Raw genomic sequence first — 143,184 nt, 5'->3', positions numbered from 1 at the left:
GGGGGGGGTTATGGATGTGGCTCAGGGGTAAAGTGCTCCTGGATTCAGTCCATCCGTGTCCCCCCCCCGCCAGTTTTTATATGTATATATATATATGAAAATTCATTCTATTCTCCTCTTTGGAACAGAGGTTGCAAAATCGTGACACATGATTAAAAATAATATCATGTAAAAATGTTCAAAAACCAGTCACCTTAACTGGCAAAATCTGCAACTTAAGTTGAAAAGGAAACCCAAGTTGATGGCCCTGCCACTTCTTGCTTTGTGGCCTGCAGGTTTTTACTGAGGTAACAGTCTTTGCCTGGCCCTTTCTCTGCTCCCAACACAAAACCAAACAACAAAACTCAGCTCCACAGGGACCTTCTCCATGGCTGTCTTTGACAAAGCTTCTGAATCTCAAAAGCAAAATATCCTGCTAAAGTAAGTGAAGATGAAAACATTAAGTGTGAAGTATACAAACCAACCTGAGAGCATGAACTGAGAAAGAAAATACTGGAAAGAATGCTGAACAGACCCTCAAAAGAAACAAAAAATTTAAAAAGTAGGGAGGCTGGTACCCTCTGGCACTTTGTCCCCAGCAGCATCTTCCCCAGCCTGGGGCCAAGGGTGTGGCTTGGAGGAGGAGCCAGAGAAGAGGGGAAATAGGGAAGAGGGGCAGAGGCTTTAGCTGCCGGCCTTTCTGGCTCCAGCACTGCCAATGTCCAGTCCATCTCTGTAATGTCGGCCTCTCCTGTGTTCGGCCATTGTCCACACTGAGCTTCAAGTTTCATTGTCCATTTCCAGGCTCTGTTGTTTAGGTTTCCCAGGACATTGCCCACTGGAGTCAGGGGCTCTTCCATGTCATCTTCTCTGAAACCATGAGTCACAGGTTGAGGTCTCCACTGCTGGCTGCTCCTGTGGCTGGCTGGGAGGCTGACCCTTTGTTCCCTGGTTGGCTGCTTTGCTATTACATTACTGGGTGAGTTGAGGTCTCTGCCATCTCCCCATATGCCTTACCAGCCTCGTTGGACCCCAAGTTCTATGTCCCATGACATGATAGAAGTAAAGGTCACAGCAACTGTAAGGTTCTGTCTCTTGTGTCTTTATTATTTGGTCCCTGTCTTCTTCTCTGTGGTTTAATGGTTCCCTTGCTCAGCCACATTGCGATGGTCTTGATTCCTGCATCCTGAGACTCAGGGGCCACACCCAGGATTCTCTTTGTACTTTCCAGAGACTGATCAGTAATGTGTTGAACCTTTAGCCAAATCCCTCTGATGACAAATTGTCCATGATGAAGCAAAGTTTATCAGGCATAGAGTTTGTCAGGCATTTAAACAGCTCTGGCCATGGCAGCTTGACACCTGTGGTATACTTTTAATCATTATTTTAGAGTACACCCCTACTACTTATTTAAAAAAAAAAAAAAGTTTACTGTAAAACAGTGTGGCATGTTACACTGGCAGCGGCCTCACACATCTCAAGTGTCTCCTGGATGCAGCGAGAGACTGTGGAGCAATTGGCCTGCTCCTTTGGGTTTGTGAAGCACCCTCTGTGACATTCACATGTGATGCCATTGCTTAACGATGCAACTGTCACCGCGGAAGTTTCTACTGCTCCTCATCACTCCACCAGCTCAGGAGCAGGTAGTGAAGGAGAACAGGTTCCTTCAAAGCTGATCCTGAGGAAGTCAGGGGATACCGTCACTGAGGGGCTCAGGAGCACAAACAGTTTTTATAAAAGAAGAGGGGGTACAAAGGAACCAAAGCCAGGAAATATACTGATGTAGATTAGCTAGACCGTGCCAGTCAGAAATATGTCAATTTCCATTTCCTCCGTGCTTTTCAGTTTCCATTCACATGCAAAAAAGCAGTTACCATGGAGTGGGGAAGCAAAAACATTTTAACATTTGGAATTTTTTGATTCCAAAGAGGCTCTGTTACAGAAGCATGTAAGAAGAGCCCCTGAATCCTCACACTGTGGTGGGGAAACATGGGGATAAGAGTTCCCTGACTCAGTTCGAATCCCCCATCCCATCACTTCCCGGGCATCACAGTTAGAAACAGGCAGAAATGAAAGCAGCAGAAAAATCAAAACAGTGGCTGTTCTGACGTCACTGAGTGATCCTTGCGCCCGTGGGTCAGGGTAGCGCCCACCTGCCAAGCAGTACAAAAGAGGTGGAGACAAAGAACTAGAGGCGGAGAGCAGCTGCCCATGATGTGACGTAAGGAAGTTTCTCGGCAACTGCGGAAGAACACATCCTTTTGTTGCTCATTGGAGGAACTTGGTCACATGACCGTACCTGGCTGCACGGGAGGCTGGGAAATGTAGTCTCTGGTCTGGGCAGCCATGTTTCCAGCTAAAATTTTCTTGGATGATGTAGAAGTTATTGGAGAACCACTAGCAGTTTCTACCTCACTGGATGTGCGGCCTTGGGCACGTCTCCTGACCTCTCTGGGCTTGGAGATAAAGCTACCTTACCATAAACAAGTCGCATTAGGGGGCTGGGGAGATAGCTCAGTCGGTAGAGTGCTTGCCTTGTAAGCACAAGGCCCTGGGTTCGATCCCCAGCACCCCCCCCCCCCAAAAAAAAAAAAAAAAAAAAAAAAACAAGTCGCATTAGGGGAAGCCTCATATGCAAGGCATCCAGCCCGGAGCCTGGGACATACGGACAACTTTCCCTTTACTCCTCCCTATCTCCAGATTTTTCTGGAGCATGCACACTATCAAATATGGCCACAGCTCCTGTAGCCAGGACCTGAGCACTGAGCCCTCCCAAACTCCCAGAGTCAGCCAGAAACTTCTTGCCAGAGTTTCTGAGCCAAAACCCAGAGAGTAGAGTAATTAAGCCCTACGCTGACCACCCTGGAATCTGGAAACGAACTTCCCCGCCTCACTGAGACTGCTGGCAAGTTTGCATGAGAGAAGCTCAACCCTCGCGGCAGCCCCAGACTCCAGTGTTGTCCTGACTCTGGTAGCCGAACACCGAGTGTGAGGACTAATTCAGGGAAGGCCTCCAACATTCTCCAGCTTGGGAAAGCTGAGGGCAGCAACATGGCAGAGGGCTCACTGTACTCCAGGGAGGAGCTGGCTCTTCCTGCACTCAGTTTCGGACTCTTCTATACAAAGACGCCCAGACGCAGGGAGGATGACCCTTAGCTAGATAATCCCCGTCTCCCAAGTTCAGAGTGTTGCCCAAAGCAAGTGAGCATAGTCAAATTTTTCTTTTTCTTCTTTTCCGTTTTTTTTTTTTTTTTTTTTTTTTAATTTTATCTGGGGGGGGCAAAGATAATGCAACTTTATTGTAGACAAATCAATTACTGGCAGAGCTATTAGTCGATCACTCATCCATTGACAACTTCATCATTTATTCAGTGTTATATTAAACAGTGAATTGGAAAATAGATCAACTAATGGCTCCAAGTCTCCTAGCAACTTAAATGAAAATCACAAAATGTTTTGAGACCCTATTTTGGAATACAAAGAACATTTGACTTCTAGTTTCCATTCTCTGTAGAACTAGAACAGGACATTCCTTTATTGACATGCATAAAACACATCACACTTTCCATTCTGCTGATGCTACGAAGTCAATACCAATTCTCCAGCCACTTCAGTTATGAGCATCGAGGGTATCATGTAACCTCAAGTCTCTCACAGTAGAAGGCTTAAACAGAATGGATGCTGCTAGAATAATGCTGCTTCCTTTGATGCCACGACCGAGCATCCATTTGCCTCCCCTCCAGATAATTTCCTGAGCGTGTCAGAACAGTGGAGAATGACTTTAGTTTCAAAACCAAGTTAGAGAGAAGACACTGACCACATAATACGCATACTCCATCTTTTCTTTTTTAATCTGAAACTTGGGCAACTGTTCTCTTGTCACTGCTTTACAGTTGCTAAAAGCAGTTATTGTCTAAGGCTGGAAAAACTTAAATCTTCTCAAATGAGCATGTGATTGAATGGAGGGAGGTAAACAAAAAATTAAATTAAAAAAGATGAGGTCTGAAAGGAGAATGACTGGATAAGAGAATCAAAAAAGGAACAGTAACTTAAATCTTATTCCAACTTTAATGCAGGTTATTCTGACTTTAAGGCAGTATCACACGAGTCCATTCTTAAAATACTCTGTTGTACTCATCCCTGTTTTAAAGATCTGTGCATTCTCTGACATTAAAGGGTCATCTGGGGTTAGATTACATAGCAGTGAACAAATGGATAAAAGAACTTTAGAGTCAGGTATCATCGCCCACCGCCCACAGAGGCAATGATCACACGTACACCGTTCTTGGTCACAGGAACAAAAGACCTTTTACTGAGGAAGTGTCTAGATTATATAGAGAACATAAGCCTATCAGAGAGCAGTCTACCAGAAACATCAGCCTACCAAGGAACAGTCTCCGGGCAGTTATAAGAATCGCCTCATATACAGCAGTCAACCAGAGTCACTTCCTGAAACTTGTTTATGAGTACGGCTTATTCTGGCAAGCTGCCAGGTGCCATCTTAGAGATCAGGCCAGGGTGCAGTTCTGGGGCCCTCAGAGCCCGCCTCTGACATCTCCCCCTTATTCTTTAAATAAAGAAAAGATGACTTGGGACCATGCCTGTCTTAGGTTGTCCATGGCAAATTACATCCTTACCCGTCATTGGAATTCTGACCTCCAGGCGTCAGAACCCTGTCTTAGGTTGGTATGTATTTCCACGAATCTTACCCGTCTTTGACTACTGGTCCAGCATGCTTAGCCATACTTGGGGGGATGTGGCTGTCTCAATGGCTGTCAAAGCCTGTACTATAGCCTGTCGATGACATCGGGCATCTTGGCGAGCTCTGATTTGGCTGCGTATAACATAGGCTATCCCTAAGCAGATAATAATCAGAACAGCTACTGTTCCAGCCAACTGTTTAGTCAATCCCAGGGCTTTAGATAACAAGGAGAACATCTCGGATACCGATGCAACTTGAACCCTGGTGGCATTGACTCTGAGTATTTCAGCTCGTAGCTGACTGGTTAAATTATCAAACGTAGATGACCAATTGCCAGTAAGGTAGACAGAGAGAATTTTAGATAACATAGCCGCAGAACTAAGGTTATTATAAGCAATAGGGGTGACACACACTGCTCTTAAAGGATAAACACATCCCAGTCCCAAAAGTTCTTGCAAGATATCCACTTGTTCTTGTAGTAAGTCTACTCTTTGATTTACAAGGAGTACGCCTGCTCTTAGATGTTGGTTTAGGGTCTCTTGAGTCTGTAAGACTGCAGCTGTATTTTCGGCCAAGTGATTGACTGTTGTTGCTGTCTGTTTGGTCGTCGTCAATGCTGCTGCTGTGGTTGCGGCTGCCGCTGCAGAGACTGCTACCGTGGCGACCACAGCCGCTGTGATGCCAAAATCTCTCCTGTTTCTTGATAGTAGCACTGGCAATTCCGCATCTGTAACAGAGACTGGGACTGGTAGGAAGGTAGGAACACGCATTAAGACTGCCAGCGGGAACCTAGAACCATTCCAACATTGAGAGAGATAGCATAAATCCGAAGTACAATTGAGAGAAGCAGTTGTTTCATTAGTTAGCAGAAACATAAAAGGGGGAAACACACAAACTGGCGTAGATGGAAACGTAATATTTCTGGTACAGTGGGCACTTGATGTAGCACCAGAGAAGCCAGAGCTGTTCTTCCATACAGGGGAATTCCAAGTACGTAGCCTAAATGCTCCTCCTAAGAGAGCAAAAAAAGGTTGTAAGTTAGTATATCCTGAAGTCGAAGTGAAGAGTAGCCAGCTGTCAAAAGGGTTGACGCGTTTCATGCCTAACTTAACATTATTATTAGTAAAGTTATCATTAGCAGTGAAAGAAGTGAAATTGGGAGTGAAAAAAAAATCCATTTTGTACAGGAGTCGCTGGTCCTGCATGCTGACAACCTGTCCATATAGGAGGTGCACTGTGTTTAGGATTACAAGGAGGGAAGATTCTAGGGGTTTTAAAAGTAGTTCCTGTAGCATTATGTCTGCGAGGTACCCATCCTGAAAGTAAAACAGCATCTCCTGTTAAGTTTTTTATGTATTCTTGAAATGTAAAACCATTTTCACCCGGGGGAAAAGAAAGCGTGGCTAAGGGGTGAAAGACTGTCAACAGCATGATCGTCAGGAGTGTCTTTGGCGTCTTCATTTTGTTGATCCGAATTACTTGTTGGTAGTGTTGCCACTGGTCGAGTCAGCCATTCAGAAACCCAGATAGGTGACGTTTTATCCTGTGGAAACACACAAATGGAGCCGCGGCTCCAGTAAAGCACCGGGTCCGGGCCGTTCCATTGTCCAGTAAGAACATCCTTCCATTTTACCGTTGCTCTATCATGTTTATGATTGCCATGTCTCTCAGCGGCACAGCGACCCTCATTATCCAGAGTTAAAAAATTTAAAATAAAGAGGCAAAGAGAAAGTTTATCTTTAGGGGGCCTGAAGGTCTCCCCTGTTCCCCCTTTTTGTTTATAAAGAGTATTTTTGAGGGTGAGATGTGCACGTTCAACAATACCTTGTCCTTGTGGGTTATAAGGTATACCTGTGGTTAGAGTTATTTCAAATTTAGTGAGAAATTGGTTAAAGGAGGTTGAAGTATAAGCAGGGCCATTGTCCGTTTTAAGTTGTTTAGGAAGTCCCCAGGCTGCGAAAGCCTGGAGACAGTGGGAAATGACATCTTTGACTTTTTCTCTGCTGTGTAGCGATGCAAAGATGATACCTGAACATGTGTCTACAGATACATGTACATATTTAAGGTTACCAAATTCAGGAAACATCCATTTGCCTTAGATGATTAGGTAACAGTCCTTTAGGATTAACTCTATAGAAGGTGGATGATGGAGGACTGTACACTGGCCACAAGATTTAACAATAGCACGTGCAGTTTCTTTAGTAATGGGAAACTTCAGTTTTAATCTTGTAGAATTAACATGAAATTGTTGATGATAATTTTTTGCTGCCTCAAACGCAGAAAAAAATGTGGGGATCCTTAGTTGCTATGTCTGCTACGTTATTCCCTAGAGCTAAAGGTCCAGGTAAATTGGTATGAGCTCTGATATGTCCAATAAAGGATTATAACAATCCCAAATCATTTGTTGTAAAGTCCGTAAAGGATGAAAAATAGTAGAGTTTGAGGCAATAAGCCCTGCACATTCTAAGTTACTGAGAGCTTGAACTACATATAAACTATCTGAGTAAACATTGAATGGAATATTAGGGAACATTTTAAAAACTTCAAGAACTGTTAAGAGTTCTGTTTGTTGAGCAGAAGAGTTAGGGAAAAGGAATGTTTGGACTTTATCTTGATAACAAATAGCTCCAGTCCCTGTTTTGGATCCATCAGTAAAAATCACAGGAGCCTTAGGAATAGGTTGTTGTCTGGTAACTCTTGGGAATATTACAGAATTATTACTGCAAAATTGTATATAAGGATGTTTAGGATAGTGAATATCAAAGTTAGCTTGAGTGGAGCATCTAACAACAGTCCAAGAATCCATGAAATTACATAACCAAGAAAGTTGATGCTTATCATAGGGAATAATGATAGTAGCTGGATGAATTCCAAACACTGTGACAGATGATTTAAATGCCTTTAGGATTACTTGAGCTACTGCTTCAGGGTAGGGTAAGAGAGTTTTTATTGGGTGAACAGGCTAGATGGACCCAAAAGAAGGGACCCTCTTGCCAAAAGACTCCAGTGGGTAGTTTCTTGTTAGGAATAACAATGAATTGTAATGGCTGAGAGAGATCAATACGATCTCTCTGGGCCTCATCTAATCTTTTTTGTATAATATTCAAAACCAGACGCGCTTCAGGAGTGAGCTCTCTGGGAGATGTGGGATGGGGATCCCCTTGTAAGATATTAAAAAGAGGAAGTAGTTCTCCTGTGGAAAGCCTCAAATACGGACGAATCCAATTTATATCCCCTAGTAGCTTTTGAAAATCATTTAATGTTTTTAGATGATCTACCCTGATGACAGTTTTTAGTGGCTTTACTACAGCCCTGTTTAATTGGGCTCCTAAGAATTTTTGTGTAGTACCAACTTGAACCTTTTCAGGGGCTATAATGAGTCCCCATAATTTGAGTTGTTCTATTAATCCAGAATAAATATCCTTTAAAATATCTTCCTCAGAGTGGCATAATAATATATCATCCATATAATGATAGATAATAAGTTTGGAGTATTTTTGTCGAATTGGCTTTAACGCCCGATCAACATAAATTTGACACATAGTGGGGCTATTGGCCATACCTTGTGGCAAAACAACCCATTCATATCGTTGATCAGATTGTTGATGATTTAGAGATGGGAGGGTGAAAGCGAACCTCTCACAATCGCAAGGATGTAATGGAATAGAGAAAAAACAGTCTTTTATGTCTATAATTATTGTAGGCCAATCTTTTGGTAAAGCAGTAAGGACTGGAAGCCCTAACTGAGTTGGTTCCATAGATTGCATAGTAGCATTAACAGCTCTTAAGTCATGAAGGAGCCTCCATTTTCCTGATTTCTTTTTTATGACAAAAATAGGGGTATTACAAGGAGAAGTTGAAGGTCTAATATGATTTGCTTCTAATTGTTGTTGTACCAGTTCTTGGGTCACTTTAAGTTTTTCTAATATCAGGGGCCACTGAGAGACCCACACTGGTGCATTGGATTTCCAAGTTATTTTTACATACTTTTGTTCAGTGGCCCCAAGGAAAAACCCAAGCCTTGGTGACCTTGATTGCCCTTAACACTAATTGGCTGGATGTTTCCCTGGCCATAGCGGCCAAGCCCCTTGTCCCATTTATGACCTTGTTTTACCATTTGATTTTGAGCCTTTTGGCTATAATGGCCTTCTGTAGTGAGTACTAAATCCATTTGTATGAGAATATCTCTGCCCCATAAATTAACAGGTAAATGGTCTAAGACATAAGGTTGAAATGTTCCCTGTTGGCCCTCATCATTTTTCCATGTCAATACAGAACTACTCCTTTGTGGGCTAGTAGCTACACCCAATCCCCTCAGGGTTTGTTCCGTTACTTGTAGAGGCCATTCTTTTGGCCAATCTCTTAGGGTAATAATGCTAGTATCAGCTCCTGTATCTAGGAGTCCTTTATTTTAAGCATTGGCCTATTTTTTAAGTCCATGGTAAGACAGGCAAAATCAACTCCAGAAGATCCCAAACCTGCAGTTCCCCTGGTTGCTGTGAAAGACCCTAAGACCTCCTGTCCAAGGAAGAACTCACGTAATCACTGGCTGCAAAAGCAAGAGGCAGTTTATTGTTATGTTACACAGGCACCTGCGGGTGCTCAGCGAAACCTCAGCCGGAGCTTCGGTGAACTGGCACACCGGGCTTTGGGGTACAGGTTTTTTATAGGGTAAAGGGGCAGCTTTCACGCACGGTAAGCAACAGATTTCTTATTGGTTATTTTGAATCCAGCATTTAGACATCCTTGGAAAAGCCATAAATTTACTTTAACTGGAGAGGGGGATGAAAGATAGAGACACAGACAGAGACACAGGCTTCCCCAGATTGCCGCAGCCTCGCACTTCCGCACCTGCATAAACACAGGTTTTTCCCTAATTGCCCGCAGCACGGGTCATGAAAATGGTAAAGAATGTATAAACACAGACTTCTTTCATTTTATCTGTGAAGGCCCGAGAAGGAACCTTGTTAAGGATAACCTTCGGGGGGGGGGGGGGGGGTCAGAGCGGCTCAGAACTTAGGATAACACGCTTCACAAGCCATAATTTTACTTTTTCATTTACAGTCCTTTGTTATCTCATCCTATTTACTCTGTCCTTGGTCAGGAATCTGGTATCAGAAGTTTTACAGGACAGTTTTATAGTTCCTGCTTATCAGCTCCTGTTAGTTCAGACATGCTCTGACTTTCCCAATTATCCTGTCCCTTTCTTAGCTAAATCTTCAGATAAATTCCTTTAACATGCCCCGTTAATGATTTTTCTTTTTCTCTTAAAATAGGCCTGAGCTGGTGGGGCAGGGGTCTTTTCATTCCCCCCTTTTTCTTTATCATGGATAGAATCTTATATCCATTTGTCCATCCTGCCTCGGTTATCAGTTTGCTTAATCATTTGGTACTGTTGAGTAAGGACCATAGTTTGGATTGTTTAAAGGGAATAATACAGACTTCTCCCGGCAGGGAGAAGGGGGCCATGGCTGATATTCCAAAAGTCCCGAGAAGTGAGCGCACCCTACATCCCCTATAGGTCAAAGTTTCCTTTGTTCTTCAGTTCTCTCCCCCCTTACCTTTCTCTCCTTCCTGCCTTCGTGACTAGGCCTGGTTTTGCATTAGTGACTAGGCCTGGTTTTGCATTAAGTGAGAAACCGTGGGCAGGGGGAGGGCCAAGGTGATTCAGGCAGGTAAGGGCCCAGGGGGCATTAATTAGCATCTCCTTGCTTGCAGTCCTTGATAAAGGCAGGTAAATTTGGTAATCAATGGGCTCCGGAGATCCTTGACATTTTCAAAGGCAGATGGCTTCATGGCTTCATTTCCTCGAATTGACCCGATTCCCTATTTCTACACTAACTACCTGTCCTTAATTCTGGCTTCATTCCCCCCTTTAGCTATAGGAACTCCCAACTGCTTTAAGGAAAAGGGGGCGTCGGTCGTTCTGGCTGCTTCGAAGCTGAAAGGGGGCAGTGAGGGGCAAGCAGTTTGGAGTTCCTTTTTTAAAAATCGGGTCAATCGAGGGGTCCAAGGTAGAAGTCTGGTTGGGGAAGAGCAGGTTGTAAAGTCATCTGGGGGTGGGTGCTTCTATGATAGAAGAACAAAAAGACTGAAATGAGATTAGTACAAAGTAAATGTTGCAGCATCTGGAACATGCCACTGAGTATCATGAAAATGACAGAAGTCAATCTCTCACCAGGTGGGTGGAAGAATTGAGAAATTGTTCCCATAACTAGACCTAGCAAAGGCTGGAAAGGACAAGGCCTTTATTTGGGAACTTTAACATTGTCCAGGTTATCAGGAATGTAAACACAACATTTAACTCTTAATGTCATAGATATCCCAAAAATATAGTTAAGCTACTTAATGTCATCTGATTTTTGTAAAATATCCCTTTATTGGTATAACCTGTGTTTAGTAGCGAGCTCTATACTTCTGTTACTTAGGGCTAGGTAATCATACGAGCAAACATAGATTAAGTCTACCTGTGTAGCTTAGGAAGGTCTGCAGGCCTTAAACTGACTAAAAACTTCTGACTCTGGCAGTTTCTCTTGATAGTTATCAGGCACATTTGCTGAAGAATCTTTCTTTCATTTGTAGCTTCCAGTCTTTATTCTAGTGGACTAACACAAGTGTACATCTTAAGTTACATTTAATTATTATTTCTCTTAAATGCCCAAGAATGGCTATATTTTGGTTTTAACTGTTTTGCTGGGTGTCTAAGATCAAGCTGGTCAAATTGACCTGGTTCCTGTCTTGTTAAGGAGTCAGCTGATTTCCCACAGGGGCCACTCGTAGAGAACTGAAGAGCAGCTTCTTAGCTCCTCCAGTACCATTGGTTAGGCAGGGTCTCCTTGATGAGGTGACTTCCTTTGGAAGCATTAAGGGGTGTCTCCCTTTTTCCATGACCCTCCTCTGCAGCAGATGCACTGAGCGATTCTCATCCTCTAGTCTCAACAATCTCCTTGATCAGGAGGTTGTGTGACACAGAGTTGCAAAGCTCCTTAGAGAAGTTCTCTTGTTCATGGGTTCAGGCTGACTGAGGACAAAAGATCCAAATACTGGCCTATCTTGCCTTCTGTATTTAATTCCAATCTCTAAGTTTGATTTTAATCATCCAGCAAGCCAGTTTCACCAGTCATAAAGTAAGAGTACTGGGCTTTAACTTTAATGTCCATAACTTTACAGTTATTTACTCTTTTATCTAACTGGAGTCTGCAATAGTACTGGAAGTTACCACTATCTGTTCTATAGGTGATGGCTTATTATCATAAGTTACCTAGGTTGCCTGTTCTTGAAGCAGCTACTTTTTTAACAGGTAACAGTTTCACAAAATGAAATTAGCAAGAGTAAAAATATATTCTGCTTGTATAATAGCTATCTTGAATTTTGACTGAGAACCACATTATATTCCCTATTCGAGATCATAGTAATTTTACAACAAAAACCAATCTTTTGATTATAACTTTAAATAAGCTGAAGTCTGACTTATTTTGGAGTCACTCTAACATGCAGTAAGGTGGGAGGCAGAGCCTTATCTCAGGTAAGGCGTGACTCTTTATAGATCTTAAGTGTTCTAATCCTACAACTAATTTTTGCCCCTTTTGCCATGACCAGCATGACCAAATTTTCAAGTTCAGTGAGGGTCAAAGGAGTATTAGAAAATAAAGGTTTATAAACACAGATTTTGAAGATTAAGCTGAGATCAGATGGAGCTCTATTCTCTGATGGAAATGTAGATCTAAAGAGTTATGTTAGCAACATTTATACATGTCTTATTATTAAGTTAAAGACTATGTAAGCATTATTCTTTGTTTTCAGGAGAGTTACAGAGACTAGAGCATCTATGCAACTTTTTCCCACAACTGCAAAGTACAATGTTAGGAACTCTGTGTAGCTCTCAAAGAAGTCCACTGTCCAAAGTTACTGTAAGGTGGGCAGGAACTAGAGAAGGGAACTGATGAAACACTGGTTATCTAGCAAAACAATTTCTTTCTGCCCAAGAGCTGTGTGCCTGATATCAATGTAAGAGCTGATAGGACTCCTGTACAGAGCCTCCCCAGGGAGGTTACTGCCACAGCAGTTAGGCATCTTGTGCTCCTACACAGGAACACTTCCAGGCACCAGGCATGCTACAGTCATGAAGTCAGGGACCCCAATCTCAGTCATTGTTGTCCCATTTTTGCTATAATGCATTATACTCTTTCTTAAATGTCAATTTAAGAAGTTTACATATATTGATTTCTAGGTCCATATGAACATTAGTTAACACAGTCTAACATTATATCCAAAACAGGAATCAATCAAAGAAAGGCTGAGAGAGCTTTTAACTTTTCTTTTGTGTAGCAAAATGCTTTTTACCTTCTACAATATGAACCTTTAAACAAATCAGGCTGTCACTAACTCTTAGATATATATTTACATTTAAATTTTTATCTCAGTGAAATAAGTAACCCATTTTACATATACCTTACTGATAATATGTCCCATAATAGAACATTAAATGATAGAAATAAATCCCCAATTAAAATTTACTCTTTATAAGTTTAAGATTACCATTACAGACAAGTTTAATCTGGAGAATATCAGCTTGATAAATTCCTTGCTTTAAAAACTTGTATACCTGGAAAATATGAACACATTTAATATACAACTAGAAACCATTTCACAATTACCTTGACACTTTTATCTTACCAAATTTAGTTTTTTAAGAAAAATGTAGACTCTGTAACACAGTACAATACTCTTAACAGTTGTTTAACCATAATTGTATACACCCCAATTTTTAAGACTAATTGTTCTAAAGAATAAAACTTAATAGACACAAAGTTAAGAGTAAATTAGTGTTTCTAAGAAATCCTTGCCATTTTACCATGTCATTTTACCATATAGATTAAACTTTGGTTTATATCAGAACATTAGTATTTCACCTTAGGAAAAACCTTAAATAGCTTTAGCTGTTTCACATACATACAACCAACTTAGTTACACACAGACTTGTTGAAACTTGCCCTTTACTTACACAGACTTTCTTAGCACTTAGACCCTCATGTATTCCATCACGCAGGCACTTTCTTACCCAGAAACATTTTTTTTCTTTTATTAAATACATTTTCAAACCCAGAACCTTTTATTTTCTCTTTCCTATCTGTTGACCCCTTTTTGTTCACATTCTGAAACAACTCTTATGAAATTTCTGAATTTAGATAAATTGCTCTATTTTAATAAGATTAAATAGTTTGTTGTTTATAGTACTCTAATTGAAACACAGTTGAAACTTTTGGGACCCTTTGTATATAGAATTCCACTTGTTAGGACATAACTCTTAATAACCTTGTTTTTAGTTTAGTGATGACACAAAGCAAGTTTAAACCCTTTTATTTACCAACCTATGAAAACACCAATAAGGTTTAAGTATGATACCCCATGGAATTTAAGGAGTTAAGAGTACCTGATGTTATTTAACAATGAGCATTTTAATTTTGCAAATTAATCAGATGTCACCAACAAACACATTTGAGTAGTCCCATACATGTTAACTCTAATTCACTTATTCTGTAAAAACCAAGAAAGCAGGCAAGTGTCCTGAACAGTATTTGCTGTCTCTTTCCTGTTGAAGAAAAGTCCTAGGAAACAATTGATATTAGACATTTTATTAACATCAATATTTTATTTAGCTTGACCACCTAGAGACTTATGAGTTATTTTCAAAGACATTTTACTTTCATTAGTTTACCCAATTTGAATTGAACCCTTTAAATCACGTGAATAAAAAGTATTTGGATCCATTTTTAAATTTTAATTTTAGGAGCGCTCAGTTTTGATACAGGACAAAACATGACATTAGTACGACATACAAATAACACAAAATCAAAGGCCTTGTAACTTACTTATAGGTGAATCTCCATTGCAATGTAACAGATGTTCAAAAACTCTAGTTGAATAAAAATAGAACTGATCAAAAAGAAAAAAAAATCATTAACCTAGGTATGCAGGATCAAAATTATGAGCTCAAAAATACAGCATTAGAGAAAAACAAAACAAACCAAGAATCCTAGAGAATGAGTTAGTTCTGTGTAGAAGTTTAAAACGGACACCTTTTTTTTTCTTTTCTTCAGGTTACCCCCCCCTTCCCGCTGAGACTGCTGCAGTTTACATTCCAATGCAGGCTTTGGCAAGGCCAGGCAGAGGGGAGGGAGGATTACCCAGGACTTTTTAACCCTTTTTCTTCCTGGTTGAGAAATCAGGTTAGGTTTGAATGCAGAAGATCACAAAACATCATTTCTCACTACTTTTGAGGAATGGAGCTGCTGAGCTCTCTGCCTAGGGGGATTGGAGTAAACAAATCTCTCAGGAACAAGGAGAAGGACTGTAAAAGTACCCTGCAATGAGTATCCCTAAGCCTAAGATCGGATTAACACAATGAAGAATTTAATAGAAGGCAAGAGTAAAGACCATATAGTACAATACACAAACAGACAGACACGTAGCGCGCTAAATCAAAAATTGGCTAGCTGGTACTTTGTCAATAAAAACAAACAATTTCCAATTATATCAAAGAGTTGCCCAGGCGCAACACAATGCCCAAATGGGGCCGAGTTAACCAGAATGCGACAAGTCGCCAGAATGCAGCACAAAAGCTGCTCAGATGTGAGAGTCACTCAAATGCGACAGAGTCGCAAAGACCCTTCTTTGGGCCAGCCTACGTTGAAGGTTGGCCATTCAGAGTGCAGAGGGTTACCCACTTCTTCTTTTTGATCTCGACCGACAAGTTGCCGGCACAGTTCCGGACATCTTGCCAATGGTCGAGGGTGAGACTCAGGGGGGTTACCATGGATTGCCCCATTTCAGTCTCGCTGGTAAAAAAGGAAATTAAGAAACAGGCACAAGCACAAGAGAATGCAGACAAGACAACAGATTACAAACGCTGCGCGTCTTCGGTACAGACCGAAAGTACTAAGCGGCGTCGGGAGCGTAAGCCCCTCCGGCCAAGAAACAAATTACTAACGCTGCGCACTTTCGGCACACACCGAAAGTATTCAAAACCAAAAGCATTCAAATTCAAAACGCTTTCGGCACAAACCGAAAGTATTCTAAGGTGCCAACAAACTGGGGAGTTCTTGGCCAAATTCTAAACCCCTGGGACGTCTCCCAGGGTGGCAGGGGAGAAGTCAGAGTTCGTCAACTCCTTCTCAGGCTGCCCAGAACTACTAATGGGTCACGCGTTCCCCTACTAAGTACTATCGCTGCGCTTCAGAACGAACAAGACAAAGCAACTACACAAGACAGACAAGACAGACAATAACCCCCTGCTGGCCAGCTTAACTTACCTCCCAGAGTATTTGGCCGTTCCTCGGGCAGGGGTTCGGGGTGTCGAGGGGAAATCTCGGTGGGACCTCCAAATGAAAGACCCTAAGACCCCCTGTCCAAGGAAGAACTCACGTAATCACTGGCTGCAAAAGCAAGAGGCAGTTTATTGTTATGTTACACAGGCGCCTGCGGGTGCTCAGTAAAACCTCAGCTGGAGCTTCGGTGAACTGGCACACCGGGCTTTGGGGTACAGGTTTTTTATAGGGTAAAGGGGCAGCTTTCACGCGCGGTAAGCAACAGATTTCTTATTGGTTATTTTGAATCCAGCATTTAGACATCCTTGGAAAAGCCATAAATTTACTTTAACTGGAGAGGGGGATGAAAGATAGAGACACAGACAGAGACACAGGCTTCCCCAGATTGCCCGCAGCCTCGCACTTCCGCACCTGCATAAACACAGGTTTTTCCCTAATTGCCCGCAGCACAGGGTCGTGAAAATGGTAAAGAATGTATAAACACAGACTTCTTTCATTTTATCTGTGAAGGCCCGAGAAGGAACCTTGTTAAGGATAACCTTCCTGGGGGGGGGGGGGGTCAGAGCGGCTCAGAACTTAGGATAACACGCTTCACAAGCCATAATTTTACTTTTTCATTTACAGTCCTTTGTTATCTCATCCTATTTACTCTGTCCTTGGTCAGGAATCTGGTATCAGAAGTTTTACAGGACAGTTTTATAGTTCCTGCTTATCAGCTCCTGTTAATTCAGACATGCTCTGACTTTCCCAATTATCCTGTCCCTTTCTTAGCTAAATCTTCAGATAAATTCCTTTAACATGCCCCGTTAATGATTTTTCTTTTTCTCTTAAAATAGGCCTGAGCTGGTGGGGCAGGGGTCTTTTCAGCTGTGGTTGATGGAAAATTATTATGAAGGCTGGGAATAATCAAAAGCTGAGCTATGCGGTCCCCAGGTGATATGGAGATAATTCCTTGAGGAGAATGTGCAAGAACCTTAATTTCTCCTGTAAAATCAGAGTCAATAACTCCAGGGATAACTATAAGTCCCCTGAGTGCACTAGAGCTCCTACCTAATAAAATTCCAACAGTATCAGGAGGTAAGGGACCTTTTAGGCCTGTAGGGATAGGTTAGACTCCCATTTCTGGAGTTAGTACCGCTCTGGTGGTGGCACGGAGGTCCAATCCTGCGCTCCCTGTGGTGACTCTCCTTGGCTTGTCAACGGTGGTGAGTCCTGTGTACCTGTTGAATCACCCCATACACTTTTGAGGGGCCCCGGGGAGCTGGGCCCCAACTCCTGTTTTTTGTCTGTCCATGAGGGGGCAGAGGAGCTCCATCTATATCTTTCATAGATCTACATTCAGATGCCCAATGATTACCTTTTCTACATCTAGGACAAAGCTGAGGTTTAGTTCTTCTAGGGGGTCGATTAGGGTCCCTTAATTGTGGACAGTCCCTTTTGAAATGTCCAGGTTGTTTACAATAAAAACAAGTTCCTGGAGGCCCTCCTCTTTTTATAAGACCTTGTAATCCTTGTACAATGGCTGCTGCTATAACTTCTCCTTGAATCACAGTCTCATTGATATCTCTACACACTTTGATATATGTACTTAAATCCTTATTTTTCCAGGGACGAATGGCGTCTCTACACCATTTATTAGCCTGTTCATAAGCTAACTGTTTTACCAAGGGCATGGCTTGATCCACATCTCCAAAAATGCGACCTGCTGTCTGTATTAGCCTCGACACAAAATCAGCATATGGCTCATTTGTTCCTTGTAGAACTTTTGAGAGCTGACCCTGTAAGTCTCCACTTCCTTGTATGCTTTTCCATGCTTTAACAGCAGCTGCTGAAATCTGCATGTATACTGCAGGGTTATAGCCAATTTGAGCCTGTTGTCCTGTGAATACTCCCATTCCCATAAGCATCTCTAAATTCCACTGAGGATTTCCTGCTGCAGCATTGCGGCGTGCAGTATCGTTGGAATGCTCCCGCCACGCCATTTTCCAGACCAGATATTGTCCACCTGACAATGTGGCTCGTGCCACGTTACCCCAATCATCAGGAGTAAGATTCATTCCCCCTATGGATTCTACAAGTGATAAAGTAAAGGCTGCTTGGGGGCCATAGGTCATGACAGCCTCTTTTAATTGTTTTACTAATTTAAAATATAAGGATTGATAGAATCTCTGATTATTTTGATCTTCAAACACCTGAAAGGCTATTGTGCCTTGTTGTAGGAAGTCCCATCCTAATGATTCAGAATGGCTACAACAACATTTTTGTTTCCCCACGTAGTCACCATTATACGGTGGGGGAGTGGACGGTGTAAGTCCTTGAGCTTTATTTTTGACTGTCACTTGTAATCTGGGTGAGCCTTTAATAGCAAGATTTTTAGCCCTACACACTAATTCCATTTCCTCTTCAGAGCTATCCTCACAACTGGTTTCATTTTCCCTGTCTGTCTCTGATCTTATTGATGCCCTTTTTGATGCTTTAGACCTTTCCTCTTTTATTTCCTCCAAAACCTCTTCCCCTTGTTTTATGGCCTTTCTGCATTTGGGCTTAGGATTATCTAAACACCCTCTAACTAACATCCATATGGCCATGGTTCCCAGAGGTAATGGTTGTACTCTCTCTGTCGCTCTCAAATCCTCCCCTAGATGCTCCCATTGAGGGATATTCAGTAATCCCTCGTCTAAAAGTCATGGCGCAATATCTTCCACTGTGCGTAAAAAGTTCCGAGTTGTTTTAGTTTCAAGAGGAGTTCCATTTGCTCGGAGCAAATCTTTTAAGGGAGCTTCCATACGCACTCGTGACATTTCCGTACCCATCTTTTACCACCAAACTATCTAGAAAGTAAATTACTGTATCTATTAATGCAAAAGCGAAAGCACAGACAAACACTTACTCTCCGTCGCTATCCGTGAACTTTAAATTCGTCGCTTATTCCGTGAACCTTATCCTGGCCAGAATTTACCTTGATTTTACCTGATTAGTTTCTTCTGATTAGTTTCGGCACCACTTATCATCGCCCACTGCCCTCGGAGGCAATGATCACATGTACACCGTTCTTGGTCACAGGAACAAAAGACACTTTATTGAGGAAGTGTCTAGATTATATAGAGAACATAAGCCTATCAGAGAGCAGTCTACCAGAAACGTTAGCTTACCAAGGAACAGTCTCCGGGCAGTTACAAGAATCGCCTCATATTCAGCAGTCAATCAGAGTTACTTCCTGAAACTTGTTTATGAGTACGGCTTATTCTGGCAAGCTGCCAGGTGCCATCTTAGAGATCAGGCCAGGGTGCAGTTCTGGGGCCCTCAGAGCCCGCCCCTGACAGTCAGGCATGGTGGCACATGCCTATAATCCCACTTGCCTTGGGAGGCTGAGGCAAGAGCATCACAAGTTCAAAGCCAGCCTCAGCAACTTAGTAAGGTCCTAAGAAATTCAGTGAGACCCTGTCTCTAAATAAAATATTTTTAAAAGGGGCTGGGGATGTGGTTCAATAGTTAATCTCCCCTGGGTTCAATTCCTGCTACCAAAATAAAAGAACTTTAGAAATAGTTAGTGTTGTGATCTTAGAATAGCAAAGAAATGCTGCTACGACCGTTAATATATGGATGATAAATTCTTGTTGCAAATGCAAACTTGGGTGGTTTGAAGGTGTAGACTGCAGGAAAATGACTCGTCAAAGAGAATGCACTACCTTGATATGGGCCGTCATTGGGTCTCATGATTGTGGCTTGTCAGTGAAATGCTGTAGGTCCCCTCTGGACCTGCAGAACATTGTGCTGGATGTCACAGTCTGCTCTTGGTCCTGCTCTCGTGGTTTTGGTGTGTGCTCGAAGGGCTGGCCAAAACTCTTGAAATGCAGAGAGGAAGATGGTCCCCTGTCCCACACTGGCTGTACCAGACACAGCAGCAGAGGGGCCTGGGTCTCCTCCCCAAGCCGTCATCAGGTGCCTCCCCAAGGGCCTCAGGCACACGACATCGACACAAGAAGTCCACTCTGATGGAATTACCTGTAAGTCATATCTTTCTTCTTGAAAGTTCATTCAAGATTTACATTTTGCAGGTTCAGCTCAAAAGACATGCCCTCCCCCCTGCTTTCTTCCTAGTAAAATTAACACACTAGCGAAATAAACCATGCGTGATCTTCAGTTTTTTCACCTGTCCTGGGCACAGTGCTCACACCCCTTGGAGTGGGTGCAAAATCTCACTTCATTCCTGCACGACCTCAGGCCATGGGAACTCTTGTTGTAGCTGATAGATTTGGAAATGGAGGGTCAGTAAGGTTAAGCAGGTCGCCCAAGGTAGCAGGCAGGAACTGGTTGAACTGGGACTTAGATCCTGGTCCACCTGGCTCCAAATCTGTCCTGCAATCATGGTACTGAGGTAAGCAGGTGTTTCCCTGCAGGAGGTACTGACCCTCACCCAGTGATGGAAGCCAGCTAAGGAATCTTGGCTACATGAGAGAATCAGGGAGTCATGGACCCCATGAAGAGAGCTCTCTTCCAGGTAAGGAGATCAGTTCTGGGGACTGCAGGTTCCTACCTCCAGCAGTTACAGTGAAGCCCGCCTAGGATGGTATCGAGAGGCTGGAGAGCTGATGTGACTCATAACGTGGGGCCTGCCTGCACACTCCTCATCTTGCAGATAGGAGCAGGGAAGGCCCAAGTCCCTGGAAAGAAAAGGCTATGTTGCAACCTGCTGTAAGTCTAGATCTTAGGGCTCGTCACCTTAAGTTTTATTTTAAAGGCCTCTTGACCAAGGGGTGTCCAGGAGAATCATCAGATCAAGCTAGTCACGGACACCTTCTCAACCTGTTTATTCTCTAGATGGGAGAAAGAGGCCTCACCCAGCAAGACAAGCGAGTGGCTCTTGTAACCCTGGAGGTGCTGAGTGCAGAGGGAAGGATGACATGGGGACTCCTGAGGAGGAGCCGCGTGCCCAGGCCTGGCCACCGCTCCCTCCCTGGCTGGTCTCTGCTGCCGACCTTCTCCCTGGGGCCGCTTCATCTCTTCCTAGAAACTCAGTGTCCCCTGCTTGAAGGCAGGGGTGTGACTTATCTAGACACTTCCGAATGGGGAGCTGTCGCAAGACTCATGTTCTAGACTCAAGTTCTATAACAGGACTGCCACCCTCTAGGCACTTATGATGCTGTTTCTCTGTGCATTTCTGACTATCTGCTGAACATGGGCGATTCCTCTAGCCTGGCCCAGGGTGCTCACTAAATGGGCTTAGAATACAGAGAGGGTCGGATATTTGCCATTGACCAGGGAGGATGTAGTGAAGGAGAGGTGTTGGCTGATGAGATCTCCTGCCAGGGTCTAGGAGACCCAGTGATTCTCAGTGGGTACTTCTGCCTCCTTATGGGTCCTCAGGTGAAGGAGACCAACTCCAGTGCTGCTCCCACCTTGCTGTGTGATCCTGGAAGTTTCGCTTGAACTCAGCCTCATCTTCCTATGACGGGGAGATGATTCCTGCCTTCGTGAAAATGCGCAAAGGAGCCAGTGCAGTGGCTCACGCCTGTAATCCCAGAGGCTCTGGAGGCTGGGGCAGGAGGATCACGAGTTCAAAGCAGCCTCAGCAAAAGCGAGGCACTAAGCAACTCAGTGAGACTCTGTCTCTAAATAAAATACAAAAAGGGCTGGGGACCTGGCTCAGGGGTTGAGTGCCCCTGTGTTCAATCCCAGTACCAAAAAAAAAAAAAAAAAAAAAGAACAAAGGTAAATCACCATGGTTCTCTGAAGTAAAAGGACAGAGAAGGCAAATATCAACCGTCTGTATTCCTCTCTGTGTCCCAGCAGGAACCAGCAGATTTTGTCCCTAGTTTGATTGCAGTCACTCTGGTGAGCACCAGCAGGGGGAGCCAAACTCCCATTTTGGAGCCTGAGCTGTCCAGGCTGGGAGCTGGGAGCTCCGGTCTCAACAGGTGTTGCTCCAGGCAAAGTGTGTCGCAGCCCAGAAAAGGCCCCACTCTCCAGGGATCTGGAATAGTTGGTCATGTTTATGTAAAGCCAGTCACCATTTCTCATCGTCTGACTTCCTCTGGGTGTGTGTGTGGCTGGTGGTACGTGTGCTCAGTGACTGTGTGACTGCACCGGTGTGTGACTCTGGGCTTGTGCCTAGCAGGGGTAGGGCTTCTGCCTGCCCACTTCCTGGGCTCTAGGCAGTGGCCAGGCAGGACGGTCCCCATGCCTGGAGAGAGTGCTGCTCGTGCTGCCGATGCTCCCCTTTTGGACTCGGCTTGCAGGAGTTGCTCGTGTACCCTGCATGGAGAAGGACCACCCCAGTGAATGACAGTGACATCGCGGAGGCAGCCCCAGCCCTGGAACCCCTGCCCTGGGCTCCAGTGCTCAGATCAGAGAGAGGCTGAGGTGCAGGAAGCCCCCCTTACTTCTCCGTCCAGAGGTAAGGTCCTGGAGGTTGGACGGGACGCCGAAACAAAGCGAACAAAACCAAGAGCCCAGCAAGCTCACCGTCCCTCCAGGGACGAGGGGGTGCTCAGATCAGCCTTCCAGGAGAGGCCATGTGATGCAGGGGCAGCGTGGCCTCTGCCCAGAGCCCCTCACCCAGGAACGCTGAGGGAGAGACAGGTCGACAGGAGATACCCACCAGGGAATCAGACCGCCCCAGGGGGCTGGTGGCCCATCACCTGTGGCCACTGGGGACAGAGAAGAGGAAGTCAAACTGCAAAGCAGATGAGGCTGGCAGAGCACTCCCCAGCCACTGGCTCCTTGCTTTCCCACTGCTTGTACCCCCATTTCACAAATGTTTACTGGGGGGGCACCTAGGATCTTCCTGTCCAATTTGGGGGCACAGGCAAGGAACTTACAGAGCAGGATACCAGACAATGACCACCGAGTGACAAATCCTGAAGAAGCATCCTGAAGAAGGGGGTGGTGGCTGCAAAGGCCTCTGAGGGCCTGGAAGAGGCCATGTCACCCTGAGTCAGAAGGAACCAGAGGAGTTGTCCAGTGAGATGACAGGAGACCCCACCACGATGCCTGTTCTTGAGGGCTCCGTGGGCCAGGCAGGCACACAGAGCAGCGGTGTCATGACTCAGGGCAGACTGCAGAGCACTTTACAGCTTGCCAACTTATTTAATAAATCTTTATTCTGTGAGGTAAATCAGAAAAGGAAACTCAGAGAAGTTAAGTAACTTACCCCAGGACACACAGCCAGGACTCGTGATTTTTCTTCCTCAGTTTTAGCCTCAACTGGTCTTTTAGGTAGCCTCTGCCCCTTCTCTTGCCCCAACTCCCCAGGGCAAATCCTGATGAAATCAACAGGGCCTGTCTTGGTTTGACAGGTGTAGAGCTTGTTTTTGTTTATTTTAGTTCAGGTCACCCAAGTTGGTTAACATCTCGAGGCCTAGCTTACCCCACCCAGACACACAGGAGTAGGCGGGCAAACAGTGCCACTGGGATCCTTCAGAACCTGTGCAGTTCTCAGAAGGCTGGCATCGGGATCCTTCTTCTTTGTTCTCTTCAGTGCTGGGATTGAACCCAGGGCTTCGTCCTGCTGGGCGAGTGCTCTGCCACGGCGTTGCCCCAGCCACCCATTCCTTCCTGTGAGCCCGGAGATGCAGAACCAGAGGAAGGGAGCCAGGTCTCCCCAAAAGATTGCTCAACCTGTCAGACTGGGCACAGAGGCGTACGATGTGCGGGGAAACGCCAGGGAAGGCTGTAATGAGACCAGGAAATAACAGGAACTGCTATAGTTGTGTGTTATGTAGTAATAATAAGCTGTATTTGGTATTTTCCTGGACTTGTAAAACTAAAATAAAGGCGCCTGGTGACAAACTTGCTGTGAGGCAGGATGACACTTCTGAACAACGCCAATATGAACCTTTATCTATGATTCGAGTGGGGGCTCCTAGTCTAGTCGTGTTCTGGTCTTTATCAGTGAAGACCAGAGCATGGTTGGGCTGAAAATCACTACTTAAACCCCTGGACTTGGAGCAAACTGTCACCAGCACTGTCACCAGAGGACTCCACGTCGCTCTGTCTCTTGACTGCCCCGGTTCCTGTCCACTCCATCACCAATTGCTGATTGACTGTTGTCACTGAGGTCAGACAACTGACCACCTCTCCTGCGGCGACAACTGCCACCCAGCCTCTGGCTTATGAGACACCCAAGGACATCCAAAGACATCCATGGAGCTGAGAGAGGCTACGGTGAGAAGAATCCCCTCGGTCTTGCTGACTGACTTCCTGGCTAAGAGACGTTGCGTTGAGTAAGTCCATGGGGATTGGACTCTAGGGGAACAAAGGAGTGAATCTTCAATGTATTGGTGACTTGCTATTATTAGGAATGTTGAGTTGAGTGTGCACTGCATGAATAAAATCCACTTGTTGGAACCAACTCAATTCCTCTCTTACTCACTGCTCGTGACAGTGGGGCGGCTCGGGAGTCCACCTGGCTTGAATCTTAGCTCTCCCAGTTCCAAACAAGGGAGATGACCCTGAAGGCAGCAGGGCTTCTTCATAGAATGACCCTGAGGGCAGCAGGGAGGAGCAGGAGACCACACAGATACCACAACAGGGTGGGGGCAGATGCAAAATCCAGGGAGGGGCAGCCCTCATCAGTTAAAGGCAACTGAACGACTTCCCTGTCACTACAGATAGTGGGTTTACAGTGACCACCCTCCACAAGCTGACTTTCCTTGCCTCAGTCAGTGGCAGGTCCCCTCACAGGTGCCTGATGTGCTGGGCACAATGGTGCATGCCTGGAAACCCAGTGACTCTGGAGGCTGAGATAGGAGGACTGCAAATTCAAGACCAGCCTCAGCAACGAGCCCCTGCTGTTCCCTGAGCCCTTTTCTTATCACAGTGTCTCTGCACAGTCAAGTGCCCAGATAGCTCATTGGGCTACAGCTTTAGGAACACTCTCGTGCCAAGGATGAGAGGGTGAGAAGAGGGCAACATGGTGGAGCCATGCTTTGAGTAGACCGGAAGACATGGTGGCACCTCAACCACACGCCCTCCCCTACAGGATTTTTTAATCCAACCAGACAGACTTCCAAGTCCAGGGGGCCTGGGATGACACACTACTGTATATGACCCTGGCATGTTCCTTACCCTGTGGAACTCGCTTCTTCACCTGAAGAAGCAAGTGGGGCACACCACCCCAGGGGCTCTAAAGAGGGTTACCGTGTAGCCAAATTTGTTTGTCTGTTGAGGTGGGGGTCTCACTATGTTGCCCAGGCCGGTCTCAGACTCCTGGGCACAAGCGAAGCTCCTGGCTCAGCCTCCCTCCTGCGTAGCTGGGACTACAGGTGTTCGCCACCAAGCCCAGCAAGAGAGAATCCTAGAAGAAACTTGTGGAATGTCTGAAGCCTTGCCCAACATGTGCAGGAACTCCGACATGGTAACTGCGATCCTGGCGGAGATGCTGGGTTCCAAAAGCTTCACATTCAGAGATCTTGTCTATGTAACTGTGGCGGGCAGGTGACAAAACTTTGAAAGTAAATGCTGTAGGAGCCCATGGTGGGCAAGGTCAGCTTCACAGGAGGGCACTGGGGGAGGTTCAAACCAGGTCCATTGTGACCCAGCGGATTGAGATGGGCTGGCCCGTGTGTATGTATACACGTGCACATGTATATATTTTTTATTCTTTGTCTCCTTCCACTAATCTGTCCTGAAGGGTCATGGAGTTGGACGGGACAAGAGTCGTCATCTCATCCACGCGCTGCCTCTGATCAGGACGATCCAAGAACCACTGGGTGTGGGTCAAATCTTCGAGCAATCCCCTTCCCACCCGACTGAGGGGTCAGTTCACGCTCAGCTGGGTTTTACCGTCACCACCTTTCCTCCTTTCCCGCCACAGCGCGTCTTGCTTTGTGTCCTAAGGGGAACCTGCCAGGGCAGAGGGACAGTCTGGTCCCCACCCTGGGCCCTGCCTGCTGAGTGATGACAGGGCTGCTGGGGCTGAAGCTGGCCCGGAGGAGAGGAGGGGCAGAGGCAGCTCCGGGAGTGAGCACGGTGCCTGCGGGCGCTGGGGAGGCGGGCTAGGGCTGTGTCTATTTATAGCGGGACCCGCCCGGAGACGCGCATGCGCAGCGAAGGGCTTCGTGTTTCCGGGAAACCTTCGCCTGCCGGCTGCGTCTCTCCCGGTCTCCCAGGCCGCGTCATTCCCAAGCGGGCGGAACTGCGTCCACACAAGTGGCCTGTGGAAAGCCCGGATCCGCGGGCCCCGCCGCCCTCTGGGAACCTGCGGCGGTGTCCCCGCCTCGGGACGATCTGTCCGGGCGTTCGGGACGCCCTGCGCATCTCCCCGCCTCCTGCCACCCCAGGCCTCCCCCAGTCCTCCCAAGCCAAATCGCCCTGCTTGGCACCCGGGCTCCGCTCCAAGGGACCCAGCCCCTCTGAATGCTGAGGACTGCCCGGTATCTCAGGTTGTTCCTCGTCACATCTGTCTCCTCCAAATCACGACCCTTCGGGCCGGCTCTCCTCTGCGTTCCAACCAGGAGGTCAGCCCCCAAGCAGCGCAGCGGAGAGTTGGGGAGATGCCCCCGATTTCCACGGCGGAGGGCCTGGGGTGACACCTGCCGGGCCACCTGCCGGGCCACCTGCTCTCTGAGAGGTTACCAGCTGGCGGCCTCTCCAGGGTCTTCCCTGTGAGGTGGGAAATGACGATAGACCCTCTCTTATTAGATAATTATGAAATTTTCGTGCCACTGCGCATAAAGGGTTTCCCACAGTGCCTAGCGTGTGTACATCCATCATTTTTTCTCAGAACCTACATTTGTCTATCAGCAGATCCTGCAGCTCCTCCTTTAAGACATCCACTCACTTCTTATTTTCCAACTGCTTTCAGCCCAATCCTCACCACTACCATTTCCCACTGACATAGTTTGATGGCCTCCTGCCTGGTCGGCTGCCTTCACCTTGTCCCACATCACAGCCGTCTGAGGTGATCCCTCAAGTATATGTCCCATCTGTGACTTCTTTGCCAGTATTCTCCTTGGCCTCTCCTCCTCACTCGAAGTAAGAGTACCAGTCCTTGTTATGGCTCTTTACAATCAATCAGGTCCCCCACTTCCACCCTGTCTCCTATCTTCTCACCTTGCTCTCCCAACTCCTGCTGCCCCAGTACCTTTGCACTTGCTATTTCCTTAGCCTAGAATTCCAGTCCTTCAGAATCCTCATTAGTTTCTCTCCTAGTATTCACTCAACAGTTGCCTTCTTCACAAGGCCCTTCCTGGACACCCATTTAAACCCTCAGTAACCTGTTCACTTGTTAACACCTTCTATCCCTCTTCTCTGCTTTACTCTTTCACTGTAGCCTTTATCTTTAATAAGAAATATATTTTCTGTATTTATCTTTCCCCCAAAGAAAGTGAGCCCCAAGACAGTGAGGATTGTTTTCATTATGATGATGATGATGATGATACTGTTTTGTGTATGTGATGCTGGAATTGCACCACGGCTTGTGCATGCCAGGCAGACAGTACCACTGAGCCACATCCCTAGCCCAATATGAGGATTTTTCCTGTTTAGCTTACTGCTTCATCCCCAGCAATGGAAGCATCTGGCATGAATAAGTGCTCAGTAAACACCTTGTTGAAAGAATAGGTCAACCTGGGAAGTTCTGCTAGAGTCCGTTTCCCTCTCCGTACAAGAGCTTGGTGCCGTGAGACCGTGAGGAGCTCAGACTGCTGTAAAATCCCGGAAGAGCAGCATCCCTCAGCTCTGGGCTGGGCTCAGGCCTCTTCTCACCAGCCCTGGGCAGTCACAACTGACGCAGGAGGCAGAACCAAACCCTGCTTCTGCCTCAGACTGGATTTTCCCCTCCTCCCAGCCCAACCCAGCTGCCTGCAGTGGAGGATTTGCTGGGAGCTCCTTTGCTCTGGGGAGGACAGGGCGCTGGTTCTATACCCCAGGGAGAGGGAGCAGGGAGCCCTGGGACAGGACCCCAGGCCCGAACGATGGCAACGCTGCCCATAGCTGCCCTTGTCCAGTTTTCTTTTTCTTTCTTTTTTTTGGTACCAGGGATTAAACCCAGGGGCACTTTACCACTGAGCTACATTTCCAGCCTGTTTTATTTTTTAATTTGAGACAGGGTCTTGCTTAATTATTTAGAGCCTTCATTAAATTGCTGAGGCTTGTGATCCTCCTGCCTCAGCCTCTCCAGCTGTTGGGATTAGACGTGTGTGCCACCACACTTGGCTTGTCCAAGTTTTCTTGAGGTTCCCACAAGAAACCATCCTCCTGGGACTTTGTTTCCCAAAAAATTAACACCTCAGGCTTCACAAGGTCTCAGGATTAGCCTTCAGACTTTCCTTGTCTCTGGAAGTTCAACCTTTAAAACCCACCGGAGGAGCCCGGGACCCTGGTTTTGTGAACGTTTGTCTGATGTGTGGGCCATTTGGGGTCCATTCAAGCAGACTTCTTTCTTCCCTAGGAGCGAAGTCATGATGAAGTCATCCTTACCCGTGGCCCCCCAACCTGCAGAAGTCTTGAGAGGGCTCTCCCTCTTTCCACTCTGACCTCCCCCACCTTCCTGCCCCTCTCCCATTCCAAGTCCCCAACCCATGGCTGGCAACCTCTCTGTCCTCTGGCACAGGTGGTGGACCCTCTGTTCTGCTCCTAAGCCCCTCCCTCTGTCCTAAGAACATTTTTTTCCCAGGTTCCCAGCTATGAGTGACTCATCAGCTACAGGGACACAGTGCACCTGGACACCGCAAAGGTAGAGGAGTGGGGAATTGTGGGGAATTGTGTGTGATCCCACATGAGAAAGGAGAAACTGAAGAAGACAGCCAGTCCCTCCCTCTCCGTCACAGCTTGGAGGCTGGGTCATTAGACAAGGTCTGTAAATAACATCTGAGTTGCTTCTGCTGCCGGGACTGTGACGTTGTATTCCCCAAATAGAACTTAGCCATCTGCCTCCGGCATGCCCCAGGCCCCTGGGAGACCAACAAGAACTGCCCCTCCCCCTAAATACTCTAGAGCCAGGACCAGAGTGTGGGGACCCCCCAGCTCACAGATCTATGGCAGGATTGGGCCAAAGGCACCGTAAGCGCGGTCTTTGCAACATGTTAATGTCCCGGAACACTCGAGGTCCTTGTGTTCAACAGTTTGTAAGAGGGACAAAGAATGCTGTTCCCCCAGGAAAATAGGCAGAGATTCAGATGCTCAAGGGACACCAGAGTGGGGGCAAAGGACATCTATGTTTAGGCCCACAGAAAGCTGTCCACTCACTCAGCGGGTTTTGGGGTCTCCCAGGAGGACACTGACAATGGGCAGTGGGCACCCTGGAGGGCTCCCTGCAGAAGGTGGCCAAGAGCCAGGTGGAGCAGAGTGTGACCGGACCAGGAAAATGTGCAGTCAGGCTTTCTGTCCCTCAGAGTGTGTCTCCTGCCACCCTCTCCACTCTAGTCAGCCCTCCTCCCTCTCAGAGTGGAGAGGTGATGAGGAGTCTGCCATCTGCCACCTCCCCCGCAGGCCAGGTCCTTGAGCGGAGGTAATCTAAAGGACTTGGGTAACCGAGATAAGATCCTTGGTGCCATTAAACATTGACAGGCTCAGTTGCAGAGAAAGTCCTGGCTGGTCCATGGGGTGGGGGTGGGGAGGCCACAGCAGCTGGGCCATTAAAAATGAATGGAAACTCCTGGAAGGGGCTGCCTCCCTTAAAGTGGCAGTTCTCCTGTTAGCCAGGGGCTGGGGCCAGCAGGATTCAGAAAAGGCCCAGACCCTAGGTAATAGAAAAGTCTTAGTTATGCCCTTTACCCTCTGTTAGTTGGGTGGAAAGAACATGGGCCCTGAATTTGCATCTCAGCTTGACCCTGCAGTATAGCTTTAAGCACGTGAACCTTAGTTTGTAAAATGGGCTTAATACTTACTCAAAATACTTACCTTGCCAGAGCCAGGTGTGGTGGTGCATGCCTGTAATCTTGGCAGCTGGGGAGGCTGAGGCAGGAGGATCACAAGTTCAAGACCAGCCTCAGCAACTTACTGAGCCCCTGTCTCGAAAAAAAAAAAAGGGCTAGGGATGTAGCTCAGTGGCATAGTATTTGTCCAGTATGCACAAGGCCTTGGATTCAGTCCCGAGAACTGCAAACAAATGAACAAAAAAGAATGAAGTGAAATAGTACATGAAGGTTGTTTGGTCTATTAGAAATGGTTCTGACAGGTTGTCACCTGCCCCTGCTCCCACTCCTCCTGGAAGTGGGTAAACTTCTTTCCATACTCAGCTCCCTCAGGGAGACTCTTTCTGACCCTGTGGGATCTTTTCTGTCCCCCACACCAAAGGCTTCTAGAGACTGTTGTCTCCTTACCTGTTCGCTCGCTTCTGCTTCTCCTCCTCCACCAGGCCCCCACCCTCTAAACAGCTATCCTGGGAGCCACCAATTTTCTACAACCAGCCCAGTGTTCAGAGTTCAGTGGCTGAGAAATATTGAACTATAGAGAATAATTTAAAAAAAATTTTTTAAAGAATGTATATGTGACACACATATTGAAGGCGAGAAGCAAAAGATGGAAGGAATTAGGGTCACTTGTCACAGATCATCACAGGCTATCCAAGCACACAGGACCTCAGGTATAGTTAGTTCAGTACCCTCATGCATAGGGACGGGGACTGAGGCTTGGCAAGTTGGTGGCATTCAGAGAGTTCAGGGTGCTTAAAACCGTATTCCTGGGCTGGGGATATGGCTCAGTGGTAGAGCGCTTGCCTGGGTCCACTCCCCAGTATCCACAAGAAAGAAAAGGAAGGAAGGAAGGAGGGAGGGAGGGAGGGATAGAGGGAGGAAGGGAAGGAGGGAAGGAAGGAAGGAAGAAACCGCTCCTGATTCCTGTCACCATGCAGGAGAGCGGAGGCTGGGGCTGCCAGGCTGTCCCTGTCCCTGGGCAGGTGTGGTGAGGGTTTAGTGACTTACTCCCAGTTCCACTGTCAGCACAGAACGCAGGCCCAGGACGCTCTTGTGACGTCCATGCCAGCAACCCTGCTGTCTCTCAGGGCACCTGGAATTTCTCGTTTGCAGACTGGATGTGCCCTTGACTCCGCACACTCTGGTTCTGGCAGGCATGCCACGCACTCCCTGGATGCTGGAGGTCAACCACTGAGCGGGAGTGTTTGAAGAGGGAAGAGGATGAGCTGAGTCTGACAGGGTCAGTCCTTTCTCTGCACGGGGTTTGCCCCAAATAACCCACTGACTCAACCCGTTACTAAGTGGTGCTCTCATTACAGACCCGGCTCCTTCCCGCTGGAGTCACTTCTGGGCTCCCTCAGTGGAGCCACCCTGGGCAAAGGTGGATGGGCTCTGGAGGGCCTGTGGGAGAGGGAGTCAGTAGGTGGCCTCTCTGATGACATCTTATTAACCTAAAGTTCAAAACCATCCTGGGCTGCTTAGTGGGATCCTGTTTCAAAAGAAAAAAGAAAAAGGGCTGGGGATGTAGCTCAGTGGTAGAGGGGCCTGGGTTCAACTCCCAGTCCAATAATAATAATTAATTAATAATAATAATAATAAATCATGTGGGGTCATTGTAAAAATTAAATAACACCATGAACATGAAAGTTCTGGTAGATAATCCATATTATCATTATGATAAGGAGAGGGACCAAATGAATAGTCAGGGATACCTTGGCCAACCAGGTTTCTGACACTGAAAAGGTTCTCAGACCCTCCCCTACCCATGGCCCATTGCTGTTGGGAAGTGCTGTATGCTCTTTGTAGTCCATAGGAAGAAAGTGAGACTTCCTCATGCTGCACTAGAGTTTAGAAGATGGATGGATGGATGGATAGATAGATAGACATATTTACATACATATTATATTGTATGTATGCTACACATGATATATATGCATGTGTATGTGTGTATACATACATATCACACTGATCTGATTCAAAAGTGTCAGAATTAGGGAGAGAATTTCATCTCACAACAGTGGAGAAAGACTACAGGGCCTCTCCACACTCATACACTGCTGGTGGAGTTGCAAATTGGTGCAGCCACTCTGGAAAGCAGTATAGAGATTCCTCAGAAAACTTGGAATGGACCCACCATTTGACCCAGCTATCCCACTCCTCAGTTTATACCCAAAGGACTTAAAATCAGCATACTACAGTGATGCAGCCACATCAATGTTCATAGCAGCTCAATTCACAATAGCTAGATTGTGGAACCAACCAAGATGCCCTTCAATTGATGAGTGGATAAAGAAACTGTGGTATACATACACAATGGAATATAACTTGGCCATAAAGAAGAATAAAATTATGGCATTTGCTGGTAAATGGATGAAATTAGAAAATATCATGCTAAGTGAAATAGGCCAAGCCCAAAAAACCAAAGACCGAATGTTTTCTCTGACAAATGGATGAAGATATATAACGAGGAGGAGGGGCTGGCGGGAGGAAGAGAAGAATGAAGGAACTTTGGAAGGTATAGAGGAAAATGGGGTGGGAGGGGGTGGAAGACGGAAAGATAGTAGAATGAAACAGATATCATTACCCTATGTATATGTATGATTACATAAAAGGTGTGAATCTACAGTGTGTACAACCATAGAAATGAAAAGTTGTACCCCATTTGTGTACAATGAATCAAAACGCTGTCTGTAAAAATAAAAAAAAAAAATTTAATAAAAATAAAAAAAAAACACTACAGGATCTCTCAAGTGAGATCCTTTCTTAGAATAGCAGTATTTATTGAAACCCTGGGGTCTCACATGTATTACCTCATTATTCAACAGCAATCCATGTGATAGATACCACTGTCATTTCCGCTTTGTGGATGAGGAAAGCCGCCCAAAGAATATAAAGTAACTAGTCCAAGCTGGGATTCGAACCCAAGCAGTGTGTCACAGCCACCTGCTCCACAGACCACCTGTCACACCGTTTGGTCTCTCTTAGGAGACCACCCTGCAGAACTTTCTGGATGAGGAGGAACTTTCGTTGCAATGATCAAGCCCAAGGATATGTCTCCGGACCTTTGGAGGGATGTTCAAGACCCCTTCTCCATCCCAGTTCCAGGGATGCTTAATGAGCCAGGATAGACCATCCTGTGTCTTCCACGACTTTCTGCCCCCTGGGCAACAGGGCATGTGCTGGGCCAGGGCCTCCCATCTCCGAGGTTCACTGGTCCCAACAACATGGGCGGCACACTGATGGTGGGCCGGGCCAGTGGTTTTCTGGCAGGGAGCTTCTTGGTGGCTTTTGTCCATCACACCTCTGAGGAGAGATGACCCAGAGGGACAACCCGGTGAGAACTGAGATCTGGATCCTTTATTACTGTCCCCCCTCCCAAGCCCCCAGTCATTCTCTAACGGGTTCCAAAGGACTTGGCTCTGCCTGGCTCTCTGGGCCTCTCCTGCAGACAGCAGCTGCTCTGTGTTGACTATTGGATTCCAATGAATCCAAAGCGAGCATGATTCACAAGAGGAAAGAACACGTGTAAACCCTCAATAGCCAGAGAGCGATTTGTCTACATAGTCCCATGTGACAGACACAAGATTTTGTCCCAAGAAGCCGTTTGACTGCATGCCCCCTCCTAAACACCCGCTCCCATTCCACATACTGTGGTAAGCCGGTGCCGCTAGGGAACGGAGACTGAGGACCAGCCCTGGGGACTGAGCTTGTCCACTCTCAGGACCTCAGGACAAGGAAGGAGGCGGGGCAGAGAGAGAAGCGCAGATCACTCAAGTGGAAGACGCAGCAACAGGTGCACTGTGAATAAGTGAGCCGAGGAGCTGGGTGGGTGGACCAAGCTGCCTGAGCAGGGTTTGCAGAAGGCAGGACCACTTGCAGAGACGGCAGCTGGTGGAGACCCTGGGGCCGGGGAGTGACAGGCAGAAATGACCTGATCCCCTGATGGCACCGCTTGCAATGTGCTTTGCAACCACTTTTCACTGGGTCCTGACAGCCTCTCTGGTCGTTTTTCTTATGAAAAAAAAAAAAAAAAAAAAAGCCTCCTTTTCAGGTTTTTCTGAACAGTCAGGAACTCAGGGCTTCTGCCCCCCATTCTTTCTCTTTGACTGTACTTTGCCTGGGGGGAGTCTTGAGAAAGCTCTCTGGGGAGGGTCAGCCCTCAGGGAGCGTACAACCTGGCTTTATTTATTTATTTGGTACTGGGTATAGAACCAATACCAGGGGTACTTTACTACTGAACTACAATGCCAATTCTTTTATTTTTTAAGACAGGGTTAAGTTGCTCATGGCCTCACTAAATTGTTGAAGCTGGCCTCGAACTTGTAATCCTCTGGACTTGGCCTCCTGAGTTGCTAGGATTACAGGGCATGAGCCACCACGCCCAACATGACCTGGTTTTCTAAGGAAGCTGCTTCCTTCCATTCTTGTTTGTGCAAAGCCCCTCAGAGACAAGTTAGAGTAGTAAAAAGTGTGTGTGCCAGGGCCACACCGGTGAGAGCTGGTGATTGGAAGGCAGCCAGCAGCAGTGGAGGGCACTCAGGTCTAAGTAGCTGATCCGCAGCTGGTCCTCCCCATGGCTCCAGCAGGCAGAGTTCACCCCCACAGGGACGTGTGGGCCCGCAGGCTGCCATGGGGCTTCCCCTTTCTGCCAGGGGATTAGGCACAGGGCCGAGGGTCACCTGCTTGCCAAGGTCTTTAATCACAAGAGTAAGAGTGAGGTAAAGCAAGCGTCTTATTTTTAAGCCAATCAAGGAGAGGACGGCTATTCTTGGTCATGAGGCAGCAGAGGGGGATGTGGGTTGCTCTGGGTGGCAGAGGGAAGAGGCGGGTTTGGGTGAGCGCTGGCCAGGAGGAAGTGGAACTGGTTACCCAGTGACTTCTCTTCTAGGCAGAATGCCTACTTTACTCTCAGGAAGAGTGGCAGGGCTGCCCGCAGAGGCTGTGGGCTGGAGATTTCTCTCAGTCCTGGGCACCCAGAGTAAAACCAGCCAGCGCACAGTGCCCTAAAGAGACCGACGTGGTCTCGGGCTCTGTGTCGTGTGAACAGCTGGAATCCCTGAGTCTGGGGGCTCTGGGAAAGCCCCCTCCTACCTTCCTATTCTCTCTTCCCCAGAGGACAGATGCAGCTTCCCCAAATTCTGATGAGGCCTCCTCCTTCTGCCCCCTCAGGTGGATGTGCTGATAGATGAAAGGAAACTTGCTTTGGTTGAGCTTCTACTATATGCCCTGCCCTGGATTTGGCACTGGGGTCCTGAGATGAGTGACTTACTTCCTGCCCCGAGGAGTTGTCCCTTGGGGGAGTCTGACTTAACCTCTTGAATGCAAGTAAAGGGAGAGCTATCAGAGCTGTGAGCAAGACGCCCAAAGCTGTGCAAGAACCAGGAGAGACTTGGGGTGCAGGGAGTGGCTGAGAATGAGGAGGAAGAATTCTCCAAGTGGAGGACCGAGGGTGGGGGCTGTTTTCAAAGTCTTTTCACCAGTGTTTAGTCTCTTGACTCTCACACTAAGGGACTCCAGCCAGAAAGTGTCCTCCCTGTTTCAGTGAGAAGGAAACTGAGGCTCAGAAAGGCTCCGTGGCACGGGGAAGGGCAGAGCTGGGAAAAACACCTGTCTTGTATTTCCATGGTTGCTGCTCTTCCTTCCAGGCCAGGCTGGGGTCAGGATGGAGGAGGAGGTGGCGGAAGTGATGAGGAACCAAAGGGACCTCAAAGACAGCTGAGAGGCACAGAGTCACCAAAGGCAAGGCCTGCACACCTGATGATTCTGGATAACGTCCTATGTGGTGTCCTCAAACTTGTAATCTTCTCGATTTGGCCTCCTGAGAGGAGAGGCCTTCCATGATTACTACGATTGCTACTAATAGTAACAACAGTCACTATTTCTTAAGTGCTCACTCTGTGCCAGGTACTAGATATTATGGAAGGAATGAATATATAGGCAGAACACTTAATAAACATGACCTCTTTTAATTCTCAAAAGAATAAATATGACTTATACTTTTTATTTCAAACAAGGACATTGAAATTCAGAGAGGTTGAAAATTTGCCCAAGACCTCACCACCAACGGCAGAGGTGAAGTCCCGACTCCAAATCCCATGGTCAGGACCACTATGCAAGGACAATAACATTATCCCTTCGTTGTCGTTCTTCAATAGTTTGGCCATTTTCCAGTCCCAGAACACTGAGGAAAGAAGCTCTGCTCTCCCACCAGAGAGGAAGTCCCCACTCCTGCAGTCTTTTAAGTTCCCGGATGTAACCCCATTTCATCGGCCACCCAGAGTCCAAGCTTCAGGGACCATGTCCATAGCAGAGGCAAATTTGCCACATCCTCCCCCAGTTCCCTGCCAAGGAGGCCACTCTCTCCCCACCCGCCTATGCCCCTTCTATCACTGTGCCCAGAGCTTGGGGATGGGGTGAGGTTTCCACCCAACGAATTCTCTACCAGGCAGAGCCTGAGCTCAGGGGAAAGAGAGGAAGTGGGTCTTAGAGGAGGAAGTGGGGGCGGGTAAGCATCCTGAGTGTGAAGGGGCGGTTTGGGAGGCCCTGGGACTTTCCCCTAAGCCGGAGCCCCTCCCCCAGTCAGTCGAATTCCCCAACCCATCCCAGGCTGTGTGCCCACCGGCGGGCCGGACTCTGACTTCCCAGCTGCATCCTATATACCTCACACCCTCTCTTCCTCATCTTGAAAGTCCTTTTACTACTTAGAGTTCCCTTTGCCTTTCCGCTCACACGCACGTCTGGGGCCCATGCACAGACGCACGCACCTGTCCGGTGAGACAGGCAGGCGAGGGCGGAGCTCCAACAGGCTTCCCCTGAGCACGGCTGGACTCAGTAACCAGGCCACCCCTGCCTCCAAGAAGACTGCTGATGAAACGCAGATGAAACCAAGTCCTGCGCTTCTCTCAAAACAGTTTCTCTTCCTTTTCTGTTTCCTGGCCTCTACCTAGCAGGAGGACTCCCCAACACTCCTTTTTAGGCTCCTCCTTCATCCCCAGGCTAGACCTTCTTATCTGACTTGGTTGGGGACTGGGTGGAAAGGCGAATGGGTTGGTGGATAGGGGGTCCCCGTACCGCAGCACCTCCCCAGAGACTTTCTGGGGCTCTCCGGAAGCACTGATGCCTGCGATCTTTTTGTTTGTTTCAAGAAGGAAAAGACCAAGTTTCAATGGGACATGAGATGTCTTTACACCATCCAGAGGGCAACATCCCTTCTCTCCAAAGAAAATACCGCCCCCCCATTATCTACTAAGGCTGTCGGTGAATTTCGCATCCTTCCCACCTCGAGGCAAAAAGCGCAGACTGAACGCGCTCAGATGCCCAGGGCCCCCCGAAACTCAGCTCCCTGTGCCCGCCTGGGACAGGATGCTCGGGCTCGAGGTCACCCGCGCCGGGTTCCGCACCCGCGTTCACGCAGAAGTGCAAAGCCCGCGGCCAGCGGCGGCCAGGCCCGGGGCTCGCGGCCCCGCAGGGGTTAACCGCGGCCGGGCGGGCGCGGCAGCGGCCTCCGCCTCCCACGGCGCAGCGTCACTTGTTTTGGAGCGGGCGCCGCGCCTCCTGCTGGCCCGGCCGCTGACGTGGACGGCGGCGCGTCACAGCCCGGCCGCCGGGAAGCGCGGCCCTTATATGGGCACGGACTCCGGAGGGCGCGGGCGGGGCGCGGGGAGGGGACGGGCGGTCGAGAGCCGGCCGTCAGGTGGTGCCCTGGTGGGGCAAAGGTTCGGAGAGGGGACCTGGCCTCGCGTCTCTCGCCGAGAGCCAGGGAGGCCGGGTGGGCCGCCTTCCCAGACGTTATCTCCGTCCGCTCGCTGGGTTGCTCATGAAATGTGCAGAGCTAGGTTGAAATGCAGACGACCAGTTGGCCTTTCGCCGGGCGCACAGTCCATGAACGCTCAGCGTCCCTAAAGTCCAAAGGCCAGAAGGCCGCGAGGCAAAGCCAGTGTGGGGTAGTGGAAAGGACCGCCTTGCCCTTGCCGTGCCGTGTGACCTTAAACGGGCCTCCGAATCCTTTCAGGCCTCAGGTTTTTTTTTTTTTTTTTTTTTTTCCTCCATAAAATATAGTGGATACACCTCTGCCCTTGTGTAAAGCAGATGAGTAAGAACAGCTTCGTAAACTGTGCAGTGATGCTCACGCTTACGAGTGGTCACCACGTGCTGAGAACAACCTGTCCAGGTGGTCCTTCTGAGGAAGAGGCCTAGATGCTGACATATTTCACCTCCCCAAACCTGCCTCCCTGGGGCCGCACCCAGGTACTCTGGGAATGCCCTTTGACCCTGTTGAAAATCTTAAGTTTTGTAAACAAAAGCATCTGGTGTTGACCTTCTTGCTCTCAGGGCTGTTTGTTTTGGCCTGTGCTGGTGAGCAAGCTTGACCACCGTGTTCGATATTACCTTCCAGTTCAACCTGCAAGGGGGACTAGGATTGCCAAAAGCCTAAGGGTGACCTTTTATTTTATGGCCCATTCCTGCAGCACCAGTCACTGCAGGACATCTCTGCCTTCTGCTGCTACTAAGATCTCCCTCCTTCCAAATCAGCTAAGGCCCACAGCTCCCAGTCCCAACAAGCTATTTCCTCCTAGACACCAGCTAACAGCTGGTGCCCTTATTTCACACCCCACCCCACCCTCGCTCCACTAATTGTAAGCCATGTTTGTGCATTGCTCCCTGTTCACATTTGTCTGGTGGTGGCTTTGCATCTGTTTACTTTCTACAAATGCATCTCTGTCCTCTGGAATTTCAGATGTCCAGAGGGCAGGAACCATTTCTCTCCAAACCAGACTGAAGACACCCCACCCTCCACCTCTGAGAATAGGGACAAACTCCCTTCCTTTAATCTCTCTAGGACAAAGGGGACAAAAGGTGTTTAGATCTTGAGGTTAAGTGATTGATATATAAATGGCAGTGAGTCACAGGGCCAGCCAGACAAGGTAAATCTCTGCAGCACTTGCTCCTGCTCCCATTTTTACGCCCCACTCTGGCTTCAGCAAACCCCACAGATCCTGCCAGGGAAGATCTGCTGCTTGCCAAGAAGTCTATGGCACCATGAACAGGCAGTACTCTCCCTTTGGAGTTAACCCCCTGGGGGTTCTCAAGAAGAGGAAGGCACTTGGGGGTAATCCCTCATTCCATTCTGCCAGGGGTAAACTGTCAGCTGAGGTCAGCTGCTGCTTTAGGGCTCAACCCTTCATTCTAGGATGGAAGGGAGGTTGGATGCTCTTTGAACTATTCCAGAATCCCCTGGGAGTGGAGATGGAGAAACGGAAGACATGGCTCACATCAGTGCCTCTGGCTTCAGTGTGTTTTGCCCAAGTCAGTTCCGTTTAGGGATCAATCTCACTGACCCATGAGTGCTCTTGCTATTGTGGCGGATACATCTGAAGCTCTTTTCCTTGTTTCCTTCCAAGGGCTTCATGTGAAATCACATGAGACATCACAACCTACCTTATTGAAGGTTTGGGTCTGCAGCGGGGATTAATACAGCAACAGTGCAAACAACTTAGAAATGCAGTGTTGGGCATTTGTGTCCTGAAAACTTCCCTGGGCTCCAGTCCCCATCCCACACCGCTTGATACCAGTCCATGTGCTGGCCAAGCTCTTACAGGTCTCATTTCCTTCCCTTCTTTTGTCTCTTCCTCTTAGGAGCAAAAATATCGAACCCTCTTGTTGTCTTCTGCATAGTAATTCAGCTCTTTCTAACCTCACCCACACCTCCCATCTTCCCAAAGAATTCCAGGAGATGGGCCCCAAACTTGCATGGCTTAAGTTCTTAGGCAAAGAGGGAGCAGCTCCTCCTAAACCTAGCAGTTAGGCTGGAGGGAAGGGCCAGGGGTCTTCCTGGACTTATAACTGATTCCTCTTTGCATTCAGAAGCTGGGGCCAGGGAGTTGTGATCTTTTTAGGAGCTGAACCTCCCCACCAAGATCACCATGCTGCTCCAAATTTGGAAGCCCAGGCTTTACAAAATCCCATGAGTGTTTGCTTCAGTACCTATCTTGCTTCCACACAGCCAGGGCCTGAGGGAAACAGCTGAGCCACCTGGGATACCTGGCAATTTCTGACCCAGTAGGGCTCAACCCCTGACCTAATGGAGTTCTTGAGCCCAGAGCAAGAGAAGGAAATCCTGAGCTGAGGATAGAAAGAAGTTTGGAGGTGCTGCTGCTCCTTATTATCCCAGCCATTGTCCTGATTCTGCTTATTCCCGTTGTCATTAAATGCTCTCATTAAAAGTTTAAGCCCCAATAAATTCCAACTGAGAATAACTTCAGCTTTAATTGCCAACTGAGAATGATTTCAGCTTCCTTGGCTCCAACAACAACAAAATAAAAATAAAAAAGAATCCTTGGAGCCATGCGAGGTGGTGCATGCCTGTAATCCCAGAGGCTTGGGAGGCTGAGGCAGGAGGGTCACAAGTTCAAATGCAGCCTCAGCAAAAGCAAGGTGCTAAGCAATTCAGAGAGACCCTATCTCTAAATAAAATACAAAATAGGGCTGGGGATGTGACTCAGTGGTTGAGTGTCCCTAAATTCAATCCCTGGTACTGAAAAAAAAAAAAAATCCTTGGTTCCAAAGTTCCAACATAGAGATACACACCACAAATCCCTTCCTGAAGAATGTGTAGATGTGTGTGTGGGGGGCATTTTAATATTTCACAGTAAAAGCCATATTCCTGCTGGGCTCAGTGGCACATGCCTGTATCAGCAACGCAGGAGACTGAAGCAGGAGTAGTGGAGCACCCCTGAGTTCAATTCCCAGGAAATCACCCCCCAAAACTGTATAATCCCTTTTTGCCTTGGCTTTCTAGAAGCTCAGAGGCAAATTTATGGGTTTAATTTAAACAAATTAACAAATATCTATCTTTCTCTTCTTCCTATTACTAAGTAATGACTAATCTCTAATATAATGTAAACACACACATATAATTATCCTTTTTTGTATATGATTTAATATCTTAAGCTGACTCTCAAATTCTTGGAAGTAAACAGTAAAATCACAAGTACTAATAGTTAACCTGTGCTGACCACCACCTGTGTTGGACATCATTCTAAGTACTGTGAACACATTTAATCCTCCAACAATTCTTCGAGGTAAGAACAACTATTTGCCTCATTCAGTAGATAAACACACACACTAAGAGTTTTGATAACTTGCTTAAGACAGCACAGCTAGGATTTAAACCTGGCCAGTGTGGTTCCAAGGCACATCCACTGAACCATACAAGGGAGTAAATGAATTACAAGTCACTTCAAAAACTTCTTCTTGTATTAGGAATTGAACCCAGGGGCACTTAACCGCTGAGCCACATCCCCAGCCCTTTTTCTTTTTTATTTTGAGACCCAGTCTTGCTAAATTGCTTAGGGCCTCTGTAAATCGCTGAGGCTGGCCTTGAACTTGTGATCCTCCTGCCTCAACCCCAGAGAGGCTGGGATTACAGGTGTGCACCACAGCACCCAGCTCCACCCATTCTTAATCTAGAGAGATCACCACCAACAACAGCCTGATTCTTAGTGGAAGGGATGCACAAGTTAGAATTCTTTCCCATCTTTCCCCAGTCCGTCATCTTTGTCCCACACCTGTGTGTGTTAAAGTGCTGGGTATAGAACCCAGGGCCTCTTTCTGAGCTACATCCCCAGCCCCCACCCTTGTGCCTTTTTAGAGAATTTACAGACACACCTATCAACGATAGGTGCCTTATTTTCCTTCAATAATATAGGAAGGATAATCTTTTCTTTCTTTCTCTATCACTGCGTGGAGATTATTAATTCAACCATCTGCAATAAAAGTTCACTAAATACCCACTGAGTGGCGGACCCAAGGTTGGTGGCAGGCACTGAAGTACAAATATATAACCAGGTCACTGCCTTCGAGGACGCAATCTCTGGTCTATACAGTAAAGCGTAACTCTGGGATATGAGCTCATATAACTTGCAGAGTTATAAGCAAAGGTTTTGGGGCACATAGAAGAGAAAGAGGCTAACTCCAATGGGGACCTGGGGGTGGTGAATCCAGGAAAGCTTGACATGGAGGCAACAGAGCAGCCAGGTCTTGAAGGATCAGAAAGAAGGCTCTAGGATAGGTGAAGAAGTAGACAATGAGAATTTAGGCAGAGCAAATGATGTGAAGAAAGTGCCAAGTGCAAAGCATGTGTTTGAAACAGTGGGAATGGGGCTGAGTTTAGATTATAAAGACCTTGAAGGCTAGACTAAGAGCTGAACTTCCACCTCTCAGGGAGGCTGCCAAGTTGTGGGTTTTTTTTTTTTGTGTTGTTGTTGTTGTTATTTCTGTTTTGTTTTTGTAGTGGGGATTGGCCCCCGGAGTGATTTACCACCAAGCTACCTCCCCAGCCCTTTTTATTTTTTATTTTGAGACAGGGTCTCACTAAATTACTGAGGGTCTCACTAAATTGCTTGAGGCTGGCCTCAAATTTGTGATCTTCTGCCTCAGCTTCCTGAATCACTGAGATTACAGGCTCGTGACATCGTGCCACACCTGCAAAGGTTTTTAAGCAGGACAGAGACAGGACAGATCTGTGGTTTAGGATCTTTGACAGCAGGGTATGGACTGAGGAAAGAACATGAAGGGGAACAGAGAGGCCCAGAAAATTCTAATGGCCTGTGACTTGCGGGCCGAGTAGAAGATATTTCAAAAGGATAGTTGGCAAGACTGGCCCCCTAATTAGATATGGGAGGTTGGCTCAGGATGTAGGCCTCCAGGATATCTGTCACCTAATCTGGAGGCTTCTTTCTCTATGGCAGGTTATCATATATTCTACTGGGGCCCAAGAAGTGGCCAACGTAGACCATAGATAACAGATTAAGGAAGAGCCCGGCCGAGTCTCCCAGCCTGATGCTCTCTTGTTACAGATAAGCAAACTGAGGCTCGGGAAGGCGACTCCCAGTCCGGTCATCTCCCCTGCTCTCCAGGCTCCTTCCTCTGACCCACATGGATCAAATGCTTGGCCTCCCCTGGACCTAAGCCCATGCATGGTGCAGTAAAGAAATACCTCAGGCGGGAGCCGGGAGACCAGAGCTGGGAAGCTGCAGTACCCTGCCGCAGACTCCCTGTGTCGGCCTTTCTGGGTCCATCTTCCTCCACACTGCAGGCCCTGTCCCCGCTAGGTCTTGCACTATCAGAGCGCCTGACCCAGACAGCCCCAGGAGGCCTAGCCCTATTATGGCTCCGCCAAAGCAACATCTCTTGCTTTGTGTCTGGAGATGAAGCCGGTTCTTCCTGGGCCCCTGGGAGTGAGGACTAAGGTTTACAACATGTCTGTCCTCTCAGTTTGGAAAGAGGCAATAAATTCAGCTTCAGATCTACTGCTGTCCCCAAGTCCATGTGTTCCCCTGTTGAGTTTCCGGCACTTTCGGTCACACCTTCTAGCACCGTTGGAGAAGGCCCGCTGTGGGAGGTCACATTCGTAGAGTGGGGAAGCTCCAGGATGACAGACTTGTAGTGGATAGCGTCCATCCTTTTGCTCCCATGATACACAGGGGAAGTCACAGAAGCAGAAACAACGAGGGAACTTTCCAGCCAACTACCGCTCTGGCCATCTGTTGGTGCCTCTCTCCCCTCCCCCAGCTCCTGTCACATTTCTAATTCATAACCTGTCCCCTCATGTGCCCTCAGCCTTCCTTCCAAGGAAACCCAGGGCATTCCTCTGCCTAGACTCTATTGGGTTAGTGGGGCACGACTAAGAAGCAGCCCTCGGGGGAATGTCTGCTCTGGGGAGCAGACTCCTGCCCTGTATGGGCCTGGCATGCGGTCAGCCTCGATAAGAGGGGCGGGGTAGCACCGAGCAGGCCTTCGGACGACCCCCGGAGGCCCTGATCCCAAGACATGGAGTTCCCCCTGCAGTCTTCACGGCAGCGGCGGCTCCTGAGAGCAGAAGTGGCTCCTCGGTGTCTCCCTGTCCTCTCCAACACTCTGGGTCTGGCCTCTGGTGATGCTTTGCTGGGACCCTGAGTTCAGATTTCATCTGAGTGTCAGTCAGGGACTCGGTGACATCCCCCAGCTGCTTCCTGTACCGTCAGTGTCAGGAGGCAGGTGTTCCCATGCACACGGGGTGGGTGCACTCCACTGCTCACACTCGCCCCGCCCACCCGCCCCTCCAGCCCCTTTCTGTTCTTTCTTTCTTTCTTTTTTTGTACTAGGGGTTGAACCCAGGGGGCACTGAACCACTCAGCCACATTCCCAGCCCTTTTATTATTATTATTAATTTATTTTTGGAAACAGGGTCTAAGTTACTTAAGGCCTCATTAAGTTACTGAGGCTGGCTTTGAATGTGCGACCAAGTTGCTGGGATTACAGGCATGTGCCACCACGCCCACCCCTCCAGGCCCTTCCATTGAGGCCTCTTAAAACTAGAAAAGTCCTCTGACCCACAGCACCCCTAGGCACTTTCTCCACCTTCAGGCCTTAACTAAAACAGGCTGTCCCTGAAAGCACTCTCAAAGGGTGCCTGTTTTTCTGTCCCACCCTCACCCTCAGGTTTAGGTGGGAGAACTGAGTCTTTCCTATTCTGACACCTATTCTTGAGCATCATTCTCTGAGGTCCATTTTGCCCTGCTGTACCACTGTCGGTGGTCCCCTCCCTGGTCATTCCTCAGTGACTGAAGATCTGTCCCCTTTGAGGCTCGCAGTCTTTCTACTGCAAACTCCTGCCATCACCTGAGGACACATCAATACCCAAGCGCGCAGCTGAGCTCATCCTAAGCCCTGGGCTCTCAGGCCCTGACCCCACATCCACAAGCAGTCTCCTGCTTTTGCATCGGGCCAGCACTCACCCCAAGTGGACCCTCTGAATGCTGAGACCAACTCCAGCAGAGTCTCAGCCAAGGGAGCCCAATAAATACTCACTGAGTAAGGGAACAGATGCAGGAAGCCAGCTCACAAGACGGGCGCTAGACTGGGTGACAGAGGTGCTAGTTCCACCCTGCCTCTCTAAGTGACTGTGGGACTTTGGGTGTCATTTCCCATCTCACGGCCTCCTTTTCTCTCTTTCCTCCTTCCTTCTCCTGTGTGTGTGTGTGTGTGTGTGTGTGTGTGTGTGTTACTGTTGCCGAAAGCTTGGTCCTTGTCCCTGATACCAATCCAATAACGAGGACACAGTTTTGAGAAACAGGAAAAAGAAGGTTCATTGCTTTGCTAGCAAAGGCGAAACACAGGAGGCTCCTGTCCCAAAGGCTGAGATTCTGCCTGTAAGCAGGAACAGGGGGCTCATAAGGAGGGATTCAAAGGCTACATTCCACGTGTTCTCAATGCGAGTTGTAATTCACTTGTTAATTTGGGAGACAGTCATTTCTGAGATCTGCTGGTGCCATCCCCAAAGTCTGGATTACTTCTTTCCTGTGGTGGGTGTGTACTCAAGGACAGATAAGTGCCTAGGATGGGGAAGAGAGGTAACCCTGTTTCCCCTGAGATTAGGGAGGGGGAGAAATTAGGGAGCAGCAGGGAGAGAGGAAGAGAACGAAACATGTCCCTTTTAAAAATAGGTTGCATAGTGAACACAATACTAAAGTTAGTTGCTAAGTAAATTTAAAATATTTCCCTTTTATAAAATTAGGCAGTAGGGTTATCTTCTGGTTCGTATGATATCTTTAATGCTTAATTGTCCTTTTTACTTTTAAAAAAAGTAAGGGTAAAAATAAGTTGCAGTGGCAGAGGAGCAGGGACTATATTCAAAGCGTAAAGTAGACCACTGTTGGGGACTGAGCCCAATGGTGTTATTTCAACAGCACTGAGCTACATCCCCAACTCCTTTTTGTTTTTGTTTCTTTGTTTGTTTGTTTTTGGTAAGGGATTGAACCCAGGGGGTACTCAACCACTGAGTTACTTCCCCAGCCCTTTCTAAAAAAATTTTTTTCTTTTTAACTTTTGAGACAGGGTCTCACTAAATTGCTAAGGGCCTTGATAAATTGCTGAGGCTGGTTTGAACTTTCGATCCTTCTGCCTCAGCCTCCCAAGTTGCTGGGATTATAGGTGGGGGCCACGGTGATCCTTTGAATCCCTTTTTATTTTTAAAAGTGACTTTTTTTTTATGAGCTCCTTTTTGTGTAGACTATTTCTGAACACCCACTTTCTGACAGTCCACAGTAATAACAGCTATGATTTACTAAACATCTATGATATTTAGGCACTATGCTAGCAGGATATATTTATGTCTATATATTAACTCTAGTCTACCCAGTAACTTGTTATCACTATTTTAAGGACAAGAAAATTAAGGAAAAGAGAGATTAAAGATTTTCCCTAATATAAAGATAATGGGGGCATTTTTTTGTTTTGTTTTGTTTTGTTTGGTAATTGGGGGCTGAATCCAGAGGCACTGTACTGCTGAGTCACATCACCAGTCCATTTTATTTTTTATTTTGAGACAGGGTCTTTCTAAATTTCTGAGAAGGTCCTCGAACTTGTGATCCTCCTGCCTTAGCCTCCCAAGTCTTGCTGGGATTACAGGTGTCTGTACTCTGTGACCTGTTATTCTTTTTTTTGATACGGGGAATTGAACCCAAAGGCACCTTACCACTGAGCTACATCCCCAGCTCTTTTTATTTTTGATTTTGAGTCAGGGTCTTACTAAATTGTTCAGGGCTCACTAAATTGCTGAGGCTGGCCTGGAATTTGCAATTCTCCTGCCTCAGCCTCCTGAGTCACTGGAATTACAGGCCTGTACTACCTTGCTTGGCTTCTCTTATTGATTTTTTTTTTTTTTTTTTTTTTTGGTACCAGGGATTGACCCAGGAGTACTTAACCACGGAGCCACATCCCCAACCCTTTTATTTTATATTTTGAGACAGGGTCTCAGTAAATTATTAGGGCCTTGCTAAACTGTGGAGGCTGGCTTTGAACTTAGGACCCTCCTGCCTCAGCTTCCTAAGTCTCTGGGATTACAGGTGTGTGCCACTGCACCAGGCCTGTTACTGATTCTTAAGAATAACTGTTATGCAATGGCCTAGTGTTGATTTTGGATGCATCTTTGTGAGATGACAGGGAACCCTAAAAGAGGTCCTGATGCCAAGAACTGTGAATGTACCTAGTGGTATTCCCATTCTGGTTAGGAAGTGATGAAGAGTCCTCTGGTCCTCCCTGGGTGATATTTCTTATCAACTCTGAGCAGCACAGTAAGGTTGTCACAATAATGTCTGAAAAGAGGAAAGATCAAATTAATACCTCCTGCCGTCACAAGCAGACATACCATGCCAAAATACATACCCCACCAAAACACCTACGTTTCACAAGATGGTCTTCAGCAGATCCATAAAGTGCATCTTAACATCTGCAAATGTATATTAGTATTCCATCCCACCCACCAAGCTCGGACCATGTGGACACATTTTAGTAAGTACACTCACTCAAACAGACTTCCTGCCCCCAAGTCACACTGACAAACACAGTGACCGACATCACACACACTGTTCTGTGTAGGAGAGCCGATGCTAATTCTCCTGGAATATCTCAGCCCAGCCTCTGCCTTAGATCCACGCATTCAACCTCAGTTTCCTATGTGTGATCAGAAAACGAGGGGGTAAGCTTGGCAACCAAGTCAAGTTCCCAGTCACCCCACAGGGCTCTGGGGAAGACAGAAATCACATAAAATGATCTAGTTGCCCCTGACTGGGGAGTGATATCTCCATAGACAGGGCCAGCACAGAGGCCAGAAAAGGAACTCAGTTTTCTGGGTGGGAATTTGCTCTGAGGAGTTTGGAATGCCCTGGTCACTCTTAAGTGGCTCACACAGGTACGCCTGCAAATGGGCAAGATGGGAAAACAGGACCAGAAGGGTCAGTGGGTCTGGGGTTGCATGGCATCCAGATGGGGCAAAAATTGAAAGCTACCCTCACCCCTGCCAGCACCGTGCCCACCCCCTTCAGTGGGCGGAGTCACAGGTTAGCACGGTGGGCCAGCATTCAGTGTTCAAAATTCAACTCAGGGCTCTTGGGCTGGGAATGGAGGGAGAAATAGAAGGAGCCAGAATGGCAGAAAGAAGAGATGAGAGAGAGAGGGACTCACTCTCCTTATCCTGAGGACATTCAAACTATTCCTTGGCAACACCATGGAAAGGGAGGCAGCAGGCAACCTCAAGGGGAAAAGAGGGAGTGAATCTTGACTTGGAGCTTCTGAGAATCCTGGTCCCATCATGGTAAGGACAGTTTCAGGACAGTTATATTTGGTCTTATGAGAAATTGATCAGAGAACCTAAATCCTGAGTTATGTAGTGACTGGGAACTTTTAATGTGGGATAAATAAAGCTTCCTCTTCTGGAGTTTGTATGTAGAAAGAAAAGAAGCAGCTCTGCACAGTGGCACATGCTTGTAATCCCACCACTCAGGAGACTGAGGCAGGAGGATCCCAAGTTCCAGGCCAGCCTCAGAGACTTAGTGAAACCCTGTCTCAAAATAAAAAAGGACTGGGGATGTGGCTCAGTGATGGAGCACCCCTGGATTCAATCCCAGTTACAAAAATAAAAGAGGTAGGGGAACTGCCTCTGGCTCTGATGGGTTATCTTTGCCCTGTACAAAGTTTAGAGACTTTAGGTGAGCACCTAAGATGTCCTGACCTATGGCTGTGGAGGAGATGGGTGTTATGATCTTCCTGCTCCTATCCCCCCATTTGGACCGTCACCTTATTCACTGTATCATCATCTGAAATGGCAGCTTTGTGGGCCCATGAGGGACCCTGGGCTGTGGTAACAGCAGCACAGGAACTCTGTGGTCTAAGAAAAAAAAAAAAAGGACATCATATTTGTAGACTGCAAATTTGGTTCAGTTCTGACTCTACTGCTGACTCTACTGAGCACTCACTGTGTAGCCTAGTGAGTGATATAAAAATTTAGGTAAGGACAGAAAGTTTATTTCATAAGAAAAAACAGGTGATGGTTTGTCAAAAAAACATTTTTTTTCCCCATCAATACTGTCTTTTTTTTTTTTTTTTTTTTTTTTTTTTTTTTTTTTTTTTTTGGAGCTGGGGATGGAACCCAGGGCTTCCTACATGCAAGTCAAGTGCTCACCACTGAGCTACGTCCCAGACCTTTCCATTAATTCTGGATGTGGGATGTCAGGCCAGGAACACCAGATCCTTGTCAAAGACACACCTAGGAAGATGTAAAGTATGTTCAGATTTCTGTCCTGAACAATCCTGTACAGATGCTTATACTCTGACCTATTTTGTTGACTTCCTTGGTGGTGAACATTGGTCAATTCCGGCCTTGATGACACCTGGTCTCTTTGGTTTGATGCATCTCTAGGTTGTCTTTTTCCAGTCAGTCCTGTTTCCTGTAAAGAAAAAAAGAATCTTCCTCCCTAGTAAACAAAGATAATAGTCTCATCTGGTCTAAGCCAGCTTATGGGGAAGAGCCAGAGAAGAAGCCATCTGAAGGACGTGTTTAATTTGACAATGTTAGAATTTGGAATTGCAGGGCATTTAGATTAGTTCAGAACAATATTTGAAATCTGAATTGTTCTGAAAATGTGGGACTCAGGAGCTTAGTAACCTGTTTCCAAGTAACTGGTAAACTGTTGTTGGGACAAGATGTCAAACTCTAAGGCAGATGTGGTTGCTTGTGCCTATAATCTCAGTGACTCAGAAGGCTGAGCCAGGGAGATTGCAAGTTCGAAACCAGCCTCATCAACTTAGCAAACCCTGTCTCAAAATAAAATGTAAAAAGGACTGGAAATGTAGTTCAGGGGCAGAGCAACCCCTGGGTTCAATCCATAGGAGCAAAAAACAAACAAACAAATAAAAAAGAAAAACTGGTTGAAAGATGGCAGAGAGGTATCCAGGGTATAAGGATGTGAGCCGTGGTACACCAGGGCCAGGCTATTTCAGCATGCATGGCATGGGAACCCAGCTCAAAGATGGGCATCAGGGGCAAAATGTTGAGCAATCTGGACTACAGCACTGCTGTGATACTTACAGGAGAGTGACCTACAGCGCAGAGTGGCAGAAACCTAAAAAGGCAAGTGGGGTTAAATGATATAAGGTTTTAATTAGTGGGTAGAGTCCAGACTTAATCTAGTAGAGAAATGGGAGAGGGGTTGCCTCAGGTGATAGAAGCAAGAGAAGAGCAAGTGCGTACAATTCTTCAGGAAGGCAACTCTACAATGGTGAGGAGGGTGGTTTGTGGATGGGGCTGGACAGAGTCCATTGCAGTCAAGTAGGTATGAAGGAGCAACCCATCCTGGGCTTGGATCGGAGGAGCGAAGTATAAGGGGAAGCTGAAAGTGGGTCTGAGTTCTCTGGGTGCAATGACTGCAAAAATGACAGAAATAGAGAACAGGAAGGGAGCCTGTTTGAGGGATGACAGTGGTTTAGCTGGACATCCACAGGGAGGGACGGATCAGATGGAAAGAGGAGCAAGATGGAAGAACACAACTAGGTAGAAGTGAAAGTCCACTGTAGAAAAGTCAAGATGGAAAGGGTCTGTATGAATAGGATCTCTCTGGGGAAGGACAGAGGAGAAAAAAGAAGAGGGGGAGATGGAGTGGGGAAGAGAAGAGGGAGGGAGGCAGAGAAGACTGGCACTGTGTCAAGAAGGACCAGAAGATTGCTTCTAGGAGTGGTCAGAGGGCCTGGATATTTCAAGGAAAATAGAAATTTACACAGACTGCTGGGTTTGATTCCTTGAACAAATATGGGCATCTATGTGTGCCTGACCCTGTGTTAGGACGCGGCTCCCTTCAACAGACAGCGCCCAGAGTGCCCATGACTGTGGCAGGCTGTGAGGGTGGAGAAGGAAACCTGAGGCTGGCTTCCCTCCCGCCAGTAGCCCAGTACCAGTGTTTACAAAAGCCTCAGTCCACAATGAGGCCGGAAGCAGAATCAGGGGAGGGGAAGGAGGAGGGAGTGGATGGGAAAATGTGTACAGTTCAGAGCACTTAAAGGAAAAGTGAGAACTGGGAAAATAACCCGAGGGGACAGAAAAATCTTGCAACCTCCACCCCCATCCCTGCGCACAGAATCATGAACGTTGGATGTTTTTACACAGGGGGAAAAAAAATTGCTAAAGAGGAAGAGCAGAACTTGTTGGGGGAGGTGGGAACGTTATGGAAGAAAATGGAATACAATCCTCATTGCTGAAGAGCCAAGAGGAACCCATTCTGACTAGTTAAGAAGAAAACGGCAAGCTGGGTGCGGTGGCGCATGCCTGTAATCGCAGCGATTCGGGAGACTGAGGTGGGAGATCACAAGTTCGAGGCCAGCCTCCACAACTTTGAGAAACCATCTCAAAATAAAAACCGTCTCAAAAAGGGCTGGGAGTGTAGCTCGGTGGTACAGCGCCCTCGGGTTTCAATTTCCAGTTCAGAAGACGAAACATGGCAATGCGACAAAATGGTGACAAGAGGTCCGGGTGAGCGGTTCTGACTGTGTACGTGGCTGGAAAGTGCTGTGGGAATCAAAAAAGGGGACCGCTTGGAAGAGGCCGCAACAACTAAGGCTTCCTGGGGGTGGTGGCTTTTACCCCCAGCCTCGGTGGGCGGAGAGGCGAGTCCGGGCATGCCCCGTGCGGACCGCTTAGAGCGCGGCCTTCCTCCTTCGAGGGCTCTCGGCCCCCTTGCGGCTCTGGCTTGCCCCGCACACCTCCCTCGACTCCCGAGCCCAGCGCAGGTTCCCAGCACTGACGTCAGCGGGCGATGACCTCAGCGCCGGGGAGGCGGAGGAGGCGGTGGAGGCAGCCGAGCGGGCGGGGGTGAGCCGCGGCGCGCGGGCGGGGCGGGGCGGGGCGGGACTGCGGAGGGCCCGCCCCCATCCGCTGGCCGCGGCCAATGGGCGCCGCCGTCGGCTCCCCCACCTCCACGAACAGTATGAAAGGCGCGGCCCGGGGAAAGTCCGGGCAGAGCCTGAGCCCTGGCCCGGCGAGAGGATCTCGGAGAACTGGCCCTTCCCACGAGAGACCTCTTCCTGCTCCCCGAGCCGCGCACGACATGAGCCACGGGAAGAGAACGGACATGTTCCCGGAGATCGCCGCCGCCGTGGGCTTCCTCTCCAGCCTCTTGAGGACCCGGGGCTGCGTGAGCGAGCAGAGACTTAAGGTTTTCAGTGGGGCGCTCCAGGAGGCACTAACAGGTGAGCACAGACGGAGGGGCTGGCGCCACGGGGGATCGATCTCATCCTTGACTGGGGCGTCTTTTCCCTGCCCGCGTCGGGGCCCCCATCCGAGCGACTCCAGGACTCCGTTGTCCCTTTCCGACCGCAGTTCCCTGTTCCCCCTCCCCGGCTCTGAGCTTGGGTCTTGGCCTGAGAAGGTTCCGATGGAGCGTACCCCTTCACACCCCCGGGCGAAGACCCTTTTCTGGATTGCCATCCTGAGTCTCCGGCTTAAAGCCGGAAGAAGGGGAACCTGTGGTCTGAGTGAAGAAGGCTCATTTCCCTCACTGGACCCTTGGGACCTCGAGAACCCTTGAGGGGTGCTGCGGGCTACGAGGCCCCCGACCGAGGGGTCCTTGTGCACAACTGAGCCTTCTTAACAACTTGGAGGCCATCCGCGCTCGGCCTTCGCAGGGCCTGGCCGGTCTGCGGGTTGTTAACTCCCTCAAAGTTGGAATCTGGGCCCTCTTTGTATTTCTCTTTGGTCCTTTTTAGCCATCTGCCACCTATTGTGGTACGGAGGAGAGCCGTATAGCTAGTAACTGCGCTCCAGGCCCTGTGTGTTGGGGAGGCCAGCGGGCGTGAGACAGGGAGGTTGACTAGAGATAAGCAGCCTCTGGCTGGCTGGGGAGAGACCTACCTCCCAGCTGTCTCTAGCTTGTTGGCTGGCGGTCTTGGACAGCGATAATCATCTCTGAACGTGCCCGCACAGGACCTGCCTTCTGCCAAACAGCTGCTTCATCAAAACAACCCATTCTTTGACTCCCTTGGCCCCTGCTAAAGATGTCTGACTCTTCTGAAGGCGGCTTGGGGCCCACTGGGCACAGGATGGGAGCCTGATAACTTGTGGGCCGTACAATGTTGGTAGCTTTTGTGGCTTTGTAACTTCAGCTCACAGGTCTCCATAGATCCTGCCTGGACATGCCAGCCCAGTCACACCCTTCCCTCCTTAAACTGGGGGTGTGCCAAAAGCAATATACTTGGCAATTGAAAAGTGTTCTAGAGCTCTGGGATCCCCTTCCAGTACACATACCACTGTCCTGGGAGGGACTGAGAGATCTCTCAGAACATGAGAGAAACTACCTACGTTACTTAAAATTGCCACCAGGCCCCTTCCTATCCTGTCTCTTCACCCACATTCCCACCTTGTAACATCCTGGGCCCCAGTTCTCTAACCAGTCATCTCTCTTTCCCCCTCTCCGCAGAGCACTACAAACATCACTGGTTTCCGGAAAAGCCATCCAAAGGCTCTGGCTACCGCTGCATCCGAATTAACCACAAGATGGACCCCATCATCAGCAAGGTGGCCAGTCAGATTGGACTCAGCCAGCCCCAGCTGCACAGCCTGCTGCCCAGCGAGCTGACCCTGTGGGTGGACCCTTACGAGGTGTCCTATCGCATAGGGGAGGATGGCTCCATCTGTGTCCTGTATGAGGAGCCTTCAGTGGCCGCCTCCTATGGGCTTCTCACCTGCAAGAACCAAATGATGTTGGGCAGGAGCAGCCCTTCCAAGAACTACGTGATGGCGGTCTCCAGCTAGATCCCTGCTGCCCCCACCCTGGCGCTCTACTGTACTCATTCGCCATGACAACAGGCCACCGCATACCTCAACCTGGGGAACTGTATTTTTAAATGAAGAGATATTTATATATATATTATATATATTATTTTTTTTTAAGAAAAGAGGAGAAAAAAAAAACCAAAAGATTTTTTAAAGAAAAAAATCCTTAAAGGGAGCTGCTTGGAAGTGGCCTCCCCAGGTGCCTTTGGAGAAAACTGTTGTGTGCTTGAGTCTGTGAGCCAGTGTCTGCCTGTGGGAGGGGAGTGGTGGGGGTAGACCAAGCCAAGGTGAGGAAGAAGCTTGGTGGCACCCCAAGAAGTAGAAGAGGGAGCAAGCAAAGTTAGCACCTGTGAATGAGAGGTCAGGATCTGCCCTGGGGGGAGAAGAGGGCAACTTCGAAACCTCCTCCCAGCTGGGACACCTGCATTCCTGGCTCCTCTCTTACTCAGGGGCATTCAAGCCAGGACTTCAATAATACTATGTTGCCTAATGTCTTATTTTTCTGATGAGATCTGGGCAGAGTGAAGAGGCCTCTCCTTATTCATTCTGTCCTAAGCAACTTTTCTCAGAAATCATGACTCCTTTCTAATTCCACCCTAGGGACCTGTAGAGGTTGCTTCCCAGCTGGGAATCTAAAGCTTTTTTTTTTTTTTTTTTCCCTCTTCCTCTGGAGGGGAAGGCTGGGGTTGGAGATCTTTGGGGTTAGGATGGAAGGGAACTCTGCACAAAACCTTTGCTTTGCTGTGTGCTGCTTTGTGTGTACGTGTGGCGAATAATTTTGGGGTGATTTGCAATGGAATTTTGGGACCCAAAGAGTATCCACTGGGGATGTTTTTTGGCCAAAACCCTTCTTTTTGGAACCACAAGCGAGTCCTGATGCTGCTACCATTATTCCTTTGAGAGGTGGCTCAAAAGCTACAGGGAACTTCAGGTCCTTTAATACTGCCTTTTCTGAAGCACAACACTCCTCCCTTGCCTTCCCATCCACTCCCCTTCTGGTTGGGTCACGGGCTACCCTGTTTTCTAAGACAAGAGTTCTCAATCACTGTGCAATATGCCCCTGGGTCCCAGGAGGCTTTGGAGAACTGGCTCGTAACAGCTGGAGCCCTGGTAGGTTTAAGAGAACCGTCTCTCCCCTCTCCTCTGCTGAAGGGGAGGATACCCATGCTCTGCAGGACTACTTGGTATTCTTGCAGGGCTGACACTAAGAGCCAAACCTTGGGCATTTTTTTCTCCTTGGTGCTCAGAGCACCTGTGGGAGAGATTGTTGCCTCTTAGTAGAATCCAAATTTGTAGACTTGTGCAATATTTGCTTTCTGGGTTGGGAAAAAATGGAAAACTGCACTGGGAAGAAATCCCTTCAGTTTTCTCAGTGATTAATGAGGGTTCCTCAGAAGACCTCAAGTTTCCCAAATCGAATCACCTTAAGAAGGACAGAGCTAGAGCATCTGGTCAACCTGGTTTCTTCCTGCCGTTGCCCCTTTATGAAGATTCCCATCACCCCTTTTCTCTTTTCCAAGCTTCCCTCCCTACTGCCAGTCCCCTTCCCTGGATTTCTTAACTATTCAATTTTGACTCAAAGGTGCTATTTACCAAACACTCTCCCTATTCCTGCTTTCTCCACTCCAGCTTTCTGCTGCCTTGCCAGGCCTTGCTTCCAGTCTTTATTGCTTTAAAGTTAACTCAGCCCATAGACCCAAGAGCTATTTTCTGGCCTGTGGGTTGGAACAAAGCTGTGAATCACTGCAGATTGTGTGCTTGAATCTTGTCTGCAAACAGGTTCCTGCCTTTTTAGAAGCAGCCTCATGGTCTCACACTTAATCTTTTCTCTCTTTTCTTGTTGATGTTCACTTTAAAAAAAAAAACCTTCCAACCCATCCGGGAGCTGGACTGTTGAGCAGGCCTGTCTCTCCTATTAAGTAAAAATAATAGTGCATTTGTAAGCTATTCAGACAGAAAAGACAAAGGTTACTAATTGTATAATAGTGTTTTTATATGGAAGAATGTATAGCTTTATGGACAAATGTACACTTTTTTGTTACTTTAATAAAAATGTAGCAGATAAAGACCTGTGGTGTAGAGAAGGTAAAATTTCCACCCAAATTTGCATTTCCTCCTTAGGTCAAGTCCTCCATGTTTCATAGTATTTCTTTTCAGTTGCATTGAGAAAACGTGCAGCATGTAGACAGGATAAAAGGAAAGCCTGGGTGTGAAGTTAGGCCATTTCCAAGCATCTCCTCTTCCTGGGAAGTAGCTCCTTCCTTCCCTCCTTTCATGTGTATCCTCACAGTTCCATGAGAAAACACTAGAAGTAGCAAGGTCCTGCTAGTCCAAGCATTCCTTAGTCTAGCCAGGTCTCTATCTTATGCCTCCAGTTCTTGGTTGTCCTTAGTTTTATTTGGTCATTCATTCAGCAAATGCATAGTTAGTCCTCCATATTGGTGAGTTCCACATCCAGAGATTCAGCCACAGCTTGAAATTCTTCAGAAAAAGATTCCAGAAAGTTCCATAAAGCAGTATTTGAATTTGCCACATGCTAGGTATGATGCTGAATCCATGTGAAGGAAGTGATGCGTGGGCCCACCCTGCTGTAACTACTCACCATTTCTTAGATCTTGGGTCTCCAGTACTTGTTAGGCATCGCTGGCTTCACATCTGCTTCATGTACTAAGGTTAGACCTATGACAGCTGCATCTGTACTGAACTTGTACGGGCATGATTTCCTTGCCATTCCTAAACAAGGCAGTATAATAATTATATACATAGTCCTTATGTCGTATTAGGTGTTACAAGTAACCTAGAGATGATTTAAAGTATACAGAGGATGCATGTAGGTTCCTTAGAAATGCTATGTCGTTTTATGTAAGAGACGTGAATATTCATGGGCTTTAGTATCTGCAGGGGCTCCTAGAACCCCTCCCCTGCAGATTCTGAGGGACATAACTATTGTCAGCCAGTCCTAGGCAGCACTGAAAATATTAAAAATGATTAAGACATTGCCTATCTCATGGACAAAGGGTGGCGATCGGGGAGGCTGGGGCAGGGTTGTTCGTAGTTCCCAGGAAAGGTTCTGGGAATGTCCACATTTCTGCAACTGCCATTTGCTACCTGCCATTCCTCCCGAATTAGACAAGAGTTGTTGGGCCTCGGAATCCATGCACTGGAGCCAAACGCGGCAGATTGCCAGTGCTACAAGTTAGCTACAGAGCAGCCACTTCTGAAGCATACGCTGACGTGAGAGCCAAGGGTTTGTTAACAATTTATAACTCCCTGTGGCCATAGGGATAGGATCTATACATGGAAATGAGAACCATCTACCACCTCTGACCTTTGGGTTCTTTCTGTGTGGTTTTGACACAGGCTCCCGGCTCCCACTGAAATTACAGTCACATTTTTGACCTGGGCTAGTTTTTTCTTGGCCAAAGATGGGTTGTATTTTATTTTATTTTTTGGTACTGGGGATTGAACCCAGGGTGCTTCACCAAAGAGCTAAACCCGCAACGCTTCTTATTATTTTATTTTGAGAGAGGTCTCACTATCTTAATTAGGGCCTCAATACTTTGCTGAGGCTGACCTCAAACTTGCGATTCTCCTGCCTCAGCCTCCCACAAAAACGGACTGTGTTTTAACTGAATTTTAAGCATGCTCATTCATGCCCAGTGCCACATCACTCATTCCATTTCATACCTTTGTGACCTTAAGAAGCAAACATGTGTTTGTCCTAGCTGTGCTGGGTCAGAGGTAGACTAGAGAGCTAGGTGTGGTGCTTGTACTGGGCAAGGGGGGTAGGGGGACAAAGGCTGGGGATGGAGGAGGCCAGGGCATCGGGTCATAAGGGGTCTGCTCGTATCAAGGGGCTGCTATTTCTTTTATTTATTTATTTATTTATTTATTTATTTATTTATTTTAGTACTGGGGATTGAGCCCAGCGATGCTTTGCCACTGAGCTATGACCCCAGCTCTTTTATTTTGAGACAGGTTCTCACTAAGTTGCTGAGGCTGGCCTCAGTCTTGTAATCCTTCTACCTTCATGTCCCAAATTGCTGGGATTACAGGCTTTTTGTCAGTGTGCCTGGCTAAAGGGGCTGTTATTTCAAGGAATAGTCCCATTTTCATTAGTAGCTTCGAATATAAATATCCTGGGTACTCATTTTTTGGATGTAAGGACAAGGTTGGAGTCCAGGAAGTTTTGCCTATCTTGGTGTGCTCTTCTTTTTGGTTACAAAGTTTAGTATAAAGTCAGTAGTTTTAATCTTGTTTCCTTTTTTTTTTTTTTTTGTACCAGGGATTAAACCCAGGGGTACTTAACCACTAAGCCACATCCCAGCCCTTTTTATTTTGAGACAGGATCTTGCTAAGTTGCTTAGGGTCTCACTAAGTTGCTGAGGCTGGCTTAGAACTTGTGATCCTTCTGCCTCAGCCTCCCAAGACACTGGGATTGCAGGTGTAAGTCACTGTGCCTGGCTCCTTCTTATTTCCTAAGAGGCTCCGTTCATGAAGGACGTTTCATTGTTCAGTGGAAGCCTGAAATTCAGGGAAGGTTGTCTGGAGGTTGAGGGGACATCTCACCCTCTGTATCTTCAATGGCAGATTTGTCTTGGGATTGCTTTTGGATCTTGATAGACTGATACTTTCTCAATTTACATGACAGGGTTCTGGGACCAAAGTTATTTACCTTAGATTGGATCAGTGTCAGAAGGGGCAGAGAGTACCACTTGACCAGATGGGGTGTAGGGGCATGGCCTGGGACTGCTTGAGGAATAGCAGGTGGTGGCTTTCCTGTGTTCAGGGACTAGGTCTAGGTTGGTCCGCTCTGCTTCGTGCTTCCCCACAGGGTAAACAGTGTCAGCTGGTAACCTGTGCTCAGTCAGCTGTTTGGGTGTGATAATGTACCTCCCCAGAGAGCGTCGACAGGGTCCTGGCAGCTGCTGATTAAGAGCCCATCCTGGTTCCTGATAAAGAGCTTTGGGTGGGGGAGTCCTTGATGCTGCAACTAACAAGCCCCAGAAGGAAGAAGCCACCTCTGCAGGTCTGGCATGGGCCGCTACAGCAGCCTTTGGTAAGGAAAGAGTGCAGACTGAGGCTCCCAGCTTCCAGGCTGGCACCAGCATCCCTGGCTTAACAAAGGATGGTGCCGCCGAGCTGGAGGCTGGGAAGACCTATGGCATGGGGTTCCTCCCCCCAACTAGCTGTGTGAGTTTGGAACCCTCATCCCAGCGTTTCCTATCTTAGAAAGTAGGATTAAATGAAATGACCTCTGTTCTTCCCTCAGCTTTTGAGTCTAAATCATCCCCATTATCTGGGCAATCCTGTAGGGCATTTTAGCACCATTATTATCATTCTTTTTAATTAGTTGAACTGAGAAGTCATTTGGGCTAGAAAAGAATAATAATCTTGGGTCAGACTCCTGCCTGCCAAGCTTTCATTCTCCAAGCTCAGGGAGGCAGCCCTGCAAGAGGTCAGGAGCCCAGGCTCCGGTGGGGAGACCTGGTGGTGGCCCGTGGCAGCTCAGCCCCCTAGCTCTTGCTGAGCAACCTGGGGCAAGTCACCAATCAGGCCTCAGTTTCCCCAGGTGTAAGATGGGACTGAGAATAGACCCATGGCAAAATGTTATAAAGATTAAATGAGATCCACAAACTACCTGGACTAGTCCTAGCACTTGGGTTTTCATTTGGTGTGTTTTTACAGTGTGGGGATCAATCTCAGGGTGTTGGGCATGTTAGGCAAACGCTGAATCACATTCCCACCCCCCTGGCACATTAAGTGCCAAGAAATTCGAACTATTGCTCCAGGGAGAAGTTAACCTCATCTCCTCAATGGCTCTGAATTGGTCCTGAGATGAAGGGCATATGGCATATGGATAACTAGCAGGAAACCATTATTATAACTAATAGGGATGGGGGTGTGGCCTCGTGGTAGAACAAGGCCCAAAATAAAGTAATAGTTCCTACTAGCACCTTCAAGGATGGTTGCAGTTAACACTAATCAAGCAGCCGGTGGCCTCTCCCCTAGAAATATGATTCTCAGTTCTTTGTTTAAAAATGTTCACAGTCCAAAAGCCCTTGCCAGTGTCCTGTATAGCCTTAGTAGTAACTCTGCCGAGTGAAAGTTAACTGGATGCACTCACTTCTGATCTCTGTCATTCTTGCAGAAGTGTGCGGTGTCCTTGTGAGGTACCTGACCTCGCTGGCTCCATTGGTAGGCCTGTAGATTAATACCAAACTGGGCTACGTGCTCAGGTCCACGTAAAATGGGTGGGGAGAGGGTTTCTCCAACTTCTTGCTTCCATTCTGCCTATCTGTGGGATCACAGCCATGTGCTGTCCCTTCCCAGAAGAGAAATCAATGAGGAAGGGGAGAAGAGCAAGCCCAGCTCTCTGACCTTCCTTCCAGACCATTTCTCTGTAGAGCTGGCCAGAAAAATGTTTGAACTCAGTCTTAGAGGCTACCTGGATGTGCAGTGAGTGAATCCTCTTCCCTGTTTTGATAGGAAACACCAAGTTACTTGGTTTCCTGCCAAAGCTTGACTTTACCACTCCCCACCCCCAGTTCCACAAACAAGGGCGGGCCTTAATTCAATGCTTGTCCAGTAAACTGGACAGGCTGCCTAGAGCACATCAGATAAGAGGAGATAATAAGTGGGTGCGTTGGAGCCAGAACTACTTTATTTACCAGCATCCCCCAGGGAGGGGCCATTTAAAGTCCAGTGGGCACCAGGAGAGGGAGATGGGACCTGGGAGCAAATGTGTGAGGATACCTGGACAGAGGATGCAGTAAACCTGGAAGTGAGCTCACAGTTTTTCTGAAAATTGCTTCAGCTCCATAGCTGTGATCCCCTGTCACGATGGCAGACCAGTAGCAATACAGGGTACAGTGACTTTTCAAGAGAAGCCTAGAAGCCTAAAATGTAGACATTTATTTAATATCTCCCCAAATCCTAATAAGGGCAACTAAGTTTTAAAGTGTTCAACATTGGGTTTTGTGTTTTAAAAAATAGTAGTCAGATGCGGTGCCACACACCTATAATCCCAGCTATTCCAGAGCCTAAGGCAGGAGGATTGCAAGTTAGAAGCCAGCCTCGGCGACTCTGCAAGAACCTATTTCAAAATTAAAAACAAAAAGGGCTGGGTATGTGGTTTGGTGGCAAAACACCCCTGGTTCAATTCCTAATACCAACCAACCAAACAAAAACCATGATCTGAATCGGTCCCTAAATGTGTGCTCTCTGATGCATGCAAGAATGGGGACAGAGGTGTTTCTGCCCCACCACACACTAGGAGTGAGGTTTTGTATTGAGGACGTTATGGTGTGCTGTCATGGCCATGATCTCTAGGAAGGCACATTTTGGTATATATCTGGTGGAACTGAGGACACATAAGGGGACTCTCCTTGGGTATTAGAGGATGAGACTAGCAGCTCTCCCATCCTGGACTGGGGCCTGTTAACCTGAGCTTGGGACTGCGGTCATTGGGTCTTTGCTCCAGGAATGCCCTGACCCCTCTTACCCACCTACATTTGTCTGGTTAACTCTTGCCTTCAAGATTTCAGACCATCTCTTCCAGGCAATTTTTCAGTAACATCTTCCTTCAAACACTGGGTTACATCGCCATACCTTGATTTCCCATAATGCTCGATTCTTACCTCTGTCCTATTCCTTACAACCCTGAATCTACAGCTCCACTGTAGGTCAGGACCTTGCCTGAGCTGTGTCTTATCCTTAGGAGGTGTCTGATCCTTAGTAGGTCTGGTCAAAGGAATGAATGTCAAGGCTGTGGAGAGTGGAGGCTGGTAGGTGAAAGGGATTTAGATCAGATTGTAGAAGAAAAAATGCAAGTTCACTTAGGATTGGCCTGTGAGCTCCAGCTCAAAACAGCTGGCATTCATTGGTAGCCTATGATTGCGCTTTTTCCCCTGGTGACCCTGGGGATTGAACCCAGGGGCACTCTAACACTGAGCTACATCCCCAGCCCTTTTTATTTTTTATTTATTTGGTACTGGGGATTGAACCCAAGGCACTTTACCACTGAGCTATATCCACAGCCTTTTAAATTTTTATATTTTGAGAAGGGGTCTCGCTAAGTTGTTGAGGCTGGTCTTGAACTTGTGATCCTCCTGCCTCAGCCTTCCTAGTTGCTGGGATCACAGAGTGTGCGTCATTTTGCCAGACTTGATTGCACCTTCTTAAGAAAACAGTCCTTGCAGGCTGCCATTGAAATGTGAATGTCACTTAGAAGGGTGGACATACTCTAAGTAATAATTCCATAATTTCAGAGGGAGGTTTAGTTATCAATTAACTCCCTAAGTGGGTCTACCTGGAGGGTAATCACCTGGAGAGAAGGCTGGGCTGTGCCAGGAAAGAGCTCAGACCTTGGCGCTGGAGACAGGAATAGATATCATAGCTATGAAATGCTGATCCTGTCCACACTCCCGATGTTGATTTGGAGGCTGGCTGCAAGGTGGTGGAAATGGCACCGGACACAGGAGTTGACAAATAGGGACCCTAGTTTCAGGACTGACAATAACTTAGTAATGCGATCTTCAACATCTTGGAGTAGTCCTTTCCCTGCTCTGAGGCTCAGTTATCTAATCTGTACAATGAGGAGTCATTTGTGCGAACTCATCTCTCACGATTCCATTTTCATATCTAGATGGAATGGAAAAAAAAAAAAAAAAAACCTCTGATACTTCTGTTCCTTGTCTGACCAGCACCTGGTCCAGGTTTTGCCCCTTTTGCACTTGCAATACTGTAATAGCCTTCTCCAGCGCCCCCCATGCCTACCTTCCCCCACCTCCCACCTAGACAGAACCCGGGGACAACCTAAGGCCATTTTCTTCATGTTGTTCCCTTTCTGCTGCCATTTATTTTTTTATTTCCATTCTGAATCCTTAAGATGGAAATCCAACGTGCTTCCAATCCTTCCAAAGTCAAACCAGGCCCAGACTCCTCACCTTGTCACATTTTCTCCTGCTCGTCTTTCCATACAGCCCTGCCCACATGTGCCAGTCTACTCTGCCAGTGTGCGTGGCACAGAGCCACTCTTTAAAGACCTGTGTGCTGACCACTCACTATTGCGGGGCTCTGCCTGGTGCCTTCACCTTTAGGCATGAAGATATTCTGACTTCAAAGACGGACGAGGAAGCAAAGCATCGGTAACTAGCACAGGGATAGGTGGGGACAGGGGTGAAACCTAGATGATTCTGTCTCCAGAGTCTATGTGTTTCCCTTCGCCTGCTGCCTCTTCAAGAAATGATTCCTCTTGTCCTGATCCTGCCCATTCTTACCTCGGAGTTTTTCTTTTTCTTTTCTGACACCAGGGATTGAACCTAGAGATGCTTAACCACTGAGCCACATCCCCAGTCCTTTTTATTTTTTTATATAGACACAGAGTCTTGCTCAAGTTGCTCAGGGCCTCGCTAAGTTGCTGAGGCTGGCTTTGAACTTGTGATTCTTTTGCCTTGGCCTCCAGAGCTGCTGGGATCACAGGTGTGCGCCACCACACCTGGTGCCTCAGGGCTTTTCAACCTGTGTACATAAGGCACTGCTCACACGGTCATGACATATTTCTTACTCCAGTCCCTTAATGACTTATACACATTATTAATGTTCACACTTTTATAACAAATGGAGTCAGCAGATCTTAAATTGCTTTGGATTCAGGTCTGGAGGCTCTGAAGGCTCTGATCCCCTCTCCAGTGGTTGCACTATGGGCCTACAAAGGAGGAACCATTGTCTTCTATTTCCCACCTGCTTGTTTACTACGGGGTGCAGAGCAGGCCCAGGTACACCAGCAGTTGAATGCATAAATATGGGTTGAGCAAACCGTGGTGCGCCCACAGGTGAGCCCTTCCTTAAGGCAACCCTAGCCTCCCACTCTGGACCTAAAAGGGCAAGTGCCCTTTTGTGGAATTTCCAAAGAAGGAGTGAGGGAGCCTTTCAAACAGCCTGCCTGCAACGGACTTCCCAGCACATGGTCTATGCAGGAGCCAACATGTTCTGGATGGACACGGAAGAGACTTCATTTGATCTTCTTGATTAAGATTATTCCAGGGGCTGGGGTTGTAGCTCAGTGGTACAGTGCTTGCCTCACGTGCATGAGGCACTGGGTTCGATCTTGAGCACCACATAAATAAATAAAATAAAGGGATTGTGTCTGTCTACAACTAAAAATTAAAAAAAAAAAAAGGACTGATCCATCTGGAACCACAAGAACTTGAAATAATATGCAAACAATAGCAGATATGAATGAAGAGCCAGATAAGTAAATCTGAAAATAAATGGAAGAAGCTTTCATAGAACAAGGGTTGAGGTCCCAGGAGTGATGGCTCAGAGACTTGGAAAGCTGAGAGGCAGGAGGATTGACAGTTCCAGTCTCAGTAACTTAATGAGGCCCCAAGCAACTTAGTGAGACCCTGTCTCAAAACACAAAGGGATGGGGATGTAGCTCAGTGGCAAAATACTCCGGGTTCAGTTCCCAGTACAGAAAACACAAACGAAGGCAGATGCCCTATTTCCATGCTTCAGCCATGGCTTTCAATGTACTTGGTTCAGAGAGGCTCAGAATCTGTGGCTGAGGGGTTGAGGGTGAGGAGGCAAAAGCCCGGTTAGAGTTTCCTGACGATCTCTCTTCTCTTCTTTTGGCACTAGGACTGGTGCTTTGTGTGTGTGTGTGTGCGTGTGTGTAGGCACACTTGAGCAACTCATCTGTTAGTTGTCAGCAGCTGGTGGATGCCAAGAAAAGTGTAATTAAGGGCCTGGCCCCCTCCCCCAGCTCCCCGCAAACCCTTTCTTCTCTTGGGCATAGGGTTCCCTTGCCAGCTGCCCTCCCCTCCAGGTGTTTCCTGTACCCTCTTTATTTGCTGGCTGGGGTGGCTGAGGCCTGGGAGAGAGTCTGCTCTGCTCTGGCTGCCTGTCAGCCAATGGCAGCCCGTGTGGGGGAGGCCCTGCTGCTGTATCTAGGGAGAACCGACCACAAGAAGCAGCTGCCTCCTGACACCTGCCTTTCTGAGAGCTTGTAAACAGTAACAGACCAGGGAGGAAGAGGCTTCCGGAGCAGGCCAGGGCCTGCTGTTGGGTCAGACTGGAGGGGTCATTTCACAAGTGAAATGTCCATAAACTCCCAACCCCAGTTTTTCTGTCCAGGGTGAAAAGTGAGGGGTCAGAGCCTAAAGTGTGGGTCACCCCCAATATCTGTGGGGCAAAGGCTTGGCCATTCTGGACTCTAAGTTCTACATCAGAAGCCCAGGCCATGCGGGGTCACCTCCACTCTCCACCTGCCATGAAATGATGGCATTGTCTCCCCAGGCAAAGGCCAAGAGTGGAGGGGAGATCTTCATCAAGCCTGTTTCCTTAGCTCAGCCCTGTGCAGCGACACGCTCCCCATCTTCATTAACCCCTAGCTGCCCAGCCCCAATGGGCTTGGTGCCAAGACGGCAGTCCTGGGGTTCCCACCAGCCACTGCTCCCAGGCAGAGCAGCATTTTGGGGTTCTTGTCTCTCCATTTGAATGGAAATAATACATTAATCAGTGTGATCATTTCATTTCTGTGTCCCTGTTGACGGTTGGATCCTGGGGACCTGGGCTATGGATTTGATGCCCTCGTTTATCCCTAGTGCGTACACAGGGCCTGGTACAAAGCTGCAAACAAATGAATGGTAATATAACTGCTTCACTCCTTTTCTGTCTTTATGTTTGTGATGGGCTAACAGAATAATAATAAGTAGCGTTGCTGAGCACTAGGTATGTGCGTATCTCATTAATCCCTCCGGGCAACTCCCTGGCCTTGACATTACCCTGAGACCAAGGCTCAGGTTAAGCAAATTACCCATGACCACTGCTAGTAAATGGTAGTCAGGCTTGAATCCAGGACTGGCGTGTGCGTGCACACACACACACACACCTGTCCCCCTTAGCCCTCTTGGTTTCTGAATTCCAAGAGCTTTTACATGGAACCACAGCTCACTTTGCAGATAGCTACAGAAGATAAGCTGTTTGGAATTCCAACCTTACACATTTTTCATGTCTGAGTTCAGACATGAACTCAGTTTCATGTCTCCTCTCTGTAAACTCGCTGCCATTATTTAGTCTTTAGTGATTTTTTTAAAAAAAACGCCTGCTGAATTTTTAGAGGGAAAAGTTACTGCTTCCTCCATCATTCATATCTGTAGTGGGAAGGGTATATGTATCTGTGTGTGTGTGTGTGTGTGTGTGTGTGTGTGTGTATGTGTGTGTGTGCGTGCACGCGCGCACGCGTCTTCCATGGATTTCCTTTTTGCTTATGTTGTATTTCAACTTGAACAGAAGATCCCAGAGATCCCCTCTGCTATTGCTCAACATCTACCACAGTGTCTGTGTCTAACACAATACCTGGGTAAGAAGCTGCAGCCAGGGTGGAGGGGACGGGGCAATCTAGTCGAGACATTTGGGTGGAATCCCTTTTTTCTGTGCCCTTTGCCTCTGTCTAGTTGGAGAAAGCTTGATCCAAAACAGCCCAACCAAGCCAGATGGATTGCTTCACTCTGATCAGGAATTTCAGCTGCTGATTTCCCAGCCCCGATGCAAAACACAGGGACTCTTGTGTTCATGTTGTGACCCACTTCCTTTTTTACCGGAGCCTGCTCCAGGTGGAGGCTTAGGTCTCAGTGGCTTCTCTTGTTTTCACAAAAGGAAAATAATCTCCTGGTTATAGTTACTGTTTGACCAATAGATTTCTCTATTGGCACTTTCAGGGGAAAAATTACAGAGTACTGATTGTGTCCTAGGGAAGCGATTCTCTGGACAGTGGAAAAAGATGTAAAAACTCTTGTTAAGTTTATAGTGCTGTTTGAACATGAGGGGTTGCTGTGGATCAATGCTGGCCTTGGGGTTCAGGGGCTATATCTGGGGTCTAGCCCAGGGCCAGTTGCTCATGGTGGCTTGAAAGGTATTTTTCTGGTTTTGGATTTTCAGTCTTCTGTTCTGGTCAGCAGGCAATGAGTGTCCCTGAGTAAGAGCCCTCTCATGTGTGGAGATGGGTCCTTGTGAGAAGCATAGAGATTGGGGGTGGGCCGGGAAGAAAGATCAGGGATGGGTCCTTCAGGGGGAGGTGTTAGTCCAAAGGAGGTGACAGGATAATTATACATGAGAGCACTGTACCCAAGACACTGACTACATGGGACTAAATGCAAACTAATGGAATTATACAGAATGATACATTATCTGTAAGTGCTCCCGTGGTTGCTGGACAAGTGGAAATAATCAGAGATGGGTGAGGTTAGCTTGAGCAAGGATTGGGAAAGAGATGTTTTGAGAAATGCCTCTGCAGCTAACACATCTTTACTATCTTATGCTGAAGAGAAGAAACCCAAACCAGCTCTGAATACCTGCACCCTGGCCAATGCAAACAAAAGCCAGCTAGAAGGACAGTACTGAAGAGAGCACTGTTCCCTATGGTCCCTGGACAGTCACTGGAGACCCCATGCTCCCCCACCCCCGCCTTAGCACCATTGGCTTGGCCCTTCTGCAGAAAGAGCAACTGAGGTGTTCAGCCCTGAAAAATGCACGCCTATGGCCTCAGAATCATGACTTGGCTACATCTTTTTACTGTGTCAACACACAAAGAATAAAAAATAGTTGTTTTTTATTCAGGAATTTTTTTTTTTTTTTCAGTGCTGAGGATCCAACTGAGCGTTTCACACGTTAGTCAAGTGTTCCACCACTGAGCTCAATCTTTAAATCTTTAGCATATTTTATTCTCAATTTAAGGAAGTCTCTAGCACCTTAACTCAGAGTTCCCCCTAATCTTCCCAAGTTAGGCAGAAATGATGTTGGAAGGCAAAGGAGGATGGAGATTAAAACAAAAAAAATCTGAGACTCGGGAGACCTAGGGCAGATGTTAGCTGCAGCTCAGCCTCTGCCTCTACCCTTTTTTTCCCACTCCTTCCCTCCCTTCTTTTTTCCTTCCTTCCTTCCTTCCTTCCTTCCTTCCTTCCTTCCTTCCTTCCTTCCTTCCTTCCTTCCTTCCTTCCTTCCTTCCTTCCTTCCTTCCTTCCTTCCTTCCTTCCTTCCTTCCTTCCTTCCTTCCTTCCTTCCTTCCTTCCTTCCTTCCTTCCTTCCTTCCTTCCTTCTTTTACCAGGGATTGAACCCAAGGGCTTAACAGCTGAGCCACATTCCTTTCTTAGTCTTTATTTTGAGACAGGATTTTGTTAAGTTGCTGAGGCTGGCTTGGAAACTGCCATCTTTCTGCCTCAGTCTCCCGAGATGCTGGGATTACAGGTGTACCACCATCATGCCCAGTTCTGCCCCTGCTTTCTAAAGAAAGATCTTAGCTTGCTTTGAGCCTGTCTGGTCTCAGTCACATCTTGACTGAGGTGAAGTAGTTTGAAAATGTTCAAAGTGCCAAGTCTACTCCAGCTCCTGGGAAGTATGGGCACGTGGATGTTGAGGATAAAGCCTTATATTTGCACAGTTTCTGCTTCCAGAACTTTGGATGGCACTTGAGCTTACTTCCCACCATACTGGGAGGTAGGGGTGGGGTGTTTCTACTTCCAATGTACAGAGGAAAATGGGACTTAGTCCTGATGTCTAGTCCAGAATCACACAACAAGCAGATGGCTAGCTGAGATAAGACTTAGGAGTACTGGCCCACTCCTTGTCACTAGCTTCTTAGTGTCTGAGGGCCCTTGTGGATGACTTTGAATCCCACTCTGTGCCAACTCACACCACTATTTAATCACCGAACACCAGATCCTCCATTCTCCACCTGTCCCCCAGGGCCTTGGATTTTCCGTTTAACCTATTTCTGAAGAGGCGAACAATGGTCTGCCAAGGGATTTTTGTTTGATGACAGTCTCAAAATACAAAGCCCCAAACTATGGCGGCTAGTGTGCTGCCCCAAACTAAGGTCTCCCTTCCCAGGGGCGGGGGTGGGGGGCTGGCTCTCTGCACAGCGCTGGCCAGAAGCCTAGGAGGAGCGTGGGGGCACGCTTCCCCAAAGGAGGACAGATGGGCAAGCTGGCCCCAGTGCCGGCGCTTTCAGCATACTTTTTGTTTTGCAACCAAACATCCAGCGTCGGTTCCCCTCTCACCTCGGTCCCGGCCCTCCCCCGCCCCGTCTTTGGGTCGGCGCTGAGGAGCTGCTTGGGCTCTGGAGGGACGGGCCTTTCTCCTTTATGACTGGGAGAAGGATGAAAGGAGGCTTGCAACTGGTGTGGGGCAACTGTTGCCATCTGTCTGGTGGGACGTCACCGGGGAGGGTCTCGCCCATTCACTCCTTCACGCGCCGCTGGGCTCCAGCCTTTTGTTGGCATGGCTGGGAGGGGGCTGCTGCAGGGCGGGGAGGGAAGGAGGGAGGCGACGGGGGCCCCAAGAAGCTCCTTTGTGTCTGGACCAAAGTTTCAGGGACTCACCAGGATAATTTGCATGAGGAGGCTGCTCAGACTCCACAGTACTCAGGTGATTGACAACCCCGCCCCTTCCATGTCACAACCCCTCTTCTCCGGGCTTGGCTTCACAGCTCCCCAGGAGTAGAGGGAGTGGCCCTCGCTCCCGCTGGGCTGAGGAGCTGGCCAAGCCGATCCGACCCTCTCTCGCCACCCTCGGTCCCATCCCTTTCCTCCTGCAAGGTGGATCTGGAGTCTGCGTCCTCCCCACCCCAGCGTAGGACAGACGACAACCTAGAGCGTCCTGCTGGTCCCCTACTCATCAGGGCCTTACAGCTCTTCTCTCTCTCTCTCTCTTTTTTCCCTGTGAACGAGGCCTGGCAAGCGGAGGGGCCAAAGCAAGAGAAAAGGCCCATTAGCCGCCGCCCGGCAGCTGAGCCGGGAAAGAAAAGAGCTGAATAGAGGCGGTGGGGTTGGCAGCCCTCCAGTCCAGCTCCTGGGCTTTGAATAACACCCCAGGCCAGGGGCTGGGGATCAGCGTGGGGGAGGCTTTGGGGCATTTAATTATTTAAAGGTCTCAATAGAAGGAGCTAAGTCCCTGGAGAAGGGGGAGGACAGGCAGATGGTGTGCCCCAGGAGATGGGCAACGGGTGGGCAGGGGGAGGTGGGTGTGGCCCAGCAGCAAACTGCCAGTGTAAGAGGATGGGGGAGAGAGAACCGAGAGACCGCAGACTGCCCTGGAGAAGCCATCTGATACCTGAGACCTCCAGGTCCTCAGGCTCAGCTTCCTGTATGCTTGCCCACTATTCTCCACCTTCAAAGCTAGTGTCTGCCCTAAGTAGGATCCAATTTAAAAACACAACGAAGCTGTGACGTTTGGAGATCTCCACTCTATCTCTCTTCTGGCATTTAGGGATGTTCCACACTGGCTCAGGTGACCATGACTGGACAGATGAATGAGATCTGATTTCATTTTAGTTTTTGTTTTTTTTATTGTGGTAAAATTCATCTAACATAAAAACCCCCATTTTAGCTTGTTTTATTTATTTATTTATTTATTTATTTATTTATTTATGTATTTATTTTTTGCAGTGTTGGGGATAGGCCTTCTCCATGCTAGGGAACTGCTCTACCACTGAGCTACACTGCCAGCCCTATTTGCATTTTATAGGTGAGGTCATACAGTCAGTCTGTTGAGAATCTTGAGAAGACAGAACAGAAGGTCCTGTTCTTGGAAGTATGCATTACTTCCAAAGGCAACCTTTCTAGACTTTTTTTTGGACAATCCTGCAGGAAGGGCTACATCTTGAAGAATAAGATCAGTTGGGGTCCCCAGATAGAAACTACAACTTAGGTGAGACTCCAGTTATGCCCTTCATTAGCTTTGTGGCAGCCTGCAAGGTATTTAACTTCTCAGTGCCTCCATTTTCTTATCTTTAAAACGAAGATAGGCTGGGCATGGTGGTGCATGCCTGTAATCCCAGTGACTTGGAGATTGAGGCAGGAGGATCTCAAGTTCAAAGCCAGCTTCAGCAATTTAGTGAGGTCCTAAGCCACTTAGTGAAACCTTGCCTCAAAATAAAAACAAAAAGGGATGGGGGTGGTGGTTCAGTGGTAAAACACCCCTGGGTTCAATCCTCAGTACCAAAAAAAAAAAAAAAATAATAAAAACATAAAAAGACAAAAGTAGTTCCCACTCAGTATTGTTGGAAGGATTGAGATATACACGGCCAGGAAAAGTGCCAGCCCATAGTAGGAACATAATAACTGTTATTAAACATTATTCTTGCCAGGTGTGGTGGTGCATGCCTGTAATCCCAGCAGCTTGGGAAGCTGAGACAGGAGGATTGCAGGTTCAAGACTACCCTCAGCAACTTGGTGAGACCCTGTCTAAAAAAAAGGCAAGGAGGGGGGTACTGGGATGCAGCTAAGTGGTAAAGCGCCCCAGGGTTCAATCCCTAGTACCTAAATAAAAAAACATTATTTTCGTTACCATCACCAGATCAGGGGTCATTTATATAGGCTACACAATGGAAGAGAAACAGGGGACTTGGGAATTAGGTGTGAGGCCAAAAGGGGATTTTGCAAGGGTGTATATTTGCCTCCACCTTTTCCCCCATTTGTAACTGAGCTACGGTTGGAAATGAGGTCTTTACTTCTGTTGAAATTGTCCTGTTCTGATAGTCTCCCCTTCCACCTTCACCAGGCTGAGCCAACAACTCCAGGATCTTGGACTCTAACATCTTCTGGTCCAGATCTTTGCCTTGTGGCAGTATGAACATTATTGTTAGCCAAATTTTACAGGTGGCCAACTTAAATCGTTAGGAGACTTGCGATTTGGGGGGCACACACTCCAAACCAGAATTGTCTTCATTTCAGTCTGATCTGCCCCCAAAGTGTGAGGTGGGTGTTATTTGCACCTTCCGCCTGCGGCGCTTTTCTTCCTCAGTGTGTCTTGGGGTGGGGGGCAATGACAATGGCTTTCAGTCCAGGTCCTGGAGATCCCATCACCGGCTGCCTGAAGTCAGACCTGCCCAGCAAGGAGAGCGGCGGGGAAGAGAGCGAGGGCAGGCTGCGGGTGGAAGGGCAGGCAGGTGTCTGGCTCCCTCCCTTCCGGATGCGGGCCGAGGGCGGCTCCTTCACCCACCCATGTCCCGCAATCCCCACACAGCAGCTGGTTAGGACTTAGAGCCACCCAGCAAGCTAGCAAATCTGCTTTCCTAGCTCGGCAACAGCGGCCACACCCGCTGCCTCCGCCCCGTTTGGGGAAGCCCCGCCTTAGCAACAAGCTTCTGATTGGCTGGCCCTGGGGCGGAGCGGGCCAATCAAAGCCTTCCTTGAAGAGGCTGTTTTTGACCCAGAACTTTTTTAAGAAAAAAAGATGGGGTTGGGCACTAGGTGGCTTTCGAGCGCAGTTACTCACCTAGGTGGCTGTAGAGAATGTTTTTTGTTTTGTTTTGTTTTTCAGAAAGCGGGGAAGCAGAGGGAGGGTGCAGCGGCTGCAGTCCCTCACTCCCGTCCGCGCCACCTGCTGCCCGAGTGTCTCCAGTCCCTCAAGCTTTGGGCTTGTCCCCGCCTTAGAGCCACTGACCGCCTGCGCGGTCCAGCCATTCTTGAGCAATCGGAAGGTTCTGGGTTCCGGAACCTCTAACGCCTTCCTGTCTTTCCTCCCGAGTGCTGCTGGATTGGGGCACTTCTTTCCCCAAGTTGGCGCCGCCTCGGATCTTCTGATAGTATCCTCCTTCTTTCTTTTATTATTATTTTTCTTGGTGCCAGGAATTGAACCAAGGGACGCTTAACCTCTGAGCCACATCTCCAGTCCGTTTTGAATTTTATTTCGAGACAAGTTCTGGCTAAGTTGCGTTAGAGCCTGGCTGTATTGCTGAGGCTGGCTTTGAACTTGTGATCCCCTTGCCTTAGCCTGCCAAGCCACTAGGCTTACAGGCGTGCGCCACCGTGTCTGGTGATAGTATGTATTTTCTGAGGACATAGATTTTAAACTTTGTAAAAGAAAATATCTTGAAAAACTTTGTCCTTCCACCCCTGCACACTCAGATACATATAGCTGTAGCCTCAATTTAGCACAATAGCTTCCAGATTAAGACTCAAGAGAGGGGTGACTAGGATTTGACTCCAGCCCTTGTTACTTACTGGCTGTGTTTTCCTTGAGCAGTTGCTTAAACTCTCTGAGCCTAGGTTCCTTCTATGAAAAATTCTAATGATAATAGTACCTATCTTGTAGCATTATTGTGACAAAATGCCTGGTACACAATTCCTGCATAGATGATTTTAGATAATAACAACAAAGAAATCAGTATTTCTCACATTTAGTCTCAGCTTTCCTTTCTTTATATAGGTTCCAGGAATAACACTAGATTCTAGTGACTTTAAAAATTCCTATTAGTAAAGTAATATAAAATTCGGAGTAAAACTTCATATAATCTTAAAGCCCCCACCCCTAGGATGGATCCTGCTTCTCATTTGTCAAGGGAGGGACCTCTTGGCAAGAGAGAATTTTTTCTTTTCTTTTCCTTCCTTCCTTCTTTCCTTCCTTCCTTCCTTCCTTCCTTCCTTTTCTTCTTCTTCTTCTTTTTTTTTTTTTTTTTTTTTTTTTTTTTGTTCTGAGGATTTAGCCCAGGGGTGCTTTACCACTGAGCTATGTCCCCAGCCCCTTTTATTTTATTTTATTTTATTTTTTTATTTTGAGATAGAGTCTCATTAAATTGCTGAGGCTGGCCTTGAATTTGTAATCCTCCTGCCTCAGCCTCCCAAATTGTTGGAATTACAGGCATGTGTCACCATGCCCAGCAAGACAGGATTCCTCTTTTCCTCAAGGACTGTTCTTCAAATTCCTCCCTCAGAACTTTTAGAACAGCAGCTCCAAAGGACTTAAAATAACTCTTATCTTAATAAGGATTTAACATTCTCCTTTTATCTTGGATTCTTGGTGTGTCCTACCTGATCTTGCTGTACATCTATATTGAAAACCAAGATGTGCTTCTAAGTTTTCTCCAAACCCCTGTCCTGTGGTCCTTTCTTCTCACCTGAACACTCACCCTTTCCACATGCCAGCCCCTTACCATACTACACCTTGGTGCATTGATTTTCTTCTGTGAACAGAGATTGGCCGTTCACTTCTATCATCTGGGCTCTGTTGATGTCCAAAGTGGATGTTGGTTGATGTTTTGCATTGTTAAGAACAAAACCCATGATGTCTCTGGGGCACTTCAGTGGGGACCAAGTAGTGGGAACAGGGAGGAGGGTGAGGGTCACCCAGCAATGGGAACGAGATTCAAGGGGAGGTAGTAGGCCTTGGTTGCAGTGTTGAGTCTGTCTTTAGGGGCATGCCAGTTAATCGTGCTAGGTCTAAATCACCCTTTCTATAAAATGCAGTGAATCATACCTGTTTCCGTACGGAATAGATATTTTAGGAAAAGAAATGGATCAGAGAATTAAAAGTATTTAAAATTATTTGAAAAAACAAACAAGGTGTGTGAGTGGGTAAGTGCATTTCATGCCATTCTTTTCATGCCCCCCAAATATGATCCTACAGGTGTTATTAAAAATGTATGGCTCCAGCTCTGTGCTAACTGTTGTGGAGTATTTGGAGGAATCCTATGACATGATCCCTGCCTTTAAAGAATGTATGGTCTTGTTGAGCATGGTGGCGCGTGCCTATAATCTCCGAGGCTCAGGAGGCTGAGGCAGGAGGATCGCAGGTCTGAAGCCAGCCTCAGCAATTTAACGAGGCTGTAAGCAACCCACTGAGACCCTGTCTCAAAATAAAGAATAAAAAAGACTGCAGTTGTGGCTCAGTGGCTAAGTGTCCCTGGGTTCAGTTCCTGGCAACAAAAACAAAAAAATTAGGATCTCACCAGGTTGCTCAATTAACACATGAAACATGGATCTATGGTACTAATTTTGGGTTCATGACCACGGTTCCCCATCTAAGCTGTTCTATCCTACAGTGAAAGGATAATCTGGTGATGTGACAATGGAGCCGACAGGCAGGCGTGCCCTCACCCCTAACAGCCGGCTCTCCTCCTTGCTTTCTGTTCTTGGCAGAACATGGAGTCTTAAAGAATCCTTGCCATGGCCTACACTGTGCTCGTGAGTTGGGGCCTGGTGCCTGTGTCCTGGGCTGGTGGAGATGCCCATGTGTTCGTGGAACCTTCTTTCCTGCTCACCCTTCTCCTATGGTCCTGGAGCTACCTGCTCCTGGTGCTTTCTCACCGAGCTGTGCCTGCCCCCTGCTGCCATTGACAAAAGCCATCATAGCCTGGTGGCTGCAGCAGCTGCCCTGGTGGGCTGCGGATGCTGTTGCCCGCATCCCTCTTGCCCCTTCCACATGAGGAGCAAGAGTGTTTGTGTACCCTTCCAATCTCTGCATTTCCTCCCGGGCCAGGTAACCTAGAAAAGGTGCCAGGGGCTCACCTTTCCCCAAGCACAGAGGGCTGCGCCTCCTCTGAAGGCCTCCTCTCTCCTGCCACCCCCTTGGGATGGGGTAGAGGACCAGTTCTGCTGCGGCATGCTGTGCAGGCAGATTCCAGGTCAGGGCTCCCAGTGCTGGGTGCCATGACTCAGCAATCCCCCCAAAGGGAAGAAGCTAACAAAGACCCAGCACAACCCCTGGGAAGGGTGATTGCTATCATCTTTGAAAACAAAAAGTGTCACATGCCAATTAAAATTAAAATCAATACCAGGTCACACCGAACAGAGGGACAAAATTACTAAATTCTGAAGCAACATTTGGCATTGGGAGGATGTGGGGAAGTGGGGCTCTTGGATACCACTGGTGTGATACACATTTGCACAGCCACTCTAGTGAAGTATCTAGTAAGTTGTCCCACTTCACAACTTGGTGGCTCCCTCTTAGGCACACATGCACTGGTTCTTAACTGCTGGTGATTTTGCTCCTCAGGGAACAACTGGCTATTGGAGACATTTTTGAGTGTTTTCACTGGGGTACAGATGGTGGACAGGTGCTGTTGGCCCCTTGGTGGGTAGTGGACCTATTCAGACGTCCAGGTATATGCTCTAGGAAAACTTTCAAATGCAAACCAAAGAAAGAAGTAAAAAAAATGTTCATTGTGTTATTTGTTCCCAACAGTAAAATACTGAAATGTTTTTCAACAGGAAAACAGAGAAATAAATTTGTAGTAGTTAGAATGAATGAAATGAAACTATAAAAATCAATGTGTATAAATTGTGTGTGTGTGTGTGTGTGTGTGTGTGTGTGTGTGTGGAGTGGTACTGGGGATTAAACCCAGGGGTACTGTACCACTGAGCTGCATCCCCAGCCCTTTTTATTTTAAAAAAGGTTCTCCCTAAATTGCTGAGACTGGTCTTGTAAAATCCAAAAAAATCATATGCCAGACTGTCTGTATAACAACACTGGAGCCTCGGAAGAGAGCTTACTTCTGAAGAGGAGAGGAGAGGACTTGGAAGAGGAAGGAGGGGACTTCAGGTGTGGTTTCATTAACCTAAAGCAAATAGGACAGAATGCATTTGTTAAGGCTGGATGGTAACGATAGGAGTCATGGCACATTGCTTTGGGCTTTATTCTAGGTTTGAAATAGTTCACAACTAATGAGAAAGGAAAGATCTAGGATCAGGACGCATGTGCATTGTTCTCTAAACACAGTGACCCAGAGGAAGTCCTGTTTTCCTTAGATTCTCGCCTTGGGTTGTCATTGGTCTTGTCAGGATACTGTCCGCCCAGGGGGCCGGACTGGGGTTGTGGTTCCCAGGTATTCCATCCCCAAGGCCCTGGGGACATCTGTCTGACATCCCTGATGAAGTGCTTTTAGTCTGCCTTAGGGAAGTTCCTGTTAGATGGCGTAGAGGGCTGAACAGTATCCCTCCAAAACCCATTCCACCTTCAGAATGTGGTCTTACTTGGATTTAGAATCTTCATGGATATTATTATTAAGAGTCAAGGTCATGATGAACTAGGGTAGGGTTTAAATCCAAGGAATGGTGTCCTTGTGAGAAGAGACCAGAACTCCATGGACAAAGAGAAGGTGACTGTGCAAAGATGGAGGGAGGCAGAGCCTGGAGGGATGTTGGTACAAGCCGAGGCACCCCAGGAGCCTCCTGGCCTGGGAGAGGCCTGGGAAGATTCCTTCTAGAGCCTTGAGAAGAAGCATGACTCTTCCAGCGCTTTGATTTTGGGTTTCTGGTCCCCAGAATCAATGAGAGAATTAATAAATATTTAAAAATTGTTTTAAGCCACCTGGTCTGTGGGGGCCGTGTAGGGCAGCCCTAGGAAACTACCACAGATGGCTTCTGCAGATTCGAAACCAGACTGGAAGCAGTGTTAGCTTTCACCAGCATGAAGTACTTCTGGATTAAGGGGACGGAAGCATTTGTATGTGGCAGCCCTCGTTTATGTAAGGACACCTTATGCCCCTACTGGTGCCTCTCTTACCCAGCTCCACAGCTGTCGCGGCAGCTGGTGAAAGGCTAAACACACCCTCATGAACCCACTTCCACAGATCTCTTAAAAGGAAAATCTGCCATAGTTTGGCTGCTCAGCATCTGAGTCCTTTATTCATCCTGGGGAATCTCCCTCCATGAGAGGCAGGGCCCGACTCCTACTCTTGGAGATGAGATTGCCAGATTTTCACTTCCCCGACTTGTTTGCTGCTGGGGCTGCAACACGAGACTTGGTTCTGCCAGTTTGACTTGGAATTGAAGCTAGTGCCATGAAAAAGCAAAGGCCCGGTGGAACCTACTCTGGGGAGGGTGGAGCAGCGACGGCAGCAATGTCCAGCTTTTATAGGCAGGAAGAGCTATGAGCCGGGCGCAGTGGCTCACGCCTGTAATCCCAGGGGGGTCCGGAGGCTGAGGCAGGAGGATCACAAGTTCAAAGCCAAACTCAGCAAAAGTGAGGCCCTAAGCAACTCAGTGAGATTGTGTCTCTAAATAAAATATAAAAGGAGCTGGGGATGGGGCTCAGTGGTCGAGTGCCCCTGAATTCCATTACTGGTACTAAAGAAAAAAAGCTGTGGTTCTCATGAATGCAGCCTGCACCTGGCTGTGTGTGTTGGGGCAACTGTGGAGTCTTCATGGGCGTGAACGTGGGTATTGTTTCTGGATGCGTACCCTCTGAACCTGCTCTAGTGCCTTCACAGATACTCCATGCAAATATGCACTCCCTACAAACAAACAAGCAAATGAACTCTGTTTAAATTGGCCAAGTTCAGTTTTGTTGCTTACAACCTAAGACTGGGGTCTGACACAACTCTTCTCTCCAGCTGGCAGGCTGATCTCAAATGGTTCTTATTAATGGCATGCCTCAGAGTTCTGGCACAAAGGTCTGAAAATAGTCCCAGGAAGACTTAAGTATATTGAAGTATGTCATAATTATATTAAAAAATATGAAGCCATTGAGGTGTGATTCTTTTAAGGTGCTTATTGGCTGGGAGCCTCTTCATGTAGTGCCACCTGGTATTTGCATTGGGCCAAAGTCATTAGGGTTGTACTGGGCCCGCCTTCATGTTGCCATAACAACAACCTCCTCTGATGCCAACTTACTCTTACTACTGGGCTTGGAGCTGCTGGTCCCCCGACACCTTGGAAACCTTGGGTTTTCTGGTTTCTTGCAAAAACTCTCCCCACACCTCCTAGTGCAGGCTGCCATGGTTGGCCCTCATGTCTGCCTCTGACCTGCCTCTGAAACTGCTGGCTAAGCCTGGTGTGGATGGCAAGCTTCTATTGTTCTCTCAGCCTGTCTCCAGAGTCCAATTGTGCCAAGATCCATGACTTAGAGAGACACCGGTGAGGAGGTGTGGGGATTATTGGGGCCAAATGCAAGGCCAAGGCTGCTGGTTCTCTGCTTCTGGTGGATTTTAGGAGGGTTCGAGACACCCCCACTGCTTTCCAGTGCTTTTTCTTGTGGAGGCAGGTCTTCTTAGGGGCCTGACCCATTTCCTGTTATTATTATTCCCTAAATTGAGTCAAGTGTAATTCCATTCTTTCTGCTCCCAGTGTGTCTGGTGGCCTGGACATGGAGGTGGGAGCAGCTCATTCATTTGTAGCATTTGCAGTTCCTGCTGGGCCTGGCGTGGTTGGGCAGGGTCTGCTTGGTCCTTTTATTCACTCTGGCCTTTCTGCACTGGTCCCCCACCCCCACTGACCCCTGCTCCTGGGCCCCTCACTCAGGCAAGGACTTGTTTCTCTCCACTCTGAGTGTCTGGCACCACACACTGGCTCTATCCCCAGGGCCTGGACTGGTTTCCTGGAATGATTGCCGCTCTGGAAACTCCAGCTGCCATGGAATTGAGCAATGTGTGTGCTTCACTGGGACACAACTTGGTGGCCTGGGTCACCCAGAGGCTCAGCTGGTAGGGGAGTCAAGTCTACCAGCTCCCATCTGTCTGAGGCAAAGGGCCTTTTGGGAGAGTTTGAGGAGGTCTGCACAGGATCCCAAGTCTTGATGACATTCTTCAGCTGTGGACTCAGCACCTGAGTGCTTGGTACAATGAGCAGCTGAGTCGGCAAATGAAGGAGCGTGTCCTGTCCCGGGCTCCCAGAGAGTGTGTGCTGGGTGATGCTCCTACGGTCTTCCTGGCCACACGGTCCTTATCATTTCTATCTCTTAAAAATAATGAACAGTTTTGTCCATAGAATTTATTTGGCATTTTTATCAAACTGCTTCATGGGTTCTTGAATGGGCTAGGTACCTTTCACACTATAAAGCAAAATAAATTTTAGTTATTATCGTCTCCATCAGAGTCCACAACAAATACCTTGGAGCAATTCATTCATTCTTTTGAACTGGAAAAAAACCAAAGTAATGCCATTTTGTTATGACCTGACTCCACTGTATGCTTATAACGTTTTCCTTTTAGCCTCCTGAAGCTGTGTCTGTGTTGACAGTACAGTAGGACCTTCCCCCGTCCCTGACTATGGCCCTGATGTATAACAAAACAACTCTGAAATATATAATCAAAACAGTTCTCTCATGTAATCAAAGTAACTCTCTCTACAGGGTCTTTCTGACCTACACGTGCCTCAATTGTTCTTGTGGGTTTTGCCTTTATAAACTCTGTACTTCCAAAGTTCAGGTGCTGGGAGTTCTTTGAGGTTGGCCTGTTCCCAGCCGCGCTTGCCTGGCAAGCTCATTAAAGAACCCTTTTTTCCCTTTCAATTTGGCTCAATATGCATGGTGGTTTGTAATTCTCATGCACTCTGTAACACTTCACTTTTCCACATTTTTTAAATTGGGGCATTACTGTTGTACATAATGATGGGATTTGTTGTTACGTATTCACACAAGCATTTCGTTTGTATACCAAATGCACCAATTACTGACACAGTATTTGACTCAGGGACTGCATTCAGTAAAACTATATTGAAGCCGGGCACAGTGGTGCCCACCTGTAATCCCAGTGACTCCGGCCGGAGGCTGAGACAGGAGAATCGCAAGTTCAAATCCAGCCCCAGCAACTTAATGAGGTCCTAAGCAACTCAGTGAGATCCTGTCTCAAAAGAAAAAAGAAAAAAGGGCTGGGGATGTGGCTCAGTGGTTAAGCACCCCTGAGTTCAATCCTCAGTACAGAAAAAAGAAAAAAGTGTTGAGTGTTGGGGCTGCTCCCAGGGAGGAGAGCCCACGAGTTGCCTTTTCCTCTTGCTTTCCCTCAATGCTCCTCATTCCTGCTTGTTTTTCTCTGGCATGGCTTAAAGAGGGTCCATGAAGTTTCATCGAGCTGAAATTTAGCATTCTCTTCAATTATGAAGGTAAAAACCACAACAGCATTTGAAGTACCTGAGGTTTTGAAATCCTAGATATGTTTTATATCACACTGCAGTTATTGAAAATACCTCAAAATGTCATTTGTACTGGTCAATAACTTTGAAACGACTGTAGCTAATTAAACCTGTAACTAGATCTTGTTACTTGTTGTAGTTGTAAAGAAATATATATTACTATATCAAAAAATTTATGTATTTAGTATTTTGGTAACTATTCCAATGTAACTAGTTTCCTTTTAATCTTATGCATTTTATTTTGTGCCTTTAAAACATTCTGAGGCCCCTTGCTGTGGTGCAGGCCTGTAAATTCAGTGACTAGGGAGGCTGAGGTAGGAGGATTGCACATTTGAGACCAGCAAATCAGGGAGACCCTCAAGCAACTTAGCTAGAAGTTGCTAAGTTAAAAATAAAAGGGGCTGGGCACCTGGCTCTGTGTTTAATAGCTCCGGGTTCATTCCCAGGACAAAAACCAGAAACATTCTGAGAAGTCCACAGGCTTCACAGGCCTGCCACAGCAAGCCACAGCAAATAGAGAAGAAGAGACCCTGGAAATACGGTGCCTCCTGGTGGGACAGGTGGCTGTTGTTGAGAGCAGTTTGGGGGAAAGCCCACTGGGAAGGAGGCCTTCAGAGGGCTGGGAAAGGCTCTGATGGTGCGAGATGAGATGCTGCCCCCTAGTGGTCCAAAGGCAGAACTGTAGGACCGCCTGTGCGGCAGGCCCTGGGTGGTGGGGCTGGAAGGTGTTGGTGAAATTTCTCTGTACTTGGGTCTGAAATATTAGATCCTGCTTATCTCTCCAGCCTCATCGTTTGAAACTCCCCACCTCTACTCTGTGCCATTTTCCTTATCTAGTGGCTCCAAAGCTTCCTTCTGCGTTCAGGTGTTTGTACCCTGTGCTCCCTACCTGGCCCATGTCTCCCATCTCCTCCTCTGGATGACTATCTCCCTTCAGTCTCAGAGCATCTAATCAGGTTCTTTTTTGCGGGGAGGGGGCGGTCACCAGTGAACTGAGGATTGAACTCAGGGGCATTCGATCCTGAGTCACATCTCCAGCCCTTTTTTGTATCTTATTTAGAGACGGGGTCTCACTGAGTTGCTTAGCACTTCGCTTTTGCTGAGGCTGGCTTTGAACTTGGGATCCTCCTGCCTCAGCCTCTGGAACCGCTGGGATTACAGGCGTGCACCACACCCGGCTCTAATCAGGTTTTTGTTGGTCCTTGGGTAGGCCTGTGCTCATCTCCTCCCCAGGCCTTTCTCAGTGTGTGACATGTGACCCTCAGCCTGGGGTTTCTTTTCTTTTGTTCAGTGTCTACCCCTGCACCAGACTGCAACCCGGCAGAGGCATGGGCTATTCGCTTTTGTTCTCTGCAATATTCCCAGCGCCTGTGCAGTGGCACTTGGTCAAATCTTATTGATGAAGAGTGAATTTTTATTTATTTATTTGCTTATGTATTCATTCATTTAGTTTAATATTACTGCGGACTGACCCCAGGGGTGCTTCTACCACTGATCTATCTCCTCAGCCATTTTTATTTTTTATTTTGAGTTAGGGTCTCCCTAGGTTGCTGAGGCTGGCTTTGAACTTGTGATCCTCCGGCCTCAGCCTCCCGAGTTGCTGGAATTTCAGGTGTGTGCCACCCAGTGAGAAGGTCTCTCTTGATTTGCAACAGTCCTAAAACTTCCCCCACACCTTCATGATCAGGTAGTAGTAGGATCTTCAGGATAGCGTGGTAGAAACCATGTGGCCACCTGGACCAACTGGGGAGATAAGTGACTGGTGGTCAGAGCGTGTCCTTGATGCTTCCTCACTAGGTGACCTCAGCTTCTCTGTGCTTTAGTTCCTCATCTGTAAAGTAGTGGAAATAATAGTGCCTCTGGCAAGGAACATTAAATGAGGTAATGCAGGAAAAGCCTCTACCGCATAGTATTGATTAAATGGCAGCATAAAGAAGAGGTGCCGAGTCTGAAGGAGAGCGGAGGCTGGTTGCAGGGTCCGGTGCCTCCAGTTCTCCTCCCTGCTCTGTCTTGGTAGGGATTTCACGGAAGCTGCTAAGAAGCAAAACTGCAAGGCTGGGGAGTCCCCCTTGCAGCCTGGGTAGCCCCTCCCTGTGCATCTTGTTTCCTCCCCAACGTGGCCCCTCTCAGTACAGGGGCTCCAAGGTCCTGGCTCTACCTACTGTCCTCTGAGAGAGGCCGCAGCCCTTGTCCTGGTCTCTCTCTGCTCATTCCGCACACTCACGTTCCTGTCTAACTCTGGCTTCGGAAACTTATGGTCAATTCAATGGACTTCAGCTCAGGATGGAGCTGTGGCATTCAACTGTTCCTGGCAAAGCATTTGGTATATATTAGAGCTTCGCAAATGACAGTTATTTCTCTTTTAGAAAATATTGAATTGTCCCAAAAGTTCAAGCCGAGTCTGCCCTTCTTACTTCTATGACATTTTTTTCAAAGAGGCTAACACAACATCTGGCATCTAAAGTTTTTCAGAAATATGCACTGAGAGGGTGAAGGAAGGGTTGGCTAAGTGTTTATTTTTCTCTTTAGGACGAAATGGGTTTTGCTGTGCTTGGCTGCCCTCAGTTCTGCAGAGTAGCCACTCGGGGGCAGCAGCAGTTAAGACAACAATACCCAGGACCACCAGATCCCGAATACTGGTTGACAAAAGAGAGAATGGTGGAAGGAGAAGAATGTTAAAATGACTAAAATACTCAGTTGTTCTTTAGTTCTTGGGCGCCAAAGGAAAGGGGATGTGTAGATAGTTGGACTAAAGTTAGACTTAAAGAAGAACTTCCAGAACATAAAGTTTGTTAACTAGTTTTTATACAGCCTACTTTTTTTTTTTTTTTTTTTTTTTTTTTAACCTTATCTACAGCCGCCCCAAACAGAACAGATATAAAAGAGCTTATCCAGTCCGAGGCCTATGTGACTCCACTGGGGTCCCCCTAAGATAAATTCAGTCTGCCTCCAATGACTCCATCCTTGCAGATGCAATCGTAAAATAACTTTATTGGTCAGGTTAGCCACCACTCATGCTTTTCCTGTAACGAGGATCCTTTATAGGGACATGATGGTGTCCACATGCAGATGCTTTCTGGAGAGCCCTGGGGCAGGGGCAGCCTTGCCCTCACATCAGAGCTCCCTGGTTGAAATGAGCTGGTTTGGCTTTTGTGGATTTCAGGGTCTGGAACCAAGAACGTAGTCCAAGTACCCCTCTTCGCTTTCCAGGGAAGTGGCTCCCAAGCACACCCAGAATCAGGGATGGAATGACATCTTAGTGGGGGCCTGACTCAGGCTCATGCTCCTTAACTGGTTTTTGCCTCTGGCTGCCCAAATGGCTCTATCCCAAAGTGCCCCCAAAAGTGGGTGGGGTAGGCCCGGGCAATGTCACCTTTCAGACATGGGAAGAATTAATTGCTTTCCAGCCATCTTCCGAAATGAGGTACAGCTCAGAGGTGTGAAAGCAGAAGGGTTCGTGCCCGGCACAGGCCAGGTTTGGCTGCCTGGCCTGGGCTTCAGGGACCACTGAGCACCTCCAGCAGAGCTGGTGCCTTTGACTCTGGTCTTAGGACAAATCAGTTCATACAGATTAACCACATCCTCCTGGCAGCGGGCAAGTCCAGGTTGGCTGGAAGACTCCTGCTTGGATCAAAGGAGAGGACAGCTAGCTTTATTGCGCTTTGAAAACCATATGGCTTCCACCTTTGAGGACAAATATCCAGGAAGGGATGCAGAGAGCATGCGGGGCCAGAATGAAAGTGCTGGGGCAGCCCCTTCAGTTCAGCCAGTTTCAGGTGCATTGGCCCCTGGTATGGATGCCGAAGCTAATCAAAGTCTGGCCTGTCCTCCTTTGATATCTGATCTGCCTTTAAAGAGCTGCTCAGCTGCTAAACTACAGCCCCAGAAGTTTATCTAAGCCTGAGGTTACTGTTTCCTCTGGCATCAGGTCATGAATGCTATCATGACAGCAGTGACCTCCGGTCTAGTGGCTTTCCAAAGGGTGAGACTGGAAAGGCATAGAGGTGACTCTCGGTATTTATGCAACCTCAGACAAATGTGGCTCTCTCCACAGGTGGCTGGGCAGATGCCCACAAGCCTTAGAGTCTCCTGAGGCCTAGGGGAAGCATCTCTGAAGAGGTGAGAGGACCAGGTGGACTTTGGAGGAGGCGGCTGGGCAAGAGGTATATTTTGAGGAGCAGTGAATGGGAGCCCAGAGTAACTGCACGACCGGCCCAAGCACAGGCAGAGATCTGTCAAGCGCTGCTCAGAGTCAGACGCTTTGAAAAGAATGGATACGGGCTACAGGGCCCGAGCAACTTTTAAAGTTCCACAACATCAGGTCGTCAGAGAGAGTCAAGAGGAGCGAGATATTCTGGGGTTGGGACATCCAGGGATTACTCCCCCTGCTGCCACTTTTGTCCCTAGAGACTCGAGAGCTTCTACCTACATCCTCCGCAGAAGCCTGCCTGGCCCCTACCCCCCTCCCTCTTAATGCTGCCTACAGGGAAGAAGCCTAAAGAGGAAGCCGTGGACTTCTGTCACATGGTTGTCCCAGACCTTCCAGCAAAAGCCAAACCAAACCATGAAGCCAAATGCAGTGGGGATGTGGGGACTGTACACCCAGGGCCCAGTGCAAGGGCCACTCAGATCTCGATGAGGCTGGCCAGGCGCAGGCAGAGCGGAGCGTCCACAGGCATGGCACTGCGCTTGATCTCGTTCCCGTCCAGGCGCAGCACCTGCAGCTTGGAGAAGTTCATGACGTCCACCACGGTGCAGAAGCTGCTGATGGAAAACTCTGGGGGGCGAGAGGGGGGCAGCCCGGATCAGCGACAGGACGTGCAGTGAGGTTAGGTAGCTTCTTTGAAGCTACTCAGATAAAGACTTCTGACGCAAGGGGCGGAACTTGGGGAGGCGTTTCCCAGTTTTGGAGTCATATCGACCTCTACCATTAGGGGACAGAACTAGGGACAGAGCTGTGGGCAGGGAGCTATGTCTGCTTCTGTAGTTCAGCCACTCACCCCCTCCACCCGCCAGCCTGTACTTTGCTCTTCAGGCCCTGAATGTCCTTGAGTGTCCTTCCTACCAGGACTTCCCGCCTCACCGCCTCCTGTCTGCGGGCAGCAGGGGGAAGCAAAGACCAAAGAAGTAGCCACAGCCCAGCTGCAGCCACTCCGCAGTTCCTGATCGCTTTTGAAGAGGGAGGGCTTTCCTGAATTGCTATGAGAAAGAGGGCTGAGGAAACGGAGGGACTTAAGTCTTGACTATCTCCTTCCACGTTGCAGCTAGAGAAAGTGGCGGGAAATTAAAGAAGGAAACCCTGGGCTGAGAGACAAGCGTCTGTGTGCCAGAGCTTTGAGCTCTGTTACTGCCAGAGCAGTGAGCGAGGTTAAGGTTCAAGACGGCTGTGAACTCCAGTAAGCCAGCTGCTGTGGACCTCAAAGTCAAATAAGTAAGCCCCCGCTCTGCACTCATTTGATTACAGGCCACCTCTTCTTTTAATCTGGAAAGTCCCTTTTGTCAGGATTTTCCCCCAAAGCACGTAATAGTTCTTTTTTTTTTTTTTTTTTTTTTGGTACCAGGGATTGAACCCATGGGCACTAAACCACTGAGCCACATCCCTAACCCTTTTTTATACTCACAGATAGGGTCTCACTGAGTTGCTTAGGGCCTTGCTGAGGCTGATTTTGAACTTTCAATCCTCCTGCCTCAGCCTCTTGAGCCACTGGGATTATAGGCATGCGCCACAGCGCCCAGCAATAGTTCTGTTTTTAACAAGCCCTTCCACAGCCTGGCTCTGGCTATCCTCTTGTGGACAAACTAGCTCTTCCCCGGTTGTCCTACTGGATGAATCAACCACCTCTGTCTCCAGTCTACTGAGTCAGTAACTTGAAAGGAAAAAGCCAAGAACTCAGGACTGCAGCAGGGAGAACAGAAGTCCCCAGTGAACACAAACAGTGCCTCTAAGGGCCACCTTAGGCTGTGGTGGGTGAATGTTCAGGAGACTGCTCTGTTCTCTGCAAAGGGGGTCTGGCACAGGTGCACACTGGGAGTCAGGGGCTTCCCTCAGCTTGTGAAGGTGTCAGGAGTCTTTTTCAACAGAAAATTCAGGCCCAAAGAAAAATCCGACGCTGGGAACAGTGGAGGAGACAAGGAAATCCCTTCACAGAGGGGCAGGAGATCTGGAATGCTTTTTAAACGTTTCCTTTCTGGTTGCAGGGAAGAGATTAAGGGTGGCAGACAGCCGGCAGAGCCTGGCTTGCCCCTGGGTCTGTGCTGTCTATGTACAGGGGTGTGGGTGGGTGGGGGTGAACCCAGCTGAAATATTCCTTCCAACTCTGTTTGGGTCTGACCGAGTGGCTCAGTGATAGATTCTTTCCCAGCCTGGAGCCCTCAGACTGTCTGCTAAAATCCTGGATCCCAGCTGTGGGTACATAAATATGGGGCATACTTGTGAGGAGCTAGACACCCAGTGTAATGGCGTCTAACCACATGCTGGGTACTGGGAGCCCCCCTCTGTCTTTTCCAAGCCCAGGAATAGGACAGGGCTTCTGCTTGGGGGCTCTGGTAGACATTTTCCAGCTCAGATTAAATACTGACATAAGTCTTTCCAAATTCCTCCTGGTGTACCCACCCTGCTGCCCTGGATCCCAGAGCTTCCGAATAACATTCCAGGCTATGTTTCCTTGCTGTTGCCAGGCTGGAAAAAGTGAGGAAGACACTGGTGGGAGGGACCCTGTCTTACTCCCTGCAGCCTTTGAGTTACTGTTCTTTTAGCCCTTTCCTCGGAAAGCTACTTTGATCTCACTGTCACCCCCCTAAGTCCCTGGCTGGCTGTGCAGAGAGATATTCTTCATATTTCCCTAGGAGAGGGGACCAGCTTGGGATGTTGTTTTCCTGTTCAGGGTCTGGGTCAGAGAGAGACTCCTCTCATTCTCAGTTAAGGGTGCCTGGCTGGAGGTCCTTTGATATTGAAGGTAGGAGTTCAAGGTCCTACTCTCTTTAGTCTGGATGACTTTGAGAGACACGTTTCCTTCTCTGTGCCTCAGTTTCCCAATGTTTGCAATGCAAAAAGCAACAACAAAAACTGTACCTGTCAACTTCCAAGTAGCAATAAGAAAAGTCACTATGCATTGGTTTTTAAATTATGTGCTAGGTTCTGGATCAAGCATGCTACGTATATCAATTTACTAATTTAAGAAAGATAAGCCAAGTTGGGTGTAGTGATGCATGCCTGTGATCTCAGTAACTCGGAAGTCTGAGGCAGGAAGATCACAAATTCAAGGGCAGTCTGGGCAATTTAATGAGACCCTGTCTCAAAATAAATGTTAAAAAGGAACTGAGGCTGAGTGTGGCACATGCCTGTAATCCCAAGTTCAGAAGTTTGAGGTCAGTCTCTGCAATTTAGCAAGGCCCTCTCTCAAAAAAAAAAAAAAAAAAAAAAAAAAAAAAAAAAAAAAAAAGGCACTGGAGATTGGAGTCATTTTGCTTAAAGAAAAGACTAGAGCAAGACTAAACAATAACTACTAAAGGGAATTAAATTGCATACAAAGGGATCTGGGGTAAATGCTGAAAATTTTAGGTTGTCTAAATGGAGAACTTTCTTTCTTTTTGGTAATGGAGATTGAACCCAGGGTAACTTAACTACTGAGCAACATCCCCAGCCATTTTTTAATATTTTGAGACAGGATCTCGCTAAGTTTCTTAGAGCTTTGCTAAATTGCTGAAGCTGGACTCAAAGTTGCACTCCTTCTGCCTCAGCCTCCCCAGTTGCTAGGACTACAGGCGTGTGCCTCCATGCCCAGATGAATGAGGAACTTCCTTGCAGGACCTTGGAACATGCATTAAGTAATTTTATTTTCTGACAAGCTTTGGCAGAGGTGGACCACCTTGTATTTGAGTGGCAGATGTGATTCTTCTTGAAGGCAGAGAGGTGACAGGATGCTGTGACAAGTCTTCCCTCCCTCACCTTTCTCTAATTGTATAGTTAGGCGTTATCTGGTTCTTTCCCAGGACAGCTGCTCTTTGCTGTCACATTTTCAGGGTCAAACTTGGATGAAGTTGGCATACAGTGTGACATTTCTGATGTGACACCCTTCCTGGATCCAGAGCAGGAAGCAGGTAAGAAGTGCAAACTGCTAGGCAGGACGTGAAGGCGTGAGCAAAACTGCGCATGCGCATCTTCAAGATGTCTTAAAGAACCCCGCCCTCGGCCGGTCGGGATTGAGAAGTCCTCAGAGAAAGCGAGATCATTATTATGATTTTTTTTTTCCCAAATAAAAACCAGTTTGGAATGTGCATGATGATGTCTAGCACTTCAAACTAAAGGACCAGACAGGCAGCTCTTCGCCTTGCCTGCTCATCTGTCACCTCCCTTACTTTCTGGGGTTGGTGTCTCTCTCTGAGGACTGTCCAGCCCTTAACATCTTGCTAAATGATTGATCTGTTCCATGAGTGCAAGGAGCGAAAGGAGTGAGAGGAGAGGACCACTCAGTCTCTCTCTGAGCTTTGATGGTGCTGTTCCCTCTCAGCGGGCTCTACTTCAAAGTCCTCTGCCAGTGGTCATTAATGAGTCCCCCATTTCTGAGAGAAGAGGGCTTTGCTGAGAGGGAGGGAGGTTAAATGCTGGCTCAGTACGTTCCAGCTGAGATTAAGACATCAGAGGCCCTGGGGTAATGTAAGCACGTTGGGAACACGAGATCTGAAGAGGAAGGGAGCCGAAAGGCAACTAGATATTTCAGTCTGAATGAATATTTCAGTTCTTACAGGTAGAAAGGCAGCCCTTTTGCTGCCCTTAGGCATTTGCAGAGAAGTGTTTCTACAAGGAGCACTGCGCTCCCTGCTGCTAGGCTTTGCAGTGGTCAAGCTCATGTTATCCTGGGAGGACCTCTGCCCTGCCACCAGGGGCTCCTGGGACTCCAGGGAGAACTGGCCAGAACAAGTACCACATTCAGCTCTGTCCACCAGCTGTTAGATTTAAAAAACAAACACCCAAACACAAGTTGAGTCTGTGGCAGCAGCAGTGAGTCAAGGGGAAACAGCCTGCCCTCTTCTGGTGGGGGAAGACAAGCAGATGGCTCAGATTCTCAGCAGCCAACCTCTTTCCCAGGGTAGACTCTGGAAATTAGCCTTAAGTCTCCTTCTCTATGAACGGTCCCCTTACCAACCTCTCCAAATTCATCTCTCACAGCTCCTCAGTCTGTGGCCCCTTCCTTTCAAGAGGGCATTCCTGGCTGTCCCCTATGGGTGACTTGTTAAATGACTGGTAACTGGGTCCTTCCCAGAATAGCTTTGTCCTGCCTTTCTCCAGCATTTGCCCACAGGCCTCTCCACCCCTAGACTGAAATGTGCCTCTCTTGGAAAGCCATCTTCTGTCCCAGCCTGCTCCACTCTAAGATCCCAGCACTGCTGTTGAGGATGAGTGTACTATTCTGCACGTGTCGTACAGGGTTACGACTTGGTTTTCAGGGTGTTTCCTTGGTACCTTATGGTTCCCGTAGGTCTATTTTATCTGCATGGCCACTAGCACTCAGAATAGGATCTTTCCAGTGAGGCAGCCAACCAGCCCCACCCGTCCCCAACTCTCACCGTTGATCCTGTTGCCTTGAAGGTAGAGGTTCTCCAGGTTGGTATTGACTGGGGGGATCTTCTGCAGCTGGTTGTAGGAGAGGTCGAGCTCAAGGAGGCTGCTGGAATTGAAGGTGTTGGTGGACAGCCCATTGTTGGTGAGACTGTTGTGGGACAGCCGCACATAGAGCAGCTTGGGTGATCCCCGGAAGTAGCTATCGGGGACAGTGAAGACGTTGTTGTGCTCCAGGTACAGCTGCTCAAGGGCTGAGGGCAGTCCGTCAGGCACCCTCCGAAGGTGGTTGTAACTCAGGTCCAGTAAGATCAGGGAGCGGAGACCCCTCATAGAACTGCCCACCTCCTGGATCTCGTTGTGTTGGAGGTACAAGGCTGTGAGGTTCTCCAGCCCCTCCAGAGCGTTGTTGGGGACCCGCGAGATCTGGTTGTGGTCGAGATGGAGCTCCCTCAGGGATCGAGGCAGTGGACCTGGCATCCGGGTCAGGTTGTTGTGGTCCAGGTACAGCCTCTCCAGCTGCCTCAGCTTGGAGAACACCCTCCTGCCCACCTTATCACTGGTGATCTGGTTGCCATGGAGAGCAATCCAGAGCAGGCCAGTGGCATTGTCAAAGACGCCTTCCTGAATGGAGGAGATCTGATTGTTCTGGAAGTAGACATACTTCATGCGGGAGGGCACGAAGGGCAGGTACTTGAGGTTGCGGTTGTCACAGTACATGGCTGTGGGGAAGTTGGGGGGACAGTCGCATTCCTGGGGGCAGTCACGGGGCTCTGGTGGGGATGGAGAGCCATAAGCATAGGCTGGACCTTCCTCCACCCCATAGGGGTAGGGGTCGGAGGGCTCGTAGGGGTAAGGGTCATAGGGATCGTAGTAGGTGGACTGCTGGCTGCGGAGGTATTGGAACCACCAGTGAGAGTCTTCATCATACTGAGCCTGGGAGAGGGAGCAGAGCCCAGCCAGCAGCAGGAGAGATGCCCACTGCATTCTGTCTCTGCAGGAAGGGAAAGAGAACAGAGAGGCAGAAGTGAGTGAGACTGAAGGGGTCAGTGGGGCATAGTAGGCAAATCAGAGGCTCTGAGCTGTGCGATGTGACCGCAGCATCGATCGCCCTGGAGCAGGAGCCCTGCTCTCCCTTCCCCATGTCTCCTCCTTGGCCTGCTCTGTGCCCTTGGTCCAGCTGGACTCTGGTTGTCTGGGGTGAGCCAGGTGCATTGCTCCTGGTCATAGGATCACAGGAACAGTCTTCGAGCTTAGAAGGAACGTGAAGGGGGGCTGCATTTTTTGGAGGGGCAGGACCTCAGGGGCTTCTAGCATGAAGGTTCTGTTGGGGAAGCTGGAAGGGCCACGATATGTGTGTGTGCGTGTTTATGTGTGTGTGTGTACACATGTGCACATGCATGTGCAAATGCAGGGCATCAGTAGTAGTAGGCTGCTCTTCATGCCTGAATTCACATCTGATTTGGATTCTCAGGGAGTGACATTTCCTAAGAGTCTAAGGAAAAAGCCCTCCGGCTCTTTCCGTGTCTCCAAGAAACCTCCTGAAGGGGCTGGAGACATCAGAGGGGAAGATCTGAACTACTTCTGGAAGATCTTTCTGTGTCTGGGACAGGCCAGGGGTTTCTGGTCCTGAGCATCTGGGGAGAAGTTTTGTCCCATTTCAGCTACCACAAGGCCTTGGCCACCTTCCGAAGTGCCATCATCTGTAACAGTCTGCTGGTGAGAAAACTCTCTCTGGTTAGCAGTTTGTGGCCACACATGCAACCTGGTCTTCATTTAACAGTCACAAACCCTCTCTAGGCTGGGGACACCAGTGCTGGGTGTGGCACTTCTTTTCTAGAGTGAGCACTGGGTGCCTGGGGTTGGAGTGAGTTGGTTTCTGTCTCCTTGGTGACTAGGGAAGCGTTAGTACTCTCCGTGGGGATTGTGCAAGAGTGGAATGGGGTCAAGGGACATGAATGAGGAACCCTGGGTGTCGGAGTACAGCTCAGAGACTGGGGTAAGCCCACGGGAAAGCGACTCAGGACAGGCTTCTAGCATCCCCCTCCTATCCCAAGCTACCTGTTCCAGGTGATGACACCTAGTTTACAGGCTCCATGTCCCCCACCCCTGCGGCACAGCCTGTTGTCTTTGGGCTTATGGATGAGGACTGGGCAGGCTGGGGGGAGAATGCAGAATCTGGGGTCATCTGAGAGGGGAGTTGACAATATGGATGACAAGGGACCAGGGGACAGCACATCAAGCCTGGGTATGCCCAGCCCCAGTTGCCTCCAGCTAGTGTCCTGCAGAGTCTCTGTGGGCAACAGGCACCTCCCAGTGTCACCCTTGGACAGAGAAAGGTTAGCACCTTTCTTGGCCTGGAAGAGTCATGTGTATTCCTAAACTGATCTTGGCCCTTGCTGGGCTTAGCAAGAGTGGACAGGAGAATGGAGTGTAAAAGCTAGCTTCAAATCCAATGAGCTGATGAGAAGGAGCCCGGCTGTGACTCTATAGTCGCCACCTGGCTGCCATTCCTCCCAGGCCTCTGTCCCTGCGGCCTGCTTCATCCCATCAGCCCCCGGCTGCAGAGGAATGGGCACTCGGCTCATCCTTGGGAAGCTGCAGGCCTCAGACAAAGAGCCACAGTGTTTCTGAGAAGCCGACCCAACTGCCCACTGCCTGGGCAGGCTGGCTGGTCCCTGTTCTGGCCAGGAGAGAAGACGGATGGAGCGGCCCACTGCCAAGAGCACATTTTTCCATGCACAGTTTTGGGCTGCTCCAGGACCAAGGTGGCTGTCTGGAGGGCTGGCACAGTGAGCCTCTGTCTCCATTTCTCCTTCGTCCAGACTGGGCACCTTGGCAGGCCAGAGCCACCTTCCTCTTCAAGACCCAACTTTCCAGGGGCTATGCACCCTGCCACTGTGGCCTCTCCTTAGGACCCCGGCTGTGGGATGAGTTTGGAGGACCTTCTGCCTGTCCTCACCCCACCCCCCTCCCAGGGCTGCTGCTTCAGGGTTCATTCTTCCATTGTTTCTCACAATGCTGGAGACCCTCCTGTGCTCAGAGTTGGTTGGGTGCAGTTTCCAGGACTGGTACTCTCTGAGTTGCGGGGAGCTGACTCAGGAGCTTCTGTTGTTCTTCCAGGTCTCCCCGCTGGGGAAGCCTCCTCCCTCCTATCAGAGTTGAGGAGGTCAAACCAGAAGCCATCCCCTAACCTGGAGAGGTGGGAGTCCACCTCCCGCGCAGCTTCCTGGACAGGGCCTATTCTTAGCACTTCTCTTTATTCTCTCCCTTTCACCTTAGCGTTCTCCTTTCACCCTAGCATTTTTTTTTCTCTCTCTCTCCTCCAAAACTTGTCCCTCCTCCAACAGCATTTAGTTACCACCACCCCTCTCTAAGAGGTTTCAGGGACACTCAGGGTCTACACTCCAAAGTGCCAAGTCGCAGCGTGGTAGAGTTTGTGTGGCAGGGAAGTTGCTTCTGTGGACATCTGGTCCTTCACTTTTTCACGCCTGACAGTTGGAGGTCCTCCACACCCAGAAAGGGGGCTATAGGGAAAAAGTAAAATGCAGGAACCCGTCCCTCCTGCTCCCCTGCTCCTCTCCAGCATCCCTGGGATCCTGGCCCAGGTGGAGCGAAGTGACTTCTCCCTGCCTACCCCTTATCCCCACCCTGCCTCTTTCTTTTATTTCTTTCATGGAATAACAACGGGGAAAACCCAGAGTAAATGACTAAACTTACCTCGAGCTGAACCTTTCAGAGTGATCAAGTCTCTGTGTCTGGCCTCCTTGGGTTGGAGAAGGTGTGAGACAGGGAGAGAGAGAGGAGCGAGGTGGCTACTGAGAGTGTGCGCGTCTGTGCCAGGCCAGGGCCCGCCCCCACATTCCTAATCAAATATCGTGGAGAGAGGGGCCGGGGAGCCGGAATCCTGGCTTTTTCAGCTCTGCTGCAGGGGCGGAGCTCACACTCGACCGCGGCAAAATCTTTCGGTCCGCCTGACGCTATAAAAACCACCTCCTTTCCACTCACTTATCTTCCCTGAAGCCTTGGCAGCCCTGGGTCTCCTTCTGCTGGATGCGTTAGAGGCGCCCTCGAAGTTATTTGTACAGTCTCTTATGAAGCGCCTGGATTTCTCATTAAGCCCACAAAGGCAGATGCAGGAGGCGAAGGCCAGGCTCTGCAAAGAGGCATCTTAACTCTTTCAGCAGCCTGGGCCCCCGCTCCCCGCCAGTCAGTATGCGCCCTTCTTGACTCAAGCGCCCCCTGTAGGCAGGTGTTAGACCAGCAGACAAGAGAGCATGCGTCAGGACCGCTGGCCAGGAGTCCCTCTCTAGCCCACCAGTGGGTCTTTTGGGAGGTGCGCCCCTCCCCCACTCCGCCGTTGGAATAAATAGAAAAGCTGGGAGTCCAACATTTGTCGACCACTTACTGTGTACTAAGATCACACACCTTTTCTCAATCTTCACAATCGTGTTACGGGTAGTGACACTTCTTGGGGCTGTAGTGAGACTCATGTGAGATAACGCAGGTGAGGCACCTTACCTAGCACCTCGCTGGGGCTCACTCTTTGGTGGAACTGCCATAACCATTATACAGATGTAGAATACCTGAGCCGGGGGAAGATTAGTTGAGAGAAGCTAGACCATGAAGGGACTGGCCATGAAGAGGGTTTAGTATTTATTCTGAATGTTTAAAACAACGTGTTTTAAGCAGGGGAAGCAATGGTTTGCTTTTTTTTCTTTTTCTTTTTTTTTGGGGGGGGTACAGGAGATTGAGCCCAGGGGAACTTAACAACTCAACCACATCCCTAGGCCTTTATTCCTTTTTAAATTTTGAGACAGGGTCTCACTAAGTTGGTTAGGGACTTGCTAAGTTGCCTAGGTTGGCCTTGAACTTGAGATCCTCCTGCCTCAGACTCCTGAGCTGCAGGGATTACAGGCATGTGTCACCGCATGGGGCAAGTCCTGGTTTTTAATATGAGTAACTGGGTGGGTGGTAGTACGGTTGGCTGACATGGAAAAGATGGGGAGTAGCAGAGTTGGGCAGAAAACCAAGGTTATACTGTAGATGTGCTAAGTTAGAGATGCCTGTTAGGCATTCCAATGGAGATGTACATGGGCAGCTAGGTATATGAATCTGAACTTGGCATTGAGGGTTTACAAGAAAACATTTGAGAACCATTAGAATTTGGATCACATAGAATCTTGGTACCTTAGATGACCATATGTCCTAAATGCTCCCCTCACTCCTCAAGTAAACACCCTTTATTTAAAAAATGACCAATTGAGAAATCCCCAAATAATTTGACTTAGAAGAATTTAGAAGAGTCAAGGAAGATGGTACTTTTAGTTTCTGCCCAAGCTCTGAGCTGTTGATGTAATATGTAGACTGTCAGAAAGGTCTTGGCCAGGGACCCCCGCCTCTCTCTCTCTCTCTCTCTCTCTCTCTCTTTTAATAAGTTAACACATTTAATCCTCACAACAGTCCTGTGAAGTAGGTACATCTAAAATTTTTTTTAGATGTTGATAGACCTTTATTTTTATTCATTTATTTAAATGTGGCGCTGTGCCTCACGCATGCTAGATAAGTGCTCTACCACTAAGCCACAATCCCAGCCCCAGAACCCACTCTCTTGGGGATATAAGAAGAGTTGTTTAAAAGGATAAGACATAATGAATCAGGCTTCACTGACCACCTTCTGGAAAGTGGGTGATTTCCTTCATGTTTTCCCATGTAATGAACTCAGTAGTTATTTTGCATTGGAAATAGGGGTTCAGTGATAGGAAGTGACTAGCCGGTAAGGGGTAGAACAAGGATTTGAACCTTGGTCTGCATGACCCCAAAGTCCACACGCTTTCCTGTAACTAGACTGGAAGCTTGGCAGAGTGGAGGAGGTGATGACGGTCTTGCTGTCAGGGGTGGAACTCCACTAAGATGACCCTCAACTAATGAGAGTGGCTCGACCTTCTTCAACTGTGGGGAGTGGAAAGCTGAGAGGGGACTGGAATGTAGGGGTGCGTTCCCCACCTCACACACATTTCATTTCAGCTTAATAAAGAGGAGCAACTACTCTGTGTTGGGCAAGGTCCTGAGCGTTAGGGACACCAGTCTGCGGTACCATGCCTGCTCATCATGAAGCAGATGTATGTGCATCAAGCTTTGAACTCAAGAGTGAAGTGGAAGGACTTCAGCGTGGAAGTGGTTGTGAATAATGCAGGCAAATTTCTAAGTTCATTTTGGTTTTGACAATTGCTCTTGGTGGACACTTCTTGGATGGCTCCAGAAAGCCTGGTCAAACTACCCACTGAATAGAGATGTTTACTTTTATTATTTTTTAAAATAATACCACTTAGTAGTGCTGAGCACTACTGCATAGACTAACAATAAAAGTCAGTAGAGTCTGGGGACCAAATATCGACTGGGTCCTGTCCAACCAAGCTCCACTGAAACGGGCCACGTCTCCATATGGTTGTTGATCATTTCTAAAGCAGTGAGATTCATACCGGGTGGTTTCTTGCCCATCCTGTGTCGAGCTAGCCTGGGAGAAGGAAGGCTGGAGGGGGTGGTAGGGACCAGGTCTGGAGGCAGTTCAGGGAAGCATCACTGTTAAAAGTTCCTTTTTCTGGCCTCTAGAGGAGGTTCTAACGTCCATTTTGAGTCCTGCTGCTCTGTTTCCTAGGTCCTCAGAGTTTGGCTTTAACATGGGAAGACAAGCCTGGGATGCAGATGTCCCCCAGATTGCCAAGGAAGTCCTCTTGAGAAGGAGGTCCATTTGGGACACAGGTGCTTTCTAGGAGATGTCAAGCCACCACTGCTCATCACTAGGGTGCAAGCAAACTAAAGAAAGAGGTAATGTTATTCATTGCTGTGTCCCCTGTGCCCAGCTGGGGATTGCCTGTCACCTTGTGAGCAATCAGTAAAGGGTTATGACATGAATTGTATTTTTGGCTCCCAATAGAGTCTGTCTGTGTTCAGTAATCAATTCTGGGTGGAGTAACCACCAACAACTAGGCCAGGAAAACCCCAAGACCTTCCGACCAATTAGACTTTCCAGGGGTTCAGGCCACTGCTATTTCCTCCTTACCCAGAAGAGTGCAGGTTAAGCCGCAACCGCCAGGCACAAGAGATTGCCTCTGACGTTGGACCCACCCTGTCTGGGAAGAAAGAAGTGCCTCTGACTCAAGTTCCCACCAGCAAAGACATGGTGATGATCCTGTGGCCACCAACTCCTTCCTCTGTCCTTCACAGGACCCGACAACCCCTGTGTTTACGACACAGGCTTTGATCTCAGACAACCCAGGGATGGGGTAAGAATTCTTGAGGTGGGTATAAAGAGGTCAGTAGAGAGATCATGGTAATCCAATCCAGCCCTTGCTGCTGGCCTATGCTGAAAACTCCTGGTGCCAGGGAGGGATTTTTAACTAGTCTGATATTTTGATGGAAAGTCTTGGCTCTTCTGGCACCCAACAACCGTCTCCCAAAGTCTCCAAGAGAGATGTTTTCCCCTATCCCATTGGCATGGAGGAGTAGTTAGAAGTCCTCATTGTGGACAGTCTCCTTTTTCCAGAAGGATGAGAGCCACAGAGATGATGGATTCAAGACTTGTTTTCATTCGATGGTAAAAGTAGGGCGACCTCAAGTTCCCAGTTCTCGGAGATGGATCAAGGGCTTCAGAACTTCATTTTAATAACCAGTGTCACAGTGAGACAGAGAACCACCTTGTCTCTTCATAGACAGCTTCTCTTACTTTACTGCATGTTTTCTGCAAACTTGTTATATGAGAATGACCTGATGAATTCTGGAAGACCACCTTCTGGAAAGCGTGCATGGCTCTGAGATGGGCACAGGGGCTGGTACAGGGAGAGAGAGTTGAGTAAGGAAGGAGGGAGAGGAGAGAACCAAAATCTGAAGCAAGGAGCATTTAGTGACCTAATACATGATAGTCACCTTTGTTCTGGATTTGAGCCAGGAACTAATGTGTCCCTCAGAATGTGCTGGGGCTGGTGGAGGGAACCAATGTAAGACAAAACTGTTCCTGGGATGCTTTCATGGAAATCACATGAGATCAGACCAGCTATGAGCCCTAAACTACCAGTTACCATTTCTGAGATTCTCACCACAAACCTTGAAGGTATTATCAATACCTTATTGGAAACTGAAGTTCAGAAAGGCTCATTAATTGAGGCAACTTGGACAGTAATTAAATGACAGAACTGGGATTACAAACTCAAATCTGCTTCCTTCTAGAGTCTCAGTTCCTAACCAGTATGCTATACATAGAATCTCCAGTGTAAACGAGAAAACAAGTGTTTGGACATAGATGTATGTTCAGAGTTCAGCTCTACCACTTACTGTCTCTGTGACCTTGGGCTAATTACTTAAACATTAGTGAGAATCAGTGTCCCCATTCATAAAATGGAGAACAATAACCTTAACCTCATGAGCTGTTGGGAAGACTTAATGAGTAAAGAATATAGCCTCCAGTATGGAATCTACCAAGTGGTGGCCTTCAATAAAGTCATTATTTTAGAAGATTGTTGACTTTCTGGGGAGGGGCAATGTCATTGTGCCTTTAAGCATTTTACAAAGAGCTGTATTAGGGATTTTCTAATCATTAGTTGAATAAAGGAAAGATAAAGAAGTTGGATTTCAGCTGAGCGTGGTGGTGCATGCCTGTAACCCTAGCTACTCGGGAGGCTAAGGCAGGAGGATGGCAAACCTCAGAAACTTAGTAAGGTCCTGTCTAAAAATCTTTAAAAGGACTGCTGAAGTAGCTCAGTAGTAGAGCACCCTGGGTTCAGTTCTTAGTGTCTCTCTCTCTCTCTCTCTCTTTCTCTCTCTCTCTCTCTCTCCCTCTTCCATACACACACACACACACACACACACACACACACACACACACGTTGAATAGAAAATCTACTTTTGTAATGTAAACCAAATAGAGAGAAGCTAGCCAAGGGTAGAGGTGAGATTTTTGATTGGAGTCATCGAACCCTTCCATAAGGGCAAGAGAGGTGACTGAAGGTCAGTGCAAAACCTTCTACAGTCATGAAAAAATATCTTTGGGGGATAGGTAGGAAAATATCTTACCTAACTAGGGGGTCATGAAAAAGGTTAGGATCTAAGACCCAAGTGCAGAGCAACTCAGAAGAGGAGTTGACCTGCATTTTTCTTAGAGAAGAGCATAGAAATCAAGTTTGGCCCAGTGACTTTGGAGGCTGAGAGAGGAGGGTCATAAGTTTGAGGCCAGCCTCAGTCACTTAGTGAGGTCCTTAGAAACTTAGTAAAACCTCGTCTCAAAATAAAAAGGGGGTCTGGGGAGATAGCTCAGTTGGTAGAATGCTTGTTTTGCAAGCACAAGGCCCTGGGTTCAATCCCCAGCACCGCAAAGAAACAAATAAATAAAAATAAAAAGGGTTGGCAATGTAGCACAGTGGCAAATCACCCTTGGGTTCAATTCCCAGTACCCTGCCCACCCCCAAAAAAATCAAGTTTGGGGCTGCGGCTGTGGCTCTGTGGTAGAGCCCTTGCCTAGCATGCATTCCCCAGCACTGACAAAAAAAAAAAAAAAAAGCAATCAAGTTTGGAGCGGGAGAAGGAAGGCCATGAATAACAATATAACCACTAAACAGTAGGAGCATCTGAATCCTCTTGTACTGATAGCTCCCACCTGGGGATGGATGAATACAATTCCTCACAGCAAGAACTAGTAACATTTCCCATCCAAAGGGCTAGGGACTTTGATCCATTAGAGTTATGAAAACCTAAAATCACGACCCCTCGTAATGCATGAGATTACTGAACTCTAGTTCCTTCTAATTGCTTACCTCTGTGTGGAACCTGTAGTAAAGCAACAGTTAAACAATTACAAATAAATAAGGAAAACCCCTTTAAAAGGGGAGTGGGAAGATGTTTAGGGAAAGCAGTGCAATCCCATTGTCTTGAAAGGGAATGGAGTTTTAAGTCAGAAAGAATAGGTTTGAATCCCAGAAATACCAAGCATGTACCTTACTTTCTTTGGCCTTCAGGGTCTTTACCCATAGAATGGGGATGGCCAGTGGGTGGTTTTAGAACAATTATACATATCTAGCACAGCATCTGGTGTATGGCAGATGCTTATAAAATGCCCACCTTAGGTGTTTGTTTGGAAATTGGTTGGTGGGGTAGAGAGGAGGACCCCATGTCCAAATCTATGGGAAGATGATTTTATTTGAGAATGTGGGTACTGGCAGCTGGAGAAGAAACCAGGCTACATACCTGACATTAGGAGGAAAAATCAGAACTGAGGATTCAGCAGGCCCAAAGGGCCTAGGTTTCTGACTGGACCACCCTGCATATAATAGGGCTAGTTCCCAGGACTGGATGCATGTCAGAACCAGTGGGACAGGTCTGGAAAACACCCAATCTGGCCCCACTCCAGGTCAATGAAACAGAATCTCTGCAGATGGTCTCCTTTTTCCTGATGGACTGGCGACTTCAGAGTTCTGCCTAGAAGTGTAGGATGGGTGGTGACCTCCAGGATAGTCCTTATGAAATACTAGCAAAGGAGAGAAGGAGCGTCTACTTCAGGTGGTGAAGGCATGTGATCCAAAGCAGCCAGTCGAAATCTCACATTTGACGTTAAAAAATAATGCAAAATTTGCAATTTATTTTTACAAAATATTCATGTTTTGTAGCCCGCCTCCAAACTCCTTGAATAAAAATGGTGTTCCAGACATACTGTGCTTCTCTGGGGGTTTTATGAATCCCCCAGAAACCCCAAATTTGAGCATCACAGTTTTAGGCCATGCACCTTAGCCAGGCAGCTCCCCAGTCCCTGGGGGAGAGCAGGGGAGGCTGCCCCTTCCCATCTCACACCTGCGCCTGGGCTGGGGAGTCACCCGCACAGGAGCCGACAGACCCACCTCCCTGTGTCTGCTGCTGTAGTGTCTTGGGGGGCACTGTTGCTTCTTCTACAACTTTCCTACTGGAGACACTGCCAAGTGGCTTTCAGCTAGGATGCCTGCTAAGATTTGGGAAGAAATAAATTCCTTTCCCAGTCCCCACGAGGCTGTATTTCTAAGGGAGTTTGCAAGAATAGAAATTGTTTTGATCTTCAATCAAGATACAGAAAGATTCACTCCCTCTCCCACCTCCCACTTCTTAGATCTCCAGCCACTTTAAGAAACACATCCTTGAGGGACAATTTGCTTCCCCCATCCCCCTGCTGGCAGCCAGCCTCACAGGTTCTCACACTCACCCTCCTGAGACATTTCTGCCTGGCCTGCTACATCGACTTTGGACCCGCCCCTCTTTCTCCACCTTCCTGCTTCATCAACTTGAACTGAACAGTGTCTCCCAGGAGTGACTGTGTCCTGGGTCAAAGGGATAACTAGGATGCGGGGACTAGGATTAGAAAGAGGTGACTTCTTTTCTGGAAAACTACAAGAAGGAAGAAGAAATTAATATTTTTAAGATTCTTGGCTAGTTCCTCTACACATATGATTTCATTTGATCTTCATAGAACCTTGAAACGCAGCTACAATTATATCCATATAACACATGAGATAAAATGAGTCTCGGAGGTGCACTGAGATTTACACATAAGCCCAGTGACTGGCACAGAGTATGAATTGGTGAATAAATGAACAGATTTATTTATGAATGAACAGGGGGAGTAAGTTGGGGTCAAGGTCAAGTCAAGGTCAAGGTTCTTTTGACCACACCACCTGCCTGAGGGTCGTCAGAAGTTGTGGTTGTGAGTGATCGCCCTTGGGGAAGGGCACAGAGATTTTCCTAGGCTTTTCACAGGCCTGTTTCTCTCGCTGCTGAGGCTCTGCCCTCACCAATGGTGGGAAAGGGCAGCACCCATGGCCCTGAGCATTTGTCCAGGGACCTGCATTATAACCAACACCTGCCTTCCTGGGAACACTGGATGGAAGGGAGCTCCCCGGAAAGCCGCAATTCCACAGGGTGCGCTAGGGGGTCCCAGAGCCCACCTCCATTCTGGGGCCTGTTCTAGCAAGATTCACTCAATCTGCTGCCACACCTGCCTTACCGGGTCCTTTGCTTCTCCCAGGTCCAGCTTTCCATGGAAACAGAACTGAAGGGCCCAGAGGAGAAGGGGCTTTCCTTTTACACACTCTCTCTTCCTCTTTCTGTATCCTTGCCTAATTCGTCTGTGAATGTGGCCCCGGGCTCGTACTGACCTTGCTGAGGGAACAGCTCCTCCGACTCTACATCATGCCCAGGACACTGGGGCTACTCAGTGAAGGTCTGACAAATTGCACTGAGTGGTTGCCAGAAACACTGTCCTGGACAGGAGGGAAGAGAGCTCAGACCTGCTGAGGAAGGGAGGAGGGGAGGAGGCCATGGGCTGGGGATAGGAGGAGGCCCTATAAGTCAGAGAGACCTTGGTCTTCGTTGGAGGAGAGGAACCAGCATCACCAATCAGTGCGATTTGTCTTGAACAAATGGCACTATCTGGAAGAAAATGAAGAATTAAAGGTTAGCAGCTGGGAGATGTTCTTGCCTGACTGAGCTGTTGTTCTTAGAGACCCCGCAACCCAGGGCCGGGAGCCTGTGGAGGCTCAGGAGTGTGTGGGAATATATCAATAGGCAGCATTTCCAGGAAGTGGAAGAAGTGACTGGGTCACACGCACGGTCCCTGCTTTAATGAGTGCCCTCGCCTCTGTTCTGTGAGGCCCCCTTCCAATTTAGCACAGCAGGAGGGCTGGGAGGACAGTGCTGGCCGTAGGCAGAGGAGTCAGATTTTTTCTTCCTCTTTCTTTCCTTCTGCAGAATCCCTTCTCCCTTCCTTCTTCCTTTCGCTCACTCTGTTTTTAAGCTCACTGCCACTCTGACGACAGAAACCACCTCTGATAAGCCCTCTCCTCCCTTCTGCATGGTTTATGCTCTTGTCAGGGCATCCGTACTTGCCCCTTCTTGTGGTGAGTGAGTGTGTGTGTGTGTGTGTGTGTGTGTGTGTGTGTGTGTGTGCAGGTGCATCTCTGGACACACAGGGGAGGGCAATTGACACAAGCAAGTTGACCGTTGCGTGCCAGCTCTCTGTTCCTTCCCACAAAACTTCATTCCGACTCTTGTCTGTGCCCTGGTGGAGGGCCAACTCCATGGCTGCCATTGAGCTAGGCACAGTTCTTGGCTGCCAGCAGCTTCTCATGAAGCCCCAGTAGCTCCCGGGCCTGGGGGAAATGCAAGGAAGCACTAAGGAACCATTACCACAGGCCTGCGGCATCCGGGAGTTGAGTGGCTTGGCCACCGGGTAGACAGAACCTTGAGTGCTTTGGCAGGGCCCCTGGCAGTTGTGCGGTAATTGCAGTGCCAACCTGGGCGAAGGAGCCCCGCAGCACGGACTCACCTCCACCCTAAGTGGTGTCATCTGGCTCCACTCATCTGAGGGTCAACTGGGCCTGAGGCCTCTGGGAGTGTAAGACGGCTGATCCAGAGTTTGGCGACCAGTAACCTGCTAGATGCCTGTGTCCTGGGGGTGGAGTAGATGAAGCAGAGCTGGTGTCTCCTGCTCTGCGATGTCTAGCAAAGCAGCTTTGTCCTGGAGAGTTCAGGAGCAGCAGTACAATGTCCCATCTGCTCTGTCATGCCTCATCTACTTGACCATTCTGGGATCTTTTTTTTTTGTTCCCTTTTTGGTATCGAGGATTGAATCCAGGGGCACTTAACTACTAAGCCGCATCCCCAGACATTTTTATATTTCATTCGGAGACAGGGTTTTGCGAAGTTGCTTAGGGCCCTGCTAAGTTGCTGAGGCTGGCTTTGAACTCACAATCCTCCTGCCTCAGCCTTCTGAGCCGCCGGGATTAGAGGCGTGTGCCACCCCGCCTGGTAATGCAGGGACCTTATATGAAGTAAGAACCCCAGTGCTAGCAGAGGAGGAGCCTGGGTACCTATCCGCAGTGCCCAGGACGGCAGCGATCCTGCTGCTCTTCTCCCCACTTGCTGCACATCCGTCCCCTCCTGGCTCTGGCTCCCCTTCAGCCCCTACCTCTCCAGGAACTCTCCTAAAGGAAAGCAGGACTCTTTAAGTGCAGGAGGAGTTGCCAGGGGAGCGTGGTGCGATGTAAATGAGCTGCAGGCAAATTCTGCCTGCACATTGCCTTGTGGCCCACTGGCCCCTGGCTTCTCCTGTCCCCAGAGCCTCTCTTCCTTTACTTGAGCCCCGACCAGGCAGCGCTGTGTGCGCAGAAGTTCAATGCTAACAGGAACTCGTTGCATTTGCAGATAACTCCTGACTGCTTGGGATGGACCCATTAGGAGCTCTCAGGCCCAAGTGCTCACGGGGGAGGGGCGCTCCTTGTGGGAACTGTGTGCTCCGAAGCTCCACAGCCTGTGGGCACATCAGTGTGTGCATGGATAACATATGCCCACGCAGTTTGGCAACAACACTGGCCCAGCAGGCTGAATCCAACCATATGTAGCAGAGCATGGCTACAGTGTGCTTTTAGAGTAAAGTTAAAGCAAGCTTCCCTGACCCCCTCTCACTTTAGAGGAGGAAGCTAGCTGGCGGCCGTGCACATTGATGACTGCATTCCAAAAACCGATATGTATTTATTGAAGCGAAATTCACATACTATACAATGAGCCATTTTGAAGTGTACAGTTCAGTGACATCTAAGGTATTCACAATGTTGTGCACCCATAATTTCTAGTTTCAAGTTTTTGTCACCCTGGAAGAACACCCTGTACCCATTAAGCAATCATTCCCCCATTCTGGCCCCTCCCCCATTCCCTGGCAACCACTAATCTGTTCTGTCTTTATGGATTTGCCTATTCTGAATATTTCATGTAAAACAAATCATGTAATATGTAATTCTACATCTGGCTTTTTTTTTTCCCCCCAGGGCTGAGGACCAAACTCCGGGCCTTGTGCATACGATGCAAGCACACTCTTGTCACTGACCTAAATCCCTAACCTCTGCAACGGTTTTTTTTTTTTTTTTTTTTTTTTCCACTTAGTGTGATGTCTTTAAGTTTCATTCAAATCGTAGCAAGCATCACTACTTCTTTTTTAAGGTTGAATATTATTCCATTGTATGTATCTATCTATCACATCTGTTGACAGGTCTATCCATTGATAGATAATTGGGTTGTTTCCACTTTTGGACTATTACAGTGTTTCTGTGAACATCTGTGAACAAGTATTTGTTTGAGTCTCTGTTTTCAATTCTTTGGGGTATATACCTAAGAGTGCAATTGCCAACTCGTTGGTAATTCTATGTTAACTCTTTGAGGAAGTATATACTTTATTTGATCTTCGTAGGATCCATGTGAGGTAGGCAGGGCAAATACTAAACATCCAGTTCATAGCACCTCATTTGTGCTAGTAAATCAAAAAGTTGTCATTATGATCAGACACAGGAGCAGAGACCATGTGGAAGTGACTTGCTCAGGCACATTCTCAGTGACTGAATCAGAACTAGGTGGAGGGCTTCCCATTCCTAATTTGTAAAGTCAGTTTTCTTGGAACTCAGGCCACAGTTTTTTGTTTTTTTGTTTTTTTCCCAAAGAACAATCCCAGGAGTATGAATTTCCCCAGGAACTTGAAGATCTGAAACACCTGTTCCAAGGAAAAGAGACTGGACAATGGAACAGAGAGTGGCACTGATTGCAACTGGCAGCTGGTTGAGCTGTCACTTTCCCTGGGTTCCTCTGGTCCCTCCAGAGCCTTTTGTTTTCCTGCCTGAGGTCCATCTGCACAAGTTGCTGCACTGAGTCTTCCCCTGGGGTAGCCCAGGGGCGCATGTGATCTGGAGGCTCGCCTCCTGGCAAAAGGATCTGTTGGCCTGTCTTTCATCTGGGAGCCTGAGTGAGTGTCTCATGTCTGCATTAATGTGAACCCATCAGCACCCCGGAGGGACTTGACCCTTCACCCTTGCTTCAGAGGGCAGGATTTACAGCCCAGGACATTAAGTGACTTCCCAGAAGTCAGGCAAACGAATGATAGCTCAGATTCCTGGCTGGAGCTTTCTGACTAGTTCCCTTCTTGCTCTCCCCTGTTGCTGTCCTGTCCTCCAACACCAAGAGTGGGAGCCCAGACCCCTGGAGAAGGGAACTGTCATGAACTCACGCAGGAAGATCAGCAAGAAGCTGTGTACTTTGACCTGCCCTTGGGCAAGATGAGCCAAACTCCTAATCTTGGAGCCGATCTTGCTGATTCCTGCAGGATAGCAGAGACATCTCAGGAGAAAGACGTGGTAGACAGGCTGTCCTGGAGACTTGATAATTATTGTTTTGTTTCTTTAACCCATCCATCATCTCATCCTTACATTTACCCTTCTGCCCTCTCCACTTCCCTTGCTTCTTGTGAAAAGTCCATGGTTTTCCTGCTTTTAAAAAGTGGCAGCTACTCCCACATTTTATGGTTCTGGAAATGTCGAAACCAGTTGGAAGTTGTGCTTTGTACTTTTTTTTTTCCTTCCTCAAGAAAGGAATGGGGAAGAGGCCTAGAGAGGCGGCTAGCACTCACACTGGCTTCTCTCTCAGAGTCCTGCTGCCTCCATTGATTCTTAAAGATATGGAGGCCAGAATGGGATGCATGGGCCAGTGGAAGGTAATGACCTGCTGGAAGATTGTGGTTACCTTGGGGAGAAGGAAAGGCAGAGTGATAGGCAGGAGACAGCAAGCCAGGTTCTCAGCCTGACCTAGATGGTGGCTTTGTGGTTCTGTTGCTTTCCTTGAGCTCGGCATTTGTGTTTTGTGCAATTGAAGTGCACATGTGTCATTAAACGTCCCAAGAAAATTTTTTTAAGAACACTGGCTTAGGAATCAGAGTGTTTAGGGTCAGTCTTGCTTCTTCTGCTTATTTATCATGAGATCAGAGGATAATCTCTTTAATCTCCCTGGCTATTTCTATAAACTGGGGAGCAATAAAACTTCAATCCCTCAGGTTGATAGTGAGATCAAGTGAAAACTTCGACATTGTCCGTGCCTGGTAAATTATAAAGCATGATTCACGTGGAAACTGTTACTTCATGGAGATAGCAGGAGAGTGAAGGGCACCAATGGGGATCAGGCCAGCCATGGAAAGGCCACCAGTGGGCTCCAGGTTGGGGAAGGATGGAGGAATTAGTTGCCTAACATAACTGGAATAATTAACCACATGGAGTGGTTTAAAACAACGGAAATCCATTTTCTCTCAATTCCAGAGCCTAGAAGTCTGAAATCAAGATATTGGCAGGGCCTGGTTCCCCAGGATTAATCTCTTCTTTTGCTTTGGCCCTTTTTTGGGGGCCACAGCTGAAACTACAAATGGTTCTGGTCACAGCTCCAGGTTCAGGGGAAAGGAAAAAAGTGGTGGTGTTTGTTCATCAAGCAGTGTTGAATAGAGCCTTTCAGAAGGGCCTTGCCTGGCCGGCTGGCTGGTAGCCGGCAGGAACTGCTGCCAGGTACATCACCAGCCTCGGAGAAGCTGTCTATTCTAGCTTTTTCCTCTCAACAGACCAGTCACCTAGAGAAGACTAAAGATGTCCCTACCACTTGAGCTAGGCTGGAATGGCCCAAAGCATCCACAGTTGGAATCAGAATTCTAGAGAACGAGTTGTCAGTGGCTCCTGAATTTGACTCTACTCAGATTCGCCCAGGGTGGTTCTCAGACTTGACGGGCATTGGAATCACCTGGAAGGCTGATAAAATGGGGACTGCTGAGCCCCATCTCCGGGGTCTCTGGCTCAGTGAGTATGGGGTGGAGAGGAAGAGACTGCATTTCTAGCAAGTTCTCAGATACTGCCGTCACTGCTGCTGTTGCTCTGGGGACCACACTTTAAAAGCCACTGGTCCAGGGAGTTTTAATAGCCTCAGGCCCCTGTCTAGGAAATTCTTAGAATAGGATGGGGCCCAGGAGTCTGCATTTTAACAAGCTTGTTGGAGATTTCAAGTTTAAGATTTAGGAATCTTAGCTCTACATTGTGAGGTCAGTATGGCCCGAAGACACATCTCAGGGAGGTCCTTGGGAGGAGGGCTTTGAGCCCATTTCAGGCCAGGGCAGAATCCATATTGATGTATATCTCTGTATTTGGCAGGAAGTAGCATGAAAGAGGAATGAAATGAGACTTCGTTGCTGAGTGGGAGCTGGGTGTGCCCTAAGGTGAATGGAGGTTGTGCACTTTGGTTTTTTTTAGTGGGTGAGAAATTAGATGTGGCTGGTGGTCCCAGTCAGTCTAGGACTTCCCTCTACCTCATGGGGGAAACATTTCCCGACTTTGCATGAGGAGCTAGATAAGGTCCTGTACCTTCTTTACTTCTTAAAATTCCCCTCTTATTAAAATGAGTAGAATAATGCAAAGGTCCCTTTGAGATTAGGAGGAAACAGGAACTGAAATCATGATTAGCATCTTTAAGCCTCATGCCATATTTGGGGCACCTCTTGGTGAAATGAGACAGGGTTGGGGAGACAGGAAAGAGCAGAGATTTGTCCCTAAGACGGGGGCAGTCCTTGCTAGAGGACCCACCTGCTGGACTGGGAAGGGTCTAGCCCAGCAGGCTGGATGCAGTGGTGGTGAGGATGCAGCAGGTGACGGCTCAGGAACTCTTGGAGTTGTGTGTCTGAAAGCGGAGTGGTGGCCTGTTTGTCCCGCAGGTGGGGCCCAGCAGAGATGTGGGACACATAGGCTGATGTGATTGGGAATTGTGGCAGTGCAGTCCATGTGAGGGACTTCTGCTGCTGGCAGGACTTTGTATCATGGAGCAGAAATAGAAAAAGGAAGGAGGGTGAATAGCTTTCGGCTCCCATGCTGGGTCTCATGGATTGGTAGTGGCAGTCTAGTGTTCCACATCAAGGGAGATTTTAAAATCTGACTTCAACAGAAAAAGTAGGAAAGAGGCATGTGATCAATTAAGGACAACTACCATGAGGGCCTCATGGGGATTTGCTGTCTCTGGGCAAGAGTAGAAGGGCCGCGATGTTAGACAGCTCCCAGAGGCAGGAATTCCACTGATGGAGCCTTTCCTGTGATGGGTGGAGAGATCTGGGTCCTCAGGGTGCAAGGTACTGGCCTTATGAGCAAGGCAGAAGGCTGGTTATCGGAGCTGGAACCTGAAGCCAGGGTGCATGAACAGTCAGGGGACATCGTGCACAGTTCCAAAGCACTGGGCTTGAGCACCTTAAATCCTTCTTGCTCAGGACCTGGACTGGGACATGCGACTGCACTGTGGCCCCTGTTGGAATGGCAGTCTGCCTCTGAGACAGCCTGGACTGGCTTATTCAGGGAAGAAGAAAGTTTGACTTCCTTGGGGCTCCTGAGTCCTGTTGGCAATGCTGACCTTTCTGTCCTAACCTCATCCATCCAGGCTCTGAGGCCAGGCCTGGACAAGTCATTTGGGAAGTGTCTGAAATCAGAAGAAAAAGAAAATAGCAAGATCTGGGAGATCCATTAACTTTTCCATCCCGTGTCCAGACACCTGGTTTTCCACTGGGGAAATTCATGAGACTCCTCTGCCTTCTTGACCCTGGTGGCCCTGGCTGGGCCTCTGAACTTTGGAGCTTCCTTCAGAGGACAGCCATGCATCAACACAGGCGCCCTCACCCTCCAGCTGCCTGTCTTCTGGGCAATCCCAAGTTGCTGTGACTAGCCTGTGCACATTCCTATCTGAGGACAGAAGAGGTCGTGTTGGGCTCACAATTAAGTTCCTGAAGCTGCAGAGTGGAGCCGATTAGTATGCAAGACCCAAACAAATCTTGTGTGGCAGACTGAGGCTGGGGATCTGGCCTCAGGGCTTCTGGGATCCAAGCAGAGCTGGCAACGGAGAGAAGCAATGGGAAGGCAGCGCCTCCATGCCACCTGCTTAAGTAGTTAAGCCGTGGGAAGAGCCTTGGACTGGTTGGTGCCTCAGACATGCAAATCAACCCCCTGAAGCATTTTCTGTTCCTAGGGTTGGTTCTGTAAAAAGCCCTCTATTTCTTCCCCAGGGTCCCAGGGGTGCCATCAGTTTTCCTCTCCTAAGTCACTAAGTAGTACCTACTTCTCCTGAGAGAAGGAACTCAGTTAAAGCCCATAAAGCTCTTAGAAATGGCACCGGGCACAAACACAATGGTTAGTAACTGCCAGTTAGAGTCACTACTTCTATTTTTCTTCTGAATGTTATACAATTCTGATATCTGTGTCTCTCTAGAACATCTCTCATCTCAGATTCCATAGAAGTTGACCTCTCTGCCTAGCGTTCCCAAATTTCTAATTGTATCCGGATCACTAGTGGCATTGTGGACACAGCCAGGGGGACTCTGCTTCTGGAGATTCCAATTCAGTCATTCTGTGTTTGTGATTTTTAACAATCTCTGCAGGTGTTTCTGATGAACACAAGCACTGTGACTTTGCCTAGGCCATTTGTTTCCCCTGTCAGGCTTGGAGACTTGAGGTTCTTGTCTTATGGTTCCTGTCCCTCAGCATTGAATTAACCTGAGAACTTTTTCTCCTTAGAGAAGGACATCTGGGGAAGGCATTTGAATATATTTGCATCTCATTAATCATCTGGAAGAAATGTGGACACTTTGACGTATTGCAGAAGGGGTCAATGCAGATGATGACAATCTCCATAGGGGTATGAGTAGGCCAAGTTCACAAATGTGACTTTGACACCATAATGTCAGCTTCTAGCACTAGTCATAGTGGACCTGGGCGTGACAGAGTGTAGAGAAGGGGCGCTGAGCCAGATGTCTTTGTCACTGATTAGCCCTGCACTCCTTCTTGGAACTGAGGACTTCCTGCAGCCCTCCTTGCCCTCAGACTCTACCACGGGCCACTGTTCTTCCTGTTCACCCAGCAGGCCGCTTCCTGCATCCTGTCTGCCTCCTGCCACACGCTTCCAGGCTCCATGTTGCCTGGGTCACAAGACTACCTTTGAAGGCCTCTGGTTCCTTCCCCCTGATTACCTCATACAACATGGTTCTGCTCTGTAAATCCATTGAGATGGACTAGGAACCAGGAACACAGGGGCTGCTTCTGAGGGGTTAAGCTGGGAAAAGGAAGGGGAGTGACATCCCGGTTGTGGTTGGAGAGAAGTGACATAAAGGTGATGTACCTCTAGGCTGATGGCACCAGCTACTGAGATGACACAGTCACCAGGAAAATAAACCCAATTAAAGCTGCGGAGCTGGATGGTCAAAAAATGGGGCCATTGCCATCACACCCTCGAGGCACTAGTTAAGCCCAACTCCAAGGCCCAGTGAGTCCTCAGAATGCTTCTTGTTGGAGTGCCCAAAGGAGCCACTTACCATGTGCTTGAAGCTGATGTGGAGGTGACACCCAGTGATCATCCCTGTCCAGAAAAATGTGCAAAACAGACAAGCATCATCACAGTAGAACCAGCCTTAACTGCCGTCTCATGACAATTCCGCAGGCACGTCAGGAGAGTGGCTGTGCAGGGGACGGCAGGGACTGCTTCCCCCTCTTCCAGGGCGTAAGCTACCCTACATTTCCCAGGCTCCCTTAGGGCTCCCTATGGAGATGCAACTGGGTTCTAGCCAATGGGATGCTAGAAGTTAAGTGGTGCCTCCAGGCCTGGCCCATAAAAGTCTCCCCCACACAATCCTTGCTCCTCCCGCCTTGGGAGCCCTGGGATGAAGATGGCGAAGTGATAGAATAGAAAGAACCCGAGTGCTGGCCGCGGCCACCACAAGAGCTGCTTGCCAGTCAGGGAGATTCATAGGAGATTTTTTGTGAGTGAATGTGTTTCTATCATATTTGAACTATGTATATTTTTAAGTTTGTGACAGCCGTTGGTGTTGTTTTAGCTAATACGAGTGAAGTAGGACTTGCAGGGGCCTAAACCTGAGGGACCTGGAGTAGCGGGGAAGAAGGAACCATAAGACAGGGCAAGGAGCTAAACCTTTAGAGGATAGTCCTTTCCTGTCCAGGGGTCCCAGGAGAAGAAGAGGGATGCTGGGGTGGAGGAAGGGTTGATGTCTAGACTGGACAAGGGAAGAGGAAGCAGGGAGAGGGCAGGAGACACTGATAGGGAGGGACAAAGCCCATCTTCTATTGGCTTCTCAGGCTCCTGAAGGCCAAGAGTCCTGACCTCTTCTTCCTTTTTGCAACCTCTCCTTGGATCCTTCTTTTTTTTTTTTTTTTTTTTTTTTTTATTCCTGTGTTTCCTCCATTTTTTTTCTGCCAAGAGGAAGACCTTGGCACCTTTGTGAAGGAGAGCCAGAGAAGACCTTCGAAAAACACCAGCTCCAGAGAGAAAGAACGCGAACAAATCCTGATGTTAACTGAGGAGAGACGGCTGCCTTTCAAATTTGTGTTAACAAGTTTAAGTAAGTCAATCAACCTTCAGGGCTGGTTCTCAGGGGAGGCAAGGGAGCAAGGGATTGGAGATCTAAGGCCCAGAGTCTTAGATGAGAGTTTGGTGTATTTCAAGGGAGAAGAAACCTTTAGTTAAAAGCTATTCCAGTGCCAATCCAAAGGGAAACAGAGCCAAGTGAACTACGAAGTAATTTCTGACCTTGGGAAAATGGAAGGCAAAACCAACCAGCCCCAGGCCTGCAGGGGACACTGAGTTTATCAATGCTGTGCTCACAGGTTCTCTAACTCTATTAACAAGGTATCTAAAGGGACAGTGTTGACCGAGCTGAGGCCTCTGAGGGAGCACAGAAAGGTTTCCAGAAAGGGTCCAGGTCTTTCCCTGCTAGCTCCCACCTCCTTTCTTGGTTGCAGACTTGCCACCAGGGTACAGTGGGTGATGTTTTGGTCTCTTTGGATCCTTTTATATGGGACAGCGTCCAAGGGTTTAGTCTCTGGATTACCCTCAAATATCAGTCAATGCAAATGACATATTTATTTTGCAGAAATGTTCTGATTTTGGAAGTAAGAGTTGAGGCAGGAAAAAAACCCAGAAGAATTGAGAATTTCCTGGGAAGGAATTATTGTAATACAATATCAGATCTAGAACTATTGGGAAATGGCAGTAGCAGCGTAACGGAGGGAAGAGCTCTGGAGTCCCGGAGTTGGGAGTCTATCTTCATTTCACCTGTGCAGTGTCTTTTTGGTTCTTTCTTAAATATGCCTGGTCATTTCTGGAATTCTCTAGTTTTGTGCTCACATTTGTCACTCCATTTTTTAGTTTATTTTAACATTTGATACAGCATGAATTGAGATTAAGTACCAGGTATTCCAATATTCAAAGGCTGGTGGGGGCTACCTTTGTTATGGTGGTTAATTTTGAGTGTGCTTGGTGATCTTTGATTGTGAGCTCAAGTTTGGTTGATTTTCATTTTTGACAATTCTAGGGAACTAAAGTGAAGATGTTATCCTCAGTGATAATTTACTTTTGTTTCTACTGTAAGTTAGGGGTACTCTGAATTAGGGACTTCTTTGTCCCTGAGTGGGTCCTTAGTTTAAGCTCAGAGTCTTGGTTTCAGCTTTTCCACTCTGTAGATGGCCCAGGCTTAGTCTCCTGAGGTCAGCTTTTATCATCTGAATTACCCTCACTTTTCACTTATGCTTATCATTCACAGCACAGGTTTTAATTCAAATGGTTTTGGGGCCTTTTGGGTTCTTGTAGAGTTATTTACTATGAGCCTGCCTCTGAAATGTGTATTATGTTTCGTACAGGATCTAGCAGTTTCCTAGAGGACACCTTCAGAATCTCTAGTTCTTTCGACTGGTGGTATCTGAAATCAAGATCTGTTTGTAGCTGCCTCTGACAAGGTCCAACCCCATGTAAGGAACTCAGTATTTTAAACCTCACTTTGATTATCTGTAAAATGGCACATAAGAATATCCACACTGGCGAGATGTGCAGATTAAATAAGATCATTTATTCCTGCAGTTCTCATTCATTTTCCCACTGCCACACACGTGAGAAATGACATTCATATGCACAAAACTAAATTTGCATATTATCAAAAAATTTCAGGCAAGTAAAGCACTACAGTAATCTGTATTTGTTACAACTACTATTATAAGTGAGAGGTGGTTACTTATATAGGCACAGATAAAATTGGCCTCATGTGATACAAAATGTGTTCTACCATTACTAATTTTTCCTCTACTCTGAATGGCATTTTGGGACACAAAGTAACACAAGATTGACATTGAATTCTAACACAATATTTAAAAGCATAAATAAATAGAAAATTTTGGTATCCTAAGTAGGCCGGTTAGTTGCAAGGAGCTTGCTCGCCTGCTTTGGGTTGAACTCGAGCCAGGAGGCTACTGGGATTCAGCCACCTCTTCCGTCTCTCTCCTCATCATGATGTCTGCACGTGTCTGTGTGTCTTCTTTTCCTTACGGCTTCTGTTCACTCTGGTTCTGTTCCCATATAACCTTGTCTTGCTGGAGACCACCATGGCCTTTCCCTTCCCTGTATATTATGATGTTCCCACTTCAGTGCTCACTACTCAGTACCTCCTCCTCCCAGTACTTCCCAGCTCGGCGCCCTGAGAGCAGCATCTGATCATCTCCGTTTTCTGCTGAGCCAGGTGCCCCTGGGCCACCTCTGGCCCACTGAACAGTGTCCCAGGAGACAGAACCAGGTGGGCAGGGCAGCCTTTGCTTAAGATACACTTAGGGGAAATGGTAGAGCAGGGCTACACCAGTGTCAAGGCATCGTGATGGAGGACTGCTGCTTGCTGCTTGTGACAACCAAGCAGCTTGGTGGTTTTTATGCACCACAATTTTCAACCACGAACCTATGAGGACAGGTGACCTCAAGGATCCCTTCCAGCTTTGGCTGTTAATGGAATGAATGCATACACCTGACAGCACCTCTGGTAGTTAGGAACCTTGATGGCCACCCATTTCAGCCCTAGCCATCTATATGTGAGCAGTACGAAGAGACACTAACTTATCTAAGTGACAGAGAGCCCTGGAGCTGAGCTAACAGGACAAGGAGAACCTAGTGGCTAACAGCAGGGACTCTGGAGTTGTATCACCTGGGTGTGTCTCCTGGGTCCATCATTTACGAGCTGTGTGACCTTGAGCAAGTGTTATCACCTCTCTGTGTCTTATTTTCCTCAATTGTCCTTACACAATTGTGGTGGAAATTAAATGAGTAGATACACACAGTCTCTGATCCATGCTATTATAATAAATATCCTACAACCAGAGAAACAACAGTTGTGCCCCATTTATGTACAATGAATCAAAATAAATAAATTTTAAAAATAATAAATACCCAGTAAACATTAGTTATTATATTCTATTAGCTTGCTGAATATATCCACCTCTATGATCCTAATCTTTTCTCTTTGTATGCGTATGTGTGTGTGTGTGTGTGTTGGGGATGGAACCAGGGCCTCAAGTATACAGAGCAAGCACCCTACCTCTGAGTTCTATGTCCAACCCTTTTTATTTTATTTTGAGACAGGGAGTCACTATGTTGCCCAGGCTGGCCTTGAATTGCGACAATCCTGCCTCAGCTTCCTGAGTAGCTGCAATTACAGGCATGTCCCATCACACCTGGTTCTCTATGATCCTAATTCTAATGCAACTGACAGAGCCTTGAGTCTGTTCTTAGAATCCCTGAGAAAAGCTTCACACACACTTCAGAGAGCCTTTACTGCATCTCATGGCCCCTACAAAAGCAGACATTTTCCCTTGATTCTAACCTCATTCTGCTACCCGGGAGCTCATGTCTGCTTTGTGTCTTTCTGTCCTCAAACGGAAGAAGGGCACACGGTCCCTCTTTTGTGTGCCACATGGATCCACAGCTAGAGACAAATTCTACCCTTTGATGGTGGGAAGCGGGCTGTAGCTGGGGAGGCTGGATGCGTCCATCCATCCCTTCCCCGGGCGCCAGACCCCCACCCGCTGCCCCATCCACCTTCCCTCCAAAATGCTTTTAGCTTAAACCCAGTGAAACCCTCCCCTTGGAAAGTCAACACTTCTATCATACAAGAATTGTATTGCAAGTATTTGGTCATTTTCCCATTAAACACAAGACGTGGGAGAACAAAATGAATTTTTTAAAAAGTGCATTTAGGTGTGTGTAATTGCTTTTTTTGTTCTCTGATCATTTCTTCAAAGTCTTTCACTTCCTGTATTTTTAGAAGATGATGATGTCCTCCAGGTATTTCAACAGGCTTGTCAAAGCCATAAGACTCTCTCCTGCACACACATAATCACATCTGCCTGTGGCAAGGCAGACAGAGGAACACACAACCACACACATATAATTCTATGTACATCCCAACCCATACACATCTCCATAATGGCACTCACACAGGCCTACCTGCACACACACACACACACACACACAGCTGCAAACACTCAGGTTCACAAAAACCCACACCCTAACATATACATCTGACCACACAGACAACCATTTCTGCAGAGTCTCAAGCATATACTAACATAAAGTGAATGTGCACAGGGCATTTTTATGGCGAATTAAATTGGGGGGCAGGAAAGGGAATCACATATTTTCAGGGAGGGTTAGAAATCTAGCTGAATTCCTAAACCTGCTAGTTCCCCATCTTTGTCCTTGGCCCTGCAGTGAGTTGACCTGACTTTGAATGGAGTAGGACTAGGGGTTATTCTAACTCGGAACAGGAGACACTTGAGAGTCCCATGAGGCGAGGCAATGTGACCATGACCATGAACAAAGGGGTAAAGAGCTCCCCTGTTAGAAACAAGTGTCCAAAAAGCAGCAAGTTGCTTCTGTACCAGAGCCAAGGAACAGCCAGGTGCTGGTTACATCCCTGGGGCGCGGGGCTGGGGGCGCGGGGCTGGGGGCGCAGTGCTGGAGACGCAGACAGACAGGGTCCTGTTGTAGGAGAGAGCCGGGCGGGCAGGAAGGAGGAAAATCTGAATCCATAAGCTTTCTCTTTATACAAACCAGACTCATAAGTGTTCTGTGTTTCAGCTGGAACTCCCATCACAGCTGCTCTGTTTACTTACCTACTGGCTGCGTGTCTCAGGACCGGTTTTGTCCCTCTTGAAAAGGAAGCCAGGCAGAGTTGGGAAAATATTTCCTTAGCCAGCTCCTTAGCACTGCTGTCTGAGGGAGACCATCTGGCCAAGATGCCCTTCAAGTAAGTAAATGCAGCATCACGCTTTCCCTGCCGGAGGAGACTATGTGCAGGGTGGAGAAAATGGCAGGCTCCTGATGTGGATTGAGGCCGCAGCCATATTAACCCAATTCCGGGAGCCCCTGGGGTCCGACGGTGTGCTCTCTGGGAACAGGGTGGGGTGCAGATTTCCAAGATGAAGTCACTGACCCCAGAGTTAGGAAGAGCTGTCCAGTGGCCCTCCATTCTATAACATTTCAACAGGGGGACATAACCCTAAAAGCATTGATACTGATAAAGTATAGTGAAAATAATTAACAAGTGATGAGTTTTGAGTATTTATTAACCTTTGTTTTTATTGTGATGTAATGGTAAGTTTATATAATTTAATTTCAAATGATCTATGCCTTTAACAACCAGTTCACAAAGTTCTGGAAAATTTAACAGTCAGTTCTTGTGAGCCAGTATGGGCTGGTTCCAGAGCTCCGTGGCCACAGTCCCTCTTTTACTTAGAGTCAAAGAATGAATGTGTCCATATTAAACCACTCCCGTCCAATGCCAAAGCCACATCACTACAGGAGGTTTAGAGAGGGCTCCATTTCTTTAAGGAGTGTCTGTCTTCAGAAGGAAGAGTAGACACCTGCTCAGGCAAGAACAGAGGTTGAAAAATACCATGTATTTTTGTGGTTCTACCAATCACGTGTACCTGACCAGAATAGATGGACACACAGGTGAGCAGGTCCCACCTGGCCAGGCAGCTCCTAATTGTGTAAACTTCAGTGTATATAGTTAGAATAACTCGAGAGTGTCTAGTTTTCCCCACTGACACCATTGTGCTTAAGAAGAGACCTTGGCATTTTCTGAGTCTCAGGCTCTTGACTCTTTGCCATGTTAGCTGGAAGGTTCTAGTGGTTCTGTGACTGTAAGATTTCCCCCAATTTCCTGGACTCTACCTGATGGAATTGGGATACTTCTTGTTTCCCCAAAAACTCTCTCATGGGAGACATTCTTGTATGAGAGAGAGAGAGAAGATTTTATCCAACCGTGATCAAGGGAGGGCCTCTCAGCTTCTGAAAAATTACTGAGCTTTACTAAAAGTATACAGGTCAAGAAGGGACAATTTTTAGGACAAAAGAGCCTATGGAATGAAAGGCAGTGTGGGGAGATCCAATGAAGGATATTTCGGGGCCAAGAATTGGAGTCAAGTTCACAGCGCCAGCAGCTCGCCGAAGGACGCCCAGAGCCTCCCAGGGAAAGCAGGTCAGAACAACAGGTAATCAGAAAGGAAGCGTTTAGAGGCGGGGGAAGAGGAAGGGCAGGCTTGGATAGGTCTCTTTGTCTCTCCCGTTTTAGGATCGCCTGTGATGGCCATCCACAAGTCACAGTCGTTGCCATGGTTCGTCACCTTCATTGGGACCTTGGCTGTGCTGTCTCTCACATCTTCACGTCCCTCACCTGCTCCTGCCTTCAGTTCCCTTCTAACCCAACGTGGATTCTACGGCCCCTCCGCCTGGTCACCCCCTTGTGCACTGTCCTTGTGTTCCTCCAACACACTTACCCAGGACCCCCCTCACCTTAGATAGGGTGCTTATTCCACAGCATTCCCAAGAAGGCAGACAGGCCAGAGAAAAACCACAGCTGGGGGGACCAAGCCTGCCCTGAGTGCAGGCTCAGGACTGCCTGGAGATCCAGCGACCACCCCTAGTCAACTCACACCCACGTTTCCCAGCTACAGTGCATGAGCAGCCCCTGCTCCCGCTCCCCTCCATTGGATGGACCCTATCTCCTCCTGTCTACACAGCACCTTTGGTCCTGCGTTACCCCCTCTCTCCTGGGACATCAGTTATAGCCTTTCTGTTGGGTTGAAACTCCAAATTCCTTAGGCTCTTACAAATTCTCCTCTCTCTCAGTCCTTATGTATTTGAGCCAGCTGCAGCAGTGGGGCAGGATGGATGGTGGGGGGCTTGTTCTTTATTCTCCCACTGATGCATCTTGTGTCCCCCCGCCAACACACACACCACCACCACAGGCTGCCTTCCATTCTCCAGCACTGTTGCTTGGCCGGAGAGGAGATGCAAGGGACTGGAAAGATCTTACTTGACAGATAGTGGTATTAGTATTTGCTGACCTTGGCAGGTGTTTAAACTGACTTCTCCTCTCCAGTCTTCAGGGGTCTCTTGGGGATGCCCCTGCTTCCTCCCTCTGATGACAGCTGCCTTGGTGCAGATCATCACTGTTTCCTGATTCCCAATTTTAGCCAATCCCAGAAAACCAAAGGAAGGCCGAATGATAAGTGGATGATGATACATAATGGGGGTGGGGAGTAAGGCAAAAATAGAGGAAGGATGGATTGTGTAGAGGAAAATGAGGGGTGGAGAGGGACTGGAGGGAAGGAAAGATAATAGAATGAGACAAGCATCATTACCCTATGTAGATGTATGATTACACAAATGGTGTGACTCTACTTTGTGTACAACCAGAGAAATGAAAGTTGTACCCCATTTGCATACAATAAATCAAAATAATAATAGTAAAAATAAATAAATAGAAAAAAACACCCAGGCTCCATTAACACTTTTATTAGAGCTTTATTGTTATACATAACTATAGTTGAGTTCATCTCAACAAATTGTACATGCATGGATTCAATCTCAGTTCACAATTCCCCCTTTCCCTCCCATCTTACCTCCCTCCCCCGTTCTCCTTCCTTTACTCTCTAGACTTCCTTTCACTCATCTATTTATTTATATTTGATTGGTTATTTTTACTTATACATAAAGGTGAAATTCCCTGTGGTATATTTACATATGCACATGACTTTTTAAGAGTTCATTCTGCATTGCCTCCCTTTATCCATCCCGCCACTCTGCCTCTGGATCTTCTTTTACACTACTGACCTTCCCTGTATCTTTATGATATCCCTCTCTCCTTTCCTCTCTTTTACTCTAGCTTCTTCATATGAGATAAAACATTTGATCTTTCAGTTTCTGGACCTGGCTTATTTCACTTAGCATGATGTTCTCCGTTTCCTTCCATTTACCAGCAAGACCTCATTAATATTTTGCAATTTGTTCGCAAATCTCCTTTCCAGCAAGTATATTCAGTTCAGAATTACATGTTGTATTTGGTTGTCCTGTCTCTTTTGTCTGGAACAGTCTCTCATTCTTCTCTTGACTTTTGTGACCTTGACACTTTTAAAGATCTTAGGCCAGTTATTTTACAGAGGTCCCTCAGTGTGGGTTTGTTTACTTCCCCCTGGTTAGAGCCAGTTTATGTCTTTTGGGTAGGAATGTCACAGGAGTGCTCTGTGTTCTCACCACAGCCTGTCAGTAGGAGCTCAGTTACAGTTTGTTCCATTACTGGAGATGTTTGCTTTGATCACTTATGTTGCTGTCTTCTAGGCTTTTCCACTATGATGTTTTCCTTTTCCTCTTGCAACTTTAAAGTATTTTGAGGGACAGTAGTTCAAAACTATTAAAATATCCCACTCCTCATTAGACTTAAGTTTACCCATTTATTTATTTCTATTAGTTGAGGCCAGGGATCAACAATCTTTTTGTGTATAGAGACAGATGGTAAACATTTTAGGTTTTGAGGTCTAAGGGTCAAAATCTAAGCTGCATGTGTACTTTTATAACAAGAGAGAGGAAAAAAAGTCCACAAGATTTTCACTGGGGAAATTAAAAAATATAGTAATTTACTGAGGACAATCCATCTGTAATGCAGGCCTACTGAGAAGACTGAATTTCTTCGGAGGAGGAAGAATGTCTGATTTGAAGCTAAGCATTCCCTGTTATCAACTTGATTGCAAATATTCCTTTATTTAAAAACATTCTTACCCCCAATGTTGCAAAAAAAAAAAAAGAGAGAGAGAAAAATCCCAAAACCTAAAACCTGAACCAAAACAACCCCCCTGCGCCGCCCCCCCCCCCCCCCCCCCCCCCCCCCCGCATTCTAAGTTGTTGTCACTGAAATCAGGGAGCAGGCTGGATTTTGTATGCAGACTGTAGTTTGCTGACTTCTGTTGTAGACTCATTGATTCCCCTTTTACTCAGGAAGTTAAAATCTGGTGTTAACATTATGTATTTTGAATGTGGTTGGTCCCCAAAATGTTCTCTGATTTGAATGCAAATTGACCTCTGTGTCCTTTTGGCATGTTCCCTACATTCTTTGAACACTTTCTGGCCTTTGACACAAGATGTTCTAGGCTCATTCTGCACATCTCTACCCCATCCCTGAAAGCAGTCATTTCTTCAAAGAGTCCTGGAGTCTGTTAGTGGCAAATGGTATTTAGAAGCTTCATTCTGGCTGCTGAGTGTGCTCATTGCTATAGGGGTGACCTTTCAGACCCAGGACGTAGGTGTGTGTTTACCAGGACCTTCTGTTCAAACCCAACACCACAGGGCTGTTTCTACTTTTCTCCTTTTCCATTCTTGCACCTCCTCTATCCAGCACAGAGAAACATGGTTCCCATTATAATTAAAATACTTTCTTCTTGGATCCATTTCCCCAGTAAGTAACCATTTCCTATCCCTGTTGCCAGCCCTGCTCCTGTTTGTTTATATAAGTTGAGACCAGGGATCAGCAACCTCATTCTGCCCAGGCTCTGATGTCCCCACTGGGTCACATTGTCTGAGGATATCTTGTCACCATGTGCAGGTTTCTGGGTCCCATCTGCTCTTTGAAGTCTAAACTCTGCTCACACTGTTTGGGCACTGACACCCAGGCAAGTGCCTTCCTCACTGTCCTGGGGACCAGTACCTTTTTGGACTGTCCCTCTAGGTGAAGACCCTGCTCACCATGCTTGGCCTCTGGGTCCCCACACCAGTGCTTCCTCTCCTCTCCTGCTCATCATCCTACACCCAAGACAGGCTACCTCCCACCACGTGGGTGGCCCCTCATTCCGCTCGGGCTCTGACTCTGCACTCTGGGTTATCCCTCTGCACAGGGGCCTGCCCTGCTTTGTTTTAGGACAGGGAAGAGGTAATGCTACTTTCAAAAATCTTTACATTTCTGCACAGTTATTGCTTATTGTCTGGATGTAGTCTGTTCCCCAGAGTTTCATGTGTTGAGAGTTTGGTTCTCTGTGTGGCAATGGAGAGATAGTGGGGCATTTAAAAGATGGGGCACAGTAAGAAGTGTTCACGTCCTTGGGGGTGCTGCCCTCAGAAGAGATTAATGTTACTTTCACGGGACCCTTGGAGAGATCTCCAGAGAAAACTGTTATGAAAGATCAAACCTGACCCTGCCACTCTGGCTACTATCTCACCCTGTGAGTTCTCCCTATCACATGTGCTCTGCCCTGACGTGACACAGCCAAGTGGGCCCTCACCAGAAGCCAATTCGATGGGGCTGATCTTGGACTTTCAGCATTCAAAATTATGAGTCAAATAAGCCTCTTTCTTAATAAAGTACCTCGCTAGCCTTAGGTATTTCATCATAGTAACACAAAAGATGGACTAATAGTGACTCAGATTTTTTTTTATTGCTAATGCTTATATTGCTGATATTATTGTTAACACGATAATCTTCACAGCCTCTGTAGGAAGTTGTATGATTATCATCTCTAGCTCATAGATGAGGAAATCAAGGCATAGAGAGATTTAGAAACTTGCTCATGGTCACATAGTTTGTAACAAATGGAACCAGGACTTAGATTCAAGCTGGTGAATTTTAGACTTTTTACTTTAACCACCATGTCATACCACAAATTGCAAATGAAATTTACCAGGTGCAGTTAAACCCCACAATGAGCTGTTTCCTGATTTTATTCACTTCCCCGTATTTCCCAGAGACAACATTACAGTCATATGGAACACAGTATTCCTATGCATGTATTTATAGTTCGATTACACATTCAGCATTTCTTTGCATGTTTTAAAATTTATATAAATATTAATGTTTTATCTTGCAAATTTCTCTTTTCCTCTCTACATCATATTTTTGAGATTTATCCATGTTGCAATGGATAGCTTTAGTTCTTTCTTTTTAATTGCTATGTAGTATCATAGTATATGAACATATAATTTATTCACCTATTTTCTTGATGAACATTTACGTTCAGAATTTTATTAAAAGCATTGCTGAAACAAATTCTGTGTTTCAATGCAGTTGTGTGGGCTTCTTTAGAATATGTATCTAGATGTAGAATAAGCTGTGTACATCATCAACTTTACTAAGTATTGTCAAATTATTTTTCCAAAATGGTTTTACCAGTTACATTTCAACTATGGGTGAATGAATTCACTTTTTTTTTTTTTTTTAAACTTCCTTGCCGGTGTCACACTTTAAGATTGTTCCTGATTGATGGGAGTAAATAATCAATTTTCTAATATACCTGTCGCTGATTATTGGTAAAGTTGAAAATATTTTCACAAATATACAGAATTTAGGCCTTTTTCTTTTGTGAATGATCTGTTTTTATCACTTGCATATTTGTACATTGGGCTTATAATTTTCTCACTAGTTCTGAGGAGTTTTTAAATATAATATGGATATGAATTCTTTGTTCAATTACATAGAATTTCTCCCTTATCTTTTCATTTAATAGGTGGGTTTTTGTTGTACAGATTATAATTTTAAGGCAGTTGGGTTGATTATTCTTTTCTTTTATAGCTTACATTTCATTTATTGTTTAAATTTTTTCCCCTAGATTATTCTTTTCTTTTATAGCTTACATTTCATTTATTGTTTAAATTTTTTTTCCCTAGATGAAAGGCATAATAGGTATCTATATTTTCTTCTAAAAGTTTTAAAGTTTTGCTTGGAAACATTTAGGTGTCTATTCCACCTGAAATTTATTTTTGTGAGTGCTATGAAGCAAATATCTAATTTTGTTTTTTTTCCATATGGATACCCAGTTGTCTGCATCATTTACTTAGATGCATCCTTTCCCTGTCGACTTAGAATAAATACCACCTCTTTGTTAATCAAGTTTCCACACATTTGGGTCTCTCTCTCTCTCTGAGTTCTTTAATTTGCTCCACTGGACTATTTTTTCTCTCCCTGTATCAATACCATTGTCTTAGTTATGATAGTTGTATAACAAGTTTTCGTATCTGTTAGGGTAAGATTTCTTTCTTCTGTTATGGCTGGATTTGGTGCTTTGCTCTTCTGTATCATTCTATAATCAACCTGCCAAGTTTCTTGCTTGCCAGCTTTTTGCAACTTTATTGAGGTATACTTGATGTGCAATAAATGCACAGCTTCAACATGCACAATTTGATGAGTTTTGACATGTATCAATACCCATCGGCACAATCAAGTATATGAATATACACATAGCCAACAAACTATAAGATAGCACCCAGTCGTCCCCACCTCCTGCTATGCATGCCCTCGTGTGGGCAGGACCCGTGGCTTGTTTCTACTGTACAGCGTGGCTGATGAGAAATCCCTTCTGTTATTGTGTTACATGAGATCATAGTTTCTGTCTTGCCAATAGACTCTCTCCCTTACTAGCTTTGGTGAAGCAAGCTATATCATGAGCTGTTTTGTGGAGATATCCACATGACAAAGAACTGAGGGTGGCCTCCAGGTAATAGCTAGAAAGACGGAGACTCCCAGGCCAGCAACTCACAAGGAACAACTCTAACAACAAGGTGGCAGACTCATTCAAATGAGTACATTTGTAGTAATGTGTTACATAAAAACAACAGCAACTAACTAATACCATACCCATTACTTTCAAAAAGTTCTTTTATGCCTCTTCACCTTTCTTTCCTGACTCCATCTCCAGCTAGCCCCTTGTCTATTTTGTAACTATAATTTCCATTTCATCCTTGATATGATTAATCTCTAAATTTTTATTTATTCTAGAGGGTATATAGTAGTATCCCTTTGTGATTTTAATTTGTGTTTTCCTAATGACTAATTACACAGAGCATCTGAGGTGCTTATTTGCCATCCATATATCTTCTTTAGGAAAAATGTTTCTTTCAAATCTTTGCCTGTCTTTTAATTGAATTATTCATCTTCTTGAATTGTAAGAGTTCTCTATACTTTCTAGATAGAAGTCCTTGGTTTAATACATGTTTTACAAATATTTTTTTCCAGTCTGTGTCTTGTCTTTTTATTGTTGTAATGGTGTCATTTGGACTGCAAGCATTCATGGATATATATATCCGACAGACCAATTTTGGGGACTTATAAATGGATTACTTTTTATGACCCAGGGGAACGAGCAGTATAGATGGAATTTAAGTTGTTAATTTGCTGATTTTAAGAGAGGGAGATTCTCCTGGATTATCTGGGTGGGCCCAAAGTTGTCACAAGAGACTTGAAAAGCAGAGGGAGGCAGAAAAGGAGGTCAGAGTGATGCACTGTGAGGACTCAACTGGCCATTGCTGGTTTTGAAGTTGGAGGAAGAGGTCACACCAGGGAATATAGGAAGCCTACAGAAACTGGGAAAAGCAGGGAGGGAAATGACTTCTCCCCTACATCCTCCAGAAAGAAGGGCCCTGCTGACATCTTGAGTCTTAGCTTAGGGAGACCCTGTCACATATCTGACTTACAGAACAGTAAGATAATCACTTTCCATTTTCTTAAGCCACTAAATCGTAGTAATTTGTTACAAAAGCAATAAGTAACTGATAAAATTTTAATGAAGTCCAATATAATGGTTTTTTTAGTGTTCAAATTTTACACATATTTTGTCAAATTGATTTCCATATCTTATCTTGGATAGTATTATGTAGATTATTTTCAAAATTTCGAATTCTGGGCCAGGTATAGTGGTGCATGCTTGTAGTCTCAGCTACTTGGGAGTCTGAAGTGGGAGGAGTGCTTAAACCCACAATTTGAGACCAACCTGGGCAACATAGTGAGGCTTTATCTCAAAGAATAAATAAAATGAATACAAAAAATTTTCTGATTGTTTACTACTGGTATGTAGAAATATACTTGATTTTACTTCACATACAGTCTTGCTAAACTCACTCAAAATTCCCATTAGTCTTTAAAAAATAGATTACATAGAATTTTCTACATAGAAGGTTATATCATTTTAAATTATAGTTACTTTTCTTTTTTCCAGTCTACATGCCTTTTATTTCTTTTTCTTGCTTTATTGCATTAGCCAGAACCAAATTATTAAATCTATTGCCATAAAGTTGTTAATACTATTTACTTATCAACATTTTAATGTATTTAGGATCTATGGTACTGTCCACTATCTCTCTTTTTTTGGGGGGGGGGCGGTGCTGGGGATTGAACCCAGGGCCTTGTGCTTGCAAGGCAAGCACTCTACCGACTGAGCTATCTCCCCAGCCCACTATCTCTCTTGATATTGGTCATTTGTGTCTTCTTTTATTTTTCCCTGATCAATCTGACTAGAGATTTATCAATTTTATTCATATTTTCTAGAATTAGATTTCGACTCCATTGATTTTTCTCTATTTATTTTTACATTTAATTATTTTCTGTTTTTATTTCTTTCCTTTTACTGTTTTGGGTTTAATTTTTTTTTTTTCATAATTCCCTAAGTCGGAAGTCGAAGTCATTGTATGTAAATCTGTGTACCTCTCCACTATTAGTGTTAAAATATAAATTTCCCTCTAAATGCTGCTTTAGTGTTTAAGCCATGTATTTTTTCCCCTTTTTTTTAATTGTAAACAAATGGGATACATGTTGTTTCTGTTTGTATAAGCCATGTATTTTTATGTTGTATTTTCATTTTCATTCAGATGAAAATATTTTCTTACTTCCCATGTAAATATTTTTGACTCATGACTTTAAAAAAGTTTGCTGTTTAGTACTATAATGATACAACCACATCAATGTTTATAGTAGTGCAATTCGCAACAGCTAAGTTATGGAAACAGCCCAGATGCCTGTCAAGAGATGAATGGATAAAGAAAATGTGATATATATACACAATGGAATTTTACTCAGCCATAAAGAAGAATGAAAGCATGGCATTTGCCATCAATATATAGATCCTACATATGTTAAAATTGAAATTACACAACTAGAGAATATCATGCTAAGTAAAATAAGGCAGACTCAGAAAATTAAGAGTTGAATGTTTTCTCTCATGTGAGGAAGCTAGAGCAAAATAGGGGGATAAAAGGGGGGTTGAATATCACAAATAAATAGGGAAGATCAGTGGAGTAGGAGATCAAGAGGGAGGGAGAAGGGATGGAAATCGGGAGGAAATGTGGAATGAATATGACAAAATTACAATATGCATGTATAAATATACCTTTATGTATATCTATAATGCTCCAATCAAAACTAAATAAATAAATGAGTGACAGGAAGACCAGTAGAGTAGAGAAAGAAGAATAGGTGGAAGGGGGAGAGAAATCAAATTCCATGCAGGCATGATTTTGTCAAAGTGAACCCAAATATTATGTATAACTATAATGCACTAATAAAAGAAAAAAGTATGATATTTAGTTTCCAAATACTTGGAGAAACTTTCCAGATATATTGCAATTATTACTATCTAATTTAATTTCTTGAGGCCAGAGAATATGTTTTAAATGATTTGATGCATTTAAAATTTATTATAACTTGCTTCCTGGTCTAGATTACTAGATTACTAGATAACTTATTCCTGGTCTAGATAATGTTTCATGAGCACTGGAAAAAATATACATTCACTGTTGTGTGGCAGAGTATTCCCCAAATGTCTGTTAGATCCCATTCATGAATAGCACTGTTTAAGTCTACCATATCCTTGTTATTTTCTGTCTTTTTGTTCTATCAATGACTGAAATAGGAATGTAGAATCTCCACCTATAAATGTGGAAGTGTCTCTGTATTTCTATCAGTTTTTTCTTCATGTATTTTGAAGCACTATATCAGGTGCACAGGTACATTTTGATTATTGGGTTCTCTTGAGGAATTGACTTCTTTCTCATTTTGAAACAACTCTATAACTGGTGATATGTCTTGTTCTCAAATCTACTTTGTCTGATGTTATTATAGTCATTACTATAGCTTTCTTTGGCCCAGTACAATCATCTCTTGATATCTATTGGGGACTGGTTCAAGGACTCCTGTGAGTATCAAAATGTGCTGATGAAAATTTATATAAAATATCATAGTATTTGCATGATTTACATGTGTTCCCCCAGATGCTTTAAGTCATCTCTAGGTTACTTAATACCCAGTAAAACAGACAGTAAAATGTTCAGTACAAGATGCAATTTCTTTTTTCCCAATTTTTTCCAGTCTCTGGTTGGTTGAATCTGGAGATCTGAAATCCATGGAAATATAATGTTGACTGCATTAGCATGGTATATAAGTTCGATCTTTTTACATTTAATCTGTCCTTGATATCATATTTAACTTGTTTATCTTGGAGATAAATCTATTGCATCTTGCTTTTTTTTTTTTTTTTTTTTTTTTAACCCCTGTGATCCAGTCTGACAATCTCTGCCTTCTGATTAGGATGGTAAGACTAATTACATTTCATGTGATTACCAATATTGATGAGTTTTAAACTACCATTCTTTTATCTGTTTCTGTTTGTCTATCTTCTTGTTTTCTCTCTTTTTCTGTCTTAGCTGGGTGTGGTGGTGCATGTCTATCATCCCATTGACATGGAAGACTGAGACAGGAGGATCACAAGTTTGAGGCCAGCTCTAGTCACTTAGTGAGACCCTGTCTTGGAATAGAAAATAAAAAGGGCTGGGATGTAGATAAGTGGCCAAGTGTCCCTAGGTCCCATCTCCAGTGCCAAAAAGAAAAAGAAAAAAATGAGAGAGAGAGAGAGAGAGGAAGAAAAACTCGTTGGGACTCTGATCACATATATAAGAAAGCTATAGTAATGACTATAATAACATCAGACAAAGTAGATTTGAGAACAAGACATATCACCAGATATGGAGTTGTTTCAAAATGAGAAAGAAGTCAATTCCTCAAGAGAACCCAGTAATCAACCCAGTAATAAGTACTGTCCCTCACCTTCTTGATTCTGTTTTCCCTACTTCCTGCTGTTACCTCTCCCATGGTAGGTCTTCGCATTCATTAGCCTTTTCTTCTGGAGTGTCTAATGTGTGCTGTTAATCTCATCCACTGCATCGTTCCTGTGTGGAAGTCACTTGGACCATTTTTACGCCTCCCCTGGCTCTCTGAATCATGCACACGAATTTCCCCACCTTTTTGAACACAAGGATCATGTTGATCATCACTGTTTTAATGTGTTTATTTACTTAATTCTATCATCTGTGTGTCATTTCTGGGTTCGTTTCAGTCGGTTTGTTTTTCTTCTATTTCTAGTCCACGTTTCCTGTCTCCTTGCATGCCTGTTAAGTTTGGATTGGATGCAGCTGAGGCTCAAAAGAGTACTCATAGGCAGTCACTGCTGCTGACTTTCCACTTCACGTCTCGCCCCCTCCCTCCCCATCTCTGCTTCCACCAAGCCAACCCCTGGTGTCCTCCCTGCTGTCCCCCCTGCTGTCCCCTCTCTCAGGAGCACTGTCTGTTCAGCTCTCTCTGTGAGTTGCTCTCTCACCTCATTCAAGTCTCTGCTCTAAGAAATTCTATCACCTTTCTTTGCTTTATTCATCTTTAAACAATCATGCTATGGTTTGAACTGACATGTGCCCCCAAAGCTCTTATCTTAAAGGCTGGGCTTCAGCTTGGCACTATTGGAAGGTGGTAGAACATTTAAGAGGTAGAGTCGAGTGAAAAGTTAGGGATATTGGTGGTGGGGATGGGGCGAGGCCTCAAAGGAAACTGTGGGGCTCTGGTCACTCCTTTCCCCTCTGACCCCTTGACCCCAACCCTGAGGTGAAGGGGTCTCCTGGGCCAATGCTCCAACCATGATGTGCTGAACTGCCACAGGCCCAAAGCAACAGGGCCAGTCAGTCAGGGACTGACACCTCCAAAACTCTGAGCCCAAAATTAACCTTTCCTCCTTACAAACTGGTTATCTCAGGTACGTGTTACAGTAACAGGAAGTTGATGGGCCATTTATAGCCAGTCACCAGCCACACTATTGATTGATTTGTCCATTTCATCCTCACCTTCTGTCCCCGCTAGCATGTACAGTGACAGGGTGACCCACAGGGAGTGCTATTGGCTGTGTAACAAAATTATTGTGTAACAAAATTATTTCTTTAAAAATACTTTTTTAGATGTTGATAGATCTTTATTTCATTCATTTATTTATATGTGGTGCTGAGAATCAAACCCAGTGCCTCACACATGCTAGGCAAGCGCTCTACCACTGAGCCACAACCCCAGCCCACAAGATAATTTTTCAATAACGGCAGTGGCAAAGGAGAGTGACCAACAGGAGTTGGTGCTTCAGAGGGGTCCACACTGGTAAGTACTGAAAAATATGTGTTGGACTGGGCTGGACAACAACCCTGAGAATAGTTCTGCAGGTTGCTAGATGCAGGTGCCAGATTGAAGTGGGTTGAGAACATTCTCTCCCTCACAATCTTCTGGTTCATTCCTCAAAAAACTTCTCATCTTCCCGCTCCGTCCTTCCCAGCTCATGTTTATTTATGTGTAAATAATTTTTATTGTGTGTATTTTAGGTATACAACATGATGCTATAGGATACATATAGTTAGCGGAGCGGTTACTATAGTAACCACTGAGGCAGATCCACATATCCAGCATCTCACACAGGTTTTTATTTTGTCACCGTTTTTTTTTTGTGGCAAAAACATCTAGAATCTATCCGTTTAGCAGAAATCCAAATACAGTAGTTATACTACCTACTGTTGTTGTGTATCATCTTGTGCATCTCACAGATCCGCCGCTTCGTATCCTCTGACCTACATCTGCCCATTTCCTCTCCACCCCACCCCTGGTAACCACAGTTTTATTTTTGATCTCTGTATATTTGATGTTGTTGTTTTTTTAAGACTCCACATATAAGTGAGATCATGTATTTTTTTCCTTCTGCGTCTGGGTTATTTCATTTAGCATAACATCCTCCAGATTCACCCACGTTGTGGCAAATGGCAGTATCTCCTTGTTTTGTAAGGTTGCATAAAACTCCATTGTGTATTCATACCCCGGTTCCTTTATCCACTTGTCTGTCAACTCTGAGGTCCTCTCTGTGTCTTGGCTATTGCGATGAAAACTGTGATAAACCTGGGAGTGTGTGTGTCTTTACAGAGTAGCGATTTCATTTCCTTTGAGTAGTTGTTCAGAAGAGGGATTCCTGGGTATATGGTAGTTCAATTTTCAGTTTCTTTAGAAACTTCCATACTGATTTCCATAATTTCTCATTGATCTATATAGATTCCTGCCAACAGTTTACCAGAGATCCCTTTTCTCCACACCCTCACCGACTTTTGGATGATCGCTACCATCAGAGGCATCCAGTGGTTCTGAATTGTATGTCCCTGGTAACTGATGAGGTTGAGCATCTTTTCATGTCCTTGTTGTCCAGCTTATTAATGTCTTCTCGGAAGAAATATCTCTTCTGTTCCTTCACCTCTAAAATTGAGTTCTCTAAGTACTTTAAAATTTTTGAATATGAACTCCTTAGCCAATAGATGGTTTGCAAATATTTTCCAAATCTAATGTTTCATTTTTGCTAATTGTTTCCTTTACACTTCAGAAGCTTTTTAGTTTGACATAGTCTCATTTATTTATTTTTGCTTTTATAACCTGAATTTTTGGTGTGATATTTTAAAAAAATATATCAACAAGGTCAATGTCCTGTAGCTTTTCCCTGTTTTTGTCCCCCTCCCCCCCACTCCAGGGGTTGTCTAGTTTCAGGTCTTACATTTAGGTCTTTTACCCATTTTTAGTTAATTTTTTGTGTATAAGACAAGGGTCTGATTCTGTTCATTTGCATGTGGCAGTTAAGTTTTCCCAGCACTGTTTATTGAGACTATCACCCCCCTTTTCTTTTCCTCTTGCTGCCCTTGTCAAAAATCAGTTGACTGTATATGTTTGAATTTCTTTTGGGGCTCTCTATTCTGTTCCACTGGTCTTTGAGTCTGTTTTTGTACCAGTGCCATACCATTTTGATGATGATAGCTTTATAATATATTTTAAAATCAGGCCATATGACTCCTTTAGTTTTATTCCTTTTGCTCAATTTGTAGAAATTTGGATCTTTTGTGGTCCTTTACAAATTTTAGAATTGTGTTGTCTATTTCTGTGAAGACTCTGATTGTGATTTCGATAGGGATTGCATAGAATCTATATATCCCTTTGGGCAATACAGGCATCCTCACAATATTAATTCCAATCCATCATCACAGGATGTCTTTAAGACATTTTCCTGTGTCTTTAACTTATTTCATCAGTATTTTTTAGTCCTCAGTGCAGAGAACTTTCAACTCTTTGGTTAAATTTATCTCTAAGAATTTTTAAACTGTTGTCAATGGAATTATTTCCTTAGTTTCTTTCTCAGTCAGGTTATTATTTGTATATAAAAATGCTGCTGATTTTTGTTGTTGATTTTGTATCCTGCAACTTTACTGAATTTATTAGCTTTATTTTGAAGAATGTTTGGGGTTTTCTGCCTGCAGACTATCATCTGTGATGGAGATAATTTCACTTCCTCTTTCTAGACTTGGACGTCTTTTGTTTATTTTTCTTGTCCAATTGTACTTGCTCAGTAGTCCTGGTCCTGTGTTGGAAGGAAGTGGTGAGATGGGGCTTCTTTGTTTTATCTTGGATCTTAGTGGAAAAGCATGCAGTTTCCCCCATTGATCACAATGTTACATGTTAAATGTTAAATGTGTGACTTTTATTATGTTAAGAAACTTTCCTCCTATAACAAGCTAAGAATTTTTTATATAGAAAGGATGTTGGACTTTATCAGATATTTTTTCCACGTCAGTTGAGATGATCATGTTATAGTCGTTCAGTCACACTTAGGCACTAAGTGTTCCCCATGGGTGTTTTCAGTCACTGCCCTCTAGCAGGACACAGTCTGAGGGTTCAGGGACCCACAGTCAGATGGGGGTGTTTGTGAGTATGTATATAAGTGTGTGTGTGTGTGTGTGTGTGTGTAGAAATAATTATCATTACGAGACATCCAAAGTATCTGGGTACATTGGTATATGTCCATAATCTCAGCTACTCAGGAGGCTGAGGCAGGAGGATCTCAAGTTCAAGGCCAGTCCAGGGCAACTTAGTGAGATCTTATTTCAAAATAATAATGATTTTTCAAAAAGGGCTGAGATAGAGTTCAGTAGTAAAGTGTTCCTTGGTTCAGTTCCTAGAACTGGAGGGAAAAAAAGGGCAATGAAACTAAAAATGTAGAACAAAAATGTGCCCACTGTGAAATCAATGTGTGCTAAAGGGAGGACGGAGAGGAGGCGGTGCGGGAAGGGAGGCAGGGACGCCCACTCTGACTCTGGAGCTCGGAGACCCGCTGGAACGCCACGGCTGTGATTCAGAGCCCATCAATCCTGGAGGGCCTGCTGCTCTGACCTCTGCGGAAACCGCTCTCTTCTGACAGCTGAGCCCTTCTCCTTGGAGACCCAGGGCAGGAAGGCTTCTCTGTGAGATGTGCAGCCAGCGTGATGGATGTGGAGGCTGGAGAGTACTAAGGCCAGAGGACAGAGCCCTGGGGAGCGGCACATGTGTAAGGAGTGGCTGAACAAGGGCAGCTCAGGAAGGAAGTAGAGAAGGAGCAGTCAGAGAAAGATGGAGCGGACAGCTCTGCTGGGAAGGCAGGAGAAGAGGCTTCGTGCAAGAGGGGATGCGGACGACAGGGCGGAGCACTCCGGAGACGTCCCTGCCGTGAGGCCTGGAGGCCTGGCCTTGGGATTTGATCGTTCAGAGCTCACGGCCCAGCTTGGACAGAGCAGTATCCAAGAAGGGGAGGACCTGGAAACCGGGGTTCACATGGGCTGAGTGGCAAATGGGGAGCAAGGAACGGAACAGGAATGCCGGACAGAGGAAATAAAAGAAATAAAGACAGGAAGAAAAACATGCAGGTTGCCCTTAGGTTAGAATTCATCTGAAATTTGAATTTCAGGTCAATAATAAATATTTTTTTTTAGTGTTAGCATGTCCCAAATATTGCATGGGACATATATAATAATAAATAACAAAAAATTAACAAGTATTTATTATCAACCTGAAATTCTATTTAACTGGGAAGCTTGTATTTTTATGTGGCAGTCCTTACCAGGTGGCACAGGGACCTCGCTCTCCAACAACTTGACTGAGAAGAAAAACTGAGGACTAGAGCCCCAGTTGGAAGGGGACCTGGCCCTGGTCTCCGGTGGGGAGTTGGGTTTGGGATGGGATTGGTCGAGCTTGTAAAGCAGATCGCGATGCTCTCTGCAGGAAGGGAAAGAGGAGGAAGCCAAAGACAGGACTGGGGGATCATGGGTTATTTAGAGCGTGGGCGTCCAGTCAGGATCAGAAATCTTTCTTTGCATTCACTCATTCCATACAGAAATTTTTCCCCCAACCCTCCATCCTATAAAAAGCACAGAATGTACAAATTTCCAATTTTAACTTGTATGTGTCTTGCTGCAACTTTGACACTGTGGGATCGCGGGTTGGAGGCAGGCCCTACCCCGCGGACATTTCTCTCTGCTGTTTCTTGGTGTTCTAATGGACCACCAGAGCTGAAGGCATTTTGCTAAATAGAGCAATTCACTTTGCCAACCTCAACATTTCTTCAAATCTGGTCACCAGATAGGACCATCTTTTGGTAGCTAGATTCCATTAGTGGTTCAAGTCACATGCCTGGGTCTTCTAGAGCCCATAAATCAGATTCGTGCTGGAATTGGGCTCCTCCTTCCTCTTTTCCTGTTTTTAGTCCTAGTGCAAACAGTGAAGCTGTCAAAGTCACTTGTGAAGATGAAAGCATTATATCATTGTATTGTTCACACGACATATTCAACAGCTGTTTTTCTTCTTTATTTCTCCAGTGTCCAGGGTGCCATCTGGGTTGCAAAACCAGCAGTCTGAAGCTTTTGTTTATTTTTGCTCCTTTTCCTAAAATGCCTTAGGTTTCTGCCAGATTGGTAGCCTTCATTAGTTTTTTGTTTTGGTGTTTGTGTTATAGAAAGACAGAGGACTGGGGAGATAGCTCAGTCGGCAGAGTGCTTGCCTTGTAAGCACAAGGCCCTGGGTTCGATTCCCAGCAACACCCCCCCCCCAAAAAAAAAAATAGAAAGACAGAAAGCACCTCTCCTTTTCTGAGTCTGTTTTGTCTTAGCTCATTATTTGGGGGCCAGAGTCTGACTAAGTCTAATTCAGTGCTCAGGTCTAGCTTCCGCTCCCCTCCTGAGAATGTGACTGACTGCTGACTATTCTGATGTTCCCCTCACTATTTTGACGTCTTACTAACATAGAGGCAGTTAGTAAGAAAAAGGGAAACTTCCAAAGACATAAAATCAGCTTACTATAGTGATGCAATCACAGCAATGTTTATAGCAGCTCAATTCACAATAGCTAAGCTATGGAACCAACTTAGGTGCCCTTCAGTAGATGAAGGGATAAAGAAAAGGTGGTGCATATACACAGTGGACTATTACTCAGCCTTAAAGAAGAATGAATTATGGCACATGCTGGTAAATGGATGGAACTGGAGACTATCATGCTAAGTGAAATAAGCCAGTCCCAGAAAACCAAAGGCCAAATGTTCTCTCTGATATGTGAATGCTGACACATAATGAGGGGGAAGGGGAAGAATAGAAGTTCACTGGAATAGATGAAGGGAATGAAGGGAAGGAAAGGGTGAGGGAATAGGAAAGACAGTGGAATGAACTGGACCTAACTTTCCTATGTTCATATGTGAATCCGTGACTGGTGTAACTCCACATCATGTACAACCACAAGAATGGGAAGTTATACTCCAGGCATGTATAATATGTCAAAATACATTCTACTGGGCTGGGGTTGTGGTTCAGTGGTAGCGCACTTGCCTAGCATGTGAGGCACTGGGTTCGATTCTCAGCACCACATATAAATAAATAGGTAAAATAAATAAATTAATTAATTAAAAGTCTATCAACATCTAAAATAAACATTTAAAAATACATTCTATTGTCATGTATAACTAAAAAGAACAAAGAAAAAAATAAAGTTAAAAAAAAAAACAACAACAACAAAGAAGAAACCTGACCATGCCACACAGAGACCCACAAATCTGGACAACAAATTGTGAGGCTATTAGTAAGGAAGGAGAGAGTTGACGTTGGATAAGAAAGGTTGTCTTCCAGGAAGATGTAACCAGGGTGAAACTGAGTCTTTTTCTTCCTCCCTTCCAAAATCTACTGCAGCAGGGTCACATTTAAAGGAACCACCAGGTCACCCTGGACACGATAAAGTCTATGTGGGTCTTTACTGATGCCTTGTACCCACATGTAGTGGATCCTGCAGTACCTGTCACCCAGACACTTCTTTTGTTTTTGTTTTGGTACTGGTGAATTTAACCCAGGGGTGTTTTACCTCTGAGCCACATCCCCACCCCTTCTTATTTTGGGACAGGGTTTCACTATGGTTTTTAGGGCCTCGTTAAGTTACTGAGGCTGGCCTCAAATTTGTGATTCTCCTATCTGAGCTTCCTGAGCCACTGGGGTTACAGGCATGCACCACTGTGCCCAGCTACCCCCCAAAACTCTCTCACAACCCTCTCTTACACTTTCTTCTGCCTCCTCTCAGTAGTTGCTCCAATCCCTCCCTCATCCCCCAAACAAGTAGACGGAACCAAAAGAGAAAAGACTCAGGCCAGCCTGGGCCGCCCCTCTCTGCACACTCTTCACACTCGTGGACCTCTTCCATGTTTCTAAACTTCTCTCCGTTCTTCTCTCTGCCCTTTCTTGTGAAGATCTGGGTTCCAGGGTCTTACAAATGGAAGCCTCCACCCTTTTCTCCTATGAGCACAACCGAGGCTAAAAACGAAGAATCTGGAAGATAGGTCAAGGCCTGTAACTACACTTTGATGTTTTCCCAGACACCCAGGTTGACACCAAGCCAGTGCCGACTCCAGCCCTCCCCGTAGGATGCCCGCGACAACTGGGGGCAGGTGGGCAGCTGCTCTCCGCGCCAGCTGTGGAGCCTTGTCCGCCAGCCCCCCGCTCGCTGGCTCTCAGCTTTTCCAAACTGTCCCTCCCCACTTTGATACTCATGCTACTAAACTCAAATTGTTCCTGCCGGTGCCTCCAAGGGCCCACTGGTGGACTCCTGGGGATCTTTCATAATCACCTTCACCTGGCTCCGAGCCAGGCTCTGTGCCACTCTGACAGAAAGCCCTCGGTTCAGATGATTTTTATTTGTACTTGGTATTCAAGCCACAAATTGTATGCTTTAATCTGTTCTGTCTCTGCCATCTAGTCTGGGACCAACCTGAGGGCAAGGTCACCCCTTAGGACAAGCCCCACACCTGCTGTTATTGGTCCAGCTTCCATTAATCAGGCACTGGAGGAGGTGCCGAGGACACCAGGCAGAGCCAGCTGCTGGCCTCACTCAGGACTTACCTGTCCTGGTCCTTATTCTGCCCCAGGACAGCGCTCTGCCTCACACCTGAGATGCCTGACGGCCGTCTGGGCAGGTGAGGGAGGGGACTGGGATTCATCCCCCAGCCATGAGCCGGCCCATCCTCCTGGACTCCAAGTTCATACCGCTCTGCCCGCTCCTCTGAGAAGTTTCCAGGCCTCCTCCCGGCATCCGGGCATCCGGTGTTACTGTTGGCTCTGCCCGCCTGCCACGCAGCCAGGGACTGAAGGAGCTTTGATTCCAAAAGAGGGCAGTCAGCTGAATTTCCAAACTGAAGGTTTTTCCACTTCTTTTTCTCCTTTCCTCTTTTGCCCCAATAACGCATTCATTTGGTGGGAAGGAGGCAGAGCGGTTCTCCTGGGAAGGGTTAAAGACTGTGCGGGGCACAGGGGCGCCCGGCCGGCACATGCCAGTCCTTCGCCTGTTGGGAGGGAAGAGAGGAGAAGGCAACTGAGCAGGGTTTCCACTCCCCAGGAAGACAGAGGGACAAGGCTCAATCTGGGGACACCCAGCCTTTGCTACACCCCCGTCCCCCACACCCCCTTTCCCTTCCTTTCCTCTGTCTCCCTGTTCTCTCTCCATCCCCTTCACCGTGAGCTTGTTCACTGGGACGTTCTCTCCGAAGACATTTATTTATCACCTGCTATGTGTCCAATACAGTGCTTTGTGCTAAAAACACAGAGAAATTAACTCCAGGCTCAAGGTTTTCCTCGCCTAGGGGTCAGGGGAGGGAGGGTGGGCAATGACAGGCTCGGGGAGGGGCTGCAATCAGGAAAGAGTTGCTGGCCAATCTCCAACTGCCCAGCTGTCCAGTCCCTGCTGGACACAGTGGGGACTCTGGAGACAAAGGAGACAAGACTTGGAGACATTCTAGTGAGTATCTGGAGCAGCTTGGTTTGTTGAGTCCCCTCCTAGGAAGACGCAGCCCAGTGGAAAAGGACATGGGCCATGTGAGCAGGTTGCCCCGTGTTTAAGTCCCAGATGAACCACTTTCTAAGCAATCATAAACAAGTCACTTAGCCTTTTTTAATTTTTAAAAATGTATTTATTTATTAAATAGGCCATTTTTTAGAGCAGCTTTAGGTTCACAGCAAAGCTGAACAGAAAGCTCAGAGTTCGCCACGCGTCCCTGGCTCGCCAGCAGGCATGGCTCCCTACTCCAACACCCCCCGCCAGAGTGGTCCATGGGTCACCACTGATGAGCTGCGCCATACATCATGGTCATCATCATCCAAAGTCCAGAGTTAACATGGGGATTCAAGCTCGGTGCTGTGCATTCTGCAGTTTGGACAAAGGCGCAATGGTGTTTACCCACCCTTAGTGTCATAGAGCAGATGCGCTGCCTTAGAAATCACCTGGGCTCTGCCTCACTTACTCTTTTTAGTCTTAATTTCGGATTTGTTAGGATGGGGAAAATAGTTACCATGAGGAGAAAGCAAGGTCACATACACTGGTCATCACATTAGGCGAGGGGCATTTACAGCCCATTCCAGTGACCAGCCTCCATTGCAGGGATCTGACTATAGGATGTGCTTTGGGAGGAAGGGGAAAACTGGGTAGAGGTTGAACCCTCTTGAGTGTTGGGGACTGCTGCTGCCTCCGGTCTGAGTGACGGTTAACTTGGGAAACAGCAGAGCTGGAGGGCGCAGAGGCCCCTGGGATTCCAACAGGGACTCTGGACTGTTCCTGCCCCTGAACTAACTCGCCCCAGCTTTACCAAGGCAGTCCTCTGGCTGCTCTTGGCCAGGGCTCAGAGATCCTCCGTGACTCACAGCCACGTGGCTGATGTGGGGAGGGAGGTGACGGCTCATGCCCGGACCGGGCCACGCTGGCTTGGAGAAATTGTTCCTGAAAGTTCCTGGCAGGGAGGGGGCTGCTGCGGCGGTTAACCTGCCATGCAAATAGACCAGTAAACAATCTCCAATGAGAATCCCAGATGCCTGTTCCTTCCAGAGCACTCATCCCGGGATCCAGGTGGGGCCGGCTCCAGGGAGCCCTGCACAGGAGCAGAGGCAGAGCTGCCCGTCTCTCAGTGTTGAACAGGGGACTTGCCCAGGAGCCTTAGCGTCACACAGTCAGTATCTTTGCAGGGAGAAGGAGATGGGTGGTACCAAAGGCATAAATGTGTCACTATCATTCAGGATGGGAAAAGTCATGGAGGGTCTGCTTGGTCTGTCTAGACAGAGCAGATGAGCCCCGCCACAGTGCTAGAGACAAGGGTGGGTCACCGGGTAGGTGTGTGTGGGCACCCTGGTCTCTGCCTCAGTTGGGTTTGTTACCCAGGCAGAGCGCAGCTAGGTCTGGGAGGCTGCAGGGTGCTTACTGTATACATGCTCAGAATTCATTGGCTGTGTTGGGGAACCGAGAATGGAACCAAACACTTCTGGTGACCTGATGTTTTGTTTTTCTCCTCTTGGGTAAAGACCTTGACTGATCTTGGGGCTGGAGGAAGAAGACAGAGAAGTAGTCAGGGGCAGGAGAGAAGGAAGATGGGAGCGGGATGCATGTTACTTGACCGGGCTCAGAGGGGGAGAGCTGGCATGATCCTGAGAAGGCTTCTCCTCCTCGTAGGGTAGGAAGGGTGAACATTCGGTAAGAAAAGTCTGACCATATGAACATTTAACAGCATGTCCAACAGGGATAAAATCCACACACCATATCAACACCTAATTCCATAAGACGCACATGAACACCCACGTCTCCAAGTATAGTTGCAAAGGCCACTGTCCTCTAGGTTGTGAGCCCACCATTCTTGCTCATGCACTGTCACTGAAACAGGGTTATTCATAGACTAGAGAGGTCACTCTGACCCTTAAGATCAAGACAAATGTGCCTTAAACTGTCACCACCCCTTGGAGTTAGAAAGCCTAATGTCCATCTTGTTTCCCACGAGCTTCCAGAGGACACTCCAGTGTTTGATGAGTCATTTAGTTCAGGTCATCTGGCTATTCCTGGTGACTGTGCCAGTTCCACACCACCTTCATCCAGAGGAGAACGTGGCAGAAACCCTCGTGGGCTTCTGTGATGTGGCAAATCTAGGGATATGTCAAGAAACAAAGAGATTGGCCTCATAGTAAGGCAAACAGCATTGACCAATAAGACACTGTCATCTTAGTTTTAAAAATCCATTGGTCATTTTCACAGTTCAGGACCCGGACTCCTTCCACGTCATTCAGCGATCCCCTTCCCCTTCTTCTCTGTTGTCTGCCTCTTAGGGGCAAAATCCAAATTCTTCTCATTTTTTATGTGGAGCAATTTAGCTCTCTCCAACCTCTGTTGCCAAACTTGGCTCCTGAATTCCCTCAGCAGAGCCAAAAACCCACTGAAGTTCTGGAAATAGCCCTGTGGCTTGCTGATTAAGCTCCTAGGATAGGGCCATCTGCCTTCCCCATCTTTCTCTATTAGGGGGAGTTTATATTTTTCTAGTTATATGTAAATATGCAAAAACACACTTGGACACAGAAAAAGAATTCTCTATCTACTCCCTAAACAAGTTGAACAGAGAAGAACTCACGCACGCCATGATCAGGCCAATACGCTAAATCTAAACTAATCTAAACGTTCTGCCGCCCCACCTCCAATCCCCACTTCCGGGGTTCCTAGGGCAACTCGCACCATGGATTGATTTATGTAAAAAGTCAGCATCGTGGAGAGCCTGCTGTATGCCAAGCACTCTTCTTGGGGGACACAAAGATGAATAGAGCAAGGTCACCAGGCTCCAAGAGCTCCAGTCAGGTGGAGTGGCCGATCGGTAAATGCAGCGACTGTGTCATCATGATAGGATGAGATCAGGTCTGTGGTAGAGGAAGTACCACACGCTCCTGGGACAGAGGACACCTGAGCCCGTTCTGAGATGTGTGGCAAGGGTGTGCAAGAAGAGTGGGGTCAAGCAGGGTGTGGTGGTCCATGCCTGGAATCCCCGGACGTGGGACGTTGAGGCAGGAGGATCACAAGTCGGAGGCCAGGCTCAGCATCTTAGTGAGGCCCTAAGCAACTCAGTGAGACCCTGTCTCAAAACAAAAATAAAAAAAATAAAAAGGGCTGGGGATGTGGGTCAGTGGTTAAGTGCCCCTGGGTTCAATTCCCAGTACCCTCCCCCCCAAAAAAGAAAGAAAGTAAGTAAAAAGAGAGATGTCATTGGGGACCAAGCCTTACCACCATTCACTCATCTAGCTCTGATATTTCAGTACTTTGCTAAGCAGGGAACAAGACAGGATTTACTTGGTAGAGCAAAATATAGGCTAACTATGAGGGTTTTCTGGAAGGGGAAGCTCAGAGCTCAGGTTAAATTGCCTGAGGAAATGACACTTAACCTGAGACCTGAAACAAGAAGAGTTAGCCGGGTGAAAGTGTAGGCCTATTTCAGGCAGAGGAAAGAGCATGCTTGAGTCTAAAAGCAAGAGAGAATTTGATGCTCATGAGAAAAAAACATGGGAGTTCAGCATCACAGGTATTGAGAGACCCAGAGGGGAACGAGCTGGGGAAGTGGTCGGGGCCCAGCCATCTTCACAAACAGACTTGATCCTCAAAGAGTGGAAGGCAGAGCTGTGGAGAACTTCAGGAAATCAGAACCTGGTCACCTGGGCCCAACCCTGGGAACTTGATTCTGATCAGCACGGGGCTTGGTCTGGAAGTCCCTTTGTGTCCAGAAGCCCTGGCATGGGAGACGAGGTTTAGAAAGACATAAGCCAACAGGGTTATAACCTTGGGGATGCTCTAGCCAAGTATCCCACTGAAGGCATGAAATTCTCCTCCCTTAAACACCCATCACCATGGCCAGTGCGAACGTGACTTCAACACGGATGACGTTGCAGCATCAGACAGGGATGGGTCAGTCAACTGTGACCAGCCTACAAATGGGACATCATGGGACCGCAACAATGACCAAAAGAGAGGATTTGATGGTGGCTGGTAGTCCTTTTCATCTTGGCATTAGATGAGTAACCCCTGTGGTCCTTACACCTAACGGGACAAGGAACACCTGCTAATTTGAGTAGATTGAAGCCAGGAAACTGGTATACAAGTGTAACTTCTAAACTAAAGGAAGGAAAGCCATCGAAAGCATTTAGTCAAGAAAATGTCAACATCAGAATTATGTTTATAAAACATGACTTTGAATACTGTGAGAGGATTGAATTACAGGATGGAAAGAGAACAAAGCCAGAGAGACTAATTAGGAGATTATATTAGTCAGAAATACTTTTAGCATCAAGCAAGAGAAAATTCAAAATATCTTAAAACTTGTAATGGCATTTATTGTTTACCCACAGGAAATCATAAAACAAGGCCTCCTCAGAGACAGTTGGGCGGCTCGGTGGTATCATTAGAAACCCGGGCTTGTTCCATCTTCCTGCTCACCGTCCGTCACATGTTGGCTATTTATTCTCTTGCTTATTCCCTCATGGTTACAAGATGGTTGCTTCAGCTCCAGGCATAATAATCTCATTCAGGGCAGCAGAGAGGAAAGGGAACAAGGTCCATTTTTTGAAGGAAATCAAAACTTTCCCAGAAGCCCACGCATAGATATTGCTTTCCATTTTTCATTGTTCTAAACCGGGTCCTGTGGTCCCTTTAACTGAAAACAAGGCTGCAAAATAGAATGTTTGGCAAAGAGGCACAGGATTGTTCATTGTTATTCAGCCCGTGGGTTAGTGCATAGCTGCATGGAGCAATGTGAGGGTTTGATAGGCAGGTAAAGAGGGCGATGCCTTGGGTAGGAAATAAACAGCGACTGTCGCAGAGGCGAGAGTAGACAGCCCAGGCTGAGAGGGTGGTAGTGGAGATACAGATATGGAAGAGCTGGAGGTCACATCCCTGGAGGGCAGAGTGTGGAGAAGAGGGATGGGAAGGAGGCGAGGGTGATTCCCAGCTTCTAGCTGGGGCAGCCAAGGGATTATGAGGCATTCACTAAGACAGAGAACGTGGGACAGAAACACGGGAATGGAGAAGGTGACGAGCTCACTTGCAGCTATTTTGAGTTGAAGTGTCTGTCTGTATCCAGGTATCAATGTCAAGTACAGAGGTGCCAAGGACCTGGCTCTGGAGTGCAGGACCAAGGTCTGAGCTGTAGATAGGCACCTGAGAGCCCTACACCACCAGAGTGGATGAGTTTATTCGAGGCTGCCCTGGGTGGCACAGGTTGAAGAGAGGGAATGAGCAT

At 47.0% G+C, this 143,184-nt stretch overlaps 2 protein-coding genes across 3 annotated transcripts; one reads left to right on the top strand and one right to left on the bottom strand.

The window, feature by feature from the left end:
* The first annotated feature begins 51,684 nt into the window (after positions 1–51,684).
* Btg2 (BTG anti-proliferation factor 2) lies at positions 51,685–55,573 on the top strand. The gene is made up of 2 exons (XM_047521364.1): positions 51,685–51,923; positions 53,150–55,573. Exons 1-2 carry the CDS (start codon positions 51,782–51,784, stop codon positions 53,482–53,484), a joined length of 477 nt encoding a protein of 158 aa, XP_047377320.1. The 5' UTR covers positions 51,685–51,781; the 3' UTR covers positions 53,485–55,573.
* A 27,432-nt stretch (positions 55,574–83,005) lies between these two features.
* On the bottom strand, positions 83,006–93,635 carry Fmod (fibromodulin). Of its 2 annotated transcripts, XM_047520886.1 has the most exons (3): positions 93,416–93,635; positions 89,704–90,689; positions 83,007–84,913 (listed from the first exon to the last, which is right to left on the bottom strand). In XM_047520886.1, the coding sequence occupies exons 2-3, from the start codon at positions 90,680–90,682 to the stop codon at positions 84,762–84,764; spliced, it is 1,131 nt and encodes a 376-aa protein (XP_047376842.1). In that variant the 5' UTR covers positions 90,683–90,689; positions 93,416–93,635; the 3' UTR covers positions 83,007–84,761. The 2 variants fall into 2 exon arrangements, with proteins under 2 accessions (XP_047376843.1, XP_047376842.1); XM_047520887.1 differs by lacking the exon at positions 93,416–93,635 and having other exon boundaries at positions 83,006–84,913; positions 89,704–90,683.
* Positions 93,636–143,184: the final 49,549 nt, after the last annotated feature.

Source organism: Sciurus carolinensis, chromosome 12 (genome assembly GCF_902686445.1).
Source record: "Sciurus carolinensis chromosome 12, mSciCar1.2, whole genome shotgun sequence".
Lineage (NCBI taxonomy): Eukaryota > Metazoa > Chordata > Mammalia > Rodentia > Sciuridae > Sciurus > Sciurus carolinensis.
The sequence above is the reverse complement of the archived record's forward strand: the minus strand, read 5'-3'. Positions and strand labels throughout refer to the sequence as shown.

Coding starts and splice junctions, on each gene's coding strand:
- Btg2 (XM_047521364.1), top strand. CDS start 51,782: ATGAGCCACGGGAAGAGAACGGACATGTTCCCGGAGATCGCCGCCGCC. Junction 51,924..53,149: donor GCTCCAGGAGGCACTAACAG/GTGAGCACAGAC, acceptor CCCTCTCCGCAG/AGCACTACAAACATCACTGG.
- Fmod (XM_047520886.1), bottom strand. CDS start 90,682: ATGCAGTGGGCATCTCTCCTGCTGCTGGCTGGGCTCTGCTCCCTCTCC. Junction 84,914..89,703: donor TCAAGGCAACAGGATCAACG/GTGAGAGTTGGG, acceptor CTCGCCCCCCAG/AGTTTTCCATCAGCAGCTTC.